Source organism: Rhinichthys klamathensis, unplaced genomic scaffold, assembly GCF_029890125.1.
Source record: "Rhinichthys klamathensis goyatoka isolate OS25496 unplaced genomic scaffold, OSU_Roscu_1.1 h1tg000123l_1, whole genome shotgun sequence".
Classification (NCBI taxonomy): Eukaryota; Metazoa; Chordata; class Actinopteri; order Cypriniformes; family Leuciscidae; genus Rhinichthys; species Rhinichthys klamathensis.
In genome coordinates, this window is record NW_026606660.1 from 6731177 (window position 1) to 6874511 (window position 143335).

The following is a 143335-nucleotide window of genomic DNA, read 5'->3' on the forward strand; positions in this document are numbered from 1 at the left end:
ATGTTTCTTCGCTGAGGAGCCAAGACTGAGCTCAGGCGATCCCCGCGGTACAGCGGAAAGTGGCAGGAAGACGGAACGTCTCCGTTCCCTACTCAGGGAACGAGGGTTACATCCGTAACCGAGACGTTCCCTTTCGTTGTCACTCCGAGTTCCGTCGGATGACGACGAATGGGGATACAAGTCTAATCACGCCACCTTCTCGGCTGTCTTCCAGTGCCCTAGGTAAATCTGAGATCCCTGTCGTGAGACTAGCACGGACGAAGGACTCCTATTTAGCACAGGGATACCAAGGTACACTGGGGAGCATATCCCAGATTTTGGGGGAATATGCAATTACTGCCAACCCAGAGGGGGGGGACTTAAGAATACACATATGACCCGAGGGATGCATATGGGGAATCACTGGGGTGTCCAGCCGCAGGTGGAATATTTCAACCCCAGGGGTGGCAAGGTGGCTTGCCGAGGGAAAGACACATGCTCAAAGAGGCTTACAGTGGAAATACACATGTGGGGGTAGCTCAGAGGAGGTACCATGCACACGGAAGGCACCTAGCCGACGCGCAGGCAATAGACACTGGCGCCAGCGTCAGCAGTGCTGGAGGAACTCAGGGCTTTCGGGGAAGCTCACCTGAGGAGAATATCGCACGTATCCAGTCCGTGGAGTGGAATGGCGAGCAAGCGAAGACACCTGAGCGGGTCTGGCACTAGCTGGTTGAAGCGAGTACATTAGAGGACACTGGCTCCACTCGGAGATTGTAAAATCTGGCGAATGTGTTAGGTGTTGCCCAGCCTGCAGCTCTGCAGATGTCTGTTAGCGAGGCGCCATGCGCTAGAGCCGAAGAGGACACCACACTCCGGGTGGAGTGTGCGGTCACACCAAGGGGACACGGTCGACCTTGCTGCTGGTATGCCAAAGCAATGGCGTCCACTATCCAGTGAGACAACCTTTGCTTGGAGAGAGCCTTTCCCTTCAGCTTCCCACCATAACAGACAAAGAGCTGCTCTGAGGTCCTGAAACACTGCGTTCTGTCTACATAGATGCGAAGAGCACGTACTGGACAGAGCAGTGCCAAGGCTGGGTCTGCCTCCTCCGGGGGCAGCGCTTGCAGGTTCACCACCTGGTCCCGGAAGGGAGTGGTAGGAACCTTGGGCACATATCCAGGCCGGGGTCTCAGGATCACGTGAGAGTAAGCCGGCCCGAATTCCAAGCACGCTTCGTCAACGGAGAATGCGTGCAGGTCCCCTACCCTCTTGATGGAGGCCAATGCAGTCAGAAGCGCTGTCTTCATTGACAGGAAGTTAAGCTCGACCGACTGCAAAGGCTCAAAGGGAGCGCTGCGCAGGGCAGTTAAGACCACTGCGAGGTCCCAAGAGGGTACGAGAGGAGGGCGAGGAGGATTCAGTCTCCTCGCTCCTCTCAGGAACCTGACGATCAGGTCGTGCTTCCCCACAGACTTACCTTCTATTGGGTCATGATGTGCGGCAATGGCGGCGACATAGACCTTGAGGGTGGAGGGAGACAGCCTTCGCTCCAACCCCTCTTGAAGAAAGGAAAGCACGACACTGATCGAACATCTCCGCGGGTCTTCTCGGTGAGAAGAGCACCAGTTGACGAACACGTGTCTCGTGGACGACGCTCTAGCGGAAGTGATGGTAGCCAAAAAAGATCGGGACGAGGGTGCCATAGGTTGCCCCGTCCCTGAGAAAGGAGGTCCTTCCTCAGGGGAATCGGCCAAGGAGGTGCTGTCGCGAGGAGTATGAGTTCGGAGAACCAGGTCCGGGTGGGCCAGTACGGCGCGACCAGAATGACCTGCTCCTCGTCCTCCCTGACCTTGCGCAGGGTCTGCGCAAGAAGGCTCACTGGGGGGAATGCATATTTGCGGCCCCGCGGCCAGCTGTGCGCCAGTGCATCCGTGCCGAGCGTGCCCTCGGTCAGGGAATAATACAGGGCGCAATGGGTCGAGTCGAGAGAGGCAAACAGATCTATCTGTGCGTCCCCGAACTGGTCCCAAATCAGCTGAACCGACAGGGGATGGAGTCACCAATCTCCCGGAGGGGCTGAAGCCGTGAGAGCTCGTCGGCTGCACAGTTCAGGGCTCCGGGGATATAAATGGCACGAAGCGACCTCAGATGCTTCTGACTCCATAAGAGGAGGTGGCGGGCGAGTTGCGACATACGGCGGGAGCGCAGACCACCTTGCCGGTTGATGTACGCTACGGTCGCGGTATTGTCTGAACGGACCAGTACATGCTGACCCCTGAGCACGGCTCGGAAGCGGCACAGGGCAAGCTGTACAGCCAGCAACTCGAGGCAATTGACGTGCCACAGGCGGTGGGGTCCTGTCCAGGAGCCCGCGGCAGCACGCCCATTGAACGGTCTGTGTCGAGGGAGGATGGAGACATGAAAGTAGGCGTCCTTCAGGTCGATCGCTGCAAACCAATCCTGGTGCCGCACACATTCGAAAACGCGTTTGGCAGTGAGCATCTTGAACGGCAGCCTGTGAAGGGAGCGGTTCAGAACGCGCAGGTCCAGGATTGGCCGTAACCCACCGGTTTTCTTCGGGACAATGAAGTACGGGCTGTAGAAGCCGGTCCTAATTTCGGCTGGAGGGACAGTCTCGATCGCACCCTTCGCCAGCAGGGTGGCAACCTCCGCTCTCATGATAGGGGTATTGCCACCGACCATAGTGGAGCGGACTCCCCTGAAGCGGGGAGGAGACCGCGCGAACTGAATCGCGTAGCCGAGCCTGATCGTTCGCGCGACCCAGCGGGACAGGTTGGGAAGCTCTAGCCAGGCTCCCAAGGACTGTACCAGCGGGGTCATGCGAACCATAGACTTCCCGTCGGTGGAGCAGCGAGGTGGTATGGCTGACCCAGACGTGGACGGCATAGCGGCCCGGTGTGGTAGTACAGCCATAGACCGCGTCCTGACAGAGGAGACCAGGGAAGGACGAACGTTCCACGGGGGTCTGCTCTGGCAGGGGTCTGGCGACAGAGGAGGATGAGAGCGGCACGGTCCGGGGACGGCGCGCACTATCATCCGGTTCTGGGACAGAGGAGGACGAGGGGTGCACGGCCCGGGGGCGGCGCACCGTGTCGTCCGAGAACTCTGTTCGCTCAGGGATGAATGTGTCACTTCTTTCTTTAACCACATAAGGGTGCTGCCCACCCGAGGGTGAGCAGCGGGGAGTGGAGAACAAAAGATTCTCCCCCGGCCCTCCACCGGGGGAAGGAGTGGTCCTGCTACCACCTCCTGAGAAGTGAACATCATCCCTGAGCAGCCCGTCTCAGGAGCGCCGCTTGGCCCGGCGTTTAGCGGGGGGCGGGGCTGGAGAGGGCTGGGGCGCCTTCTTACGGCTTCCTCCGCGACCGGGCCCAGGTGGAGGCTGCTGCTTGGGCCGGGCGGGAGGGGCGGGAGCCGTAGGAGGGCGCCCTCGGCGGCGAACAGACTGAGTATTCTGCCCGGTCGGCTGGGTGGAGGCAGCAGCGGGCCGTCGGGGCAGAATGTGCTTGATAGCCTCAGTCTGTTTCTGAGCAGTCGAGAACTGTTGGGCAAAATCCTCGACTGCACCGCCGAAAAGGCCGTCTTGTGATATGGGGGTGTCGAGCAGCCGAGACCGCTCGGCATCCCGCTTATAAGCAAGGTTCAGCCAGAGGTGTCTCTCCTGGACCACGGCTGTGGACATCACCAAACCCAGGGAGCGTGCGGTCACCTTCGTCGCTCGGAATGCAAGGTCGGTGGCAGCGCGCAGCTCATTGAAGAGCATCTGGGCATCTGGGCCTGGTAGACCTGCAGAATGGCCATGGCATGCAAAGAGGTGGCTGCCTGTCCCGCCGCTCTGTAAGACTTCGCCACTAACGTAGACGAATACCTACAGGCTTTGGATGGGTGCTTAGGCTCACCACGAGAAGAAGCGCTCTGAGGACACAGTTGCATCGCAACAGAGCGTTCAACCGGGGGGAGCCCAGTGTACCCACGGGCAGCCGCCTCATCGAGGGGAGGAAAGGCGGATGAGATCATCGAGCGGTCACGGGAAGACATGGGGGTCTTCCAGGACTTCGAGATCTCATCATGCACGTCCGGGAAGAAAGGTATTGGGGTTTGACGCGGACGGGGGTCCGCGGCCTTACCCAAGTACCAATCATCCAGCCGCGAGCGCTCAGGACAGGGCGGAGGGGTCCACTCTAACCCGATGCTCGCGGCGGCCCGAGACAGCATTGCCGTCATCTCCGGATCAGACTCTGGCACAACTGTGCTCACACCCGAAGGTGGCAGCTGTGATGAGTCTACACTTCCAGAAGATTCAGACCCACCTTGTGATGCTGCGATAGACATCGCGTCCTCCTCTGGAGCGCCAAAGGAAACCCGCGGGACACCCGAAGACGATCCCGCAGAAATCCCCTGAGCACTCACGGGTTGCAACACTGGAGAGGGTGCGGCTGGGCACGGACTGATAGTCGGCGCTTTGTTCCAAACCGTCACCCTCAGATCACCCTGGCCACCATCCGAAGTACTAGCTCTATTTCTAGAGTCAGTAGATCGGGGTGTGGATGAGGGGACTCTCACTCTTGCGAGATCACTGAGTCTCGATCGTAGTGGTGCGATGGTCATGTTCCCGCAGAGAGAACATGAGTCATCCACGAGCGCTGCTCTAGCGTGATCAATGCCCAAACACACTATGCAACGCTCGTGCCCATCAGAGTCGGCAACGAGTCTACTGCAACCAGAAGTGCACGGGCGAGGCATCTTTAAAAAGACGTGCCGCGTGCAAGCTCTTTTGTGAGAGGAAAGAAACTCTGACTGTGTTGAAGCGCCCGGGGAGAAACACACTCGCTGTCAAACCACAGACAGATAAGCAGGAAGTGCGCGCTCGCCGGAGATCGCCGTCACACCAACACCAGAGAATCTCGCTCGTCTTGAAGAACTGACAGTACAGGAATGGCTTGTGGAACGAAGGATCAACTTGGCTCCGAAGCGAAAACATGCCTATTTGCTGCCAGCGTTCTCCTTAAATACCCACGAGGTGAGGCGGAGTCACGCAATGCAAATTCCGCAGACCCATGGCATTTCTTTGCCATTGGCTCGTTTTGTAGTACTCGAAGTCGATTGGCTTTCTAAGCGAACGGAACTCGGAGTGACAACGAAAGGGAACCTAAACTTCAATGAAAATTAAAAATGTTTTCTTGGCAACCAACTGAAATAAAATAAAATGTTTAAGTAATAAAATGACTAAAACTGAAATAAAAGTAAAGATTAAATAGTATAAAAGATATTAAAGATAAATAGAACTATTGAAAAGAAAAACTAATAAAAACGACAGAACCACGTAACCAAAATTACTAAAACTAAATGATTAATCATCATCATTATCATCATCTGTTTCACCTGTGTTCTGTAAATCAATGTTCATCTGTGGTTGTATTTATTTCCCTTCTGTTCAATCAGTCTTTTTCCGTTCTCTGTTGTATTTTGTGTGTGTGTCTGCGTGTGCGTGCGTGCGTGTGTGTGTGTGCCTACCTTCTGCCTGTCTGTACCAGTTTAAGTTATATTGTTTTCAGTAAAGGCTTTGCTTTGGAACTTTGGACTCTTTATCTCCTTCTTCCTGCACCACACCCTGACAACTGTAACTGTATAAATAATCCTTTCTTTATCTCAGTGCACTATACAATCCTCATGTCAAATTGCCTTGCAAGACACTAGCATAAAATATTGCTTTTACATATAATTATTAAAATATTTAGCTCACCTATTTGTGTGGATGTTCAGAAATATATAAAAAATAATTTATAAATGGACACAGTGATGCTAATCAAAGAATTAATTTGTCAGTTTATTCATTTTAAAAGATAATTATGCACACACAAAACACCAATAATTTATCTCATGTGGTTATCAAAAGACATCTGGCTTCACATTAAGACCTTTTCATTTTTTTTATTTAGTTAATTCATAGATGCATTTTCTTAAGAGACGATTAGCCTATATTTTTGCCGATGCAAAAGTCACCATCATGACTTCTGATTATCATGACACCATCATGTCATAGGATGAAGCAGGTGTGTAACCGAGATTGCTATTGTTAGACCGGATGGATCTCCGCTCAGAAATATCCGATCCAATGATCCTGTCAATTATACCGATATAGTCTATTGAATAATCTTAGTCGTGCACGTTTAAATGCCCAGACTTCATCTGACCTGCACAATGACCGTACAACCAGGCCAAATCTTATACCAAAGTGCATTTACAACAACAACAAGCCTTGAAATTTGTGAAGACAAACATTCCACATTCTATAAAACCCCACAATCATAAGATTAAACAACAAAAGAAAGGAAGTGACAAGTAATATAAAATGAAATAAATGAATAATGAATAAATGATCAAATTATGTAAATCAAATTTTAATAATATGATAAATCAAATAACTACAAAAATGAAAATGGTAGCTCTCTTGAAGTAACACACAAAGGTTATTAAAAATTCTTAGATCCGTCACTATATGGTTGCTAAGGTGTTCAGAGAGATTAGAGTGTTCCTATGCGGTTGCTAGGATGTTCTGCCAGGTGGTTGCTTACTGGCCCAATAGAGTCCACCATCACATCTCCATGATCTTCTGCTTTCTAGGCTCAGGGTTTTTTCACTCGTCTTCCATGCAAAAATGTCTGATCACTTAGCAAAGCAACAGCACTTCACCACTTTGAGTCCCTACTAGGATACACTAGTATGCAACAATCAAAAAATTATTTTAAAAATCCTAAAGATTATTTTGTATGATTATTATTTTAATGTAAAAGTTGGGGGGAAAACATAGTGTCTTCAGTCTTTGGCTTCATTAGTCCTAAAAGCAGCAACTAACAGTGCCGCTATCCTCAGGCTACATCGCACCAGTCAGTCGCAGGGTCCAAGCCCAGGAGCAGGGCATCTGACTGGGGGCCAGCTGGGGCAGATGGACCTTCAGACCTGTGGGACTCATGGACTGCCATGAGACGGACTTATAGCCAAGCAGCACCACCTGATTTGGAAAAGGTTTGAAACAAGAATAAGAACAGTTTTGCTTCAGATGTGAATGCTCTGAAACTTTTTTAAACAGTTCTAAATAATTAAACGAGCCTTCACTCAGCCAGTAAGCCATTTCTGAGAAACTCTGTTGAAAGCAGGTCAGACAGAGCAGCACAACACACTTGTAGCCAATCAACAGCAGGGGGCATGTCACTCATAATGAGGGAGGAGAGAGAGTGTGCCAATCAACAGTAGGAGGTGTGTCTACTCATGATGGGGGAGGAGAGAGTGAGCCAATCAGCAGTAGGAGGCGTGTCTACATGATGGGGGAGGAGAGACAGTGAGCCAATCAGCAGTAAAGGGGTGTGTCACTCATGATGGGGGAGGAGAGATAGTGAGCCAATCAGCATTAGGGGGCATGTCACTCATAATCAGGGAGGAGAGAGAGTGAGCCAATCAGCAGTAGGAGGCGTGTCAACTCACGATGGGGGAGAAGAGAGAGTGAGCTAATCAGCAGTAGGAGGCGTGTCAACTCACGATGGGGAGGAGAGAGAGTGAGCAAGAGGGAGGTTTGAAGAAACACTGTAGAAAGAGAGATGGCTGAGAGACATTACAAAAGAGAAAATGTCAGAGGAAAATCACAGGAAAAAGAAGGCTTATGATCAGGCAAGAGGTTTATGACCTGCGTTAATATTAGAAAAGCTTTCCAGCGCTGGAGAGATCTAAGCGGGAAGGCCTGAAAATGGATGCCGAGGTTCTGTTGTTTCTAGTCTGTATGTGAGTAACACTGGTTTTGCTGTTTCACAGAACCAAGATATACTGTTGTTGTAATGTTAGCTGTAGTAACAGGACAGTTTTGAGTGGCTGATGTGCTGCTGGCGACTAACAAACAACTCTTGCTTGTATTTACTTGTGTATTGTATGTTAATTTTTTGTTCTTCCTTGTTGTTCATTCTTCATCTTCTCTTTATTTTTTTTCGTTCACTCTTGCATTGTGTGTTCTTGCATTCTGGAGGCGGAGCAATGAAGGGAGGGGTGCGTTTGTTTGGGTTGATTTCAAATATCAACAGTGTTTCTTAAGGGTGTCACGATTTCGATTTTAAATTGAAATCGATCGAAATTAAGTCACAATCTCGAACTTCGAATTAAAAAATGGAATCGTCGATGCTGCCACGCCCCCATGTCATGGAAAAAAACACGCGTGTTGAAGTGATGCGAGTCAACCTCCTCTAACTTATCTACAGCCAGTCAAAAGATAGCATGGCAACTGCAGATGCAGGAGACCCATCGACAGAACTTGAACCACCGTCTACTCTTTCATTGAAGTCACCGGTGTGGAAGTATTTTGGATTTCCAGTGAGTTATGTTGTCAGCGTTCGCGCTTCAAAAAAGCCACAGTTTGCAAGCTCTGCTATGTGCGTGTACCACATTCTTCCACTGGCAGCACGACTAACATGGCAGGGCATCTCCACAAAAACATAGATTTATCTGTTAAATCAACAACTGTTTGTTTGTTTTGTGAACTTGAATGTCGTCATCTGCCTGTTTGCGAGGCGGCTTTATGTAGGCCTATGTGCTGTGCAAAGAAAACCATCTCTCAGAGAGCGCGCGAGTACTGAATAGTTTAAAATCGCTTGAATGTTCAAACTGGTAAGACTTAAAAAGATGTGTAAATGGTAAACTTTAGTTACTCACGATGCAATGCTGGCCCGATTATGCAAGTGACAATTCCGTCATGTCACGACTCCCGAAACGTGAGAGCAGCGCGCTTGACAATTGCCTTGTGCAACCCATTTTGAGAGACAGAGAGAGAGAAGACGCGGCACCGCTGAACACTCACGCTGTTTGTGAAATTGCATTTCGCAGACAGTTTAAAATGACTGATTTGATTTTATAATCTGCATATGGCAGGTTATGGCAAAATATGGCAGGTTATTTTGCTTAAGTTTCCAATTGACTAAAGATATAAGGTATTATATTATATTATATTATAAGCACTTTATGTTGTTAATAAATGTTTTAAATTTGACAATGTAGTGTGGTATATTGCGAACAAAGGTCAGATATTATATTGCATAAAAGTATATTCTAAAAATGGCATAACAACCTGTGCTTTTAAAAAGAAAAAATATGTAAAAATCGAGAATCGAATCGAACCGTGACCTTAGAATCGAAAATTCAATCGAATCGAAGATTTGGAGAATCGTGACACCCCTAGTGTTTCTCAGAAATCGCTTACTGCACCTTTAAGTCACTTGCTCAGACATTCCCATAGGAATGAAACGCAGATTTGTGAAACGCAATTGAATGTGCTCAAACAGGATATTTGCATGAAAATGTAACAATTCAAAGTATTTTGTATAGTAATTTGATAAAAACTGCCAAACTGAATAAGAATTAGGACAGACACTACCATTCAAAAGTTTGGGATCAGTAAGATTTTTTATGTTTTTGAAAGAAGTCTCTTCTGCTCGCCAAGGATGCATTAATTTGATCAAAAATACAGTAAAAACAGTGGTATTGTAAAAATACTATTAACATTTAATATAAATTTTTTTTATTGAAACATTTTTTAAATGTAATTTATTCCTGTGATGCAAAGCTGAATTTTCAGCATCATTACTCCAGTGTTCAGTGTCACATGATCCTTTAGAAAGCATTCTAATATGCTGATTTGCTGCTCAAGAAACATTTCTGGTTATTATCAAACAGTGCAGCTTCATATTTATGTGGAAACCGTGACACATTTTTTTTAGGATTCTTTGATGAAGAGAAATTTCCAAAGAACCGAATTTGAATTAAAAACTGTTAAAACATTATAAATGTCTTTACTGTCACTTTTGATCAATTCAAAATGATTAATTTCTTTTTTTTTTTTTACTTTTGAACTTTCGTGTACATGGAAAAAAGAAGATCATCTGATGAGATGGCAACAGCTGCTATTGACCCTGGACCACAAAACCAGTCACATGGGTCAATGTTTTGAAATTGAGATTTCAGAGATACATCATCTAAAAGCTGAATAAATAAACTTTTTTATTGATGTATGGTTTCTTAGGATAGGACAATATTTGGCCGAGATACAAATATTTAAACATCTGGAATCTGAGGGTGCAAAAAAATCGAAAAATAGAGAAAATTGCCTTTAAATTTGTCCATTTATGTTCCCGATTGGTCTGCATTCACTCACAAAAATAAATGTTATATATATTTAAGGTAGGAAATTTACTAAATATCTTCATGGAAGATGATCTTTACTTAATATCCTAATGATTTTTGGCATACAAGAAAAATCAATAATTTTGACCCATACAATGTATTGTTAGCTATTGCCACAAATATACCCGTGCTACTTGTGACTGGTTTTGTGATCCAGGGTCGCTAGCGTTTTAAAGCCGGGCTTTACAAACAATCAATTATTCAATAAGAATCTTCTTTTATATACAATTTCTACAATATACATCACCTGAGTCTTGGACGGTGACACAATGGGGTCGTTCAGAACAATGAACCCATCAGAGGGCCATGAAAGAAAAATAGCATAGGTTGCGTTCTCCTTCGGATTCGATGTATACCTGTCAGGACAAAACAAAATTATACTTTGATTTAAAAGCAAATAAAGGTGAAAGAGATTAAACGGAAGAAGAGAGAAACAGAGGCAAAGAAACAAAGCCTTTTGCGTAGCACGTTACTGTACATGATTGAGAATTCATAAGGTAACTGACCAAACTCCAGGAGTGACAGTGTCGTTCTGAACTCTCCATGCGCTGCTGTTGTAAATGGCTTCTCCGTTCACCTGAAGCCACTGACCAATCTGCCGCAGACGCTCCTCAAATATGGGCACGATGCGGCCGTCGTGTGTGGGGCCAACGTTCAACAGCAGATTCCCCCCACAGGACACGGTCTCCACGAGACTCTGTAAGACAAACAGAGGACTTCTAAATGCTCACTGCATATATATACACTACCGTTCAAAAGTTTGGGCCCAGTAAAATGTACTTTTAAGAAGACGGGATGCATTAAATTGATTCAAAGGGACAGTAAATACATTTATAATGTTACAAAAGATTTCGATTTCAAATAAACGCAGTTCTTTTGAACTTTCTGTTCTTCAAAATATTCATCCTGACAGAATTTGACTAATTTTCATTTTTGCGTGAACTATCCCTATAAGCAGTGTACATGCAGCGTATGCACTCTATAGGCGTGTTTTTTTGTTGTTGTGGTTTTTGAAGTGAAGGACAAACTCGATAATGTCAGATTGCACATCGATAAAACCGTGTCAGAGCGAATGAATGTAAAACTCACTTGTATCAGATGTTCGGTGGTGAGGTAATCACTGAGTTTGGCCTCTCTCCTGTAGCCCCATGACCTCTGGTCAATGGACAAGCAGTTCTCCCACTTGTGCTTCACCAGGTGTCCTGGGTTGTACCGATCCGTGCAGGTGTAATATCCGCCATGTTTACATATGCTGCCATATCCCCATCGGTCATTGGTCACAACAGTGTCACGTACAGGGCTGAAAACACACATTTGCCATCAGTTAAGCTACATGACTTTGTATAGACAGTTCTAGTATGCAACTTGTTTGGTTCTCTACAGTGTTATTTTGAAATGAAATCAAAGTTAAAGTCTTTAGTCTATGTCTGATAGCTTTGAGTTTATCTAGACACTAGTGTATTTCAAAACATTGACATATAATCAATAATCGTTTAGGAGAAAAATGCTATTGTTATGAGGTAAATTGGAATCTTTTGATTGAGGCGATCATTGGGGCAAGGTTTAGCTGGTTAAAAAAGTGAGCCCCTGCTGGTGGATGCAGCAATTACACTATTCTGTTACCAAAAAGCATTGACGGCCATTCAAAAGCCGCCGTGTATTCTAACAAAATAAAAAAGAATGGCAAACAGTATGAAAATCACAACATTTTAAAACCCTATAGTAGATGGTGGTCGTTGGTCATTTTAAAAATTGTAATTTTTTTATTAAACTTTAATTTTTTTTACTTCATCTGAATGAAACGAAACTTGGTGACGTTTGTGCCACTTGCTAAATTCTGGACATGATTAGATAAGGATGAATGGTCTTGAATAAAAACTGTCATACTTGTGATCTTTGTGTATGAAAATGAAATGAACAGGAAATATATATTTTAAAAAAAGGAGGTACAATCTACAGCCACAATGAAGTAGCCTGTGTACACACACACACACATATATATATATATATAAAAATTTAGGGGTGTAACAGGGGTGTAGTAATTATATTTAAATAATAGTAATTAAAAAATATGATTTTTTTTCTAATCTTTTTATTATTTGAATAAATACATAATATTAAAGAATAAATATTATTGAAAATAATTCAACCGATTTTGTAATACAGTACATTCATTTAATTTAAATTCTGAATGTAATTTGTTGAGCATCACAAGTGTGTCCCTTAAGGGATGAAATGGACGTTGCATTTGATATTTTTTTCTCCTTTGGACCTCCTGGTTTCTTGGTTTGTAATCATGACACTCATGTTAAGGTGTCCTTACCTCTCGTTATAGAGCCAGGCGAGGAACCCTGTGCTGTTCCAGTAGTTGTCAGGCGCATCTCCGTCACCATCAGACCACAGTAATTCAGGTTTGAACTTGTTGATTATCTCGTACAGCTCGGGCAGGGTCTTGGTAGTAGGGAACACATTGGTTTTGTAGTGGTTGTCAGCATCGGCTCTGTACAGAGGGTTAAACCACTCAAACAAGGAGTGGTAAAGCCCCAGACGCAAATCACTGTGTTTCCGCAAAGCAGTGGCGATCTCATCCACCAGATCCCGCTTCGGCCCAACCGCCACGGCGTTCCAGTTCCACGAGTACTTTGAGCCCCACATTGTAAAGCCTGAGGAATTGAAACACAGGAATGAATAACAATTTACAGTAAGGTTCATTTGTTAACATTAGTTAATAATGTATTAACTAACTATGAGCAATCCATTTGTTACTGTATTTGTTAATCTTTGTTAACGTCAGTTAAAAAAAAATACAGCTGTTCATTGTTAGGTCATGTTAGTTCACAGTGCATTAACTAATGTTAACAAGATTTTAATAAAGTATTAGTAAATGTTGAAATTAACATTAACAAAGATTAATAAATGCTGTATACGTTCAGTTCGTTATAAGCTAATGTAGTTAACTAATGTTGACTAACAAAACCTTATTGTAAAGTGTTAACCTATTAACCTTAGTTAGTTCATCTCAACATTTATTAATACATTATTCAAATCAAAAGTTATATATGTGAATGCACTGTGAATGACATAAATGTCACTAGAAATGACATAAAAAGTGAAAAAACGTTGGTCAAAAACGCATTTACACAAACTTTTACCTCCAACCACAACTTTCAGGTGCCATCTTTATTTTTACTTGGATAAAATCTGCTTTTGTATTTTGAAATTGTACTAATAACCACCATAAAACATGGCCCATACTCATATATAGAAAGGGCACAGGGTCATCCACAGGAAGACCATCAGAGTAACACAACTGAAACTAAAATAATGCAATAAACATTAACTAAATAACAGAGAATGCAACACAAAACAGCCTAATGTACAGTACACCACTAATAAACAAAAAAAAGAAGAGGAAACTATTTAAAGAAAATATTATCATACTGTATATGATGTGTCACATAGGGGCTTCTGGAAATGGCATTTTACTATTATTCACTGTAAGTTATTTGTTAAATCATACTGTATACTTGTATATGTAGACCATAGACCATACATTTGACAGTATTTTATAGGAAATACACAGAATGTGATGTAAAACCAATTATATTCAGGTATTTTATAGTTAACCAATTAACCGGTTTTTAGCATGGCATTTTTACAGTATTTTCCATTGTAATTATATAGCATTAAAATAATTAGAGTTGACAGATATGCAAAAACGAAATGCAATGCAGTCGGTGCAGTCATTTTTCACAAACCTTCATGGTGTTTGGTTGTGAGCACAATATATTTGGCTCCAGACGAGGCAAAAATGTCAACCCACTCTACAGGATCAAAGAATTCAGCGTGGAACTGAGATGCAAAGTCTGCGTAGGTGAAGCCAGGTGGATAATTCTGCTTCATAAAGTTAACATAAGATGGGTATTTTTGGCCCTGCCAGTACCACCTGTTGGAAAAAAACAAAACTATTAAGCACAATTAACCTCAAATATATGAATACAAAAACATTGTCATAAAGTGACCAGCCATTTAACTTCTTGATTAAAGAAAATAAAGCTTACTTTTTAGAACGATTTGGATTATTTGCATTTCAGATATAATTTTTGTAATGTATAAGCACATTACTTTTGTAAAGCACATTGTAATGTATAAAAAAATCGAAATCTTATTACTGAAATGAGAATAAAAAATAAAAAAAGATTTACAGTAAAATACAGTATTTTTTTGCTATATAACTTAAAAGTAAAATGTCTGGTGGAGGGGAAATGTGTTCACATCATGCAATATTTTCATGGAATTAAACATGCGACATATGATCATCTTACAAACATAGGCTTCATTTTCTTTGTATTTTTGGGGTTGACCTGTTTTAATGTTATAAACTCACATTCACTATTGTAGCTTTGTAAGGTATCAGATTGAAGTATCATGGTACTTTGATATACCATGATAAACCATATTGTAGTAATGAATGATTAACATTAATGTACAATGATAATTACATGGTGTTCATGGGTATTTCAAACAATAACATGGTGTTGTACAGCATATGTGCAAAACATCACAATATTGGTAGTGCCATAATACTTTAGGGTACTTTTTATGTTAGTGTCATTCACACTGTATTTGTGCTGCTGATGCTGTTTTGCACTGTGGTAAAGTTGGTTTGACTTTGCACATTAGTTGGCACTCTCTGACCAGATTAAGGGACTGCCATAAAAGTGCATGAAAATAAAAATCATTCAAAGAATCCGAAAATATCATTATTAATAGAATGTAATAGTCTGAATTAGGTGGAGAAGCATGAAAAAAATCACTAGGGGTTGTTCAGTAGATACAGTAACATGGTTATTGCATTGTTTTTATTATTTTCTATGAAGGTGTTTAGCAATGCATTCACATACCCATGCCATATATTTTACACATATTGGATTTGTAAACAAATATAATTTAATGGTTTTTAATGGGTTTTTTTTATTTATTTTTTTATAAAATATTCACATTTATTTAACTTGCCGGTCATGTGACCTGATGATATCACATCAGTTGTAATATCTTCACATATCACATATATCTAACATGACTTGGATTTAGGAAATATCCTGTTGTGTATTTTTAATGATTTTTTTTAAATATTAAAATATATTTTTATTTAATTATTCCTGGTCATGTGACCTGATGTTGGCACCTCCACTGTTTTATATTCATAAACACCTGTCACACATCTTACATGCATCTGTTTTTGGGAACATGTCTGTTGATGTTATATCATTTTTTTGAATGATTTAAAATCCATTTAACTTCCTGGTCATGCGACCTAATGTTGGCACACCCACTGTATTATAAACATCTCTCAAACATCTTACATGCAGTTACATGCATGTGGAAACATGTCCTTGGTGGTTTTATAACATTTTTTTTAAACATTTATAGTTTGATTCAAATTTAACAATAGCATATCACCTGCTATGTTTCACAGAACAAAGAAATGCGTGTTTGTGCATTTTGGAGGCGGCGCAATGAGGGGAGGGGTGTGTTTGTTTAGGTTGATTTCAAATATCAACAGTGTTTCTCAGAAATCGCTTACTGCACCTTTAACATTCCTTATCTAACCGTCTTTTTGAATGAATGCATGGCGCAGAGCACGGTGCACATGGTTCCAGACTGACCAGATTCATATACTGATCTGATCTCGATCGTCGCTGTGTACACTCCAGTCTTATTCAACATCATATTCTTATTTTATGAATTTCTCAGAAAAAAGCCACCAAGGCCTGGACCCACTAAATTCTTCAAACTCAAAGTGCCATGTTAATAGTACAATTGGCTATAGTACTACTACTACCAATACAAATACTTGATAAGCATTTACTTAACATGGTTATTATGAAATTACTTTTATATGAGAAACATCTGACAATATAAACAGGCCTTGTGTGACAACAACAGGTCACATGATAGGGAAGTTAAATAGTTTGAATAAAAAAAAAAATGAGGAAGCTGTATGTTGCAGGTATGTGACAGATCAAGTGAGTTCATGTAGACAACCACATGTGATCTGAAACAATAATGAAGTAGCTTTATGCATTATGTATTATGTATAAATTTATAAATGTGTTATAACTGTTTAAATGCTTAAATTAAATTAAATAACTTCTAAGTATTTTGACATACTGAGGAAGCTTCCTCATTCTAAAAAAAAAAAAAAAAAAATCAACAAAAACACAAAATGATACTTCAACTAATGTGACATCATCAGGTCACAACACCCAAGCAATTTAATTAGCTGCCAAAGACGCTGTCTCTAAGGGACTGTTTACACGACACCGTTTTCAACTAAAAACGTTAAAATTTGTATGAGTTTTGGTCGTTGATTTAAACGACAATGGCGCTTTGGGTGCCTGAAAACGCAAACTTTTGAAAACAGGTTTCAAAGTGAAAGTTTTTGAAAACGGTTTCTGTGTAAAGCTGTAAACAATAAAAACGTGAATCTGTGAAAACGATGACGTCATGCATATGCATTAGGCTACATGTTCAGTCTATAGTGTTTCATCACCATCTAATGGCCTGGCAGCAGAATACAGCGTTTTTAGTCGTTTTCGCGGATCTGTGTGAATGGGAATTGTTTTGTACCCTTATTCACGATGATCAAATGAGAGTTGTTTAAAAATCACATGATGTAGTGTGGTTATTGTACAAAAACTCACATGATCCATCACATATCTCTCAACTGCAAAACAAAACAATAAAAATACCGCAACTGAGTAAGCTTCCTCATTCTGAAAAATAAAATCATCAAAAACGTGCAAAATGATAATACAAAACAGGTGTGATATAATCAGGTCACATGACCCTAGCAATTTAAATAGATTTCAATAATTAATTTTTTTTATAAAGACATTTTCCCAAAAACAAATACATGAAAGATGTGTGAGAGATATTTGTTCATAATACAATGTGTGTGGGTGTGGCAGCATCAGGTCACATGACCAGGAAGTTAAATAGATTTTAATAGTTCAAAGTTAAAAAAAATTCTCTAAAATCAACTAAAATCACACGGTGTAAGATGTGTGGCAAGAGCTAGTGATTAAATTACATGTGGTTTGACATCTGTAGGTCAAAACACTAAGAAGTTAAATAGACTTATTTAGCTAATTTAAGCATTTACTTGCATTAAACAGCTATTGCACATTTATAAATCACACTTCAATTATATAGCTACTTCGTTTTTAACTAAATTAAGTTGAATCGTTGCATAGCATAATTCATGTATTCACAGAAAAATGCCTTGTATCATACACTGTTGAAGGTTTTGCACTTTTGCGACACTCCCCAACTCTGATCTCAGCGCCGAATGTCAAACTAATGTCCAGTATCAAACCAGACGCAGACTTACCAGAACCATTCACTGCCATAGCTGGGAACTGAAAACACTCCCCAGTGAATGAAAATGCCGAATTTGGCTTGATCGAACCATTCCGGTATAGGTCTTGAATCAATTGATTCCCAAGTAGGCTTGTATTGACAAAGACAGCTGCCAATCGAGAGTAAAAAAAGGGACAAAACACCCCAGTGATGCATTGTGCTGCCGCTGTCTCTAATTCACAGCGATCAAATGGGAGTTGTGTCAGATCACATGATGTGCTGTGGTTGTCTACATAACTCACGTGATATACCTGTCAACTGCAAAACAAAACATTTAAAATACAGCTTCCTCATTCAGAAACCTGGAAACAAGCGCCACCACTGCGAAGGCTCGATTTATGAATATTAACTAGGAAACACGACGATCGCCGATGATTGGCTAAAGCAATGCTGGAGGACCTAATTAATATTCATGACATAAACCTTCGCTGTAGTCGGATTCGTCACATCCTGTTCTGTACTAGTTTATAGTGATCCGTGTTGGCTGTGGTTTTCAACCTTTACAGTCTATGTTTTCAACAATCTGAAAATATACATCTATGCAAGGATATATCGACTGTCACTGTCATATTTCTGCCGAGGATTTTGACAGTGTAAGAAAGAAAAATAGTTGCAATGTTTATAATACTATGGAACTGTCTGAGAAGTTCCTTAATGACTGTGTGTTGTGTTTATTTAGGACATTGATGATGTCATTGGAGAGTCTAAAAAGGTACCCCTTTCAATCTATATTCTCTGTCAAATCTGATATCCATCTTAAGAGTGCAGTAATGTTTGTTTTTATTTTTTAGGCTGGGCTTGTTGCCCTTCTTGCTGTAGCAGAGCATGCTGGTGAATTTGAGAAAATTATACAGCTCTCACAAAGGTATATCTTACATATTATCTTGTGTATTATTTTCAGCAAACTCAATATTAAATGCCTTTAATTTCCTATAGGTTCCCTGGATTCATTATGCCTTGTCTCGGAGTTCATCCTGTCCAAGATCCAGCGCAACCCAGAGGAGCCGTACTGGAGGTCTGAAACATATGCGTAAAAGATACATTTATTTTATTTACTGTTTTACAGCTGACACGGTTTCCTTCTTTCTGACCCACAGGATTTAGATGCTGCATTACCGCTGATTGACAAATACAAGGAGCACATTGTGGCTATTGGTGAGGTTAGACATATACTGAATGTCTAACTAGTTGTTATAAGTAGAGAATAGAGTTCTGTAAGATTGTAATCCCTTAAAGAGTTAGTTCACCCAAAAATGAAAATGATGTCATTAATGACTCACCCTCATGTCGTTCCAAGCCCGTAAGACCTCTGTTCATCTTCGGAACACAGTTTAAGATATTTTAGATTTAGTCCGAGAGCTTTCTGTCCCTCCATTGAAAATGTATGTATGGTATACTGTCCTTGTCCAGAAAGGAAATAAAGACGTCATCAAAGTAGTCCATGTGACACCAGTGGGTTAGTTAGAATGTTTTGAAGCATCGAAAATATATTTTGGTCCAAAAATAACAAAAACTACGACTTTATTCAGCATTGTATTGTCTTCCGGTTCTGTTGTCAATCCGCGTTCACGAGTCTGCAGTGACGCTGCTGACGTGTATCTGGTGCGTCCGTGGATTCGGGTTCAAATAAATATGGCTGGGCAAAAAAATGCAAGTCTTCCTCTGTGTCGAAATCCTTAGACATGTTTGCGAAGATTGTTTTGTTTACAGCGTGCGTCTCCCTCAGACTGTAAACGAAGCTCGGGCGCACCAGATAACACGTCAGCAGTGTCTTATGTCAGCGGCGTCACTGAACGCGGATCCACAACAGAACCGGAAGACAATACAATGCTGAATAAAGTCGTAGTTTTTGTTTTTTTGGACCAAAATGTATTTTTCGATGCTTAAAAACATTCTAACTAACCCACTGATGTCACATGGACTACTTTGATGATGTCTGTATTTCCTTTCTGGACAAGGACAGTATACCGTACATACATTTTCAATGGAGGGACAGAAAGCTCTCGGACTAAATCTAAAATATCTTAAACTGTGTTCCGAAGATGAACGGAGGTCTTACGGGCTTGGAACGACATGAGGGTGAGTCATTAATGACATAATTTTCATTTTTGGGTGAACTAACCCTTTAAAGGTAGGGTAGGCAATTTCGGAGAGGCTAGCAATAGCAAGTTAGCTCTGAAAGCACGAGATCCCACCCTCTCTTCACAGCGCTCTCTAAAGCCACGCCTCCTTAAGACGGCATTAAATTACCTCATGTCTCAAAGCAGTGAAAGCACATAATATTACAATCATAATGATTGTAAACAACTTAAAGAGCTTTAGTTGTACCACCTGCAGGATCATATCGTAATTACGGTTATGAGATTGTGTAAACGCAGCATAAGTTCATTGTTTTGGTTCAGGAGGAACTGTAAAAGGCGGCTGCTGTTTGTTTGTGACTGTCTGTCTAAGGCTGCGTCTACATTAAGCCGGATACATTTGAAAACAGCGTTTTTGTTTAAAATCGCTCTCCGTCCACATTGGTGTTTTCAAACGTTTTCCAAAAGTTTCTAATCCACACTGAAACGCCTGAAAACGCTAAATTCACCTTACTGCGCATACGTAAACCCTCACCAAAGCTCACTGAGATGATACAGATGGAAAAATAAATAATAAAGTTATCGCGCAATTCTTCTGGCAGGATCATTTTATTTAGGAAAATATCTCACCATTCACTGATGCGTCCAGGTCGCACTCAGTCACCATATGTTTGGCATAAAATGCTAAAATGCTCTCATGTTTTGCCGCAGGACAGCTAATGCAAATAAACATATTTTAGCAACTGTGTGAAACTGAATAGCACCTAACATGCACAACACCGGTATAAACATAAATATCTATGGGTTCAATATGTGTCACATGACTAAACTTACGTCATCGGTTTTAAATACCTCTGTTTTGAAAGTCAACACTACAACGCGAAAACGGCATTTTCAAATTGATCCACTTTAGAGAGCTTTTTCAAAAAGCTTCGTTTTCATGAATGAAAACGCTCCCTCAGTGTGGACGGAAGGCCAAAACGGAAAGAAAAAGATGAATATGAAACATTCAAAACAAACGAAAACATATTAGTGTGGACAAGGCCTAACTCTGCATAACCTTACGAAACGCGCTGATGACGTGTGATGTTTGCGCGAGCAGGTGCGCAGAGGTATGGAAATACATATGTCGACAGACAGGTGGGACATCCTATCATTGCATTCGGACCGAATGCAATGATTGGACGAACATTTTTTTGGTCCTGAGTCTTCCACAAAAGATATATGTACATGTTTTAATATTTAGACTACTTCTAGTATTATTGATTGCTATGAGGATGAGAAGAGAGTTTAAACAAAAACTGTTCAAAAAAATCGCCTACCTTTTAATGGTTAAAAATTGTTTCACTACTGCATAATGCAATGAGCAGTCCAACATTGTTGGTCAAACTTTTGTTAATGCAGGCAAAAAACAAAGTCATCCTCTTCCAACAATACCTAAATGAACTATTCAGTGTTATGATGTTTTTTATAAATGTTTAAATATGTATCATTACATATAGGTCGGCCTGGATTTCACACCACGTGTAGTCAACAGTGATGCTGGGAAAGACGGACAGAGACAGGTCCTCATTCGACAGGCTGAAATCGCGAAGCAGTTAAATCTGCCTCTGTAAGTGTCACGCTTCTGGCTTTGTATATTTGTGCACATAAAAAATGACATTATGATCGTTCATACAGCAGTGAGTTTTGTCTGTTAGGAATGTACACTCAAGATCTGCTGGAAGACCAACCATCCATCTTTTGAAGGAGCTGGGTATGCATACATACCAAAACATGCATGAAAAACAGTGCTCGCTTATTCATGAATCTGTTGCTTTTCATGATTTCAATCTTGTCTGTTTTCAATAAGGTGTAGAAAATGCACTTCTTCATGCATTTGACGGAAAACCCTCAGTTGCAATGGAGGGTGTGAAAGCTGGTTATTTTTTCTCAATACCTCCATCCATTGTAAGGAGTGATCAGGTAAATATAACCTACTGTTAAAAGGTTTTGTACGGTGGCCGAGAGAGCTCGACGCGCTCCAACTGAAGAAAATACATGCAAAACATCTTCATTAGTTTCACAACACATGTGTGCTCCAAATACTCACAACTCAACCAAATACAGAAACGCGCTGCAAATAGCACAGACCATAGTGACGAACCCGGCAGGGACGTGCTTATTGCTCGTGAGCTTCCCTATGCCCTACTCCCTTCGAAGGGCAGACGGCAGAGCCCTTGAAGTGTGGACTTTGGAGTGAGCAGGGCACTAGTGTGCCATCACGTAGCCGTTTGGAACGCACTTGGCGAAGGGAGCAACAAAAGACAATGTCATTTCCTAATTATTTTCACCTGGGATGTTCCCATGACAGCGCAGCTCTGTGTCCAGACGAATAGCTGTTCTTACGACAGACATTTCGTATTATAGCTGTTAACATAACTGTTGCAAATAAAAATACATTTTCAGTTTTTAAAATACGCGTTATATATCTGTGTGTGAGCGTCTCAACTTTAAAACTTGCCGTATCATCTTAGGACCCTGCATTACCTAACATTTCTTATGAAACTTAAACATAACATGCCAAAATTTGTACAATGTAACTGATGTATAGATTCATATCTTACCCTTATGTTCTTTTTTTTTTTCTTTTTTTTTTTGTATTTGTATTCTTATGACATTGAACATATACATTTTGTATATTGTACAAAAAAAAAAGAAGCATGTAAGCATGTCCTAGCCAGGTTTGTCACTTATTTTGGTCCCCTGGAAACATTTCCATTGTGGTCTTTGCTATTTGCAGTGTGTTTCTGTATTTGGTTGTGTTGTGAGTATGTGGAGCACACATGTGTTGTGAAACTGATGAAGATGTTTTCTTAATTTGCATGTGTTTTTTTCTATTTGCATGTGTTTTCTTAAAGGTGCTCTACGTAACTTTTAGCGGCCTCTAGTGGTGATGTTTCAGATTGCAACCAAATTTTACAAGAGCGCTCGTGCTCGAACTCATAGACAATACCGTCTATTACGCAAATATCTCGGCGAATACTAGACGGATTCGGCGAGCATAATGCAGCTCGTTGGGACCATCTAGTCGAGCTGAAAAGAACCATATAAGTTCCATAGTTTTTGGTGGTGTTTTCGCGGAGATATTAGCAGAAAACCATTGGGCGTGCTGCAAAATTGCGGACGCCGGTGACGTCACGATCTCAGAATAAAAATCGCTCATATCTCTGGAACGCAAAGACCCAGAGAGCTCAAATTCGGGGGAGGAGGTCCCAGGGGAACCCTTGCCCGAACTGCTAGAGTGGCGGGCCTCGGGGATGCCCCCTACCGGATCGCCGTTCGCTGGGACCCCCGATTTCGAACGGCTATAACTCGGGGAGCCGGGCGAGTTGGACCTCGGGGGTGGGCTCGTTCGAAAGGCCCCGTCCAGCACTACGAACGATTAGAGTCTTGGGAATATTGATCAAAGATTGACTGAGATATAAGCCGAAAAACGTGCGCCTTTAACCAGACGTCACTCCCTGACCGTCTACAATAGACTGTATATAAGGAGAGAGGCTCGGGAGCGCGCATGCACGTCACATCCGTTGGATTTCGCGGTAAATCCGACCCGGAGACTTCACATAGAAATAGGAATACTGGCCTTCAGAGGTAATAGCAAAACTCGACAAGCGGATCATTTTAATGTGTGATTACAACCCCTTCACACACAGGCAATAAAAAAAGGATTCATTTTAGTAGAAAAGTTACATAGAGCACCTTTAAGTTGCAGCGCTTTGAGCTCTCTCAGCCATCGTAGTTTGGACTCCTCATGCCAATATTTGCAAGTTCTCTTTACAGTATGTGCTCTGCTAATAGACATACACTCCAAATCAAAAGCTTGAACAATCAAGTATAATTAAACAGTAAAAATGAACAGAAATGTAAATATGAGAATTATGTAGTGACCGAAATGTCAAACACATAAAACCTCTTTTTTTATATTTTTAAATATTTGGGCTTGTTCATTCTCAATCAAATTTGATGAATTTATTTTTTAAAGATTTACAAACATATATATATATATATATATATATATATAATTTATATTTGTCTACAAACTAATTTCAAGCATTTAAGCGAAAGTCTTAATATGAAAATGTTCTTAATATCTTAAGATCTTGTCCAAATGTTGAACTTGTAGTGTATATCTGTTAGTATAATTTACAAAAACACCTCAGTGCATTTATTAGTCACACATCACATGATATCCACGTTTGATAAGAAGCAGAAGCTGGTGAAGCAGGTTCCTCTGGAGAGCATGTGTTTAGAGACGGACGCTCCTGCGCTGGGACCTGAGAAGCAGGTACGGCAGCTTTCAGTTTTTCTGTCATAAACATGATTTGATGTTTATTTACATCTGTGTTTTTACTCTAGGTGAGGAATGTACCAAGGAACATCAGCATTAGTGCCGAATATATCGCCCAAATCAAAGGAATTCCCTTGGAGAAGGTCATAGAGGTCACTAGCCAGAATGCCCTGCGCCTTTTCCCCAAATTAAAAACATTTATCAAAGCTTGACATTAATACCGCACATTGGCAAAGCTGCTTAAAGCTGTCCTTTAAACAAACAAATGTGTATTGTTGAGTAGAAATTAAGATAAAGAAACAAATGGTTTTTTTTTGTTTTGTTTTCCAGAAGACATTTTCATTTATTTGACTGAAAAGTGTAAAGATTATTGGACTGATTAATCATTTGGTTTTTTTTATTCAAGATGTAGCCTATTGTTCGGGGGAATGACTGCAAATGACCACAGTTTTTTGTTGTTGTTGTGATGTCAAAAAAATATTGTATCATTGCTTAAAAGCTGTATTAAAAACGAATACCGTATGGGTCTCAAACCTGTTTATGAAGTCATTGAGCAACAAGTTTACTACAAGCTAATGTAAGCATGTGAAGATTTTTGCAGCATATTTATATGAGAGTCAAAGACAAGATTGTTCATTAGGTAAAAAGAAAGAAATAAAATAAAACAGCAGAACTTGCTTTAACCAATAGATGGCAGAAAATACAATAATATTTGCGTCTCTAATCTAAAAACTGGGGGTCTGTAGTCAGGGTTGCCAAGTTCCGAGGTTTTCCTGCGTAATTGGCCTACTTTAAAACTCTCGCCGCGGATTGATCCCCCCCCCCCCCCCCTTTAGTCTATCTAAATTATATTAGACTAAAAAGTGATAATTCTACCAGTGATAAACTGATCACTACAATATAGGCTAGTGTTCAATAAACTGATCACTACAATATAGGCTAGTGTTCATTTTGCATAACAGGGACTATAAAATATGGGAATGTCACAATTAGGGAATTTAAGTAGCTTTCATAAACGTGCCCGAGAAAAAAAAAAACATTAGGCTACTTACAGTGTTTGCATCTTGAGCTGCAGTCTATGATCTTGAGACATAACAATAGCACTGACATATTTTAAGATATGTCAATGCAAGGTGCTTTCAGTTCAACATGTATTTTAGTCTGGGACTAGGTTAAAGCCTTTCTGTGGAAGCGGATATTTTGATATTTGGGATATGGTCATTGGTCTACTTTTGGCCTATTTTTGATTAGCCTTTGGGCTAGTTTTGTTAGGCAGACTAATTGGCAACCCTGTCCGTAGCGCCTCCTGGAGGAAGAAGCGTTTAGTGAAACCGTTTTTGGCTGCTTGTAACATTTGCTGCTGTTTCAAGATCCTCAGATCACTGTTCCCACACTGTTTCATTGCATGCCATCGTATGTAACGTTATGTTTGGACAGCTCACGGAAACTTAATGGAGTTTGAGCATAGTCTGACTCTGATGTAGTTGTAGCCTATCATAAATGAAGACTTCAGTGAATGTCACCAAGGATTAAAGTAAGTAGTTTTATTGCTTTAAAAACGGCGATCTTGTAGGCGGAAAGCAGAAAGGATCAGAAAGCTTTGTTTGGTCATTTCACTTCACTCACTAATTTGTTTAATGGAGGTTGAACAGGGTTCATTCTGAATCCAATGGAGAATGCATTTAACATTTCTGAATTTAATCTGAACTGCTGTAAAGTGTAGTTTATAGGCATATATGTGTATTATTCAAAATATGAATAAAAACTATAATAGTATCTCAATATAGCAGTGTTTTATATATATTTATACATATATATATACTTTTTTTGTATATATTAGTAATTTTGTGTTTTGCCATTTCTATTATTTTTAAGTGTGTCTGTCTATATAATTTTGTTGTTGTTATATTAGTGCTTCTAAATGAAACTGATTTAAAGGTTTAAGGTTTTAGATTGTATTTAAGTTAAAGTTTATTTTTTAACGGAAGCTCTTTTGTGGTTTAAGTAAAGTTCTAGTATATAACCAAAAGTAATTGTCTGACAGTTCTAATGCTTTTACAGCTCTGAAAGGTAACAATGGCAGCTGAAATGTTATTGATGAGGGGAATCAACAGGTTCAGAAAAGTTACACTCGGAGGTCAAAAACGAGTCCGTTTTAACACGCCTCACCTTAAAGAACAGGTAAGGTTGACAAGCTGCTGTCTGAGTGGATTTTATATCTGCCATGATTTGAAGTCAACATTTCCAAAGCTTCATCTATTCATCCAGACTTAGTTTTTTCCTGCATGCTTGGTTTCAGGAGTATGGCAGCCACCGAAATGCCTCCAGGTTTAGTGGCGTTGTTGAATGTGCCAGAGGTCGTGACAGGTATTTGGGGAGATCTGGACACAGGCTATTTGGAGAGATTCGTCCAGCTCAACAGCACGTCTATGGACAGATCTGTTTATTCCATCAAGATCACAGATATTACAGTGGACTGAAAAGAGAAGGCGTCGACACAACCAAAGATGCCAAAACACCTGATTCCAGAAAACATAAGCAAATGGTACAGCACACTAAACTGTAAATTCTTGTGGGTTACACAGCCCTGATTGAAAGTGTTGAAGTTCAAATATTACAATTATAATTTTATCTTAAAGCAGTGACTATAAAGACACCTTCTCCGGTTATATTTGTTACTGTTGTTTTCTCAGTTAAGTGAGAGTTCCAGAGAGAGAAAAGTGCCGGTCACGAGACTGGGAAGGCTGGTGAACTTTGGAGGTGAGATAACACCCATTATAGTGTGATTGCTGGTTTAATTAGCTCAAAAAAGGCTTTGGCAAATGCAAAATATTTAATTATTCCCACAGGTTTAGCAGTTGGACTGGGCATTGGAGCCATTGCTGAAGTGGCAAAGAAGAGTCTTGCATCTGGAGGTATATCAGGTGGGAAAATGTGGTTGGACATTATGGTTCAATAATTGATTGGCTGTGATTTACAAGTTGGGTTCTTTTATTCCTCTCTCCTCTTTGGCAGGACAGAAAAAAGCAATCCTGGACTCAAACCCGTTCATATCAGAAGCCAATGCTGAAAGGATTGTTCGGACTCTCTGCAAAGTGAGAGGAGCCGCACTTAAACTAGGACAGATGCTCAGCATTCAGGGTGAGAGATTCCTCCAAACACATCTGTCTGTAGAGATAATGAAGATTATTAAAAAAAATTAAATTCAGTGCAAGCTAAATTATTTATTTGAAGTACCCATCAGGGAGGTTTCCTCTGAGGAGGCTACGGTGGCAGTGTCTCCTCAAAGAAATTGGATGAAAAAACAATCGATATTTCAAAAATAAAACAGCGTAAATATAGCAAAATACGACATTTAAAAGTGTATGAATCACTTGTTTTTCTAAAGTAACACTGTCCCACAGCGACACCAGCAGGTAAAGTTACAACGGGACGCCGAGTCTATCGCACTATGATTAGATATGAACAGTTATGATTGGTTCATGTGATTAATCCTGCCTCTTGTTTACGTGCGAGTTCACGAATCGGTCTGAATGAACAAAATGAGGCGTTAATGGGAAGACTAATTAAAACGCCTTAAAACATGATGACTGGTGTGAGCAATTATGTTATTAAAAAATGTAATATTTTATATTACTGCCTTTAGTTATTTTAGAATAAATGTAAAATAGCGTAAAAACACTAACTTGATTAGATTTATGCTTGGTTTTAATAAATAGAAAATTAATTACATTAATTAATTACAAAATAGAATTGAATGAAGGAATTTACATGTGATACACATTTTTTTTTTTTTTTTGTTAAACTGCAAGGACATTTTAAAACACCACTGCACGCGACTATATATATATATCTATTTATTTTATTTTATTTTTTTTTATGAATAAATTCTAGAATGATTTTTTTATTAGAGGTGATTGCTGATCAGTGATTTGGTCTGAAGGGTTTTGGTCATTTGACTTTTGATCAGTAAATAGCAATACCCTGGCAACCCCACACAACTGTTTAACATCATAATGGCACCATTCATTTAAATTTAATTTATCACAATTATTTAAAAATAGGATGGAATATGTGTTGTGTCAAATGCTTGTTTTTACCACTTGTTTTCTTCTCTGATTCGGCAATTACCCTTGCCATTGACCTGTTTGCTATACTGCCACACACAGCAGGGGTTATTCCTGCTAAGAATTTGACACAAACGTCATTCTGAAATATCATTACACCCCTTCCCCTCGACACGGTGTATGGCTGTCTATGTTGCCGTCTGCATTCTGTATCTTTCCACTTGTTAAAAAGGAAAGTAGTTCCAGACAGATAGCTGATAAGGTCACATTAAGTCTCTTTTAATCTGTTGTTGTCTTTTGAAAGGGCAATAATGTATTATGTGCAATGTCATTGAGGTGTATCGTGTGCCATGTCATTGAGGTGGAGGACGCAGCTAGCTGGAATATGTCACGACCCAAAATAAGAAAACCAGCTGGCCACAATAACCATGCAAAGCTTTTTTTAGAGCTTCATGCCATTCATGCTGTAAAAGTACATATTCAAAGTTCATCTATAGCGTGTTTGATTGATCTGCTACACATTGATCTTTGGTTCTGCTCATCTTTTCCTGTCCATAGACGATGCTTTCATCAACCCTCAGCTTGCAAAGATCTTTGACCGTGTTCGACAGAGCGCCGACTTCATGCCCACCAAGCAAATGATGGTATAGCCTCAAATGTGAGAGTTGAAACACAAACAGCTTTTACATCTTAAAGTCAGTGTTGGGGATAATGAGTTACGTAATAAGATTACATTTTTCAAGTAATAAGTAACAGATTACTTTTAAATTTACAACAAAATATATGAGTTACTTTTTCAAATACATGTATATAACACAAGTTACTGTAGTTCTAGAACAAATGTGAGCATGCATTTACTCATCTTATTTGCACAAAAGCATTCACTATTCCTCAAAATTAATACTATACTTTATGTATTTAATCTCACTTTATTAACCAAAGGATTTGCTGCTGACCTTCGATGATCCAATTCAACCATACCAATAAGCAAAAATGACTTTACATAATGTATGTAAATAGAACTTTGTGAACTTTCTTCTCCTGCGTCATTTCACTACAGATTTTTTTCTTCTTCTTCTTCTAATTATTATTGTACTAATTTCACTTTGGTGTGAAAGGTCCCATAGCAGAACGTTTTTTTTTTTTTGTTGTTATTAAAAAACAAACAACCAAGTCCAGCCCAGGTGAGAAAAAGTAACGCAAAAGTAATGTAACGCATTACTTTCCATAAGAAGTAACTAAGTAATCCAATTAGTTACTTTTTAGGGAGTAATGCAATATTGTAATGCATTACTTTTAAAAGTAACTTTCCCCAACACTGCTTAAAGTCGACATTAAAAAACATTTGCAAGTTATTTCATGTCTGTAATTTGAACTGTTTTGCTGTTGAGCTGAAATTAGAAAGTTATTAAAGCGATCCAAAAATTAAAGTTCTGTCATCATTTACTCACCCTCAAGTTGTTGTAAACCTGTATGAGTTTCTTTCTTCTGCTGAACACGAAAGAAGATATTTTGAAGAATGTTGGTAACCAAACAGTTGATGGACCTCATTGACTTCAATAGTATTTTTTGTTTTTTCAATACTAAGGAAGTCAATGGCTACCATTAATTGTTTGGTTACCAACATTCTTCAAAATATTTTGTTTTGTGTTCACATACAGGTTTGGAACAACTTGTAAGTAATGATAAAAAGTCATGTTTTTAGGGTGAACTATCCCTTTAAGAAAGATAATCAATTAATGACTTTTAAGGCTACGTCTACATTAATCCAGATACATTTGAAAATGGCGTTTTTAAAACGCTCTCCGTCCACACTATTAAATTATTACATTTCTGTACCTGTAAAACCTGAAAAGCACTGTTTATTTTATTTGTATCTTTGTTATATTATATGTATTTGTGCTTTTTGCTTGTAATTTGATTATTTGTTCTTATTTTATTACTGACTGTTTACTTGTCTTTAATAATGTTTTAAATTTATATTAGGCTTGTATTTTCTGAATTTTCACTGGTATCTAAAATTTTAGTGTTGCAACTGTTTTTTGTCTCATGGCCGGCAAAATGTTAGTTTTAGGCCCTGGTAAAAATAGCTCACTGAGATGATACAGAGAGACCAGACATAATAAAGTTCTCACTTTGTTCTTCTGGCACAATAATTTTATTAGCGTGTGTTTATCATTGGGACAGAAAACGGTGGTCAGTGATCTGGGTCCGAACTGGCAGGATAAACTAGAGTACTTTGAGGAGCGTCCGTTCGCAGCGGCCTCCATCGGTCAGGTTCACCTGGCCAGAATGAAGGACGGCAGAGAAGTGGCCATGAAAATCCAGGTTCGAGAGCTGCTTTTGTTTCGTAGTGTTTCACATGTTTGTGCTGCTAGTTCTAGGCATTGATTAATTGAACATTATTATGTGCTGTCAGTATCCAGGAGTGGCCAAAAGTATAAACAGCGACGTGAACAACCTAATGACACTCCTCAGTATCAGCAATGCTTTACCTGAAGGTATGAATTACGTTGTGTCACAATGCTTTTGATTTCAGTTCTACTGTAACCGTGTCTGTCGTTCTGTTCGCGTGAAGGTTTGTTTCCTGAGCATCTCATAGAGGTCATGAGCAGGGAATTGGCTTTGGAGTGTGATTATGTACGGGAAGCCAAATGTGCCAAGAAATTCCAGTGAGTATTTGAATAACTAGATCCAAAATGTGGACCATATCTTAGCATGGTTCATTTGATATTTAAATGAGACTCAAATGAGATTTCATACTCAAAGGTTAGGCTGTAATTTTAGTATTATTTAAATGCTATAATAATACTTCTTTTTTTTTTTCATTTTGGTTAAGTTTATGCTTTTTTCATTTTTTTTTATTTCTATTTAGCTTTATTTTTATTTCATTATAGTTTTAATCATTTTAGTATTTCAACTTAAATTTAATTTATTTTAGTTAGTTACAACATTTCTAATATGTGTTTTAAAAATTATTTAAAAAAATGTAATTAACAAAAACTGTTTATAATATTTTTAGTTATTTATTAGAACAACACTGATTCTCAGATAGGAACTATGAACTGTATTTCATTATAGAGCTAGATATCATAAATGATTATAAATAATACCAATGTGTAAGATTAGTTTAAAAATATGCAAATGCATCATGTTAGATTTAGTGTTTCTGGAACGTTCTATAATATATTGTTTATGTACAGTACAATATTTCTTCTGTGGCACAGGTGTAACATTCTGTGTGTGTTATCATTACAGGGAGTTACTGAAGGGCCATCCTTATTTCTACGTGCCAAATGTTGTGGACGAACTGAGCAGCCAGCACGTCCTCACCACGGAGCTGGTGTCCGGTTTCCCTTTGGATAAAGCCGATGACCTGCCACAGGAACTCAAGAACGAGGTGAAGCCGGCCACACATGCTTCCAGACTGATGTAGTCTTTAAAAAGGTATTTTTGTAGTCCCGAACATTCAAAATGTTCATCTCTGCTCTTTGTCAGATCTGTGAGCAGATTCTGACTCTGTGTTTGCGTGAACTCTTTGAGTTTCGATACATGCAGACGGATCCCAACTGGTCCAATTTCTTCTTTGACCCACAAACACACAAGGTATTTCTCTGTTTTCATTGTATATCTGGAATCGTCTAATCTGAATTGTTTTAATTGCAATTAATATTGTCTGTAATTTATATGCAGGTTGCTCTGTTAGACTTTGGAGCCACTAGAGGTTTTGATGCGAGCTTCACTGACGTCTATATTGAGGTAACACTGTAAACTTTACATTCTGCGTATTTAAAAAAAAAAAATTGCTTCACATTTAAATTTGTGACAATTCTTGAATCATTTCTTGATCAGATTATCAAGGCTGCTGCAGACAGGAACAGAGAGGGAGTTTTAAGACGGTCGATTGATATGAACTTTCTGACCGGATACGAGTCAAAGGTACAGTAATTCAGTCCAAAGAGCCCACAGACCTAAAAATAACATGTTTCACCTGCCCAAAAACTCTATGATGGTTTTGGATGCATCACCACAAACATTTTGTAGCTTGTTTGAGAGAATCTACGTATTTGCATAGCAAACACTGAACGTTCATAAGTGAGAATTTTCAAGAAACGGCTGAAGACTCATCTTTTTCGGCAACACTTGTTCCATTAATACTAACACTTTCTTTTATCTTCTACTCTATATCTAGTTTTTAAAAAAACATTATATACTGCATTAGACCAAACTGGGAAGCGTCAAAGCACTTACACATAGTTGTCCTATTGTTAGTTTAAATGCTTCTATTGCTCTCCTCATTTGTAAGTTGCTTTGGATAAAAGCGTCTGCTAAATGTAAATGTAAAGTGGGAATGCAATTGACCCCATATTCACAGGAACTTTACATAATTACACAACAAAGTAGTAAAATATTGTATTAATTGAAATAAATTGTTATTATTAAATTACCATTATTTGAATTATTAAATTATTAAAACAAATACCAAGTACAGTCATGAAACTCTTCCATGCAGCTGATTGGCTGTCTCGTCGCCGGCTCTGCAGACAATCAATCGCTTCTTCCTGACTACACTCACGTTTATTTTTCCGACCCGACTAGATGGAGCTCAGTTCTGCCTCCCTCCTCCCCAGCACCACCTGTCTAGATTTGTATGGGGTTCTTCTTTATCTTGCAGCAGCATAACCAAACCTATTTTTATTTACATTTATATTTCTCATTAACAAAATCTATTACAAACTATCCCGAGAGTTGTCATGACTCATGACTGAAATGTTAATTTTCTAAATCTTAAAGTCCCCCTGTATTCAATAATTTTATCCCTAAGGCAGCTGCCTTCTAACAATCATCAGAAACGCTTTGAACAACTCAGAACGTCAGTGGAGAAAGGCATATAGTATCGTAATATACAGGTCCTTCTAAAAAAATTAGCATATTGTGATAAAGTTCATTATTTTCCATAATGTAATGATAAAAATTTAACTTTCATATATTTTAGATTCATTGCACACCAACTGAAATATTTCAGGTCTTTTATTGTTTTAATACTGATGATTTTGGCATACAGCTCATGAAAACCCAAAATTCCTGTCTCAAAAAATTAGCATATTTCATCCGACCAATAAAAGAAGTGTTTTTAATACAACAAAAAAAAGTCAACCTTCAAATAATTATGTTCAGTTATGCACTCAATAGTCAATACATGGTCGGGAATCCTTTTGCAGAAATGACTGCTTCAATGCGGCGTGGCATGGAGGCAATCAGCCTGTGGCACTGCTGAGGTGTTATGGAGGCCCAGGATGCTTCGATAGCGGCCTTAACCCTCTGGGGTCCAAGGTGTTTTTGGGGTCCTTGAGATGTTTTGACATACTCTGACATTTGTGCTTTTTTCAGTTGCTTATAAACATATTACTGGCAAAGGTGTAATTACACTCTATTTAGCACACACAGGGCTACCATAATGTGTTATCAACATGTATGTACATTTTTGTATTTTTGAGAGAATATTGTTTATGCGTGGTTATTGAAAAAACTAAAACTTAAAGTTTCTGAAATAAGGCCACAAAACACATACTAAATATGTGTCCACAAGACTTTTGACTAATGGATGTTGTGGCCTAGAGTTTTTTCTTCAAAATGATCTGAAAATCATCCTGCCTTATCATTCACATAACACAATAGATTGTTTTAAATTGTGAAAAACATTTTTTTGTTTGCAAAGGCAATATGCGGATGGGCGGATCGGCCCAACCCCCTCATGAATAATTAGGCAGTTCTCGCCTGAGCAGACTGCATACTAATGAGCCTTTCATTCAGGGGTGTCACACAAGAAAGAATGCAAGGACAATATATATATAAATAAATAAATATTTATATACACACACACACACACACACACACACACACATATATATATATATATATATATGTGTGTGTGTGTGTATATAAATATTTATTTATTTATATATATATATTGTCCTTGCATTCTTTCTTGTGTGACACCCCTGAATGAAAGGCTCATTAGTATATATATATATATACAAACAATCAAAATATAAATGAAAGCCAAAAGCACATTTTTAGTCACACCTTTTAGCCATCCACATACCATTTTTAGCCATCCACCGCGGTAAAAATAAACCAGTCGCATTTCAAAGTCGTACGCGAAATGACCGCCAGGTGGCGCAAAGGGACATTTAGCAAAACGTAAGTGGGGCTAATGTCTATTAACAGTAGCCTAAGGATGAAATACTACAAGTTATGGTAATTTCCAAATAAGCCTACAACAAATTGTTGGTCATACAGATAAGATATAATCTTTTAAAACTGTAAAAGGCTAAAGTAGGCCTACACTCACAGGCTAAAGACAAAACGTTTTCTCGCTCATGTGAGAATCAAACGTTTGGTTATTTCTCAGTAACAAAATTCATAGCCGAGCGGTAGAACTGACGGTTCATCATCAAGATGACACAGGTTCAAATCCCGCACAAACATGGTCTGCTGTATATTTTATATTTATTATTGCAGAGAGATTTGTCTAGCTCTAAAACTCTGTTACACCATACAGTTTTGTTTTATATAGGCTATATATATTTTTTATTTATTTATTCCAGGCTCTCACGCCACACCCCCGATTTCTCACGCTGAAGTGTCAACCCGGTCGGTCAAATTCCTGAAAGATATAGTTTATCTATAGATCTACCTGTTGAGCCACTCGTGATCGACTAGTTATACCGCAAATTAGTTAAAATATCCCGTAATCTATTTAGAGCGAGCGTGCATGCGAGACAGATATTGTGCTCCAAACCGTGCGCGCGCATGGCAGAGAGGTCTGTTCCCTACAACCTAGAGTTTTTAAAAACATGGTTTTAAGTAAAGTGTGATTTGCCAGGGGGGACTGGGATTTCCTTCTGGTCTAAACATCCCTACTTCTGCTGAATTATTTTAATCCCCACACCCCTCCCTCCACAGCTAATCAATGCTATAGGCTACTTCACCAATATCAAATATATAAAATAGAGATATGCAACAGGCACGTTTAAACGAAAAACAATAAAATCAAAACCAGCGTTTCAGTTGTTCATTAGTTCCAGTGGCCTTAATGCATGCACGGCTTTTCAAAATTTCACAAAGCGTGTTGAGATTATTTTGAATGAAATATTGAAGTTTATAATTAAGTGTTTTGGCACACCACGCCGAGTGACCCTATGCATTTTTCTAAAGTCGGGTTTTATTCTGGCATCGTGAGTTAGTGTTCGACAAACGCGGCGGAGCGTTCATTTAGATTAATTTATTTATCTCATTATTACAGCTAAAATAACTTAATAGGCGACTCCGTAATTTTTTGGTCATACAGATAAGAGTAGAGTAGCTTACATCGTTCAAAACTGTAAACTTGTATTCATATTAGGCTAACGACAAAAACAGTATATCTGTCCTCTCTGTCTCCGGGAACTGCGCATCACAAAAATGAACCGAAAGCCACTTCAGCTCAGTCACGATAAGAAATCGGCTATGTCTAAAGCCTTTAAATGTCTAAATATTTAGGCTAATAAATGTTATCTGATTATGTAGGCTAATCCATATGAAAACGAGAGGTACAAAGGATCTACTCAAACATGCGCTTCCCAATGAGAAAATTACAAGACATGGGTGAAAATCTCGCTCTAATTAAATGTAGGCTAAATCGCCCTGAATTAAAATGTAAAAACATAATAATGTATTTGTCGAAATGTTGCGATATTGTTTCATTTAAGTTCATAATTATTCTATAAATGTTATTTAATTTAGCAGCATTACCACGAAGCACCGTGTTTCGATATTTATTTGAATAATACAAAATAAAATAAAAACTTAATTCACAAATTGCATGCCTGGTTGTAAGGATCCAAAGATCCCTGTAGACTTTAATATTAAGTTGAACATTTTGTTCATGACAACAAATTAACAAGCGTTTTTTCAGATTATATTTAGTTTTGCTTGGAAAAAGCTGCCCCAAACCAGTTTTATTTCATCAATTATTGAAATAATGAAATATTTAGTAATAAACTTTTATGACAGAAATATCACTAGGCTACATGTAACTTAAATCATTTAATTCCTTCATTATCAACACTGTCTAGAATAGCGATTTAAGTGTGAATTGCGACTTCTCTTTGTGTTAAGTCAGCCTCAGACTCCGATAGCCTGTGGGGGGTTGGAGGGACAGTTGCTGAACAAAGGTGTTAATGTTCCTCTTTCACATGGAGAGTGTCGGATAGCCAGCCTGATGAGCAGGCAAAATTATTGTAAGGATAAATCTGTGTCCAAATGTAGGCCCCATATCTTATTAAATTATAAATATTGTAGTTTATTTATTGTAGCCTATTTAAAGTTTTTTTCACACAAAATTTCAATTGAAGTTATTGTAAGGTGAATTCAACAAGGCATGCTGTGTCTTTGAAGCAACAATTAAAGGTTAAATAATTTTTTCGTGATTTGTATGGCTGACACGCAGCGACATATACAGTATTATCAGCTGTATGATGTGTTTTTACCCTGAAATTATTAATTTCGAGAGAGAGACCCGCGCGCGCAGCGAGGGAGACTAAATAAACTTGTTAAAAAGAGATCCAGCGCGAGAGAGGCAAAGAGAAACGCATGTTTTTAATTTAATTATGTTTCTTTGGACAATTTTCGTTTTGTAGGCCTACTGTTTTAATTGTTTAATTTAGCTGTAATTTCTTTGGCAATACAAATTTAAAATGTCGCAAGAATAAGATTAGCCTAGTGTTTCTTATTTTGCATCGCAAAAGAAATAAACTCTAAACAAGATGCAACCCTGTTTTAAATTAAACAATTTAAACCTTGAAATGTTCGAACTTGGTTTCAAACTTAAGTAATTTTAGTGTTCTTTTACATTACACAATAATTTAGCAGACTAAAGACGAGCTTCTTCATTTTCATTTTCTGATCGGCTGACAATCTTCCTTCATCAGTTTTTGTCGTTTGTGCAGCGGCTGCGGTTCTACAGGAATGTAGCAAATTTATGTTGTAATGATAATCAAACAAAACTCTTGACTTTAAATAAGTAAACAGATATAAACAGTTACCTATTTAAGCATCAAGGTGGGAAAATATAAACGTAGGACAACATCGGTTAACAACATGTATGCTACATTGAGATTCGATCTCGGGTCTGTTGAAGCTCCTCGAAGCTCGTGTTGTTGCGTTGATCACTGAGCTGTCTTCTGTACGCTGTTAAAGTTGTAAAGCCTCATTCATGTAGCCTAAATGTTTTTATTGCAATGTTTTATGTTGAAATGTTTTAATTATTTATTTAATTACATTTCAGTAGCCTAATTTCAGTATTGTGATTATGAATTATTTTAACTACGTTTCACTTGTTGAATTCTTCTGCTACCAGCTTTCAATCGCTCTGAATGAGCCGCGGTGTGGCAGCAGATTACGCATTAGAGAGAATAAACCGGAATAAACGAACACTTTTCAGAGTCTATGATTGTAGCGCCTCTTAGCGGTAAAAGGCAGCAAATACACCACACATTTTACCGCCGCGGTGGAACAGCTGATGTGGGCATTGTCATGGCTTGCCTCGACATTTGCTTTTGAATAGCGCGCGTCCTCCGTGGGCGTGTCAGATTAACGCGTAATGAAGTGTAATGAGCTGGGGGAAAAAATACTGACAGCACTCTCTTTTCATACAGATTGCATAAACTGAGAATATTTGTTTTTTATATAAATTACTTCATTTAAAAGAAGAGAATTTAAGCTTCACAAAGAAAAACCTCTCGTGCCTGTGTGACAAGTAATCGCGGAGTTACAGTTAATCTTAGGACGCGTTTCAGAATGGACTTCACTGACAGAGAGAACGCAGAACTCGCATCATGTTTGTTTTTCTTTATTTGGTGAAAAGCACAACACTTTGTTTTTATTGTGAGTATCCACAAAAAAAATAGAAACTTAACAGGATCTAATGATGTACAACACTTATATGTAAGATCAAAATTAACAGAGTAATTTGAGTCTCTTTTGCACTGATAAGGAAAAAAGTGAGCTGGTATCGCCGGCGAGACCGCCGACCCCAGAGAGTTAAGCTCATCCAGAGTGTTGGGTCTTGCGTCTCTCAACTTTCTCTTCACAATATCCCACAGATTCTCTATGGGGTTCAGGTCAGGAGAGCTGGCAGGCCAATTGAGCACAGTAATACCATGGTCAGTAAACCATTTACCAGTGGTTTTGGCACTGTGAGCACGTGCCAGGTCGTGCTGAAAAATGAAATCTTCATCTCCATAAAGCTTTTCAGCAGATGGAAGCATGAAGTGCTCCAAAATCTCCTGATAGCTAGCTGCATTGACCCTGCCCTTGATAAAACACAGTGCACCAACACCAGCAGCTGACATGGCACCCCAGACCATCACTGACTGTGGCTACTTGACACAGGACTTCAGGCATTTTGGCATTTCCTTCTCCCCAGTCTTCCTCCAGACTCTGGCACCTTGATTTCCGAATGACATGCAAAACTGAGCAACAGTCCAGTGCTGCTTCTCTGTAGCCCAGGTCAGGCGCTTCTGCCGCTGTTTCTGGTTCAAAAGTGGCTTGACCTGGGGAATGCGGCACCTGTTGCCCATTTCCTGCACACGCCTGTGCACGGTGGCTCTGGATGTTTCTACTCCAGACTCAGTCCACTGCTTCCGCAGGTCCCCCAAGGTCTGGAATCGGCCCTTCTCCACAATCTTCCTCAGGGTCCGGTCACCTCTTCTCGTTGTGCAGCGTTTTTTGCCACACTTTTTCCTTCCCACAGACTTCCCACTGAGGTGCCTTGATACAGCACTCTGGGAACAGCCTATTTGTTCAGAAATTTCTTTCTGTCTTACCCTCTTGCTTGAGGGTGTCAATGATGGCCTTCTGGACAGCAGTCAGGTCGGCAGTCTTACCCATGATTGCAGTTTTGAGTAATGAAACAGGCTGGGAGTTTTTAAAAGCCTCAGGAATCTTTTGCAGGTGTTTAGAGTTAATTAGTTGATTCAGATGATTAGGTTAATAGCTTGTTTAGAGACCCTTTTCATGATATGCTAATTTTTTGAGACAGGAATTTTGGGTTTTCATGAGCTGTATGCCAAAATCATCAGTATTAAAACAATAAAAGACCTGAAATATTTCAGTTGGTGTGCAATGAATCTAAAATATATGAAAGTTTAATTTTTATCATTACATAATGGAAAATAATGAACTTTATCACAATATGCTATTTTTTTGAGAAGGACCTGTACATCATATACATAATTCACCCGCTATATGCTAAATGAACATGGTTTTTCATATCAACAGAAAAATTTACCTGGGGGAACCTGGCTTCTGTGAATTTCGGATCGCGTACCCCGAAGTGATAAAATAAAACAAAATTCTGTATCAAAATTAGGCAAGACAAGTAGTTTGTTTAGGCATGGGTTGTATGGAATTACAAACCTGCGCACATATTTTCAAAAGCACATAACTATAGAATCAATTCTGAATGTGCCTGTGAACGCCATCAGCATTAATCACAGGTTCGCGTTTAAAGTCTGATCATTTCGACGGAGGTGAATCAATCAAAATTAACTTTAGCTGGAAATAACATTATTCAAGGACCGCTATAAAGCCAAAACAATCTCTGTTACCTTAAATTATATGTTTATCTCTGTAAAGCTGCTTTGAAACAATCCATTGTTAAAAGCGCTATATAAATTAAGATGACTTGACTTGACTTCTCTTGAGACTCCCATGCTTCAGAGCGGTCATAATTAAAGCTGCAGTCGGCAAGTCTGGCAGATTGAGTGGATTTAGGCAAAATTTTGAATGTTTACAACTCTCATGCCCCTCCCCCACTATCAACGGATACCCTCCCACCGAGTTCGTGCTCGTCGAGTTCGTGCGTGTGCACCAGGTTATCTGTGAACGCGCCCGTCTCATCAGCATCCATCAACACCATGGAGTATTTGGAGGTATGCTGCCCTGGCTAATCTACCGATAGATTGCAATTGCTAACGTCATTTATACTCTAAATGAGCTTACTTGATTTGTTAGTGTTTTGAAAGTGTGATACATCCGCCATCACTCTTTGTTACTGCGCGAACTTCAGGCGTGTGCATGTGATTGTAACGTGCGCGAGGGGTGGTGTGTGCCCGATCTGTGATTGACAGTCAGATCTCACACCCCCCTGCGCTGATTGGACCCGATGATCCGGGAGCTGTGGATTTTTGCAAAACAAATAACACGGGCCAGGTGGAGTTAGAAGCTCGGGTTTTTTTCTAAAACCACTTTATTTATGTTGTTCTGTCGGATTATAGTGTCGATTTCCCTGAATATGATCAAAAAAAAATTGCCGACGGCAGCTTTAATGATATTCTTAAGCCCGCCCCCTTTGTGACGTGATTGGTTACAAGGCAGTTTAAGACGTCAAGAAACACCTGCGATTTCGTTTTTGAGACTCTTTTTTTTCACTGCTGTTTTAAGGAGAAAATACTCAGCAACTGGTGAATTTGCACATGGTTTGTCTTAAAGCATAAAAACACCACAGATATATAAACAACATTTAAAGCATTATTTTCACCACAGGGGGTCTATCATTCTACTTCTATAAAATAAAATTTGAATCACAGTTTTGCAACCTTTTTCCTCACTTAACCTCAATTCAAATTTAAAAATGAAATTCTCAATTCAGTTCTGAATGGCGCACAACCTTGAGTGCAGTTTCACTTCACTCTTTTCAACATTTCAGGCGATGAAGGACGCCCATGTGGATGCGGTGATGATCCTCGGGGAAGCATTCGCATCAGACGAGCCGTTTGACTTCGGTTCCCAGAGCACAACGGAGCGGATCCACAGTCTGATTCCTGTGATGCTGAAGGAGCGTCTGACTCCTCCGCCGGAGGAAACCTACTCTCTGCACCGCAAGATGGGCGGCTCCTTCCTCATCTGCTCCCGCTTGAAGGCCAAGATCAGCTGCAAGAACATGTTCCACGAGGCCTACGCTAAATACTGGACAGATCGGCAAAAGGAAACTGCAAAATGAACCAGTGGGCATATCATTGTGTGTGTACCAGACAAAAATGGATTTGAAAAGTATTAAATGCATTATGCTAGAATGATGAATATGCACTTTATTTGGCTACAAGCTTAACTCTTATCTTTACAGCAGTAAATGGAGGGTTTTTGGCTGTGGATTATACTTGAATTATATAAGTAAAGATGTATATTATGAACCAGGAGAAAAATGTTAACTTGTTGTTTTGTGATGTGTGGTTTGCATTTCAATCTTGAGTAAAATATACATTTGAATTTGCAGAACCAAATATGACCTAAATTGTCAAGATGACATCAGACATAAAATCTGTCATTGTTTGAACTCATTTACTGATCGCTCATGTCGTTCTTAAGCTTCTAAAGTTCCTCTTTTCATTTCTTATACAGTCTACATATTCTAAACCCACATGGGTTTTTTTCTTCCATGGAAAACAAAAGGAGAAGAGGCTTATGCTGGTTTTGAAAAAGTAATTTTCATTCAAATTTTGACCACATTGTTTGATAAACAAAATGCTGACAAACATGTCACAGTTTGTGTCTAAAAAAAAAAAGCATGTTCTTAGATAAAGCATCTTTACATCTTGCCTGTGTTATTCTTTCTTTCAAAGTGCACAGTACAGTCCCTTAATGACAAAAACGTGTGCCTTAGAAAACTATTGTAAAAATGTATATTACACTCAACCTGTGTAATGAGAAGCTAAAATCCTATGTCAGTCCATCGGTTCCTGGTACTGTAAGCAATAAGACTCCGTTTGAACAGTGATATTGCTGAATCCATATTCTATCTGGAGTACTGTGGTTATGTCCATAAGCACAGTCTGTGGGCTGGTTTGCTCATCTGGAAATTAAATAATTTGTTTGGGTTAAACAACAGACATTTTTAAAGAAGCATTTAAACGTGTACATGTATTACCTATGACCGCGTGAACTGAGAGATGCGTTTCACTCGCAGTTAAAGACCACATGCGCAAACTGTGTGTAGATCTGACTCCGCCCACTGCCAGCAGAACGTCATTCACAGAGTCAAAGTCAATGCCATGCGGGACTCCTTCAGATAAAACGTTAAAGGGTTAGTTCACCCAAAACCAACAGCGTTACTCACTTCATGTCGTTCCCAACCCATAAGACTGTAGTTTATCATCAGTACACAAATGAAGATCATAAAAAGATTGTAAATCTAATCCATATGGATTTTAATTTAGTCCAAATTTTCTGAAGAGACTGGATTGCTTTATATGATGAACAGATTGAGTTTAGGCTTTTATTCACATATAAACTTTGACCGGTGAACATAAACCGCACTTGCTTGACGAGCGAGAACAAACCTCATTGGTTCTTGAGGAAGCTCAAACGTGCTGCGTAACACGAGAATGAACCTCATTGGTTCTCGCATGTCAAGCGAACATGGTTGAGCTTCCATTTACCACAACTGATGTGTGCACTGAAGAATGTTTATGTGTGAATAAAAGCCTAAATTCAATCTGTTCATTATATAAAGCGATCCTGTCTTTTCATAAAATTTGGACTAAACCGCCCGATTCATGTGGATTAGTTTTACTATCTCTTAATGAAATTTTTGAAGTGTCAAAGTGGTAGTTGTGTAGCTGTCAATGGTGTCCCTCCATTGTACCACTTTGACACTTCAAAAATTTCATTAAGAAATAGTAAAACTAATCCACGAATCGGGCGGTTTAGTCCAAAGCTCTCAGATTTCTTTAAACATCATTCAGTTTTGTTTCAAAGATGAACGAAAGTCTGAAAGGTTTGGAATGACATGAAGGTAAGTAAATTATGACCGAATTTTAATTTGTGGGTGAACTAACCATTTAACCATTAGCTTTTGTGTCGACATTTAGGGCATTTACAATCATATACGGATCAACTAATCACTTGCCTTCCATGAGTATTTTGAATATGTCTTTCAGGATGGTGACTGTTGTTCCGAGCACAAGTATTGAAAACAGAAAAGTACAAATTGGATCTGCTATTTTCCATTCAGGCTGTTAGGACATAGAGACAACAGTTATGGAAGCATTTTAAATTGCATATGCAGCTGTTAAACAAAGTATTTGCACATACTCTCTTAAAAATAAAGGTTCCTCAAGGGGATTTTCAAAACGAATTTTCTTAGTGTGAAGAAAATTTTAAAACTCTAACGAACTATTTTTCACTATAGAAGGGGTGTCCAAACTCAGTTCTGGAAGGCCACTGTCCAGCAGAGTTTAGCTCCAACTTCCATCAACACACCTGCCTGGAAGTTTAGTAGCCTATGCTTAGTAAGACTTTTATTAGCTGGTTCTGGTTTGTTTAATTGTGGTTGAAACTAAACTCTTGCAGGGCAGTGGCCTTCCAGGAGCATTTTGCACTATAGAGAAGCTTTTGGTTCAAATTTCATGGATGTTAAAGGTTCTTCATGGAACCATGCCAATAAAGAACCTTTTTTTTTGTCTCTGTTATTTTTCATGTAGGGGACATACAACATATATCAGACGCACAACAAGCAAGCTTCACAGAGAGAGGCCTCGAACTTGGTCCCCATGTTTTGGGTGCGGTAGTCTCGCGCAGCCAGACCTTCAGACTGACTGCAGAAGGTCTGGGCTCCATAGAGCTTTCATTTGCCAAGGACCGGCCAAGAGAACGTCTGACTGACAAAGCAACCAATCACAATTCGTTTTGCTTTAAGTGCCATGTTTAGGTGTGTGACAATTTAAGTCGATGTACCCACAATAACAGACTGGCATGCAATTCATTCAAGAATGTTGCTCAAGTTTACTGCAACAATGGTGCTGGGAACTTCACATAATTTTGAAAACCCAGCATTTAGTTGATCCTAATAAGCACTTATTGCCACAGTTATAAACACGATGGCTTTCTTCTTCCATAAGGGGGTTTGGCATCACGACGGCTTTGTTTCCAGGCGGACCGCTAAAGAACGCGACACACGTCTCCCAGAAATCCTGTAGAATTCAACCAATCAGATAACGACTTTGAAACTCCCAAAGTGTTTTCCAATTTTGTGTGGCATATGCATTAGACGTTCAGCCAACAGTCCGTGGCCGTGATGTCTGAGGCCGAGATGGGTGCGTCTCAATCAGCTCCCTAGTTCAGTAGTCGGGGCACTGATCAAGGAGTCGGCCAATATGGCTAATCTCAATTGCAAAATCCTTCCAGTGCACTGAAATGTTAGCTCCCTAAAACATCCCACAATGCACTGTGAAAACCAGGGAGCTTCGATGACGTCACAGAACTGTAAACATTGAAATATGTTGTTCAATTATTGAAATATTAACTTAGGGAGTGCCTCAAGTAAATATTTTCTCAAAGAGGTTAGGCTGGCACAAGAGTTTGAGAATCCCTGCATTAGATAATGAAATATCAAAGCAAGTGGCATTTATTTGACAGAACTATTTTAAGATAGAGGATCATGTTGATATAAATATGACGATCTATGCCTGTGTTCCTCAGTGTGAACTTAAAGAGAAATACTTCATACATCTACAAAAAATCATGAGTTAGCATAGTGTTCATAGTGTTAGCGTTAGTGAGGAGGAACTTTCCTGCAACATTTGAGACACACTGATCTGATGAATCACATTGACACATTTATAAGTCTGACTAAATGTCCATAAAAGTGAAAGTCTGAGAACTTTTGTATATGCCACTAATATGTTACTAACCCTAAAGTAGATGATAGTGGCAGCCAGCAGCACACCTAAACTTTGCAGTAAATCCCCCAGCACATGAATAAAAGCAGCCCTCACGCTGGTGTTCCTGTGCTCTTCTGTGAGGCCGTGAGAATGACCCGAGACACTGAGAGAGCTGTGAGAGTGACGGCCCGGAGACTGATGGAGAATGAAAGCCAAACTGATGGAAACAAACATTAAAACACTGTACAGGAAGATGCCATTTCCAAGCATGCATAATAATGAATCTAATGTGGGTCTACAAACTGGCAAGAAAAGTGAGTGGTGCAATGCAATACACAATTGCTGAAATCATTCATGCTTATCACACAAATGGCGTAGAATGAGCTTCATGCCAAAGTTTAACATTTAGGGTTAGTGTTTTTTCCCTTACCTAACTACGAGTATGAACAGTTGTAATAGTGATGCTTGATTTAACAAACACCACTAATGAAATCAAATAACATCACTCACAAGATGTTGAGTGCTACAGCACATCCAGCTGTGATTATCATGACATCACTGTGTATCTCATAATCATCACTGATGATCCTCTGAACAGCAACGAGAACGAGAACCACCGTCACAGTCCAGATGGACATAACAGACAGAAGAGCTCCTAAAACCTCTGGACAAAACAAATGACAGAAACACTGTGGAACAGTTGGCATATTTGTTAAATGTAATTCCTAAGAAAGGAATAAACATTAGTGACATTATATACAGTGCATCCGGAAAGTATTCACAACGCTTCACTTTTTCCACGTTTTGTTATGTTACAGACTCCTCAAAATTCTACAAACAATACCCCATAATGACAACATGAAAGAAGTTTGTTTGAAAAATTAGTGAATTTATTAAAAAATAAAAAACGAAAGAAATCACATGTACATAAGTATTCACAGCCTTTGCCATGACGCGTGATTTTTCCCCCCAAACCACTTCAGCGGAAATCCCGCCCTGCAACCGATTTCATTGGTTTAGGTTACAGTGACGGGTAGGTTTAGGGATCAGTGTTTGGTGTAGGCAATCAGTACAGTGATTGACATGACCAATGAAAACTTTAGAATCGGCTGCAGGGCGGGATTTCCACTGAAGTGGTTTGGGGGGGAAAATCACGCTGCCATGACACCCAAAATTGAGATCAGGTGCATCCGGTTTCCACTGATCATCCTTGAGATGTTTCTACAACTTGATTGGAGTCCACCTGTGGTAAATTCAGTTGATTGGACATGATTTGGAAAGGCACACACCAGTCTATATGTAACCCCTCCACCTGGGTCCTACTCGCCCTGCTCTGTGCGGGCCTCGAACCCGGGTCTCCGGCGTGAGAGTCAGGCGGTCTAACAAGGAGGCTAAAGACTGCAGCCTCTAGCATCTGTCGCTAGAGCGCCTATTGAGATCAGAGGAGTGAGGTTTACTCGCACAGCAACTACTAGCTGGCCTCCGTTACATATATAAGGTCCCACAGTTAAAGGGATAGTTCATCCAAACATGAAAATTCTGTCAGTAATTACTCACCCTCATGTTGTTCCAGCCCCGTAAGACTTTCGTTCATCTTCAGAACACAAATTAAGATATTTTTGATTAAATCTGCGAGCTGGATCACTCCTCCATAGGCTTCTAAGGGATTGAAACTTGCCAGCCCAGAAAAGTTAATAAAGACATTGTTAAAATAGTCCAAGTGACTACAGTGGCTCAATCTTAAGTTTATCAAGCGACGAGAATACTTTTTGTGCGCAAAAAACAAACAGTCCATTCCAAAAAGTAAAGGTAATGTAAAGAGGAAAACAGTACCATGGTGGGATGAAGAATGTAAAAAAGCAGTCAGAAATAGGAACAAAGCATTTAAAATAATGAAAAGAACTCATAACTGCATGCACATGATTCAATATAAGTATGCTCAGGCAATAGTAAGGAAAACAGTAAGACAGGCAAAAAGAACATATTGGAGGAATTACTGTAGCTCAATTGGGAATACAACTCAGATCGGAGAGGTGTGGACAATGATTAAAAAGATGAGTGGGGAAAGGAGAGAATGGAGTTACCCTAGTAGTGGAAATGAAATTGCAGTTACGAATAAGGAAAAGGCTGAAATGTTAGTCACTGTGCACAGCTCTAATAATTTATCTGAAGAAGGGAAGAGAGGCAGAGAGAACTAAATCTGAAAATGTAGAGGCACTTAAGATGATGGGAAATGTTGAGGATGAACAAAATATTTAACACGGGAGAGTTTAGCAATGGCCAAAACTGGGAAGGCTGCATCAGGAAAAGATTCAATTTGTTATAGCATGTTGAAACAGTTAAGTGAGGAGGGGAAGAAGAAGTTGTTGATGCTGTACAATAAAGTGTGGGAGGAAGGGAAACTACCAAAGAGCTGGAAGGAAGCAATTATTTTCCCGATAAGAAAACCTGGGAAAGATTCTGGTAAACCAACAAGTTATAGACCCATTGCCCTGACATCTCATGTCTGTAAATTAAAGGAAAGAATGATAAATGAGAGGCTAATGTATATTATGGAAAAAAAAGAGGTATGGTGGTTGAATGTCAAAGTGGGTTTAGAAGAGGTAGGAATACTATGGATGCAGTATTGTGTTTGGAAGATAACATAAGAAAAGCACAAACAAACAAAGAGACAGCAGTGGCAGTATTTTTCTATGTAGAAAAAGCATATGATATGGAGAGTATTTAGGAGAGTATGGAGAGGATTAATGATTCAATTGCATAATATGGGAATTAGAGGACATTTTTTTAACTGGATAAAGGATTTCCTGGAAGGAAGAACAATTCAGGTTAAAATAGGGGCAGACCTGTCAAGTGAACATTTTGTAGAGAACGGGGAAGTGTCATAAAGTCCCACATTATTTTCAGTAATGATTAATGACATATGTAAATATACCAGTAGGTATGGGAAGATCACTGTTTGCGGATGATGGGGCAATATGGAAAAAAGGAAGAAATGTAGAACATTTAAAAAAAGGAAAAGAAGGGATACAGCAGGTTGAGAAGTGGGGAATAAAGTGGGGTGTTAAATTTTCTATAGAGGAAACTAAAGTTATGTTTTTTTACAGGGAAGAAAATCAAGGAAAATATTCATATAAAACTATATGGAAGTAATTTGGAGAGAGTTAAAACATTCCACTTTTTAGGAGTACACTAACACAAGGTTAACATGGGTAGAACATGTCAGGAATGTGGAAGACAAGTGTAAAAAAGTAAATACAATGAGATGTTTAACAGGACTAGAACGGGGAGTAGATTATAAGACACTGAAGTGTAAATTTAATAAGATAAAGGATGGATTATGGAAGTGTGGCGTATGGATCAGCAACCAAATCTGTACTTGTGAGGCTTGATGTAATGCAGGCTAAAGCACTGAGATTATGTTTAAGAGAAGTAAAACATCGCCAGTGTGTGCTCTCCAAGTTGAAGCGGGAGAAATGCCACTGAACATTCGACGTAAACAATTGCTTGTAAACTATTGGATAAATCTAAAAGGACATGGCGATAGTCATCCAACCAAAAGAATACTGCAAGCTAACTGGGAAAGGGAGAGAGCACAAAAGTTGAGTTTTGGGTGGATAGGAGAAGAGGCAGCTAGACAATTGGGATTGTATGAAAAGGAGCTCTGCCCAACTGTAATATGGCCTGATACCCAGGTATGGAAGCTAGAAACCATGGAAGTTGATTTTAAGTTACTTCGAGTCAAAAAAGTAAGCAATAGTACAGATCTGTCAGCTGAATTTTATAGATTATGTTCAGATTTATACAGATGGATCAAAGGATCCAGAAACAGGAAAGACTGGATCTGCAGTTTTCATTTTTTATCAAAGAGGTGAGGTATAAGCAGACGAACCACAAATGATCGGAGTGTGTATGCAGTTGAATTATACGCTATTATGATGGCACTAGAATGGACTGAGAAAAACAAAATAAATAAACCTTTAATCGGAAGTGATTTAGTGTCAGCTTTATACAGTCTCATGACAGGTATGTCTAATAGTCATCAGGATTTACTGAATACAATATTAACAATATACACAAGAATAAGGAAAAATGCTATGAGATTCAACTGATTTGGATTCCTGCTCAAATCGACATTGTGGGTAATGAGAGCCAAACAAGCTGTTAAAAAAGAGAATATTGAATATTAAAGTTGTCAAAATCTGAAGAAAGAGTATAATATGGAAAGAAGCCATTAGAGAATGGTAACATCAGTGGGACAGGGAAACTAAAGGGAGACATTTGTATGCTATTCAAAATAAAGTTGGGCTGTGAAGAATAGGGGAGGGAATAGAAAAGAAGAAGTAGTTATGACCAGATTAAGGATAGGTCACAGTAATTTGAATGGCACACTACACATTATAAGGAAGCACCCAACTGTTTTTTGTAGCTATTGTCAGGTTGCAGAAACTATAGAGCATGTGCTGTTGAATTGCAGACACTATGATATTAGCCAGCAGCCATATCACCCTGTAGCCCAAAACTGGTTGCCCACTGAAGCTAAGCAGGGCTGAGCCTGGTTAGTAACTGGATGGGAGACCTTCTGGGAAAACCAGGTTGCTTCTGGAAGAGGTGTTAGTGAGGCCAGTAGGGGGTGCTCACCCTGTGGTCTGTGTGGGTCCTAACGCCCCAGTATAATGATGGGGACACTATACTGTCAAAAGAGCACCGTCCTTCGGATGAGACGTTAAACCGAGGTCCTGACTCTCTGTGGTCACAAAAAATCCCAGGATGTCTTTTGAAAGAGTAGGGCTGTAACCCCGGCATCCTGGCCAAATTTGCCCAGTGGCCTCTATCCATCATGACCTCCTAATCATCCCCATATATATATATATATATATACACTCACCGGCCACTTTATTAGGTACACCTGTCCAACTGCTCGTTAACACTTAATTTCTAAGCAGCCAATCACATGGCGGCAACTCAGTGCATTTAGGCATGTAGACATGGTCAAGACAATCTCCTGCAGTTCAAACCGAGCATCAGTATGGGGAAGAAAGTTGATTTGAGTGACTTTGAACGTGGCATGATTGTTGGTGCCAGAAGGGCTGGTCTGAGTATTTCAGAAACTGCTAATCTACTGGGATTTTCACGCACAACCATCTCTAGGGTTTACAGAGAATGGTCCGAAAAAGAAAAAACATCCAGTGAGCGGCAGTTCTGTGGGCGGAAATGCCTTGTTGATGCCAGAGGTCAGAGGAGAATGGCCAGACTGGTTCGAGCTGATAGAAGGGCAACAGTGACTGAAATAACCACTCGTTACAACCGAGGTATGCAGCAAAGCATTTGTGAAGCCACAACACGCACAACCTTGAGGCGGATGGGCTACAACAGCAGAAGACTCCACCGGGTACCACTCATCTCCACTACAAATAGGAAAAAGAGGCTACAATTTGCAAGAGCTCACCAAAATTGAACAGTTGAAGACTGGAAAAATGTTGCCTGGTCTGATGAGTCTCGATTTCTGTTGAGACATTCAGATGTTAGAGTCAGAATTTGGCGTAAACAGAATGAGAACATGGAACCATCATACCTTGTTACCACTGTGCAGGCTGGTGGTGGTGGTGTAATGGTGTGGGGGATGTTTTCCTGGCACACTTTAGGCCCCTTAGTGCCAATTGGGCATCGTTTAAATGCCACGGCCTACCTGAGCATTGTTTCTGACCATGTCCATCCCTTTATGGCCACCATGTACCCATCCTCTGATGGCTACTTCCACCATGTCACAAAGCTCTAATCATTTCAAATTGGTTTCTTGAACATGACAATGAGTTCACTGTACTAAAATGGCCTCCACAGTCACCAGATCTCAACCCAATAGAGCATCTTTGGGATGTGGTGGAACGGGAGATTCGCATCATGGATGTGCAGCCGACAAATCTGCGGCAACTGTGTGATGCCATCATGTCAATATGGACCAAACTCCCTGAGGAATGCTTCCAGCACCTTGTTGAATCTATGCCACGAAGAATTGAGGCAGTTCTGAAGGCAAAAGGGGGTCCAACCCGTTACTAGCATGGGGTACCTAATAAAGTGGCCAGTGAGTGTATATATACCAATTGGCTTCATCACTCTGTCTCCTCTCCACCAGTAAGTGCCGTCGCATTGGTGGTGGTTGAGGAGATTCCCCCTTCTATGTAAAGCGCTTTGAGTGCAGAGAAAAGCGCTATATAAATGTCATGAATTATTATTATTATTATTATGAAGAACAGAGGAAAAAGATGATGGAAGAATTAGGAAAAGTCGGAATAATAGGGGCAGGAATGAAGAAAATACTGGAAAGTGGGGAGAATGAACAAAGCAGGTCTGATGAGAAGAATATGATGTAAATGGACATTACAGGAAAATAAATCTGGAAGATGGCAGTAGTGCAATGCTAATGGATGCAAGCTGCTGTTAAACCCTAAAGAAGAAGAAGTAGTGCATGTCAGAGCACAAACCAAGCCAGCCCATGAAGTCCAAGGAATTGTCTGTAGACCTCTGAGACAGGATTGTATCGAGGCACAGATCTGGGGAAGGGTACAGAAAAATGTCTGCTGCATTGAAGGTCCCAGTGAGCACAGTGGCCTCCATCATCCGTAAATGGAAGAAGTGTGGAACTACCAGGACTCTTCGTAGAGCTGGGCACCCGGCCAAACTGAGCGATCGGAGGAGAAGGGCCTTAGTCAGGGAGGTGACCAAGAACCCGATGGTCACTCTGACAGAGCTCCAGCGTTTCTCTGTGGAGAGAGGAGAACCTTCCAGAAGAACAACCATCTGTGCAGCACTCCACCAATCAGGCCTGTATGGTCGAGTGGCCAGACGGAAGCCACTCCTCGGTAAAAGGCACATGACAGCCCGTCTGGAGTTTGCCAAAAGGCACCTGAAGGACTCTCAGACCATGAGAAACAAAATTGGATTGAACTCTTTGGCCTGAATGGCAAGCATCATGTCTGGTGGGAACCAGGCCCCGCTCACCACCTGGCCAATACCATCCCTGCAGTGAAGCATGGTGGTGGCAGCATCATGCTGTGGGGATGTTTTTCGGCGGCAGGAATTGGGAGGCTAGTCAGGATCAAGGGAATGATGAAAGCAGCAATGTACAGAGACATCCTTGATGAAAACCTGCTCATGAGCACTCTAGACCTCAGACTGGGGCGACGGTTCATCTTCCAACAGGACAACGACCCTAAGCACACAGCCAAGATAACAAAGGACTGGCTACGGGACAACTGTGTTTGACAGAATATGCTGTGTTTGATATTCTGCGCAACTGGAAGAAAACTGGAAGAACTGGAGCGCAACTGGAAGAAAACTAAACTAGAGGTATTTCGGATTTCGTGGAAAGAGAGCTCAATTGCTTACAGAGAGGCTTTAAAAGCTGCTAGATCTGCTTATTTTTCAAACCTATTAGAAGAAAATAAACATAATCCTGGGTATTTATTTGAAACAGTGGCTAAACTAACGAAAAAGAAAGCTTCAAGCTCAGAAGTGTCAAAGCAACACGGCAGTGACGACTTTATGAACTTCTTCACTTATAAGATTGATAATATCAGGGACAAAATTATAACTATGCAACCGTCTACCACAGTATCGCATCAGGAAGTGCATTGTAGTCTCCCTGAGGAAAAATTTGATTTATTTGTTGCTATAGGAGAGGAAGAATTCTGCAAACTCGTTAATTCATCTAAATCGACAACTTGTATGTTAGATCCTATACCGACTAAGCTACTGAAAGAGATGTTTCCAGAGGTCATATATCCTCTTCTTAATATCATTAATTCATCTTTGTCTCTAGGATACGTACCAAAAACCTTTAAACTGGCTATGATAAAACCGCTTGTTAAAAAACCACAACTTGATCCTACAGAATTAGTCAATTACAGGCCGATCTCGAATCTGCCTTTTCTGTCAAAGATATTAGAAAAAGCAGTATCTTCACAACTATGTTCCTTTCTAGAAAGAAATGATATCTGCGAGGATTTTCAGTCCGGATTTAGACCGTACCATAGCACTGAGACCGCTCTCATTAGAGTCACAAATGATTTGCTCTTATCATCCGATCGTGGTTGTATCTCTCTATTAGTGTTACTCGATCTTAGTGCTGCATTTGACACCATTGACCACAACATTCTTTTAAATAGACTAGAAAACTATGTTGGCATTAGTGGAATTGCATTAGCATGGTTTAAATCATACTTAACTGACCGTTATCAGTTTGTAGCAGTAAATGAAGAGATGTCTTATCGATCACAAGTTCAGTATGGCGTACCACAAGGCTCAGTACTAGGACCGCTGCTGTTCACTCTGTACATGCTACCATTAGGAGATATCATTAGGAAACATGGAGTTAGCTTTCACTGTTATGCCGATGATACTCAGCTGTATATTTCTTCAAAACCCAACGAAACTTACCAATTCACAAAATTAACGGAATGCATAGCTGATATAAAAAATTGGATGACTAGTAATTTCCTACTACTAAATTCTGAAAAGACAGAGATTCTAATTATTGGACAAAAAACTTCCACACGTAATAACCCAGAATACTGTCTAACACTTAATGGCTGCTCTGTCAAGTCTTCGTCGTCGGTTAGGAACCTGGGTGTGCTATTTGATACCAACCTTTCTTTTGAAAGCCACGTGTCTAGTATCTGTAAAACTGCATTTTTCCATCTTAAAAATATATCTAAATTACGCCATATGCTCTCATTGGGAAATGCGGAACAATTAGTCCATGCGTTCATGACCTCAAGGCTAGATTATTGTAATGCTCTACTGGGTGGTTGCCCTGCACGCTTAATAAACAAACTACAGCTAGTTCAAAACGCCGCAGCTCGAGTTCTTACCAGAACCAGGAAATATGACCATATTAGCCCGGTTCTGTCGACACTGCATTGGCTCCCTATTAAACATCGTATAAATTTTAAAATATTGTTGATTACCTACAAAGCACTAAATGGTTTAGCTCCGCAGTACTTGAGCGAGCTCTTAACGCATTATAGTCCTTCACGTCTATTGCGATCTCAAAATTCCGGCCAGTTGATAATACCTAGAATATCTAAATCGACTGCTGGCGGTAGATCCTTTTCCTTTTTAGCACCAAAACTTTGGAACAGTCTTCCTACCATTGTCCGGGAAGCAGACACACTCTGTCAGTTCAAAGCTAGACTAAAAACACATCTCTTTGACCTAGCATACACATAATACATTATAGACTTCTATAAATTCAATGTTAGGCTGCATAGATTAGGTCAGCCGGAACTGGGAACACTTCCCTTAAATCTTGATGTACTCGCTACATCATAAGAAGAATGGCATCTACGCTAATATTAGTGTCTTTGTTTATCCCGAGGTTTTCCCGCAGCCTGCCGGATCCAGGCCGTGTCCAGATCTGACGAAGGAGATTCGCCTGGACCCGATGACAATGCAGTGCTGAAGTATCCACTATCCTCTCCCTATGGAGGATCCCTTTCCCACTCTACAGATAAAGCGCTGTGAATTCCGGCTCGCGTACCCCGAAGTGATAAAATAAAACAAAATTCTGTATCAAAATTTATAGGCAAGAAAAGTAGTTTGTTTAGGCTGGGTTGTATGAATTACAAACCTGCGCACATATTTTAAAAAGCACATAACTATAGAATTCTGAATGAGCATGTGAACGCCGTCAGCGTTAATCACAGGTTCGCGTTTAAAGTCTGATCATTTCGACGGAGGTGAATCAAAGTTAACTTTAGCTGGAAGTAACATTATTCAAGAACCGCTATAACGCCAAAACAATCTGTTACCTTAAATTATATGTTTATCTCTGTAAAGCTGCTTTGAAACAATTCATTGTTAAAAGCGCTATATAAATGAAGATGACTTGACTTGACTTGACAACTCTGTGAATGTCCTTGAGTGGCCCAGCCAGAGCCTAGACTTGAACATCTCTGGAGAGATCTGAAAATGGCTGTGGTCCGACGCTTCCCATCCAACCTGATGGAGCTTGAGAGGTTCTGCAAAGAAGAATGGGAGAAGCTGTCACAGTGTCTGGTTTGTGTTTCCCCGGGTGTCACTAGTGGTCCTCGTTTTCACGGTGTCCTTCACATTGACTACAATTCCCAGCATTCTGTCTGTCACTTATCACTGTTCTTGAGCACTGTGTCGCCGATGTTGAGCCCCTCCGCAAAATACAGGAACTGGTAGGCAAGCTCTTACACACTGCTCTCCCCTTGCTGAAGCGAAATGATCTTGTCCAGTTTCTCCACCATCGAATAAGCGGAGGGGCAGGGAGATGGGAAAAGGAAGATCCCCATAGTTAGCTGAGTCCTCAGTTGGCTGGTTCGTTCTGTCACGGTATGGGTAGATTAAGGTGCGAGGACTCAAGTGCAAAACAATGGGTAATCCGTAAAGCGTAAATCCAGTCCAGGCAAAGGTTAAATACCGTGTAAACAATCCAAATACAAAAATAACAAAACACAAGGAACAATCAGGAACAGACCAAGAAGTGTCAGACATAACAACGACTCCGTAACACATACTGACACAGACATGGAATATATACACACAGATCTAACAAGACTAACAATGAACAGCTGGGACAATGATTACGGGGAACAGCTGAGTGTAATGAACAGTGATAAGTGACAGACAGAATGCTGGGAATTGTAGTCAATGTGAAGGACACCGTGAAAACGAGGACCTCTAGTGACACCCGGGGAAACACAAACCAGACACTGTGACAGAAACTGCCCGAAAATAGGTGTGCCAAGCTTGTAGCATCATACTCGAAAAGACTTGAGGCTGTAATTGGTGCCAAAGGTGATCAACAAAGTATTGAGCAAAGGCTGTGAATACTTATGTACTTATGTTTTTTGATTTTGAATAAATTTGCAAAGATTTCAAACAAATTTCTTTCACATTGTCATTATGGGCTATTGTTTGTACAATTTTAGGAAAATAATTAATTTAATCAATTTGGAATAAGGCTGTAACATAACAAAATGTGGAAAAAGTGATTCCAGATGCACTGTATATTATCAGTCATAAGTTTGGAATTATTTAGTTTTTTAATGTTTTGTTTTGTTTTTCCTCTTCTGCTCACCAAGGCTGCATTTATTTGATTTATTTGCAAAACTGCAACAATTTATGTACCTCTTGATGGAAATAAATGTTGTGATGTTATTTCCATCAGAAGGTGCATCAATATTCGGTCAAGATCTCGAATGCAAGAGTCCAGCACTCTGTAAAGTCTCCTCCAGCACATCCCAAAGACTTTTAATGAATTTAAGGTCTGGACTCAGAGGTGCCGATTCATGTGTGAAAATGATTCTTCATGCTCCTCACAACCATTCTTTTTCACAGTTTGAGCCGGATGAATCATTGTCCTCCTGGAATATGGCCATGATGTGTTTTCCTACATGGTTGTTTAAGAAATGAAAAGCTACACGCTATCAAATAGGGTTAAAAGAACTGCTGCCAAACATATAACGATAGAAACATAATCACCGCAGTAATGATCCAATCATAGACTCTTAAGCAGTTGCCTATTTAAATCTTTTTTTTTTTTTTTTTGGCCAGGCAGTTTATATATATCCAGCAGACTAAAGGACCCACACACACCTGATCTATGCCATCCAAAGGTCAGATGTTTGGATGGCGGTTTGGAGGAAATCCACAGCGAGAAGAGACTGATCAAAACGCTTCCAAAGTCAGTGAGAAGATGAGCAGCATCAGTCATGATAGCGAGACTGCGAGCAGCGTAACCACCTAGGAGAACACAGTAACACACACAGTCAACACAGTACCACACACAACCTGCTACAGGAGATGATAACATCTGTTACTATAGGCTATTCAAGCTTGATTGGTCTCAAATGCATCTTGAAGTAACAGTATGTCTTGTAATGTCAATTTTGTTGTCAACTCTCTGGGTTGTTTAAACTGTGCACGTCTTATAATTCTCACCAATGACTTCTCCGATCATGAAGATTAAGCACACAGCACATGTGATGAGTAACTTTCTCCGGGCCTGTGTTTTGTCCTGGTGCTTCAAGCTTGTGTCTTCCAGGCTGTGACAGTGAAAAGCTTGTGCGTCATGTTGACACTCAAATTGAGTGCTGAGGTATTCATCCTCTGAATGATCCAGCAGACTAGAGAAAAGAATCAAAACAGAATGAAGAAAGCGAGATCAAACACCTGTAATAAGAGCAGAACGGGTTTGAGAGACTTACCACAAAAGTTCAAGCGAGTCTGTCGAGGTCTTGTTCTGCTTGCTCAGCTGGACTTTCTCCAAATTCACCATGGAGGCCATTAACAAAAAATCCTGCAATAAAATCTCTAAAACTTTGATGTGAAACTTTAAGTTTCCAGTCAATTTAAAGCCATATGCCGTTCCACACACTGCTACTATAACATGCCGGAAAAGTTGGTGCCGTGAAACCATGTTTAGTTTTCACCAAGGTCACTTTCCAAAACTAGCGATAAAGTGAGATAAAGCTTTTGGAGGGTTTGGATGACAGATGTGTACATATAGCATTTTCACTGCTGTAAGAGCAAACTCACATGTACAAACTCACACTGAAAGCTTGAGTAGATAGAATAATCAACTATTTATTAATCTTTCATTATGAATCATAGAAATTAATATTGCAGCAGCAGTCATTTGCCAACAAGTAAAATTATAAACAAAAACATACATATACATACAGAATCTAAGACAAAACCATCCCTGAGTCTGTGCAATATTACCACAATGAAAACACCAACAAAATATTAATCTCTTTTATTATTAGCCGCTGCATGACAAAATTTCAGTGGTCCTTTGAACTGAGCGGGACAGTCCGTACCTGGACCCCTGCCCTATTGATCATATGGCATAATGTTCAACATTTATATACATTCATTTGAAACTTTTAAAAGATTGACATGTAAATGATCATGTATCATATTTCAAAGTTTGCTTGAAACAAAATAAACCACATAAAATTGTCTGTTAGATAAAATGTCAATGTTTATGTACATAAATGACTAATGGATTTATTGGTAACACTTTAAAATAAGGTTTCATTATTAACCTTAGATATTAACTAACATGAACTAACAATGAGCAAAATATTTGTTACAGGTTTTATTAATCTTTGTTAATAAAAATATAGCTGTTCGTCATGTTAGTTCACAGTGCATTAACTATGGAAGCTTGTTTCCGCCACAGAAAAAAAAAATTAAAAAGGTAATTGCGACTTTTTATCTCAGAATTACGTGATATAAAATCGCAATTGTGAGTTATAGAGTCAGAATCGTGAGATATAAACATCCAATTCTGAGGGAAAAAATCTTTTTTTTCCTAGAATTGGACTTTATCACACGCAATTATAAGTTTATATCTGACAATTCTGAGAAAAGATGTCAGAATTGCGAGATGTGAACTTCCAATTGTGAGATAAAAAGTCACAATTATCTTTAAAAATGTTTTATTCTGTGGCGGAAACAAGCTTCCATAATTAACTAATGTTAACAAAAACAACTTTTGATTTGAATAATGTACCGTAGTAAATGTTGAAATTAACATTAATTTAGATGAATAAATTCTGTAGAAGTATTGTTCATTCTTAATTCATGTTAACTAAAGTAGTTAATTAATGAAAACTTACTGTACTAAGAGTTACTGAATTATTCGTTATCACTGTATTAGAGCCTTAACGACTTCAACATTGTACATATACAATATTAGTAAAGGTTCCAAAGGCTTTATGTTTTTAATAATTATTGTGATGTACAGGACAGAAAGTGCATAAAATCGGTTCACACAGAGAGAGAAAAAATATCGAGAGATCAATAAATATTGTGTTGTTATAAAAACACCAGATTCTTATTTTATTAGATCAGGTAATTTGGCAACTTTTTTAGGCAAGCATGTATATGTTTGATTGTGCTCTAGAGATGTCATTTAAAGGGCTGCATCTGATCTGTGTGCCTCATCGAAGAAGCATTAGAAAAAGTGTCTTTGCAATAAAAATCAAGCAATTATAAAATGATGTAAACAGAAATAGCATTATGCGTGGAGATCGAACGATCCACATATACTGCACAGACACCGTGTGCAACACAAAGCCTTCCACTGAAACACATTTCAACAGCAGTGTCCTCGTTTCTAGGACGAGGAAAATCTTCAGGTTGTCATTTGCTGTGTGCTTCTGGAGCGATCAGTATAGCAGTGTCTCTATCTGCAGGAGAACACAAACTATCAGCATTTCACTGCAAAAAAACCCCTCAGAATCACAACTCTCTTGCCATTTTTGTTGCCAAAAAAGAACATTATCCAAACACCACACAGTATAGAACATGCTAATGCTAAATACTGATGCTGATATTCACCTGACTTTTCAGGAATGGGCATTCCTACAAACACAGGGTGTCCTGTTAAACAACACAAAAAAAGTAAGCTTTATTAAATAAGTAAGCTTTATTCTATGTTTGAGACAGCATAGAACTATTACACGAGAGAGCAAAATGTTCTTGTGTTCAGTCATAAGTGCAAAAAGGTAAACTAATATATGTATATATATATATATATATAAATTATAAACTATTTTAACTATTTTTATATACTACCGTTTAAAAGTTTGGGGTCAGAACAGTCTTTTAAATTTTGAGGAAATAGCAGGATATGTGTCAGATCTGCGTCATGTGCGTCAGCTTGTAAAGTGACAGCCGCCTAATAAACCTGCTGCTGTCTGTCATTAATGTTAATCAAATAACAAAAGACAAAGAGAAAATCACTCACTGCTCTTGACTGAATCACTTTTGTAGCTTTAATAAGGATTAATCTATATTTCATTTATAATTTATGCAGTGAAGACTGTGCAGTGTATATTTACATGTTAGACCTGCTTGGAAATATTAAAGCACTGTTTACAAGGTTACATGGGTCAAAACAACGGCATTTTAGCAGGGCAGATAAAAATCTGACTGGATCAGTAGAAAAAACCCTTAGCATTGACCCCTGCTATATTAAAGGCACAGCTAAATGTGACATTTATTACAATGGTTTTATGTGAAGATTGTTTTAGTTTACGTTTACTTAAATCAAAAGTTGTTATATTTTTAGCCTATTATTAAATGTTAAAAATGATAGCTTTCAATTTTACTGTGGATAAAATTGGCTAAAATACATTTAATGGAGACATCAGTATCAGTCAGAGTATCAGTGATTCATAGTGCTTAGCAAAAAGATGCTATATTAAACAAATATTTTAAATATACTGTCTTTGTGTTTTTTTTTTTACTTTATTTTGAAGATTCAATGTGAAATTGAGTATTACATCATAAAAATATATTCAAAACTTGTATGTTAGGTGTTATTAATCATGATTAATTACAGAAAAATGTCTGATTACTTCGTTTTGTTTTTTTAAATTGATTAAAAGCACTAATACATATATATATATATATATATATATATATATATTTATATACATACAGTGCTTAGCATAAGTGAACACACCCATGCTAAAGTTGACTAAAAATAGGAGATTGGCATGGGGTACTTTCCATAAGATCATCTTTCAATGCAAATCAAACCAGCTATTAGGCTAACTGAAATAAAACCATGCCGATCTCTACGTATGGTGAAGGGTGTGTGATGATGTGGGGCTATTTTAATTCCAAAGGCCAAGGGAACTTTATCAGGATGCGTAGTATCCTGGATCCATGAAATAACTGGATATTCTATATCCAGTATATTCTATGTGTCATTATTTGTGCTTGCTTGATGTAATCTGTTTATGTTCTTAATGTTGTCTGTATGTAATGTTTTTACAATTTTTCTAATAACAACCTGCCAGGGACTCCAGATGAAAATTAGTCTATACGGCTAAATCTGGCTCATTTACATTTGGACATTGTCCTTATGTTCATTAATGTGCATTGTCCCTTATTAAATAAACAAACAAACTGGGCTTTAAAAATAAAAATCTGCCTTCCTCTATGGGACTTTAACAGGGGTGTACTGACTTATGCCCCCTGTATTTTAAAGAAGTACATTTATTTATTTACGATACATTATTCATTCACAGAGAAAATTGGTGTCCTTAAAGGTTAGATTTTTCTTCATTTTTTTTTAATTAAGGCATTAAGATCAATTTCCAAAAGATGATTTTTTATTCCTCTTTTTAGTCAACTTTAGCATGGGTGTAGTGTGTGTATATTTATATATATATATATATATATATATATATATATATATATATATATATATATATATATCAAAGATGTATATATATATATATATATATATATATATATATATATATCAAAGATGTTTAACAAATACACAAAATGAATGAACAAGTTAAATATGCATCTGTTGGAAGAAAGAATAAATGTTCACCGGAATCTCCAGGCTCTGGACAGGGAATAGGCTGTCCTGTTATTACTGTGTCATTGCCTGTGAATCACAAGTTACATTGTGCAAGTTACAATGCGCTTTTCTTTAATAAAAAATGGTTCTTAATGAGTAAGTTCACCCAAAAATGAAAATTATCCCATAATTTACTCTCCCTCAAGCCATCCTAGGTGTATAATATGACTTTCTTCTTTCAGCCGAACACGAGCAGAGTTATATGTAATAATATCCTGGCTCTTCCAAGCTTTGTAATGGCATTGAATAGTGCCAGAGTTTGTGAAGCTCCAAAAAGCGCATCCATCCATCCATCATAAAATAATCCATACGGTTCCAGGGGGTTAATAAAGGCCTTCTGAAGTGAAGCGATGGGTTTTTTGTTAGAAAAATATATATATTTTAAACTTTGAAAACTATAATCCCTGGCTTCCGGTAACGGCCGTACGCGTGCTCATGAGAGTTGAGTTCTGGCGGAAGAGTGACCTCTGACACGACGTATGATGTAGCGAAAGCTTAGGTGAGAATAGACGCCTCTCGCGAAAACCATAACTCTCTCGTGAATGCGTGTACGGCCGTTGCCAGAAGCCAGTGATTATAGTTTATAAAGTTATAAATATGGATATTTTTTCTTACAACCATATTTTGCTTCACTTCAGAAGGCCTTTATTAACCCACTGGAGTCGTATGGGTTACTTTTATGATTACTTCAAAAACCCAGGCACTGTTCAATGCTAGTCATACCTAGGATGGCTTGAGGGAGAGTTAATAATGGGATCATTTTCCTTTTTGGGTGAACTATCCCTTTAAGCAGGCCCAAGATGGAAACTGGGAAACTCTGCAGTCTCCAAAGCTGAACACATGACTGCTCCTCACCTCTGTTCTCCTCCTCTGCCGCCAGCTCATCCGGATCCACATACTGAAAGTTTTCCTCGTGCTCTGAAGCGCCGCATTTTCCACAGCATAAACAACAGCAGCAGAGGCAGCAGCAGCACGTGAAGAGCATCCCTAACGCAAGGAGCGTCTGAACAAGGTCCAACAAAACAACAAAAAAAGGGGGATTATTATAGTGATCCTGTGCGGTCACCGTGATTTTGCCAAGTAAGACATGGTCCTGGATCAACATATTTTGTTGATCCTGGATCAACATTCCTGTCCCAAAAGGTAGTCCTTACCTAGCCTGGTTAAAACCAGACCATTCTCAGTTGTAACTGAGTTATGGTCTGGCAAAGCGTCATAGACAAATCATTTCCAGAGGGGCGTCACCAACGGACGTCGCGGATAGACCTAAAACCAATCAGAGCGATGAAGGAGATGACGTATGCAGAGCGGCGGAGAAACATCTCCGAGTGTTGTTTGCTCGGTTTTTAACTAAAAGTAAACGTTCAAATCGCTTAAAACAGACGCGATAGTTGATTCGAACGAGTGATGTTCGACGGCGGCATCCATCTTTGTAATGTAGGCTACAAAATCTGCTTCAAAATCCCAGCGCTGTCGTCATCGTGTAAAGCCCGCCCCAACGTTTCTGATTGGTGCCGCGATTTCGACGGATTAGAAATGGGCTTGAATGAGCTCTTTGCCAGACTAACTTTCAGAGCAAATCTAAATTTGCCGGAAGTTGTCTGGGTTTTCCCAGGCTCGTCCTTACCCAATCCCTACCCCTAAACCTAACCCTACCCATAACTTTCCCCTAAAATCAGAGGGTAATGAAAGGTGAATAACACTGATGTTAAAGTACTTTACCCTGGTTCTAAGCCTAAACTTGACATAAACTGTAAACTTGTCCCTCAAATCTGATTGGTTGATTGGAAAGTTGATCCAGGATCAACAAAGATGTTGATCCAGGAACATGTGGTACTTGGTGAAATCACGTTCACCGATCAGGTGCATGCAATGAGCTGTGTTATTTAAATGACTAAAAGCAAAGAACATAGACAGATTTGCATGCACACAAATGACTCGCCTTAAACCAGCACTTGTTCATGAGGAAGTAGTATTTAACGCTGTCCTCTCCGAACTGGTCTGCGACGTAGAGGCCCATGGAGCCGTACTTGTCGTAGATCTCTCTTTTGGTGTCGTCGTGGAGGATGGTGTTGGCATTGTTGATCTCTTTGAACTTCTCTGACGCTTCTGGGTTGTTGGGGTTCTTGTCTGGATGATACTTCAGCGCCAGTTTTCTTATAGTGAGGATTTATAAACACAAAGCCTTTCAGGGATGTTGCATTTATGATTTCCTGTACTGACATGAGTTATTCATCAAGCAATACCCTTTTCGATTAGCTAAACATATTTGGATTGTTTTCAATAATAATTCAACAAAAGAGTTGCATTATTTGAACAAACATACCGGTATGCTTTCTTAATATCGTCAGATGACGCTCCTTTCTCCAGGCCTAATGTCTTGTATAAACTCTCTCCAGCTCTGGACAGCTTGCGTTGAGGTCGGCTTGGATCTGCCATTGTTAAATTCTGCTAAAACAATCAAGATCAGAAGTGGTGTGAGTCATTTTTAGTTTTCCTTTTCTATTTACTCAAAATGACAGAAAAACAGGACAATGGCAATGTAAAACATATCTGAATGTCACTGTATTAGATATCAAAATATCAAACCAAGTGTCATTTATATTAAAAAACTAGGTTAACACTTTACAATAAGGTCCCATTAGTTAAAGGGATAGTTCACCCAAAATGTTTTATTCTGTCATTAATTACTGACCCTCATGTCGTTCCAAACCTGTAAGACTTTCCTTCATATTCAGAACACAAAAAAAGATCTTTTAACGAAATCTGAGAGCTTTCTGTCCCTCCATTGACAGCTATGCAACTACCACTTTGACCATTCAAAAGGTTCATAAAGAGATCGTAAAACTAATCCATATGAGCGGTTTAGTCCAAATTTTCCAAAGAGATACGATCGCTTTATATGATAAGCAGATTTAATTTAGGCTTTGTTGTATAATATCAAGAAAATGCAATTACCTGCCTCCTTGTTTATTGTAGATGCCTTTGTTACACATATTTAGCCAATGTATTGAATATAATGCATTGCATTCAATGTTCTTATTTATTTTTGTTTGTAAAAAATGGCTTATATTGTATGGACATGTACAGTAATTGTCCGTTATGTATATTTGTGTGTGCCTACCCATGAGAAAGAGGAGCAGAAGTGTAAGCGATTATGTTTGTGCTCAAGGACACAAAGAACTGTGGTTCTACTCCTAGAACCTTAAAGGAAAAATCAGCCATCTTGGTTGAGTTTACCGGAGTTCAAGGACATGAAGAGGTGGTGGACAAACCTTGTTGGTTCTTGCTGAAGCTCAAACGTGCTGCGTAACACAAGAATGAACCTCATTGGTTCTCGCACGTCAAGCGAACATGCTTGAGCCTCCATTTACCACAACTAATGTGTAAGTTGATGAATGTTTATAGGAATAAAAGCCTAAATTAAATCTGTTCATCATTTAAAGCGAATGAGTCTCTTCAGAAAATGTGGACCAAACCGCTCAATTCATATGGAAACGTTTTTACAATCTCTTTAAGAACTTTTTGAAGCATCAAAGTGGAAACGCTGTCAATTGAGGGACAGAAAGCTCTCAGATTTCATCAAAAAGATCTTCATTTGTGTTCCGAAGATTAACAAAAGTCTTACGGGTTTGAAACGACATGAAGGGGAGTAATTAATAACAGAATTTTCATTTTTAGGTTAATTATCCCTTTAACATTATTTAATGTGTTAACTACAATTAGCTTGTAAGATAAATTGGTTTCAGTTTCTTTTTCTATTCATGTTCACTTTCTTTGCACCAAAAATTTGGTTCATGTGAGCTCAGGTCCATTAAATAGGATCATTTTAACAGATACAACTTTTAAATATAATAATGTATTAGTAGATGAAATAAAGAGATTAAATGCTTTAAAAGTATTTTACATTGTTAGTTCATGTTAACAAATAGAATCTTATTGTAAAGTGCTACCAAACATAGCACAAGCACACTTTGTATGATTGGATTACACCTGTGCGAGCTTGAAGAAATGACTTCACAAAAATCACCAACGCCCAATCATTCGAAGGAAGACGCAAAAGTAAAAATGACATGCATACAAGTGGGCGAGTGTTTATATATATTTATATATTTTTTAAATACAAGAAAGCACGTAACATTTCACTAGCATTTATTAAGAGATTAAAATATTCACAAGGTTAGCATTCCTCACCAGAAAGACTCATAGTGAATCTGCCGATAGCTGTATTTCCGCAAACAACATTACCTCGACTAGCTATATTTCCATTTTCAGCTCATTTACGCTTATTTGAGCTCAGGCCTGTAGGAGATCATAACTTGACTGAAATCATTATACCGATTCATGAAATCGATCACTTACCGTTTAAGAAGAAAAGCTGAAGCTGATGTTTGATAAAGTTGCGTGTGTATTCATTTCTGAATATATTTACAGCGTTTTTACATAAAGTTGATCCATTGATCATGAGCAGCAGAGTTTACTTTAGACCAGGAAGTAGGAAATAAAGTTTCTCTTACGTCAAAGTGCGAAAACTCATTGCCAGAGAGCAGCCGCGAACTAGTGAAAACAGGCTGTGTGTGTGTGTGTGTCTGTGAAATCCAGCGCACCAGTAAGAAAAACACAAGTATTTACCGGTAAGTAACGTCAGCTACAATTCCAGTAGGACATATGTATCTGGGTTGTTGACAAATAACACAAACTGTCTTTTTATTTTAACATTACATTTTGTAGTAGTAAAAATATATGTGAATGAATAATGGACAGTATATAGGGCCTATACGATTTAACGTCCAAATATTCCATTCCATTATTAATATGAGATAATGCATAGTAATTATTCAAAGATTTATGAAAATGTTGCTTGATGTCAACTATGCTTTTTAGAGATCACATAGTCTGTTATCATTACATAATAAGCCCCATAATAAAAAATAAAAAAACAATAAGCAATCCACATTATTTTAAAATATGAATATTTAATTAAAAGTTCAAGTTTTTGTGGTTGTAAAAAAATAGTGACAAATCCTTCCCTCACAGGTTAATTTGACCCCCATAAGAATGAATGGGAAATGGGGATTTTTTTTTTGTCCATTAAAAAATAAAATACAAAATCTGGCACAATCCAGAACAAACAAGTGCAAAATAAATAGTGAATTTATAACAGCATTTTTCTTATTCTGAATGAAAATCCGCATATTCAAATAAAAATTCTTCAAAGATTTACTTTTGTTTTTAACTTTTCCCCCTGCTGTCCACCTTTGTTGCCAAATCTGACACTTCCGTATAAATACAAACCTAAAAAATGCTCAAAATGAAAAGAAAAGTGCTCAAATATTTCCAAAAAAATGATTTTGTAATGTCTAAATATATATACCTGAATGCCTACTGAAGCAAACTGACTTTAAACGGGATCCAGGGGAACAGTTCATTTGCTCCATAGAGCAATAAGGCCATCTAGTGGTAAGAGTCATTTGATGTCATGTGATCAAGGTCGGCAGAGACACCCAATGTGAGATTTCTTTGCTGATTTAACAGTCATTTTGTGATTTAGTGAAATAATGTGCTTAATTATATTAAAATTATTGATAAAATCTAGTAATTTAGAGGAAAATAAAAATATATATATATTGTTTTGGTCCAGAAAGCTCGTTAGTATATGTTTAGGGCTTCGGGTCATTCTGACCCACGAGGGCAGGATTTGTTGCAGGTACAAGAGGAGAGGATGAGGGTTAAGGAAATAAATCAAAATGGAATAACAGATATTAGGAAGATTCAAACCTCTTACAACATTCGATCTCATTAATCTTATATAGGAACTTTCCAATATTTAACATTGACGGCAGTTTTCTAAGTGGTCATAAATCAAATCTGCTGATTGTTGCTCTATGAAAACGCATAGATGTTATTCTCAATGCCGCTGCACGGGGGCTGATCAGGTGATGCTACTGACTGTATTCCATAATAATACTGTGATCAAAAAGTTCCAATTTTGATAATGATTTTCCCAATATTCTTGTTGGCCTCCATGTGTTGATGAGCCATTTCAACATCTTCCATGTTGAACATGCTGTCAATCACAGGCCACAGAGAAGGATCTGTCGACTGGAAGTGTGGCAAAACCTGCTCGCTGAAACTCCTGACCAGCTCTGCTTTATACTAGAAATAAAGACACAATCACTCATACAAAGCGTATAACCTTAAACGCTTCAAACTGAGCATTATACATCATTAAAGGAGTTAAAACAGGCCAAAATTAACAGCATTATGGGTTGGAGTGACATGAGGTTTGAATAAATAATGACAGAATGGCCTCAGACCATTTTGGGGTGAACTATTTAGTCTACATCAATTTATCAATAAAAACTGTTTCCTTTTGGATACATTCTGGAAAAATTCCTCTTACCTCTAAACTTCTGTTTCGGAGGAGACTGCAAAGCAGATGCCCTCTTTTCCTCAAAAGCTTGCCAAACAAGTCTCCGCCTGCTGTTTTACCTCCCAATGCACCATAAAGCACCCATCGTCCATCCATCGCAAGGCTACAAATGTTCTTCTCCCAAAAAGATCCACCAATGCAGTCCAGAATCACATCGGCTCCCTTACCTAAACGAAAATTACACAATTCATTTCAGTGCATTCATTGCAACATTTAACAAAGATATTTAGTGTACTAAAATGATCGACCTTCAGTGAATTGCAGCACTTTTTCTGAGAAATCCTCCTCTTTGTAATTGATTCCCACAGCTGCTCCAAGCTGCTCTGCAAATGTTAACTTTTCAGGGCTGCCTGTTGTTACGACTGGAATGGCACGACATAAGCGAACCAGCTGAACCGCAGCGGTGCCGACTCCACTCGCTCCAGCATGAATCAACACCGTCTCATTCGGCTTCACTTTGGCTAAAAAAAGGCAGCATATGGGAATGTAGTGGGCATAAAAAGCATTCATAAGCTGACATTGTTACCTATGAAGTGCAGAAGTTGGTAGGCAGTCACCCAGGCCTCAGGTAGAGCTGCGGCTTGATGAAGATTGAGGTTTGACGGGACAGGCATGATGAGTTCTTCTGGAACAGCTACATATTCTGCATAGCCGCCTCCTCCGAGTAAAGCCATTACTTTACTTCCCAGCATCCAGTTCCCCTTGACCCCAGGACCGATGTCAGCGATCACCCCGCTGGCCTCCAGTCCCAAGATTTCACTCTCTCCGGGGGGAGGTGGGTAAAGACCTTTTTTCTGACAATTAAAATGAGCCATCAATGCGGTTGAATTTGACCAGGACACAAACTTCGGCAGGATTTGTGGTTCACCTGTAGAAGATCAGCTCTGTTTAAAGCGGTAGCGGAGACTCTGATGAGGAGCTGCCCATCTTTGGGTTCAGGCCGAGGAACATGTTTCACACCCAGTTTCCCAGCTTTATCAACACAAACTGCCTGCATTGACTCGAAAATAAGAAGAAATACAAGCTGTTTATCATGCTTTTTTATTTGATTTTTGATGTCTATTTTTTAAACATTATTTTATTCTTTCATTTTGTTTGGTTATACTTGGTTATCATTTTATTATACTGTGGCAATATACAAAGTTTATTATGCCAATACAGCAATATGATTGTGAATACAAAACAACAAGGGGGGGGGGGGGGGGGGGGGGGGGTTGAAGAAAGACCATTTGAACAACTTTAAAACACTCTGGAGATCACTCTTAAATTTTCACTTACTGTTTTCTCTTCGGACATTTGTTGCCTTGCGATCTAACAGCACAAACAGGATATCAGCCTTTCTTATAATTTTAAGGCCTAAAATTAAAAACACAAACGTGAATTCAAAGTGAAGCTTTATATCACACACAACACTATTACACACGATTGACTTTTATTTACACCAGTCTGATTTTCTGCGCAATTTCGACGCACATATGAACTATATAAACTATTCTGTGCGTAACAGTGCGTTGACGAAAACAAAATCTACAGCACTGATCAATCATAATATACATATATCACTGCAATAGCTTGTTTTTGTAGTGAATTCACAAATTATGACATAACATCGACTTTAATCTCTGTGTTGTCTGACATTAATAGTTTAAACAGCTCACCTTTACATTTACTGTGGAAGAAAACAGCGACAAACTAAAATTTAAGCTTTTTTTTTTTTTATTACACTTACTTCATAAAAGTACTCCTTTAAATCGCTGTTTTTATTGTGAATGTAGTTGATTGGACGTTGGCATAGACAGTAAGGGACGTACGGTCTGAACTGAACATAAAACTGTCGTAAAATCCTAGTACCTCCCATATTTAAAAATTCTATGGCAACCATAGTTCAGCCGAAAATACCAGTTAGCATACTATAGTGAAACTATTCTAACGAACCACGTTCTAAAAGAACAAAATATTCTGTAAGCGTCTTTGAGACGGTTTGAAGGAGATTCCAAATTAATTTACGTGTCTGTGGTAATGGTAATGCTATTCTTCAGTAGCAATAACCGAAGTATATGGTATTTTAGTGTATACTATAGTTACTATGGAACATTATAAGAGTAAATGTATATGTATCTCAAAATATACATAATGAAAGGCTTAAAGTGATTCTGTCATTCTCTTCACTTCAAAAGATATTTTGAAGGACGTGGGGCCCATCAATTGTTTGGTTACCCATTGACTTCTACAGTATGGGGGGAAAAACAATACTGCAGGTATCCTCATATGACTTTACTGTAAGTCAATGAGGTTCATCAACTGTTTGGTTACCCATATTCTTCAAAATATCTTCTTTTGTGTTCAGCATAAAAAAGAAATTCATACAGTAAACGATGACAGAATTTTCATTTTTGGATGAACTATCCCCTTTAAACTATATGATCTGTAGGTATCTCAGAAACACTTCAATTGTAGGCTGAACTGAGGTAGATTTTAATATTATGAATACCAAAAAGTTGCCTAATTTACAGAAATAGTCAAAATAAGTTAATATTATTTAATACTATATCATTTTACAATACTCTTTCCATTCTCCAGAGTGCTTATTTTCATCCCTCTATTTAATCCTCACATAAAAAAAAAATACAATAATTCGTATAAAAAAAAAAAATAGAACTGACATGTGTACTGTTGTAGTATACACAAATTAGTCTTAGTCTACTGAAACATGAAATCTTGTTTATAATCCCTTTTCAGAAAAGTCTTAAATATAGATAAAGGCCTGAATTGACTGAAGAGTCCAATCTTCCAGCTTTACATTGTCATTATCAACACAATAGTGGTCATGCGACCCGTGACTTTGAAATTCAAAACTCTGAAACCTGACAGAAGAAAAGACATGTTATGTTTAAGTGTCATAGCAGCAGATACGGGCTCATACGAGACTAGAAAACATATGCAGCAGTTTCAGGTACAGTAAACTTGCATTTATTATGTATATACAATGTCCATACACATACATATTTTCATAAAATAAGTTAGCCTTCGAGCAATCATTGTGGTTTAAAAGCTTGAAGCTTCTGAGACATTTGTGTGTGTTTGTAAAATATATTCGGCTTGGAACAATCTGCATGTGTGTGCTTAACCAAAACAAAATGGGTGTGCGTTCGATTTACAGTATTTGTTTCAAGAAACATCTCAAAATGACAACACAGCCAAGGATTAAGAAACCCAAGTCTTTCATTTACATGGACGTAAGACTGCTGAACCACAAAGAGGACGTCTATCTTCAGAGGAAACTACACAACATCAGCACCAGACACAGAATCAACCTCAGACTGCTGGAGCAGGAACGACAGATCGCGCTGAAAGAGCACAAACGGCTGCTGCAATTAAAGGTTTGCGAACCGTACGCGACAATAAACAACACGATGAGGACCATATCAGAGGTCAGGATGGCAAACGACGCACGCGAGACCCGATTCTCAAAATCTGCCCCAGCATTCAGAGCTTTATCCTCTATTCAAACCTTTGAGGATGATAACCAACAGAGGTTTGCTAAATCAGCATCATTTTGGGTCAAGCAAGATGATTCATCTCCATTCACAGAGAGATTCAAAGCGTCGGAGAATGGTCAGCTATCTATTCTACAGCTGAAAAACCTGGCGCTGATCGACAGCATCTCCCAGAGAGAGCTGATGTATCGGGAAGAGTGTTACCGAGGGTATAAAGAAAGACTGAAACAACTGGAGAGAGAAAAACTACGACAGAAAATAAGGAGCTTTCTCAACACTATAGAACACATTTAACATCATGTGCTTGTGAGTATGGTTGTCAGATGAATCTTTATTTGTACTAAAGGACATTTTTAACGTATAGATCATTCTAAATAGTTGTTTGTTTCCTCATCTGCATGCTAATCTACCTCTGAGGCATCTCTCTGTTATATGAGCCCATTGATAGAACTGTTGGGTTTTTAACTGCACTATCACAGAACATTATTTACATGAAATGAATTGATTTCCTTAAGCAATGCTTCCCATCCTCCTCATGGTCAGGAGAGCCGTATGAGCTGGAGACTCCAGGAGCAGCGACTGGTTTTTCTTCCAATGTGGAGACTCCGAAATGGTTTTATCTACAAAAATGAAAGCAAATATACACAAAATTAATGTAATCTCAGTGCCTTTTCTTTTTTCAAATCTTTAAATAAAGAAAGTGCATGCTTTGGATTAAACTATGTGTCCGCCCTTATTGCCAAATGAACGTAAGAGCACATACATTTACTCTAAAACAACTTCATAATCTGATAAGCACTTCACATAATCTGAAAATAGCAGATAAAAATGTTTTATAATCTCACACTTCATCCCAGCCCACGTAAGAATAATATCCATTCAATGTTTAACAGTCCCTGAGTGATTTTACTGAAAATCGTTTCACATTAAAGAGGTAGTCCCTCCATTGAAAGTCCAGGTAACAGGCAAAGTTGTGAAAGTGGTTTATTCCAAGTCTTTTTAAGAGATATGATTACTTTATATGATGGACAGATTTCATCTAAACAATGATCGACACACATACATATAGCACATCATATATGGTAAAGACGTGTGTGATGCATGAGAACCGATGAGGTTTGTTTGTTCTAGCACGTGATGCACACGTGAGTTTCCATGTACCATATGTTATGTGCTATATGCATGTGTGTTTATATGAGAATAAAAGCATTAGCAAATCTGAACATCATATGAAGCGATTGTGTCTCTTCACAAGCCTTGGATTAAACCGCTTGACTCATTTCACAATGCTTTATGATCTTCTAAGTTTTGGTTACCTGAACCTTCAATGGAGAGTGAACTGTCCCTTTAAATAATTCATATTAACATGTTCTGTTAAATTTGCATCTATTTTTATCCAAAGTGACTTATATCACATATATCACACAAGCATTTTTTTGTCAGTTCATGCATTCCTTGGAAATCGAACACATGACCATGGCGTTGCTAGTGTCATGCTCTACTGTTTGAGCTACAGGAATGTTCTCTTCCAAGCGAGAAATCATAAGCATGGGTCAAGCTTAGCCCGGGTCAATTAAATTGCGATTTGCCGTACCTTCACTCTCAATGCTGACACGTGTTGGGAGACATTGTGTGAGATCTCCATACTCCAGTGTGCACAGAACAGCTTTGGGAGTCTCTCCTTGTTCTGTACACATGAGCACGAGAATATTGCACAGCTGATTGCTCTCCATCACCTCCACCGAACCAACGAGTTCCTGTGGCAAAGATAGGAGAGAATGCAAGATGCATTAAATTGATCAAAAAGATTTACAAAAGATTTACAATTCAAATAAATGCTGTTCTTTTGAACTTTCATTTAATAAAAAAAACTGTATCACCATTTCTACAAAAATATTCAGCATGTAAGTCACCAAAACTGACAATTCTTGTTTTTTATGGAATCTTTATTTTTTTTATAAATGATTTATCCATGCATATCACAATTTAAAATTCATATGCCCTCATAATCCTTCATCAAAATAACTTCCCTTCCCTCTTGCAGTGATATCTCTTCTCTGACTCGAAGGCGGGACAACCTGTCACTCACAGAGATCCACCAATAGCAAACCACAACCATCCAATCAATTCCAGATGGACAAAGTCAAGTCCCGCCCTACATTTTTATTGTTAGAGAAGCCGTTTCACGCGTATATACTTCACATCAGGGAAGCAGCAAATCATCATATTAGAATGGCAAATTCAGCTTTGCGTCACAGGAATAAATTACATTCTAAAATATATGTTAAAATAGAAAACATTATTGTTTTTACTGTATGTTGATTAAATAAATGTAGCCTTGGTGAGCATAAGAGAGCATGTACTTTATTCCTGTGAATGATATATATTAGGGGTGTAACGATACACGTATTCGTATTGAACCGTTCGGTACGAGGCTTTCGGTTCGGTTTTCGGTACGCATTTTTGAACCGAACTGTTGGACCATTTTTCCTGCCGACCAAAATTTCGTAATTTCAAATGTAGGCGCGTGGCAAGCGCGCTCATAATGTAAGAGACGCTGGCGTGAGTGACCACAACATTTCCCAACATCAAATGGCAAATGTAATGTAAGCGGAACGAAACTGAGCCACTCGTTATTGTGTGGTTGACGGACCGTTTATCAGTTTGGACCAATGCAGCGCGAGCCGATCTTAATCTTCAGCACTGTTACTACACAGCGATATCCAGTAAAGAAAGCATTTGACATCGGCGCTGGGAGATATAGTGAGAAACATTCACATTTCTCCGTTATTAACGGGTCAAACAGCGCTGACGTGGAAACCAGGAAGAAACATTGTGCCATGAATGAACCATTCAGTGTCCACGGATCAGCAACATTCACCATGGGTTTACTGTAGTAACACTACTAACTGTAACCATGGAAGTTCGGCAGGAATAGTAGGCTATAATGCTTTCAAGTAACATCACGTCGGTTTTATTTTGACATTATGAATACAATTGGTGCCCTAAAATGTTAATCTGAACTAAAATAAACCTTTGTTTATAACTACTACCATATCACATTTCATTTTGTCCAAGGAGCTGTTTAGTTTTATATGCTCCTAAGAAAAGTCAAGTATAGCTCCATCATTGCTTTAAGTTAAAAAATATCATACTTTATTATGTTAGTTTTAATAAAAATATATTTTAAAAAATTAAATCAAGGAAATTTTTGGCATTTCTTTCTTTTTGCAGTATCGGAAACGTACCGAACCGAACCGTGACACACACAAGTGTATCGTATTGAACCGAACCGTGAATTTTGTGAACCGTTACACCCCTAATATATATATATATATATACAGTTTATTCATATATATATATATAAAGAAAAAAAAAGAAAAAATCTCTATATAAATACCTTGATGAGGGAGACCTGCTGTCTGCGACCAGCTAAAGCATTGAGGTTCTGGCTGAGGGTTTGCAGGAAGGCTTTTAGGTCTTTCTGCAGGTTCTGTTTGGCAAAACTCTCGAGTGGTAATGACGGTGGGATGTTATGGCGGGAGATCTGCACGGTGCGCGTCAGATCCAGCTCCATATTATACGTCTCCAAATACACACCCTCAAAAGCTGTGTGAAAAGACACACACACACTTTTCCCTTCCTTACACTCCACCAAATCATAGCCACCTAATAAAAAAATTAAAAAAAACAGAATGTTCGATCAGGCCTAAACAGAAGCATGATCAATCTAGGACTGATCAATATCACCATTAAAACGGGATGTGAATATAATTACCAATTAAGTGATGAGCACGCTGAAGGTCTTTCAACTGCATTTTCCAAGCAGTTAACAAAGACTGCTGCATTTTTATGAGGCCGCCAGCATCATCATCATCATCATGTAAAGGAAGATCTTTGCTGATTTTATCTTTAAGGATCTGCCATACAATGACAATAAGTTTATAGTATATTTACAGTAAGGCCCATTTACACCAAGAATAACTATAAATATAACTATAATAGCATTCACACCATTGCACAATAACCTTGTGTTTGCCATAAGCACAGGCTGCAGTTGTCATCCGCAGTTTTAAAAGTACGAGTGGTTTCTGATTGGCTATCAATGTTGTTATTGTTCATCAGCTTGAAATAATCGTTCTAAAAGTGAATCCAACGATAACGTTTATCTGTGTTGTTTATATCATTACAGTTGTGTGGTGTGGACATCCCTATTATCATAGAATTAGTTATTAAAACCATAATTCAAATTTTAGAGTTCAATTATGACAACTCTCTGAATAGTTTTAGCATGTTATTGAATATTGCAGTGTTAATGTATTAGGTCTTAGCGGACTAGATCTGCTACTGCTGTTGAATATATAGACATACTGTACATAAATCACGTAGCAGATCTAGGCAGGTGGAGCTGCAGGGTTTCAGAAGAACTCTAATGGCAGGACTAGCTTACAGCAAACAAGGAACCAGACCATTTAAATGTTAAGCAAGCAATCTCATTGGCAGCAGGATCCGCAGAGGCCAATCAGATTGAGCCATGCAGTAATGATGTGATTGCTTGCATATTGCATGTAAAGGACGTATCAGCCTGCACCCTCAAGAGTTTCATGGCTGAATCAGATATGCTACTCAGCAGCAACTACATTAAAAACTAGATTTTTACATTTTCAAACAAATATCGAAGAGAAAGTCAGATATTAGATCAATGTCTCTTTACTATTTCAAAGCCGTCTCACCTTGATGGCATCTGTCTGACGTTTGAGTTGATCTCTTTTGGCACGGAGAGTCAGAGCTTTGACCTTGAGCATCTCTAACCTCTCAGACTGATGCTGGTCCTGCTGTCTCATACCTCCTCTCTCTAAAGCCATCAGGTGATTCAGAACACCTGGTATATAACACGACACATAAACACAGGGTGCATTAAAAAACAAGTGAAAATATGCTTACACCACCAGACAAAGGTTAGGATATAGCTACTCATTTTTAGTAGGAATATTTTCCACATTGTAGAATAATTGTCATCAAAATAAAAAGTCATCAAAACTATAATAATAAATAAACATTTTGTAAAAACATTAAAAAAAATCCCCATTAGACTGCTATCGTGTCTCACCTTAGAAATTATATATTTTAATAAGAGAAAATGAAATGAGATTAAAGATCTTTTATGGATTATTATGAAAATTTTTCTGAGAAAAAGTCTGAATAAAGAATATATCTCTTTATGAATTAGATTAAACTGACTGAATTGAATCTTTAAAACAGTTTGATTGTAGAGTTACTTTTAGATTTACTTTTTTTTGTCAATGTATTGACAATAAAGTGAGTTGAGTTGTATACAGTGTCTGCCATATTAATTCCAGGCACGTAAATACACTTAAAAATCAAAACGTCTTTGAGACATCTAGAAAATTATAGAAAAGAAGAATAAATTTAGTCATGCGTGTCCATATGGAACAATATAGTAACACATACAAGCTGTTTTCAAAACGTCTTGATATATGACACATTTAGATGTTAACAAACTGCCTAAGTTTACCGTGCTCCATTGGTTCCATTTGGCTGTCCATAACTCTGTTATTGACGCGCGAATATTTTACTTTTGCTCATTTGTTTCTTTTTAGAATCGAATGTTTGGAATTCTGGCGCGCTGTTGTGTCACGTGCGACCTCGGAAGCTAAAACACAAACCGCGCTCCAGAGCATCATCACTGCGCGCTGTTTGCGCAGCCAGCCACGTAATCTGGGTTCTTTATTTTTCCCCACGTGGATACATTTTTTTTTTTATTATAATGCGCATATTATTATTTCATATCAATTTTATATCGAAAAAGAAAAAAACAGCTGCATATGTGTGTGGTGGGAAACACGGTAACTATCACTGCGGTTATTTCGAGATCGTAAATTGTAAGGTGCACAGGTGTTTGACTGTGACAAAGTGGCTCAGTCAGTCAGTAACCGTGATGGTAACTGTAACACTAGGAGGAGTACATTAGTGCAACACTGACAGTTATTCACTGTCTGCCCCCCGGATGACACATGATTCTGAAGGGAATGAAGCTCCATCTGATCTGATTGAATACTTTAGGTAAGAACCGGTAAGAACACCTGCATGTGGAGCAAACATGTAACGCTCTGCGCGCGCACTAGTTGTGCTTGTGTTGATGAGGAACACCGCATGCACCCAACAACTAACTAACCATAACAAGGAAGTGAAATTGCATTCAACTAACTAATGTTAGGGATAACTGGGTAGATAATTCAGTAAATGCTAATATATTTACACTTTCACATGAATTATGGTCCTAGGGAGTGCATTTGGGGTAAAGTTGAAATTGCAATCTAGTGGCGTACTTGTCTCTGTGCGGACTAGTTACAAGTGCCAGGAACGGTTAACCCTGCAGTGCCTGGTAGGGAAGTGTTCTCCATCCTTCATTAACCTCTTGGACTCCTAAAAAAACACGCTAATACCATCGTACTGTGATATGGTACTTTAAAATGACCGTACTCATGTACCTCTTTAGAGTATTACTGTTGGGTTCTGGAAGTAAAATGGTAACACTTTACAATACGGGTGCACTAATAAGCATTAATTCATGTTTAACTAATGCACATATAGTCATGAGTTAATGTATGACTCATGAAGGACTAAACCATTAATTAATTATTACTGCATCAGCAACTAATAAAGAGTCTATATGATTAATAGATTAAGTAATACATGAATTGCTATTAATTAAACGTGTCATCATGTTATTATTCCTTAATAACATATTTTATTAACTAATAGTGTAAATTAATATGTTAATTACCACAATTAGTCAACGCTATGCACTTCAACTTCCAGTTGTCTGCTTTAATTAATCATTAGCAGATTTGCAAATCTATCATTATGTTATGACTTTACTTGTTGAGGCACATGACTATTAACTAATTGTTAAGTAATATGTCATTTTGGTTTTGACATCCACACTATGGATTTCAATTTCCCGCCTTCTACAACCGGGATTCGACTGTGCCAGATGAACCGCCGCATCCAATAGTTCATGGCACAGGAGTGTGTCAGGTTAAAACTTGAGCTCTAGGATTTAAAGGAAGAACACTGAGAATATGCGGCCGGGCTCTGCTATTCCATAACACCGTGTCTAGACCGGACAAAGAAACTAGAATCCATTATAATCAGTGATACAACACTGGATGCGACACAATGCTACACGGCACAACAAAACCCAGACAGTAAACTGATGCCTCACTCTATTTCTGACACGGTGTAACAGCGTCAGTATTTCAGATTCTGGTGTGCTGATATTTGTGTGCGGCCCAACTTACCCATCCTTCAAACACTCTCTGACATTACACTCACTGCATGTGCAACTGCCCCACAGACCTTTAGTGGGGATGACAAAACCCATAACCATAATGACATATTACTTAACAATAGTTAATAGTCATGTGCCTCAACAAGTAAAGTCATAACATAATTATACCTTTGCAAATCATTAGCTAATGATTAATTAAAGCAGACAACTGGAAGTTGATGTGCATAGCGTTGACTAATTGTGGTAATTAACACATTCATTTACACTATTAGTTAATAAAATATGTTATTAAGGAATTAATACATGATGACATGTTTAATTAATAGCAATTAATTTATTACTTAATCTATTAATCATATAGACTCTTTATTAGTTGCTGATGCAGTAATAATTAATTAATGGTTTAGTTCTTCATGAGTCATACATTAACTCATGATTATCTGTGCATTAGTTAAGTATTAGTGCACCCGTATTGTAAAGTGTTAGCGTAAAATTTATATTTTCTCTGTATCTAATTTGATATTTACATTCATACATACATCATGCATACAGTACATAGGGTACATACATACATATATGTAGTTTAAATCTTTCTTGACAGTCTCACTTCGAGATCTGAGGTTGTTAAATGATGTTATACACCTGCATTTAAGCAATTAATCTGTGTAATTTTAACATTAAAAAAAAGATAATAATTGCTGATTTTTGCAATATAGCACATATTTGAATTGAGATCAACCAATCAGACAAAGTAGGCTACTGTAGACATGGTATTTAAAATAAATATTATTGATGCTAATTCAGGTCACAATTCACAGTACTTCACGGGATGCTCCTGAAGTCATTATTTTATTATTTTATTTATGTGACATTTCCAAGGGAAGAGGATATTCAATGAGTTAAAATGGAGGCTGGGATGTGATTTTAATAAATGGGAATTGATTGGATGTGAAAAATGTGTTTCTATACTACTTATTGGTTGAAATGTAACTAAGGGTTAAAAATAAGAGGAATTGGTGATGGAATTCTGCACAATAATACCAGCTATGTATTATAGAATGGGGTCCTTTTTTGATTTCATGTTGACATTGGGTTAAGTGCACAGTCATATTTCGCCATTTCCAGATTTTTCAAATACTTCCTTGCTTCAATTGAAATGTTGTAATGTTGTGATTCATCTCAGAGCTGCTTGGTTTGATTCAAGGCATCTATCCAAAAACGCCTTGAACTAAGGCCGCTAAAAAGTGGGCAGTTACTGTGCTGTGGTATAGTAGTACTTTCTTAAAGTCACAATGAAAACGAAGTAGAGACACAGATGTAACTTGCATCCGAGATTATCGAAAAGGAAAAATGTATAGCGGGAACTTGATTCTAAGCATGGATTTTGAGATGTGGGCGTGGCACTCAAAAGCAGAGGCAGATAAACGTGAACTTGCAGGGCGAGTTTTAAGCGGACTAAATGATAAGAGAAGACCTGCAAACGTCACCAGAGAGAAGTCTGAAGTCTTGACTAGAAGTAAAAGAAAAACGAAATGAAAAAGACCTGTAACATGCATTTGTAAAATAGATAGACGTGAATTTTCATTTAATGCCATCTTTAGGCAGACTAAATGATTGCAAAAGTTTTCATCAGAAGGTCTATGAATTGACAATAAATTATAATTATAAAAAAAAGTTTTTAAAAAAGTAAAAAATGAAACATATATACATGGATGAATTGTTCACATTAAGATCTGTAACATGCATTTGGAAAATAGATTATTAAAAATGATGAGGTAAAATGTTTTAAGTATGAAATGTTCACCATACACATGACATGCATTTGAAAAATAGATGCCAACTTTAAAGGTGCTCTATGTAACTTTTCTACTAAAATGAATCCTTTTTTTATTGCCTGTGTGTGAAGGGGTTGTAATCACACATTAAAATGATCCACTTGTTGAGTTTTGCTATTACCTCTGAAGGCCAGTATTCCTATTTCTATGTGAAGTCTCCGGGTCGGATTTACCGCGAAATCCAACGGATGTGACGTGCATGCGTGCTCCCGAGCCTCTCTCCTTATATACAGTCTATTGTAGACGGTCAGGGAGTTACGTCCGGTTAAAGGCGCACGTTTTTCGGCTTATATCTCAGTCAATCTTTGATCAATATTCCCAAGACTCTAATCGTTCGTAGTGCTGGACGGGGCCTTTCGAACGAGCCCACCCCCGAGGTCCAACTCGCCCGGCTCCCCGAGTTATAGCCGTTCGAAATCGGGGGTCCCAGCGAACGGCGATCCGGTAGGGGGCATCCCCGAGGCACGCCACTCTAGCAGTTCGGGCAAGGGTTCCCCTGGGACCTCCTCCCCCGAATTTGAGCTCTCTGGTCTTTGCGTTCCAGAGATACGAACGATTTTCTTCTGAGATCGTGACGTCACCGGCGTCCGCAATTTTGCAGCGCGCCCGATGGTTTTCTGCTAATATCTCCACGAAAACACCACCAAAAACTATGGAACTTATATGGTTCTTTTCAGCTCGACTAGATGGTCCCAACGAGCTCGGTGCTCGCCGAATCCGTCTAGTATTCGCCGAGATATTTGCGTAATAGACGGTATTGTCTATGAGTTCGAGCATGAGCGCTCTTGTAAAATTTGGTTGCAATCTGAAACATCACCACTAGATGCCGCTAAAAGTTACATAGAGCACCTTTAAATGTCAACATACTATCATAACATGAAATCCTAACCTGATTGAGTAAGTACTGAATGTTCACTGAATGTATCAGTGTGTGTGTGACATGTTTCAGGTCGTCATCAGATTTGCTGGCCGATGGCTTTGACCTTTCTCCTGATCACGGAGCAGAGACTTTAATATCACGCTTCATGCCTGCAGTCTCAGTATGGATCCATCGGCACCCAAGTACTTCACTATTATTGATTATGTGATATTTGCGTTGCTGTTGGTGGCCTCCATGTCCATCGGGCTGTACTACGCCTTCACCGGAGGACGCCAGAGCACCACGCGAGAGTTTCTGTTCGCAGACAGGAGTATGAAGTGCCTGCCGCTCTCTCTGTCTCTCATGGCCACCTTCCAGTCGGCTGTGGCCGTCATTGGCACGCCGGCTGAAGTCTACACCAATGGCACGCAGTACTGGTTCATTGGCTGCTCTTATATTCTGGGTCTCCTGATACCAGCACACATTTTCATTCCTGTGTTCTACAGACTGCATCTCACCAGTGTTTATCAGGTACACATATTATTACAGATATTATTTAGAGACCACCCTAGTAACCCCATAACAACACTGTTCTTTTGTCATTGATGCCTTTATTAAACACGTCTCATTCGCCTGCAGTATTTGGAGCTGCGCTTCTGTAAAGCCGTCCGTATATGTGGCACCGTTACATTTATTTTTCAGATGGTAAGCTTTAGCCTCTCTGTTGTGAAATAAAGTTTCCATTTTTGCATATTTAATGCATTCAATGGCTCTTTTGGAGAGAGTTACTGTGTGGGTCTTTTTTGCAGGTCATTTATGTGGGTGTTGGCATCTATACACCGGCTCTTGCACTTAATGCAGGTAATGTTGCAACACATTTCCGATAAATATTAACATTATATTAATATATAAATGTCTCTGCTTTGACATATGTCTGTCTCTAGTTACTGGTTTTCATTTATGGGGAGCAGTACTGGCAACTGGGTTAGTCTGCACTCTATATACGACACTGGTAAGATCCTTTTTTTAAGTTATTTAAGGGCAACACGATATGAACTTTACCAAATTGAAAACTTGACTTGAAAAAATGTCTGTCTTTGTAAACTTTCATCAGCTTGCGCTGCATCTAAACATTTATTTGTCAATCCATTTCTATTTGCTAGTTTGTTTTCAGTGTCTGAAAGAAGTTGTAATGATTTTTGCACGTTTGTCCTCCTGGTAGGGTGGGCTGAAGGCAGTGGTGTGGACCGATGTTTTCCAGACAGTAGTCATGTTTACTGGTCAGCTGGCCGTCATCATTGTGGGCGTTCAGCAGGCTGGTGGTCTGTCCGAGGCCTGGGTTAAAGTCAGAGACGGTGGACGCATCTCTGGCTTCGAGTAAGTTCACTTGAACTGGTTTGGTGTGGCTGGCATTGCACAATTAACCACAAGGTTGCTCCAGAGCGAGTCACTTTGGATAAACGCATCTATTTAATCAGGGGAAGCCAGGGCCCCCTAAATATGACGATGATCCCCTTTTGAGGTTAGGCCCTCCTTTTAATATTTACTTTGTGTTAAGTTGGCAGTTAACCTTTTTTTTTATTATTATTAAAGGGATAGTTCACCATTCTGTCATCATTTACAGCCATTTCACCCTGTAGCCCAAGACTGGCTGCCCATTGAAGCTAAGCAAAGCTGGTCAGTCCCTGGGTGGGAGACGTCCTGGGAAAACCAGGTTGCTGCTGGAAGAGGCGTTAGTGAGGCCAGTAGGGGGTGCTCACCCTGTGGTCTGTGTGGGTCCTAATGCCCAGTATAGTGACGGGTACAATATATCGTAACAAGCACCGTCATTCGGATGAGACGTTAAACCTGACTCTGTGTGCCATGGCACTTCTCGTAAAAGAGTAGTGGTGTAACCCTGGTGTCCTGGCCAAATTCCCTCCATTTGGCCCTTATCAGTCATGGCCTCCTCATCACCCCCATCCACTGAATTGGCTCGATCACTATAGCTGGTGTGTGGTGAGCGCACTGGCGCCTTTGTACTGTGGCTGCCGTCACATCATCCGGGATGCTGCAAACAGCTGGTGGTTGAGGAGAGAACCCTGACATGATTGTAAAGGGCTTTGAGTGTACAGTAGTACATTTGAAAGTGCTTTATAAATGCTTCATTCGTTCATTTACTCACCCTCAAGTTGTTCCAAACCTGTATGAATGCCTTTCGTCTGCTGAACACAAAGGAAGATATTTTGAAGAATGTTGGGAACCAAACACTCGATGGACCCCATTGACTTCCATAATATATATATTTTTCCATACTGTGGAAGTCAATGGGGTCCATCAACTGTCTGGTTACCCATATTCTTCAAAATGTCTTCTTTAGTGTTCAGCAGAAGAGAGAAATTCATACAGGTTTGGAACAACTTCAAAATCCTCAAATCCTAAGTATTAAATCTAGACATGGAACTCATCCTGTACTGTTTGTGCTACAGACATGAATGATATTGTGTTGATACTCAAAAGTCATTTCTACAGATGACTGACTCTTGTCTGTTCAGCCTGAATCCTGACCCAACGGTGAGACACACGTTCTGGACGTTAGGTGTTGGAGGAGTGTTCCTGATGCTGTCTCTCTATGGAGTGAACCAGGCTCAGGTTCAGAGGTACCTCAGTTCTCGTACGGAGAAAGAAGCCGTCATGTAAGTGCTCCTTTTACCAGACCTCAAAGACTCTCAGATGAACTTTAGAGCTGTTCTTATGTGTCACAATTCTCGTGCAGGTCCTGCTATATGGTGTTTCCGTGTCTTCAGGTGGCTTTAATGCTCAGTTGTCTCATGGGGCTGGTCATGTACGCCTGCTACGGTAACAACAGCCCTTTGGAACAGCAGTACATCACATCCAAAGACCAGGTTAGCAGCACCAAACTAGTACCACATTTGCAATTGCATATATAGCTCCTGAATGGAATTGTGAATTTCTATGGTGTTCTTTGACTTTATAGATGGTGCTCTACTTTGTCATGGACATGTTACAAAACTTCCCTGGACTTCCTGGATTGTTTGTGGCGTGTTTGTTCAGTGCATCTCTCAGGTAACCGCCCGATGATTGAAGCAATCATATTTCTCAAATCATATTTAAGTAAAAGAAAAATGACTATTATAGTAAGAATCTAATGGAAATGTTCAATGAGAATGATTTTGAATAATCAAAATGACCCCCCAAAATAATGAAACGCAAAATGATCTGCTAAATACATAAATGTAAATATTAAAATGTAAAAAGCTGAATTTGTTTAGCATCATTACTCCAGTCTTCAGTGTCACATGATCCTTCAGAAATCATTCTAATATGCTGATTTGAGAGTCAAGAAACGGTTGAACTTGAGCTGCTTTATATTTTTCTAGAAAATTATACTTTTTTTCTGAAAATGATTATTTGATGAATAGAAAGTTCAAAAGTACATTTATTTGAAATAGAAATAAATGTCTTTACTGTCACTTTTGATCAGTTTAATTTCTTTCAAATAAAATCGTACTCAAACTTTTAAATGGTAGTGCATATTCATGCAGATCTGCTTTGTTTACTTTTGTCTCTATAATAAACTTACATTCTGCAGAGATACAGATAAAGACAGTAGTCGGTGCACAAGCATGCTTCAAAAATTTAAAAAGTACTTTATTTGTAAAATAAAACGAAGATGTTCTCATTCTCATTCACAGTACAATATCCTCAGCGTTGAACTCACTGGCCACGGTGACCATAATGGATCTGATCAAACCCCATTACTCAATGACGGAGGCCAGAGCCACTCGGCTCTCAAAGATGCTGGGTGAGACATTATCTTGAATGTGTATCTCTTCATTTGAAATGATCTCCATCTTCCCACTGATGCACAATGATAGAATGTTTTGCTCAAAGCGATCAAATGAAGCTTTCAGTGAGCATGATTATAATGGATGATTATATTCCTCATCCAGCCGTATCATATGGGATTATATGTCTGGCTATGGCTTATGTCGTCCATTTGATGAACAGTTCAGTTCTTCAGGTAAGCATGCATGCTTTTATAAGGGCTGATGAATTATTGGTGTAATCAGCTTATTTTAAGAAATCAAAAATATATCCTGTCTGTGTAAATTTAAAAAAAAAAACATTCATTCTTATTAAAGTTACAAAAGTGATTCAGTCAAGAGCAGTGAGAGAGATTTTCTCTATTTTGTTGTTTGATTAACATTAATGACAGACATCAGCAGGTTTATTAGGCTGCTGTCACTTTAAGAACAAATGCATGGATCCAATATACTGTTACACATAACTGACTGTGTTTACTAGGATACTTGCAAAGACGGCATTTTAACACATACAGTAAGTGTGTGTATTTAATCGTTGAAGCCCAATTAGGCGACAAAAATAAACTATTCAGTACTTGCACACTCTATGAGCAGCGGCTTAATGTGTACGCGTCTCTCAGACATCGCTCGGAAACAATCTCACAGCGAGCGCATATAGCGAAATTAGTTCTCTTTCGCTGCTTACTGCGCTTCAACTGTTTAAAATCACTTGTTTTTAAACCAAAATGCTTAACGCACGCAACAACTTTTTATCTCACAATTCGGACTTTTTTCAGAATTGCGAGTTTATAAGTGTTCATCTTGTTAGAATGATTGCTTTGTACACTGTAATGGCTTAATAAAAAGGAGAGATTTTAAACCGGTTTCTTCTCATTTCAATGTTTCATGTTCCCATCTTTATTTATTTAGTGGAAATCTGGGTAATAAGTGATGCATTATCCCTTAAATTTCCTCTTTGTTTGAACTTGTTAATTCGTCTGGCCTGAAAAATCGGCTTGCTTGGAACTACTTCACAGAAACTTTGCGGTTTAGTGAGATGATAAAAGATTCTTAAAAGCAGAATAAAGTACATCCAGTCAGTTGTTATCGCAAAATAAACCAGATAATAGAAGATCCGACACAATCATCCTGTCTTTGTTTGTTTTGCGGTAGCAATCGGCTGGATGTATGTGATCGCTTACTTAACCTCTAGTTGTGTGTTTCACTTTCAGGCTGCTCTCAGTATCTTCGGGATGGTCGGTGGGCCACTGCTCGGCCTGTTCTGTCTCGGCATCTTTTTCCCATGTGCCAATAGCATTGTAAGTTCCTTCTTTCAATTCATCAAACCATCAAACTTCTATAGAAACTTGTTTCCACCACTTTTTTATTAAAAAAAAAAGGTTAATTTTAGCTCACAATTCAAAAGTTTATAACTTGGAATTCTGACTATTTTTCTATTGATTGTGAGTTTCTATTTGCAATTCCGATTATGTAACTCGTGAATCACTTTTTTCTCGCAATTCTGACTTTATAAATCACAATTCCAAGTTTATATCTTGCCATTCTGACTTTTTTCTTGCAATTCGCCTTTGGCTAAGCCCCGCCCCCCTTAGTTACTGTTGCTACGTCCGACAAACAAACTTCATCTGGGCTCTGGTATCAACATGGCTTATGCTGCGACAGCTCTTCCTGCTGAAATTTTATCAAACTTTTATAAAGCAGCAAATAAAGTGTCCGATAGAAGTAGGCAAAAGCGGCTGCAATATACGTTCGAAGGCTATATTCACGACATACAGGCGAAACGCAAGGAACAACAAGGCATCCAAATAGAGCAGTGGTTCTCAACCCTGTCCTGGCGTACCCCCAACACTACACGGTTTCCTTGTCTCCCTAATCAAACACACCTGATTCAACTCATCAGAGCTGATGAGTTGAATCAGGTGTGTTTGATTAGGGAGACAAGGAAACCGTGTAGTGTTGGGGGTACGCCAGGACAGGGTTGAGAACCACTGAAATAGAGGCAAAAGCATACCGGTCACAGTCAAAAAATGACCCACCGCATATCCTACTAATCGAGACGGAGGCTGGGACTAACAATATCAAGGAGCAACACTGTTCATGCAAAGCTGGGTAGGTCTCTATTCACTTCTATAATCGTTATTACAAAGCAAACGGACTACGCGAGTATAACGTTGTATTTATTAGCAGCGTGTGCTAGACGACACTTGTCAGGATTTGACTTCGGGTTTGGGAAGGGGAAAAAATGCACACCCCCCTCCAACCTCTCTGGGAAACGCGTATCTGTGTTACAAATGCCCCAGGAACAACGTTTAACCATATTTTCGATAAAACTACGACGGTAATAGCCTGCCGAAACCAAAAATATGAGACGCCTGTGTTAAAGTCAATGGAGCGCTGTGAAAAAGTGTCGGACCACTGACTGTGGGAGCTCGTTCTTGGCTGCGCTGTGATTGGTCAATCTACATTCTAGGGTGTGGCTTAGCCAAAGGCGAATTGAGTTTTTAACTCACAATTTTGACTTTTTTCCCCGCAATTCCGAGTTTAGCTATACGCTCGGAATTGCTAGAATTATGAGAGAAGATGTCATTAATTATCTTTTTATTTTTTTATCCAGTGGTGGAAATAAGTTTAAATCATTTTGAACATAAATAAGGATGTTTTCTCTGTGTCATTCAGGGAGCTGTAATAGGACTTGCTGCAGGTCTGCTCATTGCTTTCTGGGTTGGCATTGGTGGCTTTTTGTCTCGGATGTCCAGTTCTGTAGTTCCTCCATTCAACTCTTCTAACACAGAAGCAGCCGTCCCTGACAACATCACCATCACAGCCGTGACTGCCCTCATAGATGCTGCCAGGTGACTTGTAGATCAGTACCATGCAGTGTAATGTAGATGCATCTATAGAGGGAAAGAATTCTAATGCTTTTTCTGTTTTTCTGCAGACCTGTAGGGCTGCAAGGCTTCTACTCTCTGTCGTACATGTGGTACAGTGCGCTCAACTCCTCCACTGTGGTGCTTATCGGACTCATTATCAGCTTCATGACAGGTGAGAAACATTCACCTCAAGAGCTTCTGATAGTATTAATACAGCGTGAATTAGCGTCTGGTTTAAGACATGCTTTTTTGGGGGGGTGTTAAATAATGGCGCAAATACCACTAACTTGATTAGCGCAAACCTTAGTAAATCCCCTTGCATGATTGATTTAAATACTCTCCTCCTATAAATTTTAGTCTGAAAGTGAAACTCCTACAAATGCATATGCAATAAGATCAGTCACAAAAATAACCCTAGCCAGGCCTTTTCAGAGCAAATTTTTCATTGCGTGTATTTAGTAAATCTTGACAGAAGTTTGCAGGGTTTGCACTGGCGCAAGCTGTTAGTATATCTGGCCTTTAGTCTTGTGGATGAGATTTTCAATGGAGAAATCACACGCTTGGACTCGGAAAGGCCTAGCAACCACTCCGTAGCAACCAGTGTTGTTATGGTTAACTAAAACTAAACTATTAAAAATAGTGTAAATTGAAATAAAGTGCGTAACACTTTACAATAAGGTCTCATTAGTTAACATTAGTAAATGCATTAACTAACATGAACTAATAATAGGCAATATATTTTTAATACAGTTTATATTAATGTTAGTAAAGGTTAGTAAAAATATAGCTGTTCATTGTTTGTTCATGTCAGTCCATAGTGCATTAAGTAATGTTAGTAAATACAACTTTTGATTAGTAAAAGTAAAAAAAATAACATGGACTAATATTAATAAATTATGTAGAATTATTGTTGTTCAATTTTAGTTAATGTTAACAAATTAAACCTTATTGTAAAGTATTAGCATAAAGCTGAAATAAAAACATGAATAAAAATGAATAAAACATAAATATTAAGAAAAACTTCAACTAACTGGAAAAAAAAAAAAGTTGAAGTTGTAAAATGACTAAAACTAAAACTAGAAATATAAAAAAAAACCTGACAAATAAAAGTGACAAAAGAACACAATTGCTAAAATTAAAATAGAAAATATAAAAATAAAATCTAATTCAAATGTTAAAATACTATAAATAAAACTAAAATAACACTGATAAATAAAAACCGTGGCAACCATCTGCAACACCCTCGCATTGTTGTGTTGAGTGTTACAATGGGCAAGCACCATTCACATCTTCAGAAAATGTAGATATACAGTTTTATTATTTATATATGGAAAACATTTTCTACTGCAAGGCCGAACAAAAGGAGACGATGTGGCGTCTGGCACAGTGTATCCGGTGGTGAGAACCGCACGATCTCTTCTGTACAAGCTTGTGGAGCCGAGCACTTGCTGCGCGTCCCATCCTCAACACAAGGTAAGATCCCATCCTCAACACAACTGTGACTATACAATAAAATGCCTTGTTGATTTGGGTGATTTTACTGTAGTAAAACTGCTTCTGGCAGATTGATGGTCATAAAGAAATAAATGGGAACATAAAGGAGGATGCTGGAACACAGGAAGAGACGGCAACATTTCTCCCGTCAAACCCAGTGTCTCGTGTGGAGCAAGAGACCTCTGTGTGAAAAAATGTCATAAGTGCTCAGGGTTAGCCTGCACTCTAGTGATAAGTACTGTAAATATTTTGTATATTGATGGTGTCGGTCATGCTAATTACAGAGATGTGTAAAAGTTCAGTTTGACTGTAATTATGTTGGAGAGAGAATTGTGCCTGGGTGTACATTTTTATAATGGACTGTATATTTCTGCCACGTTTGTATTCTTTTGTATGTGTAGCTACTGTATACAAAACCACTGAAAGCTGTTTTTACAGCATGCACTAAAATGTTAATATCTGTAAAGATGTAAAGTATAAATGCAATGTTCTGCAAATCAGCTTTTCTAATAAAACATGTGTGCATTATGTGCTGCTGCTGCTGTGGGTGAATCTCTTCGGTCTGCCTCATATTTCACCCTGAAATAAAAATAGGACAATTAGCATTTTTTCCCATTGTGATATTAAAGGGATAGTTCACTTTGCAATTAATTTTTGGTATGTTTTAGCTTACCTCAAGGGCATCCAAGATGTAGGTGTCTTTGTTTCCGCAGTAGTTTCAATTTTGATATTTTTAGGTCAAACCGTTCTTGTCTGTCAGTCATATAATGACGCACGTGTACGTCACTCATTGTTTACACAGAACAGAGATTGTATGTAAGACGGCTAATTAAAATGGTGCTAATTTGTGCTTATCCGGGATGTTTAAACCGTCGTAAAAGAAAACAATAAAAAAAATAAAACAATTGTATGAGTGACGTACACGCGCGAGAGATCACTTCCGGCACTTGCCGGAAAAGACCGAAGCGCCGGCGCCCTCAGATCACTTAGACGTGGCTGTGTTTACAAGAGGTAAAAACGATATAAATACTGTTCGTTTTCTCACACAAACCGCTCGTTTCGTGTCTTAGCCCATCAATGTGTACTTACATTTATGAGTCATTAAATCATGTTTAATTTGGACTTCTCTGTGCATGCTCTTTGAGGTGGTGACCATAGACCTGCATTATATGACTGACAGACAAAAACGGTTTGACCTAAAAATATCAAACTACTGCGGAAACAAAGACACCTACATCTTGGATGCTCTTGAGGTAAGCTAAAACATATCAACAATTAATTTCAAAGCGAACTATCCCTTTAAAATACAAATAAACAACACAATCAAAATAATACATTTTTGTTTTCATATTACAGGAATGAAAATTTGATTTTTTTTTCATGTTACGGTAATGGGAATTGTGGAAGAAAATGTGTTTAATTATCGTCAAAATAAACTAAGCCTAATTGATGGATTGTGTATCTTTTTATTTCTTGAACAAGCATGTTGGAAGACACATCATGGCCATATTCCAGGATGACAATGTCAAGATTCATCAGACTCACACTGTGAAAGAAAGGTTGGGAAGGAGCATGAAGGATCATTTTCACACATGAATTGGTGGAAATAACATCACAGCATTTATTTCCATCAAGAGGTGCATCAATCTTTGGTCAAGATCTTGTATTGAGAATGCAAGAGTCCAGCACTCTGTAAAGTCTCCTCCAGCACATCCCAAAGACTTTCAATGAATTTAAGGATTCGGAGGTGCCGATTCATGTGTGAAAATGATTCTTCATGCTCCTCCCAACCATTCTTTCACAGTTTGAGCCAGATGAATCTTGACATTGTCATCCTGGAATATGGCCATGATGTGTCTTCCTACATGCTTGTTTAAGAAATGAGAAGCTACACACTCCATCAATTAGGGTTAGAAGATGAATTCTTTAAATTCAAGCGACTTTATTTTGGTTGGACAAAGTATATGCATTATATCTAATTTTATCTTAAAACGAATGCAAGTATCTTCCCAATTTCAAGCCTCTGCATTGTCATTGTTTTGTTTCTTCTTACTTACATGTGACCAGCAGATGTCTCCAGTCAGTGTGTAAAATCCAGAAAGGCCCCACATGTCCCTAACACTGCACTGTAACAATGAAAAGATACCCGAGGAACCATTTGGGGTTTCTTCAATTGCTACACCGGTGAAACCTCTAGACCCATTTTGAAGAAAGACAGAAATGGAAAAGTTCCCATAACATCTCTGAAGACAGAACTCTGAATCAAAGTGAAAATAGAAGGAAAATGCAGTGGTTTATTAAAGCAGATTGTAGGTTTCATGGTCAGATGCAACTTTATAAACAGACAAATGTCATGCTGACATTTCAGAATGCCATTTCTTGGCTAAATGTCAGTTCTCTTACTGAAGTACGGAGAGCTGACGGTGGCAGGCCAAAGACTCTGTGAATCACATGATAGCCATCAGGAGGGAACTTCCTGTTAAATGAAGATTTCAGCAGCACTTTCTTGTCCAACAACAGTCTTAGAATTGAAGGTTCAAAAGGCGTTTTTTGCAGCGATGCCATTGAAGAACCATTTTTGGTTCCCCAAAGAACCTTCCGTGGAACTGTTCAAAAAGAACCATTTTTTCTTGGTGTGTATCTTTTTTCCACTACCAAGAACCTTTTGTGCAATGGCAAGGTTCTTCATGTTCACCATATAGAGAGCCGATAAAGAATCTTTATTTTTAAGAGTGAATGTTGCCTATATAGGGAACAGAATATGATACTGACTTAAAGACGCAGCAACCACAGGTCAGAGCCTTTTCATTTCAACCTTTAATCATTTTTTATTACTATGCTATTTAAAATGTGTACTTAATTTGCAGTGTACACTCACATGGCACCATAAACTAGTCAAAGCAGAAGATACAGTGACAGTAACAGCCTGAGTCTTCACAGCATATTGTTCCCTTCATTCAGGTAAGATTGTTTCTTGTGTTTCTCAGATAGATTTGCATTGTAAAATAGATGCATGTTGTAATGATGCTGTTTTGCATGAACAAGCTTACTGGGAAGCCATTTTTAAAGTACGAGAAAAAACAACAACATCCTCACAGCATTTTCTTGGCTATTTAAGGGATTAAGACAAAGCACTTTCTCTTAATCCGTTAAACAGCATAAGGAAAATAGCATCTGCATTTACATAATGTTTCAGAGTGCCGACTACTGTAGACATAGTGTTTATTCTGGATCATCCCAGAGCTTTTCCTTGCCAATTCCTGTTTCCTCACTGGGGCTTGAGTCTTTGTACTGCTGCTTTATAACACACCTGTATGGATTATGAAAAACATTAAACAAATAAATTGAACTGACATCTGCCCCAAAGTAACCAGACCACCACAGGAACACTTATGATCTCTAACTTCTCCTTAGTTGTTTAAGTCAGCTTAAAATCAAAATTTACCCTATTTATTTTCTCAATACGTGTATTGCATCGGTGCGTGCATTTTTTTTTTTATATACATTACGTACATAATGAAATGAATCGCTACTAAAACTAAGCATGAAACATTTCTGCCTTGTCAGTTTTTAAACCAGGGTTTCACAAATTGCAGAGGGGGTTGTAAAAGTAAAAAACAAAAGCTAATCATTAATTAAATCATAAAAAAGCTAATCATTCAATTTAAATCAATGTAAAAAAAAAAAAAAAAAAAAATTGTTTGTTTACCTGCATGTCATGTGACCATTAACTGACATCAGAGAACCGTGAACATGTGAATGTGTCTTTAAATTATTTAAATAGTAACTTAAGCAACAGTTAATATTTCAGAACTGTAAATAATTTGGCCAACAAAATTTTTTGGAAAAATAAATAATTTAGGTAGCTTGAGTTTGGCACAAACTAATAAACTAACAAACACATTGAATATGCACCACTAAAGCAACAGTAAGAAGCATGTATCTGCCTATAGTTTATTGTTGTAAACCGTTATCACAAAAAAAAGCATAAAATGCCACGAGAAGCAAAAATTTTATTTCATAAAAATTATGAGGGAATGCAAAGTAAGATGCAAATACAGTTGTGCTATTTTGAGCAGTTTTCGTGAGCAGCGATTGTATCTTTTGTTTATATAGCCTACTGTAAATGAATGAGCCTGCTGTTGACCGGGTCTGTTTCCTTGAGGATTGATTCCCCCAAACAACTGAATTTTACTGATATTCAAACTAGTATCTCATGGACTGTTATTTTGCAAAATTCTGTGGTGATCAGTGAATTTTTTCTTCTTCTTAATTTTAGAGCTTTGACACAATGTTTCAATCAATCAACAAACAAACGAACAAACTTTTGACCAAAAGGCTTAACGAGCTTTGTACACAATACCAAATAGTGCCTGCATACTGTATGAAAATTGAGTTGGACATTTTTGTATTTTTTTTTTAATGGTTTTGATGACTTCACCGTTATTCCCAAGTGTTGGAAAATGGTGTAAAGAAAGTAAATGATTCGATGTGTCCAAACTTTTCTTTCCTCAACTTTTGTAGCCAAAGAACCGAACCAAACCAGGTTAGAAAACGAAACCAGCAGGAATGTTTTTCAAAATAACTAGCTAGACCAGATAAAAGTTTATTACATGAACATGAGGTGTAAATATTGCATGTTAGCAAAATAAATGCAAATAAAGAATGCTGTACTGGAGATATGAGATAAGCAGAATCATTTGTGGGTTTCGCAGGGCAGAATTTTGTCTTTGCTAAATAAAAAATTTACATTCTAACAAATCAGATGACGTGAATGACCAGGAAGTCCACGGTTTTACTCCCTGAGAACGAAAAATGCAAATAAAGAAAGCAATATGTCAGTATAGTAAGAAAATGTGAGTGGTGTTTGCACATGAAAAAAAAAAAACTAAAAAAACTGTTCTCTTACATCAGGAGGTTTACTTCTATCAAAAAAAATATTACAGTAGTGTTCTATTGCATATGTCCCACCTTAGGACCCAAGCAATCCGATTGGTTCTGAGCTATAGATTGTGAAATTAAACATTTCTGTTCTTAGTGTTTTTTTAGTTAGCTTACATATACAATTCAATTACACAATAGCTGTCTGTCTTTCTGTAAAGCTGTGTGTACTGTGAAAAGCGCTATGCAAATAAACATATTACTTGATGGTAGAAAATTACTAAACTAAGTTACCTGCTTAAAATGTTTTACAAACTGTTTTTATCTTATCTTGTGCATAGCAGCAGGGTTTAGCTGTAGGGATGCATAGCAGCGGGATTTAGCATGCTACAGTAACATAAAGCTAAAACCGCTCACGTTAGCTACAACAAGTTATCATGAGAACAGCTTTAGATCAAGCATTCTACAGGGGTCCAAAGCTGGGACTCATCTCTATGGTGGGACCCATCTCTTCACCGCACCTGTGCGCACAGAATGTTGTTAAAAACGTAAGACGTAGGTCAGTAGAACGAAAAAAGCGCAAGATCTAGACACTTTTTTTTTTTTTTTTTAAGTTGAACTTGTTTTAAGTCAAGTCAAGTCAAGTCATCTTCATTTATATAGCGCTTTTAACAATGGATTGTTTCAAAGCAGCTTTACAGAGATAAACATATAATTTAAGGTAACAGATTGTTTTGGCGTTATAGCGGTTCTTGAATAATGTTACTTCCAGCTAAAGTTAACTTTGATTGATTCACCTCCGTCGAAATGATCAGACTTTAAACGCGAACCTGTGATTAACGCTGACGGCGTTCACATGCTCATTCAGAATTCTATAGTTATGTGCTTTTGAAAATATGTGCGCAGGTTTGTAATTCATACAACCCAGCCTAAACAAACTACTTTTCTTGCCTATAAATTTTGATACAGAATTTGTTTTATTTTATCACTTCGGGGTACGCGAGCCGGAATTCACAACGCTTTATCTGTAGAGTGGGAAAGGGATCCTCCATAGGGAGAGGATAGTGGATACTTCAGCACTGCATTGTCATCGGGTCCAGGCAAAGCTCCCTCGTCAGATCTGGACACGGCCTGGATCTGGCAGGCTGCGGGAAAACCTCGGGATAAACAAAGACACTAATATTAGCGTAGATGCCATTCTTCTTATGATGTAGCGAGTACATCAAGATTTAAGGGAAGTGTTCCCAGTTCCGGCTGACCTAATCTATGCAGCCTAACATTGAATTTATAGAAGTCTATAATGTATTATGTGTATGCTAGGTCAAAGAGATGTGTTTTTAGTCTAGCTTTGAACTGACAGAGTGTGTCTGCTTCCCGGACAATGGTAGGAAGACTATTCCAGAGTTTTGGTGCTAAATAGGAAAAGGATCTCCCGCCTGCAGTCGATTTAGATATTCTAGGTATTATCAACTGGCCGGAATTTTGAGATCGCAATAGACGTGACGGACTATAATGCGTTAAGAGCTCGCTCAAGTACTGCGGAGCTAAACCATTTAGTGCTTTGTAGGTAATCAACAATATTTTAAAATTTATACGATGTTTAATAGGGAGCCAATGCAGTGTTGACAGAACCGGGCTAATATGGTCATATTTCCTGGTTCTGGTAAGAACTCGAGCTGCGGCGTTTTGAACTAGCTGTAGTTTGTTTATTAAGCGTGCAGGGCAACCACCCAGTAGAGCATTACAATAATCTAGCCTTGAGGTCATGAACGCATGAACTAATTGTTCCGCATTTCCCAATGAGAGCATATGGCGTATTTTAGATATATTTTTAAGATGGAAAAATGCAGTTTTACAGATACTAGACACGTGGCTTTCAAAAGAAAGGTTGGTATCAAAGAGCATTTAAAAGGGCTATTTGTAGATTTCAGAAACCCTTAAGCCATTAAGTGAACTGCAGCCAGCAACTTAGTTCACACTTGGTTAAAACGAACTCTGGTGCGATTGCAGTGTTAGTGCGGTTCATTTGAAGAACTTTCACACTTGTAGTTCAGTTCTTTTGGTCCGAACCAAAAAAGTAAAAAATACATTTTAACACTGAACTTAAAGGTACAAAAAAAGAGAGGCTTTTATGACACAGAACTTGTTAAAAAACAATGCTGTGTCCTGGGCTAAATTAGCTCGCTGTACATATGATGTTCGACAAGTTCCGTCGCAAAATATACACCATAAAAGCAGGGGTTTTGTATCTTTAGGTTCAGTGTTAAAAATGACCATCTGAATGCTAAAGTGAATCAGGACTAAATGTATCATTTACTTTTTTGGTCTGGACCAAAAGAACCAAGAGAACCGAACTACAAGTGTGAACACACTCTTAGCCTACAGCTCGTGCTCACACTCGTGCACTAGGAATGGACATTCTAGATACATTTGGGATAATGTACACAAATCAACAAAATATATAACATTGTTCTTGTGGTTTTTGGATATTCTAATTTAACTAAATTTAATTGCACAAACTATGTACAATTTTAATTTGTTTATTGTGAAATAACACAAACTAATGAATCCATATTAAGTTTGTCTGTCCTCTGATAAGCATTGTTCTGGGCTGAGTTTACCAAAAGCAACATGTGTATAAGCTGATTGCAAAGATGGAAGTGGTTTCTTATTATGGTTTTAAGAAACGCAGCCTGTTCAGCAGTGAGCCAACGCTTTCTGTGGTTGATTGGTTCTTGCAATTGCGTGTGAGCAAGAAATAGTTCTATCCGAAACAGGTGTTGTGTTGTGTGGGGGTGGGGTAACTGGGGTTAGGATTAGGCAATCGGGTAGCAGCTTCAAAAACTATAATAAATAATAAATAATTTGATGGGGAGTTAGTGTTAGGGCTTTCTTAGACAACGTAGGAAGTCAGGAAAGGTTTCGTTTTTTAAGATTCATTACAAGCTGTTCACACATTGGCAATAAAAAAAGTGAACATGTGAGTTCTACATGAAAATTTAGGGTGCTGTGTCTTGCGCGAGATGCTGCAAAAGATGCCAGCGCAATGGTAAAAGACATCCATTTAGAGCAGTGTTTCCTAACCCTGTTCCAGGAGGCACACCAACACCACCAGAGATAGTCTTCTTAACCCTCTGGGGTCCTTCGGCCCAAATGGACCCGAAGTATTTACATTTTTTTTTTTTTTTAATCATTGCTTTATCGGAATGGTCCGAAATTTGGTGACTTTGTTGGTACTTGGCATATGAACACCCCAAAAAATTGGGGACAGGATTTGAATAGTCTAAGGCCCCGTCCACACTACTGCGTTTTCGTTTAAAAACGGAGACCTTTTGCTACGTTTGCACCTCCCGTCCACACTAAAACGGCAAAAACGGAGACCCAAAACGGAGAAGTTTAGAAACGCTGCCGACCCGTTTTTCGTTTTGAATCTCCGGAGGGCGTTTTAGTGTAGACGGGTCAAAACGGAGGACTTTAGAAACGATGACGTAGTAGAGGCTCACGCTCGGCTCTATGATTGGGTGTCATCAGTCATGGCGTATATCTTTGCTAGCAGCTGTTGTACAAGTAAATTCTGCATTTTACAACGCTATAACTGCCTACATGCACCGGAGTCAAGCTATTATTCGAGTGATCTGTGACAATTCCCATGTGCAGCGGCGGCGTTGACCGTACGGAGCGTCGGTTTGTGGTTAACCCAGAGCATGGTGGGATAATTTTATCAATGAAGTTGTGTTTACACCGGCACGCGCATGCCCAGTGTTGGTGAATGGTCACGTGATCCACGTTTTCAGTCGTTTTAATGTGGACGGAGATCAATTCTAATACGCAGCTAAAACGCTGGTGTGGACGGAGATCGTATTCGTTTTAATTATCCGTTTCTAAACTAAAACGCAGTAGTGTGGATGGGGCCTAAGTGGTTGTAAAAAAAAATAGTCACACTCAGGACCTTCGGGTCCAAATGGACCCGCATAGGAAATGAATGGGAAATTGGCAAAAATGTGAAAATACAGTTATTTTGTGCGTACAAACTACAAATCAGCCACGATCCAGAAAAAAAGCACACAACAGTGAAGGGGTGAATCTATAAAACATCAAGAGTGCAAAACAGACACATCCACACACACACACACACACACACACACACACACTTTTATACACATACACACTAATAAATTCAGATTACATATGGGTTTTGAATTTTTAAAATGCTCAGTTTGTCCACCAGATGGCATCCATCTCATTTCAAAAATTGCTTTCATGAGGCCTAGGCTTGACACTAAAATGAAATACAGCTTTAAAAATTTTTTACAAAAATAAAAATATATTTTTTAAATTTCTATTATATTCAATGGGGAAAAAATGGGTCATAATTATTGCATTAATATTAATTATAAATCATTTTTATTTTTGAAATTATCTCAAAACACCAAAAAAGAAAAGAAAAAATATTATAAAAAATATTAATCCCACCCTTCCGGCCCATTTGGACCCGAAGGTCCTGAGTGTGACTCTGAAATGAAGGACCCCAGAGGGTTAAAGGGAGATGAGAGGGTCTGTGGCTCTTACCATTGGAGAAAGCGTAACGGCCAACTTGGATCAGCCTATCATATAATGGCAGTGACGTCAGTGGCCAGCGTTCAGTTTTACGACAGTCAGTTTCTTGTCTATTGGCGTGTTTGACTTGTGTATAATGTTCTATATTTGGTGTTATATCGCTAATAAACGTGCAGTGTTTATGGCGTGTGCTTTACTGAGCGTAAAAAAAGAGCACACATTTCTCTGTTAGCTGCAGATTACTGGTCCCTACAGTAGGCATATATGCACTGCACACTAATCTTAAAACCATATTTAAGATTAGATTTGAATCTGTTCATTAAAAAACTGCTTAATTGGGCATACATAGCAGTGAAACTAGTCACTAAAATGTCATTGTAATTTAATTGTTGAAATCTGGAAGCCATAAAGAATACATTTATTTATTAAAATCTTTGTTTTGATTACCTTCATTCATTAAAAAGTGTTATCATTTGTTGAAACCTGGAAGCCATAGAGAGAACACATCATTATTGTATGTACTTTTTTCATTAAACAACAATATAATACAATATTTGTAATTAAATTATACATTTTCTCTTTTTTTTTTGCATTATAAGCATCATAGACCATAGTCATTCAAGTCTTATTATACTTGGTAAAACCTGAAAGCCAAAGAAAACATCTATTGTTTATTTTCTTTAGACAATATACAATCTCACTCAATATTACACAACGATTATTATTAACTCCTACTGCACATTTGCTGGTGGTAATGCTGTGAATGAGTCCGGTCACGACAGTCCCTACTCTGCCTTATCTTAAAAAATAACAGTTTTAAAATCAAGGTAAAATCTACATATAGTTCCCAACAAAAGTATTGTTTTGTGTAAAACATGTTAAGGATTTGCGAACAGGCTGTTAATTCCTTAAATAAGCTATTTCCTTACAAAAGCTGTTTATTCAGCATATGAAGCCTCTCCTCCATTGATATCCATAAAAAAAGAAAAGAAAAGGCCTCTTGTCTCTTTCCCTGCGTACTGACAAAGTCACAGCTTTAGCTTTAGCCGTTATGCTTTTTGGCTAAAGGTTGCAGGCTTGACTTCCAGTGGCTTGGCCAACACTACACGTTTCAAATTCTTGATTCACACTTGATTCAACTCATCAGTTAGTTAGTACAGAGTCAGACTACTAAGACCAGACATATATGAGTCAGATGAGGGAGACATCCAAAATGTGCGGTGTTGGTGTGCCTCCAGGAACAGGGCTGCAAAACACTGATATAGAGTGCATTTATATTGAAAATGAACGGAAAAGAAGCGCAGTGGAATGGGAAAAACACGCTCTGTGTGAACGGCCCAAGAAATGACTTTCACGATTTGTTATCGCAACTTTTTTCTTCTGTCAGATTCACTAATGTTTCTCAAATAACTCATATTTTGAGTTTCTGTTGATTAAACCAATCTCTTGCTTTAACTCGTTTTTAGTTTCAACGAACTCAATTTTAAGGCAACCAGATTACTTAAATTAAACAGTGTATCACACAGTAGGCTATATTTTTAATCGAGAGGAGAGAGAGAATAATTTGAATCAAGTCTCTGATGCTTTTGAGTCATGTAACCTGAATAATGCAAATCAGGAGGGTTATTGGGAAAATCCGTTGACTGGGATATCATTCCCTCCTCTCACTCTGTCTGTATGGACACTCGTAACTTTTTTTAATAAAGTGATCACTGCGATTAAATTACGGTCTGAATCCAGAGGTCAATAATGCTGTCAGGATTTACAAGCCAAAGAGGTACGTCAACATGCTTCAAGCTTTTATCACCAGTTTATTTCATGTATCAGGACGCATTTTATGTTTTTGAAAGAAGTCTCTAATGCTCACATCTATTTGATCCAAAAAACAGTAATATTGTGGAATATCATTACAGTATAAAATATCTGTTTTGTATTTGAATGTATTTAAAATGTAATTTATTCCTGTGATCAAAGCTGAACATCATCACTCCAGTCGTCAGTGTCAACTAATCATTCTAATATGATGATTTGCTGCTCAATTATGAATAATGTTATTATGTTGAAAATGTTGTGGAAAAAAATTCAGGATTCTTTGTTGGAAAAGTTAAAGAAAGGTTTTCCATTTGGATAGAAAGTTACATTTATTTGAAATAGAAATCTTTTGCGTCGTTGCTGAATAAAATAATGAATATTTATTTTGTATCTTATTTAACCCCAAATTTTGTCACTTTAGTAGTGTAGTTTTCACAAAAATATGAATCAGCTGTTTTCAACATTGATAATAATAATAAATATTTCTTGAGCAGAAAATCAGCATATTAGAATGATTTCTGAAGGATCACGTGACACTGAAGACTGGAGTAATGATGCTGAAAATTGAACTTGGATCACAGGAATAAATTACATTTGAGAATACATTCAAATAGAAAAATGTTTCTTCTAAATTGTATTAATATTTCACAATATTACGGTGTTCACTGTATCTTTGATTAAATAAATGCAGTCTTGGTGATCATGAGAGACTTCTTTCAAAAACAAATTCCAAACTTTTGATTGGTAGTGTATCTGAATGCATATTGTTGTGGTCAATTTATTATAAAAAAAAAAAAACCCTTTGCTTTCACTCCTTCTTAAAACCCTCCTTGTTCCAGTTTCTATTCTGGATGATGTTTGAAACTTTCATTGTCTCCTTAAGATGAATCTCTTGTTGTATTCCTCATTTGTAAGTCGCTTTGTATAAATGTGTGTGATAAATGAATAAATGTAAATGTATTGCCTGATTGACGTCACTGATGGAAGGCATATGCACGTTCATATTAATGACTGCGCTCTGTTCGTTTCACCAGAAATTGATGGCACAAAAATGAAATTGTCTAAAGGCGTCATTTTCATTTTTCTGGCATTGATTTTTAAGGTGGGTTGAGATTATTATTATAATTTTTTTTTTTTTAAGTTATTTAGTTATGCAAACAATTTATAAGTATTAACTCTTTAACACTTTTGATTGATAGGTTGCTGTGGCAGGTAATATATAGATTTTTTTTTTCTGCTCATCAATAATAATCTATGGAATAAATAATGTGTTTTTCCATTAACCATCGTCAAACTGAATACTGTCACAATACTTCATTCCAGGGAATTCCACAAAGGTGTACATGCTTGAGCTTGAATTTGAGAAATTGGTGTATAAGAATGTCACTGAGCAGCTGGACAAGCTTACACGAACAGACGTTAACAGTGGGTCTGCGATTGTAACCGAAATCACCAGCACAACAGGTAAACAAACAGAATGCTTGAAATTACACAACGCCAACACTGTAAAAGAAGAAGAAAAAAAAGAGAAAACAAAACCAGACAAGATAAGCTACTGGTAATTTCCTACCTCAAGCTAGGACATTATCCGTTAATTTTACAGATGCTTCCTTAAACCCAAAAACAAAACCCAATGCAATGCGTAGTTAAAAATACTGCTAAAACAGCTGTGAAAAATCTATACAGAAAATTTCCTTATATTACAAGTACATTTAGCCGTTTCCTTGTGCATTCAGAATGAATATTTAAAAAGGGTCTTTCCTGTTGTGCGGTAGCATTTAATTGTAAAAATGTATATACTGCTGTAATTTTAAGGACGATTTCTGTAAAAAATTAATAAGACTTTCAGCATTATGCTCTAGTAAGTTCAGAAACATCAACAGTAATAATGATAACTCATTACTTGCAGTTGGCTTGCATAAGGACGTTAAAACTCATATTTTTAAGCATCGTTGAAATTATCAAACTGATTTATGTATTGATCTAACAAGATGGAATGGTTGTAAATGAAATAAAAAAATGATGTCCAAAAGTCTATGATGATGGAAAATGATTTCTTTAGTTAGGAAAAACCTATAAATTGATAGTTCGTTTACCAACTTCACACCAATGTTCATTTAAATTGATATTGAAAAAAGAAAACTATGATTTATTTATGAAATAGTCTTTTTAAATTAGGGTTTAATTCAATAATGATGGGTAAATGAAAATGTACTGCAGAAGGGGAATGATCCATAAGTTGATTTAACAAAAATAAACTTTATGGACAATAAATTGCTGACATTATGAAAAAAAAAAAAACTGAATGTGCTTGTTTGCAGATTGCACATTGATTAACACGCATAAGAAATGTTCATGCATGCCAAATTACACGTGGAGTGAGGACATATGCAATAATTATGCCTGCTGCAAAAACGAGGCCTGCATGATAAAAGTTAATGACACTGCTGTCTGTCTGTCCGAAAAAAGAGGTAGAGTATTGTTTGATATGGCCAAAGGATTTCTTAATGATTTCTTAAATGTTGATTGAATGCTGTAATTTTTCTTTTTGTCCAGTAAGCATTAATGGATCTACTACATTGACAGAAGATATTTACGAAATATTACTAACTAATGATCCAAAAAAAAATATGGAAAAACACAAAATGGAACAAGTAGTAATTACTATGGTATGTACTGCTGAAAATCAACCCAACACGATTAAAAAACATACAAACATTTTTTTAACAGTTTTAACATGCAAGGTGAAAAGAAAATATGGCACACATATTTAAGTCCATACATGACATTCTATTAAAGATTATGCTTCTTACATTCTTTTACCAGATCTTTCATTATGGTGTTTGATGTTTTACATTTGATGTTGTTTAGTTAATTTGGTGACACTTTATTTTACAGTGTCTTTGTTACATATGTTACATGTACTTACATTAAATTATGCATAATGTTTTGCAACTAACCCTCAACCAAAACCTAATCCTACCCGAACCCTATAGTAAGTACATGGTACATGTAGTTAATAAATATTACTCAGTACTTATATAATTACACTGTAACAATGAAACCTTAAAATAAAGTTTAACCGTTAATTTTTATTACATCGCTATTGTGTTTAGTCTATGTGTTGGTAACGCTGTGCACCCTCCACCATCCATTGTTTATGGAAAGGGTGAATTTGATGAACTTCAAGTCATCATTCTCTTTCTGCATGTATTTTTATGGTGGTTCAAATCATCTTTAAGTAGTCCATACAACTGTAAAATATACAGGCAACATACTGTCATCCTGCAACGACTAAAAAAAAAAACATTGTAGTTTAGTTTTGATTTAATTTCATCCATAGAAATACTTACACTGTTTGTACATATACCTCACCTGCATGTTTTCATTTCTTTTAGCTCAAGGGATATTTCAGCACACTGAAATATTTTGATTCTCTGATTATCAACGGTTACAGGTAATAATGATAACATGCACCTCTGGCAGCTACTGTTTCTTGTTCTTTATACAAACATAAAACATTAGATAAAAGACAGAAGATGTTGTAACTTTTCCCATTTATTTAAAGGAGCGGCAGTGTGATTGTATATTTTACGGTGCAGTTACTCGGTTCAGTCACATCTCCACAGCTTGTGACGGCAATAAAGCCACTGAATAATTCTGAGCTGACAACAACAGGTGAATTATTTCTTTAACTTTTTACACAACGTTAAGCGATACAGAAAAGTTTATTACACAGTCACATCTTGTTATTTTCTCCAAAGGTCTCGTCACTATTCACGTACCTCAGGTGCAACCGATTGATATAGGCTCCTCTGCAAATATAAATTGTACTCCATCAGATAAACTCGGAGCGGTACAGTGGTACTTAACAAATGTCCAGAATAAAACAACAGAGATCACAATAGGAAATGAGGCCAACCTTACAAAGGATTCTTTGACAGACATTCTTAAACTAAAGGACATTTCAGGAAGCTGGAAAGGTATGTTTCTGCAAACTAAATCTAAAATATTTCGATAATTTAATCTGAGTTGGCTAATTTCACTGTAAAAGTGATGTCATGTTTCAGTAGCTATGTTTACATCTTCCAATTTTTATATGAATTTTGGATTGTCACATAAAAAAAAATCCCGGATGGAAACACTATGCACATAAATTCTAAAAAAGCACATACAAAATGTATGTGCTCAATTGAGGTGGATCATTTTGTTATCCAATAAGAAGACATGCAAATAAACTATGATGGAAACAAACACATTATCTGTATCTCAATTCAGAGACTGCATCCTTCTTCAGATCCGTCCTTAGTTTCGCGGGCAATGAGGGATACAACAGATGGATCCTTTTTGGCCTTTCCTACCCCAGAATTCATTGCGCGCTGGTGAAGAGAGAATTTTTTTTTTTTTACAGAAATTTCAGGATTATTAAATATATCTAATGATACAAATGTAAAAAAAAAAATATATATATATATATATATATATATATATATATATATATACACATATATATATATATATATATATATATATATATATATATATATATACACACACTACCGTTCAAAAGTTTGGGGTCAGTGAGAATTTTTATTTTTATTTTTTGGAGGAAAGAAATCAATACTTTTATTTATCAAGGACAGTAAAGACATTTATAATGTTACAAAAGATTATATTTCAAACAAATGCTGTTCTTTTGAACTTCCTATTCATCAAAGAATCCAAAAAAAAAAAGAAACTGTACAACTGACAGACCAACAACTGTTTCAACATTGATAATAATAATAAATGTTTCTTGAGCATCAAATCCTCATATTATACTGATTTGTGAAGGATCATTTGACACTGAAGACACTGACACTGGTGATGCTGAAAATTCAGCTTTGATCACAGGAATAAATTACACTTTACTATATATTCACACAGAAAACAGCTGATTTACACTGGAATAATATTTAATACTATAACTGATTTTTGTTGTATTTTTAATCAAATAAGCGCAGCCATGGTTAGCAGAAGAGAATTCTTTTAAAAGTATTTAAAATCGTACCGACCCCAAACTTTTGAACGGTAGTGTATATATAAATTATAAGCAGTTCCAATGTTGACCTATACCTTAAGATGCGATTTTATAATTTATACTCTTTATTATGTACAGAATATTTAGATAGGTTGTGAACCCTGTTTTGTTTTCAGACAGTTGAATATAAGCAAAGTCCCTTTACTAGTCATTTCACTCGACGGCCATCTTTGAAACGGCTCTCCGGCATGCGAGTGCAGCTTCTCTTTGAATGGGAGAAGAACATCAAATTCTCCAAAACTGTTCGCCAAGCTTACGATTAAATTTCATATTTGAAATCACCAATGAAATCTGACAACAAATGTCTCATACATTTTGTTTCTAAACGCTCAAATCGTGACCGAAAACGAAAATTTTCAGGCTGGATCAAGCTAGTGCGCATGCGCAGTGGAGACTCGCATCTGACTGTTTCTATAGGAACCGGAGCTCCTAACGGCAGATGCAGTGACACGATGACTTTACCAATCGGCCATTGGCTCTATTTAGAAGGCGGGACTTATTCCGCCATATTGAGCGTTACACTTTTCCCCATTCAAAGCAATACGAGTGGCGCGTCTTCTGTTATTCTATAGTCTTTGATATAACTTTCAAAAAAGTCTAGTACAAACATTACTGCCGGTCATCAATGGCAGCTGACACAGTTGCTAGGCGACAAGAACATTCCTCTGTGACCATGGCTTTTAACAACGTTCATTCGAAATTTTGCTGCCGTTCTTTAATGACCGCATTCTTCGAAGGATGCAGCCTCTGAATTGAGAGACAGACATTTACAGAAAAAAATCCATTGATATGCAACAAAAAACTCTGACTTTAACTCAACAGAGGATGCGCTTGCATAACTAGACTATAACCAGCTGACCAATTTCATTGCACAGCATCTTAAATGTTGGTTTGATCACTGAGCCAAAGTCTGTCATCAAAATGGTTGGGTATAATGACCTTCCAGAACTGTCTCATTGCGTTCCCAAACATCAGGGATCTGCCTCTGATCGCAAGATAACATGACAGCTTGTACTTCCATTTTTATTACAGATATTTTTTTCCAGTTTCCCAGGAAGTGACACATTTTGGATGTAAACGCTGGCGCTTTATTAGCAAATGTTTACTGATATATTCCATTTTTTGTTAAATTCACAATCTTGGATGGAAACATAGCTAGTGTTAAAATCTTTTTCCAGTTATGGGGGTAATATGCAGAATAATTTGTTTCTGTTGATTTGTCTGAGAAATGTAAATCCTGACCAGCATTAAAGTCTGTCTGCTTATCTATCTATAGGAACATTTACATGCGTGTACACAAGTGGGTCCATAAAACACACAGCAAGTAAAAAGTTGGACATAGCACTTCTGCCGGAAATTCAGGCCATGAGCAACCCCCAATTTCCTGACTGTAATAAAGCTGAAACAAAAACGGTTAAAACTGTAATTGAGTGTATCATTACTGACAACAAAGAAAATTACACTGTTACCTGGAATATTAATACTACTGGTTCCCTTGACGTAAAAGTGCCAGGTAAGCATCTCATTACATTTGTGCTCTCTCAATCTAACCACAACCTAAACAATGCGATGGAAAGATAAATATCTATATGGTTTTATTATACACTTGATGTTAAACAATTTTCATATCACTGCATTCTTTAGAAATCCAGAAGAACGGTATATCTTACAAAGCAGAGATGATCATAGAATGTAAAAACAAGGATGAGACAGTTAATGTTAACTGTACATTCACAAACAGCAGATCTACAATTAACAAAACCCGAACGAAGAATGTTGAGATCCCCATCATTCTACGTAAGTGTTGGTGTTTAACTATTTATTAAATTCTATATCTTTTAAAGTTGCAGACAATAACTCAAAAATGAAGTGTGAGATTTCTTTTTTAAACATATATATATATATCAGTGGCGTAGGTTTGATTTTGAAATTGGTGGGGACGGGGACATCAATATAAATATATTTTAAGTTTTGATCGAAATTATTGCTAGGGATATATCAGTGTCACTGGATATTGGTAGGGACACGTCCCTAGCGTCCCTACTAAATTCTACGCCCCTGATATATATATACACAAACACATGAATTACAAGCTTGCCTTAATGCTAGAGATATTTTAATCATGTTAGCCTAAGTGCTTTAATTTTTAATAACTTTCAGCCTTCATCTTTTACTCAGCATCATGTCCAAACTTATGGAAGCCCATTTCTGCTAAAAGGAGGAAGAAAAAAAACATGCGTTGGTAAAAGACTATTAGGAAATACAACTTTTGAGATATTTTTATAAATAAAAAGAATTATGAGATACTAAGTCATAATTACAGACAGTATATGTAATAATATCAATCTTTTATCTCATTAATTAGTATCTTATCCTTTTGACCTTTTATATTATAATTATCACTTACCAAACTATGATTTTGTTTTTCTTATGTGGCTGAAAATGGGCTTTCATACAAAAGCATGTACAGTATGACTTTTTTTTGGTCTTTGGAGAATTGTAAAGGACACTCTGGGTGCTCTTTTTCAATATAATAGGTGTTTTAAGCTCCAAAATGTAAAAAAAAAAAAAAAAATAGCCTACATCTTCCGAATCCATACGACAGCCCAAAGTCATATTCACTGATAATCTTCCCCTCCATCAAAGCTCTGAATTGGAGTGCAAAAGTACTGACTACAGAAACAGCATTTGAGAGCTCTGGTGGGAGACTTATATGACTTAGAATTACTGTTGTGGTGCTTTTTTGTCATTTTAAAATTTCACTTTCACCTATATGGAAAAGAGTGGCTAGGATATTATTCAAAAAAGGTCCTTGGAAGAAATTAATTCAGGTTTGTAACATTATGGTGATTAAATGGGGACACACATTTCATTTTTGAGTGAACTAATGCTATTGGATATGGGTGAACAGCTGCATTATTTTGCTTCTTCCAAACAGATGCATATTATACTTACTAAAACCTAGTGAATGTTTTCTGATTTATAATTGTGAAAATAAAAAAGACGAGAAAAACAAATCTGTCGTTTTTCATTCATTAATATAGCCACGTCAACATTCTGTGAAGCAAAGGAAGGCTGGCCCAACACAAAAAGCAATCACATAGCCAGCAAGTCTTGTATAGACGCTGTTGGTTTGGAAACAAGAGCATGCAATGGCAACGCATGGGGAAATGAAATCCCTTCTTGTGTGAATAAGGACCTGGATTACATTCAAAATCATGTACAGGTATCACTCTTTGGTATTCATTTACCCATTCTTCATTGCTGGACAGATTTTCTTAGTAATAAACACTTGATTTTTTTTTTTACCTTCATAATAACAGATATTAAATAAAGGTATTGGCTTTATGAGGGACAATGCAAAAGCACTTTTTGAAGGCATACAGAAATCGAGCACAAGCGAGACATTCAGCTCATTTGCAAATATTAACGCATCTGTAAATATTCTCGAAGGTAAATATTCTCGAAGACATGAATAATATATCTAAACGCCAGTCAAATCAATGGAATGATACTGTCCTACCTGTAAGTATGTTTTCTCTTTAGATTCTCTAAAAAATTGTGTTAACCATCTTATTAATATTTATTCTTCTTTAAACCTTCAGTAATATTTGACCTAGGGTTGGGTACTGTTCACATTTTAACCGGTACTCAACAGTACCTTTTTCCGGTACTTTAGGCATGTTTACCTCAATAACTGTAAATAAACTGTAAGAAATGTAATTTATAGACGTAATATAAACATTATGCCAGAGCTGCCTTGGTCGCTGTCTACGATGTTTGTATATTCATTAAAACAAAACCAAAAAAAATATATACAATATATATATATATATATATATACACACACACACACACACACACACACAGTATATATATATATATACACAGTATATATATATATATATAATTTTTCATGAAATGTTTTCCACAAATTCTGTGTTGTGAATTTTCTTGTAATCAAATGAAGACACAATATTAATTTAATTTCTCTTTTAATCATATGAAATTTAAAAACATTTTGTCAATACAACATGCTTCACAACTGAACTTTATACTGTTAAAATTAAAACATGGAAGAAAAATAGATTATTACTTAAAAGTTTGTTAATTTACTATTATTGGTGTTAGTATTATTATTACATTGAGACACATCTAAATTCTACTGCACAACAGTAATATACTCAAGTAAAACCGAGCTTTTATTTTATTTTGAAGTGAAGACATTTGAGTTTCCGTGTGTTTATATGACGATAGTTTTTCTTAAATGAAATTGTAAATGGATGATCTAGTAGGGATTCTCAAAACGGCTCTGGAGATAAAGTTCATGCATTCGTGTTCTCATTTAGTGAGGCGGCAGAGACTGAAAAACACCACAAGCTTGTGTGTGTGGGGGGTAAATTAAACCGCACATCTCAGAGATTCACACGGAGATTCAAGATTCATATTTAAATGGTCTTACCCTCGCACCCAGATGCGTTCTCATGTACCAAAATTTGGCACCGATTGATTTAATGTGAATCGTTACTCAGTAGTACCAACTTAATTCGGTCCTCTGCAAAACATATTAAACTCACCCAAAAACATTTACTTCATGCTCCAAAACCTAGTTATTGTGTCAGTAAATGGGCCAATGCCACCAAAATGAAACTTTTTTTTTGCCATCATGTGAGCCGTACTGGTCAAACTGTTTAGATACTTTTTCACCATGGGTTCCTGAAAATGTGTAGACAAAACTGATGTCTATCACTCTTTAGATTTGTATAATTACAGTATTTTTTTATTTTGTAGCATGTAAAGTCCCTTTCATTTCACTCCATCATTCATTCAAAATGACAATTAATCGAATTCCTCTGTTCAGTCTAATCGCATTTCACTTTCTTATTGTTTTTACATTGCAGAACATCGTCGGCTCTGCAAGCAATGTTTTAAACAAAACAGATGCCTGGACAAACCCTGAAAACGACGACACAAATTTATCTGTAACATATCTACAGACTATTGAGGGAATGGTGAGAAACATGAATATGTCCTCGACTGCTCCTTACAGGGCTAAAAATTTTGAACTGCAGCTCTGTAAGGGCCTTTGCAACTCCTTCAATGCCAGCGTCGAAACAGGCAATGAGGTTATTGTCGTAGGATTCCGGAACCTTTATCAAATTTTCCCAACACAGTTTCAAGAAAACGCCACCTCAGAGACCACCATCTTGTCAGTTACCGCTGTAAATAATACCAATGTGACTAAAGTTGTTCTGAAATTCAATTCTTCTAAAAATAGACTCCCAAATCATGATATGTATTGTGTTTTCTGGGATGAAAATAGGAGTGTGTGGTCTACACAAGGGTGTGGTTGGGGTGGTGTGAACAATCCACATGAATGCACATGTAACCACAGCTCTGCGTTCACCATAATGATGGCAAAAGATGAAATTACCCTTCCCTACATGGAGGAACTGACCTACGCTGGTGTAGGAATATCAATCGTTTCACTTGTTCTGTGTTTAATCATTGAGATTCTGATATGGGATACAGTTGTAAAGTCAGACATCGCCAATTTTCGGCATGTAGCCATATTCAACATCTGTTTATGCTTGCTGCTTGCACACACTGGATTTTTAGCATCAGCTAAACCTAAGATGATCTCCGGAAACTGGTGCTCCATCCTCACAGTAGTCAAACACTTTTTTTTCCTAGCCGTCTTCTTCTGGATGCTGTGCTTGAGTTTTGTGATTCTTCACCAAATAATATTTGTCTTTGACCATCTGCGGAAAAAGGTTTTTTGGGGATTGTCTATCACTCTTGGTTACGTATGCCCAATATTATGTGTGGCAATAACATACATTACATTCGGAAATGGTGAAGCTGAACAATACTATTCCACAAAGACTTGCTGGCTCGTTTATAAGGGTACGCTGAAGGGCTCCATCTATGCTTTTATTCTTCCTGTCGGAACTATTGTGTTTATAAACTTGTTCACCTTGGTTGTGGTGATCATGAAGATAGTAACCCCTACTGTGTCAGAGGCAAAGGCGCGGGACGAAAAGGATGTTGCCAAGAGTATGATTAAGACAATAGTCTTCCTAAGCCCTGTCCTCGGGATAACTTGGATCTTTGGATTTTTTGTAATGACTCTTGACCTTACACAAAGACCTTGGGCCCAAATGGTGAACTACACATTTACAGTACTCAATTCACTACAGGTGAGGGTCAAGCATCAAACACTATATATTTATGTACTCATACTGAGTGCATTCATGCATGTACTTTAAAATATCTTTTTGTATTTTATTACAGGGCTTTTTCATACTGCTGACAAACTGCGTTGGAGAGAAAAAGGTAACTATGCCCACTGCGTGCCCTCAATTTGATTGTTTTTAGGAATTAAGGCTGAAAATATAACATTTTAAACACTTTCATTTTGCTAACTGGACCATTACTGAACAAATTTGCTATCACAAGATTTCAGTCTATAAAACCTTTACAGAGATGCTCAAAATGTGCACATTTGATTTTCTCCAAAGGTTCGTGATGCACTTCGGAAGCGTTTCAGAGGTTCCAAGGTTAGTGCGTGCAAGGGAAATATACACTTTTACAGATGCAAAATGCATCAAATATTATAATATAATATACATATAGTAAAACAGAGCTAATGTTGTCACATTTTCTTACATTAGCAAGCAGCACATTCTAAAAGTGAAAGCTCAACCAAAGAGACATATACGGTTAAAAATAAATAAAGATTGGACAGATTCAAGGTAAGTTACATTTGTGGTCTTGAGAATATTTTTATTTCGTGTCTACATACTTTGTTCTAATGTTGGTTTTATCCCAAATCAGCATGTGAATTTAGTCGGTGCATTCTAGAAGTACCGGAAGAGAAAACATGGAATACGCGGAAACTTTTCATGGATTAAATTGTCTCACATTCTATGCAGATTAAAATATCTATAAAAAAAGAAAGTTAATTGTTTTCTAAAACACTGTGATGATTTATGATATTGTACTTCAGAGGATAATGTATATCGATGTAGTCATGTAAGTTTACTGTATTATGAATGTATTTAGATTTCTGTCGGTGAACGAATCATTTTTCTTTCTAAAATGGCATTTTTAATTTGATGTATATATTCATGTAAGTATTTATGCTTTTATGTCTATATCACCTACTTGGTATAAATATAAAACTGGTGACAGTCGTAGATGAATATACATTTTGGCATGCATTCTACTGTCCTCCAACAATGCTTTCTCTTATTATTTTTACATTTCATTTAGATGCACAGCAAAGAAAGCACATTAGTTTGTATTTTTGCTCTCATGGCATAATAAAACTTACTTTTTAATTGTTTTTTTTCTTGCAGTCTGGCTTTTCTCTCCTGTTCCCATTCTTCATCAGTATCATCTAAGGGCAGCCCATTTAAATTTGCCATTTGCCGATAGTTCCTGCTCTCAATCTCTGCCCTGGAAATACAGCGAACACCATGTTATTAAATGCCTAGTATCACATACAGTAGCCACAAATCTAGTCCATACATCAACGACAACGTAGAACAGAAAATACCAGAAAAATAATATAAAGTGTGTATAAACTATATTTGACCTCTAATTTTAGGAGTCAATACAATAAGAACTGATTATTTGACAAATATAACTCAGAAAACAAAACATAATACACACTTCGGTTTACAGTACGAGAAGTATTGGTTTATATAAGGTAACTACATGGTTTGAGGTAAGGTTTAGGGGTAGGTTCAGGGTAAGTACCTAGTTGTTACACAGTTACTGTAATAATTACTATAATAAGTATGAACAAAACTATTAAATATTATACTATTAATTAAATGATATCATAAAGCCATAAACGTGTCAAAAGTGTAATGGCAATTTGAGGGTAAAAAAGCTACTAAATGCAAAAATCATCATACTTGAAGATTGCGTTCATTTTCTTAATGTCCATAGATTTGAGCAATCCTGACCGGATTATCCCCAGAAGAGTCATGTCTACAGGTGCATGGAGGGAATGCAGGAGTCGTAGTACTGCTAGTCTTCCAGACTCCGCTACAAAGTGTGCAGCCGTCCATCCATTATCCGTCCTAAAACAAGCCCTTGCTCCATTTTCAATCAGTATCTGAACCACTTCAGTTTGGCCTTAGACAAGATCAGAGCTTCACACAACTGGGTGAATCTCATGACATCAAATCCAGAGGTCACACTTCACCCTCAATATAACTTTCATGACCTTCACAGGACCTTCTACTAATCTATTATAACTTAAACTTAGTAGTGTTAGTGTAATGATCGCTCCTTTAAACATTTAGCAAAAAAGCAAGTAACATTTAGAATGGCACATATTTTTTATTCTGAATAACCGGCCTATGGACGCTGCCCAGTGCAGCGGCGTCATCTTGTTCCAGTCCAAGACTTTCTGATTAGGGTCACATGAATTTTTCACAATTTCTTCCACTAGATCATCGTCTTTTTTTAAATCAGGTACATTAAAAACTTTGAAATGATGAAACTAATTCGGTGTACACCCTCTCGTTGCAGTTTGCGCTAGTACATGTCATCAAAAACTTGCAACTTGTTACCATAGCAACCGCTGCTTTTTTTCCTCTAGAGAGAACTGTAGGCTATTAAAAAAACATTTACATAATTATTCTATCTTAAAACTATTCACTGGGTGCTTCTCATTTCTTATTTGTGCATTCTCGTTTCCTTTCCTCGCGTCTCAGCTCCACCCCCTGTAGGACGCGAAGAAAGGCTGCAAGGAAAAAAAATGAGGACGGAGGAATCGAATGAAAGCTTTTTTTATACATTGGAATACTTGATCACTCGAGCGTCACTTCACTGCGTCATCAGCAGCGCTCAAAGGATCTGCCCTTATGTTGTTAAACATCTGTCGCAACATATAATTGCGACAGATGTGAAGGGGGAGGAGAATTGATACGTGCGTCATGTTTAGTCAGTGGCGGTTCTACACCGAATTACACCCTGGGCGAGACTCCCTTCGAGCACGGGCGAACCGGGCATTCGCCCGGGGCGGCATTTTTTCATGTCACATGGGGGGCGGCACGAGCAGTTAAAAAAAATCCTCTGCGCCACTAAGGTTTTCTATTTTCTATCATTTCAATTTAATTATTGGCAATGGCGCCCCTGCTTGCTGAGAAGGTGCCGTGCACAGAAGCGATGTCAAGGGGGTCTCCTGACTGGAGGTAACTCACCAAGGGGCCGTTCACATATCGCGTCTTTTGCGCGCTCGAGGTCGTTGTTTCAAATGTAGGCGCACGGGAAGCGCGCTCATAATTGAAGCGACGCGCTCATTTTTTCCAGGAGCAGCGAGATGAAATTTTTTAAAACTTTTTTTAGTATGGGGGTGCACCCAAACACGTGGGTGTTTTTCTCTTCTCCGTAAATAAATCTTTTAGCAGAGCTACAGCAAGCGTTTTTCTGTGGTGGAAATCCATTAGCTACTAAAACTTCTTTGTCGTTGTGGAGAGCGCAGTGCATGGTTGTATAGCAACGACAGCCATGGGAAAATCGGACCGAATTTTACTATTAATAATAAAAGATAAGCTACTGTGCATTATAAATGTCAGGAATTTATCTTTATTGACTCATTCGTTTTATAAAGATGATTTAAAGGCTGAAATATGTGAGGTTTATCTTTTTATAAAACCTTTTTTTTGGCAAAGTTTATTTGAACGTGTGCATGTTAGTAGATAACATAAAAGACACTCCTTTAAAATTTGGCCATCATCTTTAATGTTATTAACTTGGTGAATAGATTTCATTGTGTATTAGTCCTACTTTTTGAACAAGATTCTGTGTTTAACCGTGATCATTTTGGTCACTATATTCATGAAATGAAAATAATTTTCATAATGATCAACTAAAATCAACTATAATCATGTGTTTTTACAGTAGCCTATAATATGCAAAGTACAATTTTCTATTAAAAAATAATCTCTGATTCTGTCCTTTTCTCTGACATTTAAGAGTGACAGGCCTACAAAAGCTATTTTAGTTCTAAAACAGTTTGGATAATTTTAGAGTTATTAGAAATTATTTAAGAGATAAGTATTGTGTTACTACATAAGCTCTCGGCCACTTTCACTTTTAAAAACTCTGGGGGGAGGGGGGGGGGGTGGGGGGGGGGGGGGGGGGTGCTCAAAGGGGGTCTCGCCCAGGGTGTAATTCAATGTAGAACCGCCACTGGGTGTGCGGACAATATCACATTTTAACTCATGTATATCACCCTAACTGTATGTAGGGTAGGCTATATAGGGTTAACACACATGAACAGAAACTGCACTTCAACTGGTCTGATAGCAGACACTTGGACATGAGATAATTTTATTATAATTTCCCCCCGAACTGAATGAATCAGTATTTGAATGAATCGGTCTGAATTAATGATATGACTCACTCGTTTAGACAGTGACTTACCGCCACCTACTGGCTGTTTTAGTTTTATATTTAAACATACAATTTAATTGATTCCATCATTTCATATTTCTATATTCATTTATTTTTAACATTAATCTCATAACGACTTTTATGCAATTGTATTTGCAGTGTAAAAGCATTCTCCTCTGTATTAAGATTTTGACTTTTAATGACTTAATGACTTTTGTTAATTTTATTTTACTGATAACAGCTATAGTGCCTTATTATAATTATAACTGAGTAGTTTATCGATTAATATTAACCCTTTAGGCGCCAGAGGTTTTTTCCTAAAACGTTCGATTTTGACATCATAATTTCTAAAGGCTCCCAGATAGCACAAGTCTATTTGATGTTATATTTACATCTGGAAGACGTATTTTTAAGAGTGTTTGCTCATCTGCAAGACGTCTATAGGACGTTTCCTGTCAGATGTCAAATAGACGTTTAGAAGATGTCAGTTTAACATGCATTCTAAATCATTACATCTTAAAGACATCTTCTAAACGTCTATTTGACATCTGACAGGAAATGTCCTATAGACGTCTTGCAGATGAGCAAACACTCTTAAAAATACGTCTTACAGATGTAAATATAACATCAAATAGACTTGTGCTATCTGGGCTATATCTTAAAAGTGATAAAAGATAGAGACTTTCCGTAAATTAGAGAAATATTAAGGAAGACCCAAAGTTTACGTAGGGATTACATTTTCCCATCGAATTTGCATATTATGACATCATATGGTGGTCATATCTTGTATTATAGAATTTTCATGAAAAGTCACATGTTTAAATGATAAAATGCAGCACTTCTTTTCCCCCAAAATGTCCATCACCTTCTGTATGCTATATTGCACAATACTGAATGCTCAGGTATATAGTAAGTAGTAAACAAACTGTGTAAATCATTACTAATAAATGGTAGAAACAAACCGAATGCATGTAGTGATTGGCCTTTTGCTGTAGAGATTTTCCATTTACTAAATACAGTAGGCACTTTGATTCCATGTATGGGGCAAATATATTTTATTCATATGACATACAAACACAAGTAGACACGACCTGTTTAGTTCAAACGCTCACTCGCCACGGCAAGGCACAGATCATGAGTGAGATGATACGAGCAGCGCGCCCAGATCTGCCTCGCGCACGCGCCGAGTGTGCACAGCTCGGACTGCTGTCATTGTCATTGCGACTCCTCACCCTGCCTCCACGTTGTCTCCTAACTCTCCTATGAATACTTCGACCTCGTCTAACATACCCAGTGGCATTAGACAAAGTCTCCACCACAATACTGTCGCCGCGATTGCGGAGAGGATCTGATAACACGGCTCACTCGCACACTAGCTCCGCTTTTGATCGCACTGATTCAATGCGCTCTAATTCGAACATTTTGTATAGAAACATGACGTTTTTTTGATTTGGGGATGAAGTATGACATGTCTGCCATCCAGTGGAAGGGAGGACGAACGAAATTTGACACCCAATTTGACAAAATCGGCCGTTTTATTCAGAGCCGCATCTCGTCGAGTAAACTCGACCGTGGCGCCTAGAGGGTTAAGAACTTGACATATATGATGATGTATAGCCTACCTATTTAATAAGGTTTGGGTAGATATAACATCAATTTATAGGGGGAAATATCCCCACGCCCATGGGCACGACAGGTGCTGTTTGATGGGCATGATGATGCTTCTGTCCTCCACTGCATGGGGTGAGATGCGTGGCTCACTAGCTGCGTTTACATGAGCCCCTTTTGTTTGATTTAAGAATAATTCCAAACTGATGACTTGTGATTAATCAGTATCTAAGAGCAGCATCTATGAAATATGGGTTGTGTTTTAAGCATTTGAATTGTCACCTGTTATGCATACGAAATTATGAAACGCGAATGTAAACCGTGTATTGAGTCGCGTTTCAAACTCATTGATCAATATGCTTGCGTAGGAGGCAGTGAAATGTGCGCTGGTTTCTCTCCGCGTTCTGCGCTGGTGTGCGAGTCTCCTCGACAATAAACGCAAGCTCTTATCAGCCCTATCCACCGCGTTTACGTTGTTATTAATAGTGGATACTTTCATGCGCTTCCATGTCCAAGTGTCTGCTATCAGACCCGTTGAAGTGCAGTTTCTGTTCATGTGTGTTAACCCTATATAGCCTACATACAGTTAGGGTGATATACATGAGTTAAAATGTGATATTGTCCGCACACCTCTTGCGTTTCGTTTGGTCACACACCACAAGGTGTAACTGTGGCCTCAAAGCTTCAGCACTGCCACTCTGAGCTCGATTGCTGATGCCTGAGGTAAAACACGCCCCCCTCATTAGCGTGGGGATAAATACATGTGGGGATAAATACATGTGGGGATAAATACATGTGGGGATAAATACATGTGGGGATAAATACATGTGGGGATAAATACATGTGGGGATAAATACATGTGGGGATAAATACATGTGGGGATAAATACATGTGGGGATAAATACATGTGGGGATAAATACATGTGGGGATAAATACATGTGGGGATAAATACATGTGGGGATAAATACATGTGGGGATAAATACATGTGGGGATAAATACATGTGGGGATAAATACATGTGGGGATAAATACATGTGGGGATAAATACATGTGGGGATAAATACATGTGGGGATAAATACATGTGGGGATAAATACATGTGGGGATAAATACATGTGGGGATAAATACATGTGGGGATAAATACATGTGGGGATAAATACATGTGGGGATAAATACATGTGGGGATAAATACATGTGGGGATAAATACATGTGGGGATAAATACATGTGGGGATAAATACATGTGGGGATAAATACATGTGGGGATAAATACATGTGGGGATAAATACATGTGGGGATAAATACATGTGGGGATAAATACATGTGGGGATAAATACATGTGGGGATAAATACATGTGGGGATAAATACATGTGGGGATAAATACATGTGGGGATAAATACATGTGGGGATAAATACATGTGGGGATAAATACATGTGGGGATAAATACATGTGGGGATAAATACATGTGGGGATAAATACATGTGGGGATAAATACATGTGGGGATAAATACATGTGGGGATAAATACATGTGGGGATAAATACATGTGGGGATAAATACATGTGGGGATAAATACATGTGGGGATAAATACATGTGGGGATAAATACATGTGGGGATAAATACATGTGGGGATAAATACATGTGGGGATAAATACATGTGGGGATAAATACATGTGGGGATAAATACATGTGGGGATAAATACATGTGGGGATAAATACATGTGGGGATAAATACATGTGGGGATAAATACATGTGGGGATAAATACATGTGGGGATAAATACATGTGGGGATAAATACATGTGGGGATAAATACATGTGGGGATAAATACATGTGGGGATAAATACATGTGGGGATAAATACATGTGGGGATAAATACATGTGGGGATAAATACATGTGGGGATAAATACATGTGGGGATAAATACATGTGGGGATAAATACATGTGGGGATAAATACATGTGGGGATAAATACATGTGGGGATAAATACATGTGGGGATAAATACATGTGGGGATAAATACATGTGGGGATAAATACATGTGGGGATAAATACATGTGGGGATAAATACATGTGGGGATAAATACATGTGGGGATAAATACATGTGGGGATAAATACATGTGGGAATAAATACATGTGGGAATAAATACATGTGGAAATAAATACATGTGGAAATAAATACATGTGGAAATAAATAAATGAATAAATGTGTGAAAAAATACAATTATACATAAATAAGGAAATAAAAGTATAAATACTCATTTATTTGTACTTTTTTACATTTCTTTGTATATTTATTTATGTATTTTTGCTTTTTTACATTTATTTGTATATTTATTTATGTATTTATTTATTTTTAATTAAGTCAGCTTTGGCATTCCATACTCGCTCCTCGATTCCTCGCGGTGCAATTAGAGAATTGAGATGTCCTTTAAGATGGCTGAGCTCGATTGGTTTCCGGGTCATAGGATGGAGGACGGAGGACCGAGGAGACGAGGAGGGATATTGAGAAGCACCCAGAGTATAATTTTAATTTTATACCGGTTCCTTTTCTCAGCACAGATCATTATTGACCAATCAGAGACATTTGTGATAACTGGGTATGTAATCATTAATATTGATTTTGTTGGCGGATTTCTATCAGGTACCACTCAAATAAATTGATATATTTAAACGATTATGCGTTGTAATTTAAAAATGTTTTAGACAAAGGAAAAAAGCGCTCATGGAATCTGAATACTGCTCGACGAAGGCATTGAGCCGCATTGCGCCTCCTCGAAAAAGAACCTCGTTTGTCTCATGCATTAATTTTCAGGTGTCATGGTGCAATTTAGCATACTTAAAGGTTCTCTAAGCGATCCTGGGTGACGTCACTTCTTGTTGACGTTCGATCTATTGTCAAACAAAACGGAGGCTAGCTAGACCCTCCCTCCTCATCCGCACACTAACCCCCCAAACCATTCTTGTCCTTGGCTGGAACAGTTTGTTATGTTTTGGGGAGCGGGTCGCTGCAGTTTGCTTTTGTTGCTGTTTGTGGAGCCTGGGCTGTCTACAGAGATCGCGTTTCTTTACAGTGTGTTCAGGGGACAGGCAGCCAGCGGATAGTGAGGAGATGTTTGCTGTATGTGACAAAAAATGTTTTGGCCTAAAAAACGCGTGACATCGCTTAGAGCACCTTTAAGTGCACATTTAAAATATTCAAAACTATATCAAAACCATCTCTATGAACAGTTTTTATTGCAACAAATTATTCAAACACATTAAGAAAGAAATTAATACAAACTATATTTCACAAAAAAAAAGGGAGGGGGGGGGGGGGGGGGCTAGGTACTCCAACCATCATTAAATTCAACCACCATTAAATTCAACCACCATTAAATTCACAAACACTTGTGTAACTACATAAAAAAAAAAAGATCATCAAGGATAAACTAGGGTATCAACAAAACCTAACACTGCAATCAGACAAGCGTCATGCCGTGTTTTAAAATGACAAGAAACATGGCAAGTAACATCTCTAATCTTTCACAGACTTGAATGTGCAACTAACAAAAAATTGTTTCAAATGGACATCTATTTTCCCCATGAAAAAAAATGGCTTATACCTTTCCACAATAAATAGTTAAAAATGTTACTCATTTGAAGATGCACTTAGAGTCACATGAGTCTTCAGTGCAAACCTATAAAGTAACAAAAAGGGGGGGGAAAGAGTTACTTTTCAGTAGGGATTACTGAATATAAAAAAACAAACAAACACAAAAGCAAAAAAGGAATACCATAGGTAACATTTTATTTTCTAAACCAGCAACCCAATCTGAACTTCTGCTTGGTGTCATCGGGACGTCTGTTGAAAAATAAGCGAAGGGAAAAAATAAATCAACCATTGACAACTAAAAATAGATAAAATAAAAAATAGGCCATCATACACTAAACGACAGATTTTCACACCATAGAACTACACATTGTACCAAACAGAAACATGCACATCATATAGAAGAAATGACAAATGAGAAAAATGTGTTCTAAAATTAGCTCAAAATATCAAACATGCATGATACCCTCAAACTGAAAAGAATCAGTCTAACTAATTATAGCATTTTTTTTTAAAGTAATAATATATAAATAATCGGAGGCTCTGGCCATCATACACTACACAATTTTATGCAAAATCAGCCAAAATCAACTGCCCAAAAACTAACTTTCAGCAACTAGCGATGACTCCTTCAGACTGTAAAGTGTGGTGAAAATATGGGTAAAAAGTAGTGTAACGTATTCCAGCCTTAAATTAAAATACTCATCTAGAGAAATTGTGGATAGGGTCTAAAATATAAGCCTAAAAAATAAATAGCCCTTAAAGGGATAGTTCACCCAAAAATTAAAATTACCCCATGATTTACTCACCCTGAAACCATCCTAGGTATATTACATAAGTGCATATTACATTATTCTTTCAGACGAATACAATCGGAGTTATATTTAAAACATGTCCTAGCTCTTCCAAGCTTTATAAAATGGCAGTGAATGGACAGTTTCTGTCCAAAAAAGTACATCCATCCATGATAAAAGTGCTCCACACGGCTCCAGGGGGTTAATAACGGACTTCTGAAGCGAAGCAATGTGTTCGTGTGAGAAAAAGATCCATAGTTAAAACTTTATCGACTAAAATAACTAGCTTTCGGCAGACCGCCATCAATTTACGGTGAAAGAGTAACCCTTGACCTGATGCACAATGTAATGACAAACAGTGTTGGGCATGTTACTTAAAAAAAGTAATTAGTTACTATTTGTGAGTAGTAACTATTACTGAGTTAGTAACGGAGTTAAATCATTATAAATGTAACTAATTACCAGGGAAAGTAACTATTGCGTTACTTTAAAAAAATAAATAAAAAAAAGTTTTAAAAAAATGTTTAAATATGTCTGTGTCAAATAACTTGGATGCCCCCAATATTAAATATGTTAAATTAATGAAATGGACAATAAATAGAAAATAATTATTATAAAACATTGTACACTAATCTACACTATTGTAATGTTGCTGTGGGACAATGTGAGAGACACCTATTAAATTCAATATATTTTAAACATTATCATTACTATAGTAGAACAATAAAACATATAGATGGTTTAGAACTTTTAATATTTTATATTGCACAGACCACAACTGGCCAACAAATAAGTTGAAAAATAAATGATGCTTAAGAAATGTACCTAGAATAAGTGATAATAAAAATATATACATACTCTTTGTAGTGCAAATTAAAATGATAAAACTGTCACACAACTGGTAGACATACTGTAGCCTAAGTATTTTCTTCCTCACAAAAGTAAACCGTTTAACAAGAAGTGCTCCCAGAACGTTCCCTGCAGGTTATTTTTTTTATTTTTTTATTTGTATAACCATGTAAATTAATTAAAATGTTGCAGATGATACCATTGTAAGACTGGAAAAACTGGAAGAACTGGTTGAGGCTGAAATTTAACATTTGATCTCCCCCTCGTGCACCATTGAGACGAAGGTCCTCTCACCTCTCTCCTCTCTCTCACCCCAATGCGAAGATCACCAAAAACTCACCCAAGAATCTAAATGGTTTAATGTGAATGATTATCAGAGTATTATATATGTTTAGTATCATTCGAAATGTCTCAGTGTGACTGGTACAAATGTCTCATTTCCAAATAAGTAAAACAAAAGGTAATAAGGTTTTTAATAAGGTCCTTTATACACACAAAGGAAGGTGGATGGTTAAACCCTCCTGCTCTCAGAAGGTGTTAACTCGGAACCATTTGCTAATAGTGGGAATTTGCATCAAGTAAATCAACTTCTGCCCCCAGTAAGTCTGGGAAGGTGTTAAGGTGAATTTCCACTGTGAACTCATGTTTACATATGAAATGGGGTCTGTCTATATAATGAAATGCAGCAAAGGCTCGGGGCCTTTTCTGTACTTCAGATGAGCCTGTGAATGCAGAGTCGCCGAGACTCTCAGCTTCACGTATTTCCTAATGTCGGGTTCGTCTTCTCTTTATTCCAGAGCATTTGATGTTTTGTATTGATTATCTTTGAACGGATTATGAAATTGGAATGATACTTTTACCTGACATAAATTGTTACATTTTGATTATAAACTTTGACAAGTTAAAAGGAATAGTCAAGCTTTCGCTTATATTTAATGATGCACATATATCATTAAAAACCTTTTCATTTATGGAGTCAGATGAAATAATGAGAGAATACATATGAGAAATGTATTGCATTTAATCAAAAATACTTTGCCACGAGAAAAGACAGTAACACGCAGAGACCTTCACCCGCTGATCGGATGCTTGACTTTGGGCCGATCTAGCCAGGCTTTACAATACCAATAGGCTACAGAGATTATATAATTTGTTTATAAATAAATGACAAATTTCAGCATTAGAATAATGCTCGGATACACCCTCGGTCTCTCGCACACTTTTGAGCGCGCTCTCGGACCCACTCGGTCTCTCTTGCACACTGTCGGGCGCACTCTCGGACCCACTCGGTCTCTCTCGCGCACTTTTGAGCGCGCTCTCGGACTCACTCGGTCTCTCTCGCGCACTCTCGGACCCACTCGGTCTCTCTCACGGACACCCTTGGTCTCTCTCGCGCACTGTCAAGCACGCTCTCGGACACACTCGGTCTCTCTCGCGCACTGTCGAGCGCGCTCTTGGACCCACTCGGTCTCTCTCGCGCACTGTTTATATATTTATATATATATAAAATGTTTTTTTTCTGGAACACAGATGTAAGGACGGGTCGCATGAATGGTGGTGTTTCATTAGTAATATTATTATTAGCGTTAATCACAGGTTCGCGTTTAAAGTCTGAACATTTCGACGGAGGTGAATCAATCAAAGTTAACTTTAGCTGGAAGTAACATTATTCAAGAACCGCTATAACGCCAAAACAATCTGTTACCTTAAATTATGTTTATCTCTGTAAAGCTGCTTTGAAACAATCCATTGTTAAAAGCGCTATATAAATGAAGATGACTTGACTAGTGTTTTTGTTGTTGTTATTAATAATTGCTCACACTTGCAATAGAGAAGATTTGACACATGGCACTGACAATTCAACCAAATACAAAGTATTTATTCTCTTCCTCTTCTACCTGCACCGTCTTCTCCTCTAATGGGCCCTTTTCGCCACCTTCTCTGGACCGGCATCCTCTAACCTGGCCTTTTTAGGGGGCTTTCCTCTCAGGGCGAATGAGAGGATGCTTAATTGCTTTTTACCCAACATGACATCATGACTTAGCGTAAACATACACGCCACTTTCAAGTCAAGCGGCGTGTTATCTATTCGCATTTTGAGCTATCCGTGTGTAATGTATGTCCACGCCGAAATATTTTGCGTGTATGTGTACGCCATTAAATGTCCGAGTGATTCCGCGTGTATGTGTACACCGTTAAATGTCCGAGCGAAACGAAGCAAAATCTATATCTACATCTGTGGAGCGATATTTCTTTTCCTAGGATGGTAGGAGAAGACTCATAAATGGTATTAACCCCAGTGACGGGTAGGTTTAGGGACGGGGTTGGGGTAGGTCATTTATTTATATATACATAATACAGTAATATAACGTTAAGTCAAAGGCGTTTATAAACACGCTGAAAAGCGATTATGCGTGTTGATAGCACGCCAAAAATGGAAATACGAATTGGCGTGTCATACATACGCCGTTTCATGAGATCAGTCTGTTTTTACCTGACATCTTTGAAAGACAGATGCAATGATTAATGCATCCATGGCCCGGATATAATTATAAAAATATGACATGATTTTAAAAGTGACCTATAACATCGACTATGCAATACACTTTAATTTATTTAGTGCTTATAAAATTATTAAGCCTATTTGGAGAGAGAGATGTTTATAATTTGACTATGTCAATAACGAAAATATGATTAGGCCTAAACTACTTGTTCTGAGCAGGTGTTGTCAGTGAACAGGCTGTAAAACTGTTGTCTAAGTTACAGACACTCATGAAAAACTCATGCTAATTATCTGGGAAACGTTTCTCTAGCAGCAATCAAGTTGCCATTGTTTGTGTCAAACAAGTTGTGAATTTTTTGTAACATTAAAACAGGAGATCATGACTTATCTTGAATCTTACCCAGATACAATAGTGCTATTTTCTAATTGGCTAATGTGTAGACCCTTTCTTTTTTTTTGATTGGCTGATAAGTGGCAGGCTCGACTAGAGAACTGCATGGGAGAGGCGCTTGATTCCTGTCGGTTCCATAGTGATAGCGGCGTGGCCAGAGACATTTGGGGCGCTGCAGCATTCAATATATTATAAATAGTTTTTCAGCGTGAGAAATACAATGTGTGGCGGAAGTGCGTGACAAAAGACCGAAATGAGTGACTGTCACGCTCAATGAGTGACACTTGAGAGCCCTGCGTCAAAGAGTATAGAAGAACAATATACGTTCTTTGCCTGCGTTCTGTTGTGGCTCGTGCACAACACTTCTCTCGGACGCGAGCTTCAATCCGTTGCGGAGAGACTCTCTTTACTCGCTACTAGCAACATATATTAGATCTCATTAAATGAAAAATTAAACACAATGTACTATTTAAATCTAACGCCGATTTGTGGCCGTCACATGGGTTTTACGGCGCTGATTCCCATTGTCCACAACTTTAAATGTTTTTTTTTACAAACGCCGCAAAATCCTTAATCATTTTTACCACTAACGGGCTGCAACCATGTCTTAAAAGTTTTGTTTTCCAGCCACTTTGGCTGGAATTTGCACTCTCATTTTTCCAAGGTTCAGACCTGCATCACCTCTCCGCATCACGGCACTTTTGCTCCGGCCAGAAGCAATTACCAAACTGGTTCCGCGTATTTATCACACAAACGTACATATTTTGCGACAGCAAATACAAATTATTAATTATGGAGGCTATATTCAAATAAATTTATATAAAATTCTCTTCAAAACTATAAAAAAATTTAATGCCTGTAAGAATGAAATTTAATGGTTTTTAATGCCTTAAGGCCTTAATTTTCGCAAAATCCATTTAAGGACTTATAATGCTTTTTAATGCCCCGCGGAAACCCTGTCTCACGCATTGTCGAGCACGCTCGCGCCGTTTGCATAGCTTTTGTCCAGTCCGGCGCCTCAAACACACACCAGAGAAAAAACTTTTCAGGCCATATGGCGGAGAGCCTACTCGGATGAAAACCGCGTCAGTGAGCTCATTTAGGCTATAGTAATACCGCATTTTATCGTCAGTAACGGTAACGGTGTTGTAACGGGGGAAACAGTAATTCGTTTGATTACTGCGTTAGTAACGCCGTTTATTTATGATGCCGTTATTCCCATGACTGATGACGAACGTGGAAACGCAGAGGATAGAGCAAAACAAAACAACAGTCATGAATTAGAAGTCTAAAACGAGAATTTTTAAAGAGAAATGTCGGAGGAACTTCAGTTTGTTGCCCAGCCTTATTTGTTTGAACAGTGACAGGCGTCAAAGATTACGATACTCCTATGTCATACATCATCAAGTGTTACTCTTTTGGCTTATGTCGACTTGCGTAGGCCATCTGCCGGAAGGTAGTTATTTTAGTCGATAAAGTTGTAAAAATATGGATATTTTTCTTACACAAACGAGTCGCTTCAGAAGGCCTTTATTAACCCCCCGGAGCCATGTGGAGCACTTTTATGATGGACAGATGCACTTTTATGGACTTCAAAACAGAAAGCGGCCATTATAAAGCTTGGAAGAGCCAGGTAATTTAATATAACTCAGATTGTATTCGTCTGAAAGAAGAATGTCACATACACCGAGGATGGTTTGAGGGCGAGTAAATCATGGGGTAATTTTCGTTTTTGGGTGAACTATCCCTTTAAAATAAATGATATTCCATTTGAAAAATAATTGAAAGATTTTATCACAAATTTACGAACCTTTTTCAGAATCTTCCATATCTTTGCCATTTTCCACAGTATGCAGCAGCATTGGCTCAGCTGATCCAACAGGAACTCCATCGTCAGGTTCATGACAAACTTTTTGAATTTCTAAAACTGAATTTGTCCTTGTAGAATCATTATCAATGATATCCCCAAGCTGATCATCCACCTTGTTTTCAGGTACATCATGCAATTCACCATTTATTACTAATAGTTCGATTCGATTACCTCCATGTTGTTCAGCACAATGAGGTTCACTTGTGTGATTTTCCTCTGTTAAGACTGCAAGGTTCACACTCGTTTTATCCTCTGAAACAGGTTGATCTACAGATGTTGACACAGTGTGATTTTCCTTTATTGTGATTGAAATGTTCACACTTGTTTTATCCTCCGAAACGGGTTGATCTACAGATGTTAATGCAGTGGGTTTTTCATGGGATTCAATCACCTCTGCAGAGTTCCTCAAAAACTTTGTCATGTGCTCATTTACAAGACATTGTGGAGACTCAACTTTAACATAATATGGAGGGCTGTTAGGGTCCAGCATATTAGCAATGCACTGCACAGTTACTTTCAGAGGTTTATCCACAACAAGCTCATAGAATGTATCGGTAGCTACACTGTCGCATGATCCAGATGATAGATCAAATCCTTCTAACTGACACAGAAAAGCTTGAGCTGGACTTTGCAGTAAGTCATAAGGTAGTGCTTTAACAGAGCCTTCACTGATTTCCGACTCATTTCCGAAATCAACAAATAGGACAGAAACAGTGTTTTTGCACTTATTAAGAACCTTTGCACGATACCACATCTGATCGTCGCAGTAACGAGCCAAGCACGGGTTTTCAGTTTCCAAACTATCTAGCAGAATTGGCTGCGTCTCACTAGAGTTTCCATATTCTTGGGCAACGTGGGTGATTTGGTCAAGTATTTCAGAGTTTGAAAACTGGCACCAGAAATAATTTGGTCCAACAATGCATGATGCAAAAGCTTCTACCGTCTGTCCCAAAGACACATCTGGTTTCTTGAAGAGCAGCTGGAATGTCTCCTCCTCAGTTTTGGAAACTGCCAGTAATGCATTCAAATCAAAATGATCCCATTTCTCACTCAACGAACCCAATGAGCTGGGAGTCATTTTAACTTCCCAATTAATGTCGTCATCTTTGATAAACTTGCAAGAGAGAGTATTCTCCCCAGCATCACCGAAATTTTTTTTGAAGAGCAATATCTGTTCCTTCATTTCCTCTATTCCCTGAGTCTTGAATCGATCATCTACACTACAGCTGCAGTGAATGCTGAACCTTGGGTACAACAGTAGCAGCTCATCAAGTTGACGAATTTCAAGGGGAGATACAGTTGCCTCATTTCCAAAATCTATGAACTCTACCTGAATCTTGCCATTTTCAGTTGTGTCCTTCACAATGGCACGATACCAGGAACCATCTACAGAAAACATGGCTTTAACCAAACTTCCCTGCTGAACACTGAATGCATTCCTTTCTTCTTTCTCAGATGGCTGAGGGGAATTCAATAGTTCGCTAAGGGAGAATAATGTATTCTCATCTACTGCCAGTTGCACAAAAAAACTTGTCAGGCTGTTGATGTGTGAAATATACACTTCAGACACTGTACCTGGTTCTATCACACGGGGAGGAAGATCTCCAACTTGAGGTAAAAACCGCACTGATAATTCAGGAACCACAGATTCTTCAGTAGACGTTGGGTTTGTAATCCTTTGGTCTCGGGTCATGGCTGCAGCACGCTGTAATCGATCTTCTTGATTGGATTCATTTTGAGAAATCTGTGACTCAAAGTTGATAAGTTCAGGGTTAACATCATTTGATGGTCTTGCACTAGAATTAAGCTTGAGAGTTTTACCTTTCTGAACAGTTTCAGAGCTTGTTACTCCAAAGTTGTTCTTACCTGCAGAGGGTTTTGTTTTAGCGGACTCTCTCACTTTGCTACAGACTTGAGGTTTGGGGTCACACCAGTAATCTTTCATAAGATCATTAACAATAAGCCCCTTGGATTCAACAAGAACGCTGTACAGGGGACACTTTGTAATGTCCTCATACCTTTCAGTGTTCTGAATAGTCACTTTTAAAGGTTCATTCACCAGAAGATCAAAAAATTTATCAGTTGCAGCGTCACTCCAAGTGCCATCTACGGACCCCAAAGCTTCTAACTGACATAGAAATGCTTGTGGTGGGCTTTCCAGGAGCTTGGTGGGCAGGAACTTAACGAAGTTCAGATCAATTTCAGACTCATTTCCATAATCTATGAAAAGAACAGAGACCGTTGTATCATGTGTATTGATAACCTGTGCACGGTACCACTGCTGGTCAGAAAAGAATGCTATGCACAGTCCTCCTTGGCGTAACTGATTTGGCTGAATTGGTTTAGTTTGACTACAGTTTCCAATTTCTTGTGCAAGTAGAGAGACTTTGTTAAGTTCCTCTGAGTTTTTGAACTGGCACCAGAAGTAATTTGGTCCATCAATAGATGAAGCATATGCTTCTACTATTTGTCCTTGAGTTATAGCTGGTTCCTTGAACGTTAACGGCTGGGTATCTTCATTGCAGCGCATTTGCGATTCAGTTTGAACACCTGATTTGAGAGCAGTATTAAACAAAGGACCTTCCAATACAACACCCTGGTGTTCTAAACTGACAAGCCAAGCAGATACGTCCTCTTGGATAAACTTGCATTGAATTTTCTTCTCACCATTTTCACCTGCTGATTTTTTGAAAGTCAAAATATCTTCCTGGGTCCAATCACCTTTTTTTCTTTTCTTACCATCCTCAACTGTGCAACAAATACTGAGCCTGGGGGTGCTAAGGAACTGCTTGCCAAGTTGCCTTATTTTAAGGGGCAGAAGTGTTGCCTCATTCCCAAAATCAATAAACTGCACTTGAACCATGCCATCTCTCTTGTTTTGAACAACAGCACGATACCAGGCCCCATCAGCAGGATATTCAGCTCTCACCAGGTCACCTGACTGCAACAAGTTTAGTTCAACTTGTGCATCACTTAATTGACCAGAATTAAGATTGTCGAGAATAGAAAATATTTCATCTTCATCACTTGTCAATTGTACAAAAAAACTCGATGGACTATTACAGTGTGAAACATAGATGTCTGAAACATATCCTGCATCCAAGGCTTTCGAGGGAAGATCGGTGAGCTTTGGATAACAAAGGATCACCTGTTGCTGTAAACCATTAGGCCTAGCTCTACTGTGTCCACTTGTTTGACTAGTAACAGTCTGGAAGTTTTGTTTCAATGTACCTTGAACAACTGGTTTCGTGGAAGTTTTCTCATGTGCTTGTGATGGAGTGCTTAAATTATTTCTTACCCCTCTAGACTCCACTCTTTCTGAAGTCTCCTTGAAAGTATGAGCCTTATCAGTTCCTTTGCCAATGTTTCTTTTGGTATTGTTCGACTGCTCTTTAATTTTTAAGTTGAGGTTTGTTTTCTCGTCATACATCTCCACTGATAGTTTGCCAGAGGTATTTTGTTTCACGATGACAGTGAACATGCAGTCTGTAGCGTAGTTTTTAAACCACTCATTAATCTCACATGGCTCAGGTAATGTTAAATTAAAAAGTTCAAACAGAACAGCCTGAATGGGAGTAGATGCAAGCGCACTAGCATTTGGGGGAAATGGTAGAATATCAGATTTATCCAAAACGACCAAGTCACCATAGTCTACAAATTGGACAAGTATTTTTTGATGCATTGATTCAATTTGTCCTCTGTGCCACAGCCCATCTGTGTATTTAGCAAGACACATCATCTTAGGGGAAATTGACAACTTTGCTTCTGGTCGCTTGCGGCACAGTTGTTGAATATCTTTGGTCATTTTCCTGACCGTATCAGTATTTTCTGCAAAATGGCCAAAGAACTGGTTTACACTTTGGACACATGTTATTTGTACCTTAGCCTTTGCACCCACTTCAATTTTAGGTGGTGAATCAACATATGTATCAGTCTGAAGGAGTGGAGCTGCACCAATATTTGGTGAGTGCCCTCCCTCTGCAGGTTGTAGGTTTTCTTTAGATTTGGAAGGTCTCACTACCAAGACATTTTCAAGAGAACTGGAGCATCTGGTTAAAATGGGTGAATGGAGAGAATGTAAAGACACATTTCTGTCATGCATATATTTGCAAGTCACTTTGTTTAGATTCTCAAGAGTTGGGTCACTACAAATTCTCTCCGTCACGGACAAACACTGCTCTCTGTGGCCAAATGTGTTGTTCACATTTACATTGTCATTTCCATAAAGCGTTATATGATAGACATCCCCTTTCACACTGTGATGCTCGAATTTTCCAACAAGGATTTGATTGAGTACAACAGACTTCAGATAATCTATCTGATCAGTCCTCCATCCAACTCCTTTGTCAATGACACCATATAAAGAGCATTCATAGGTGATAACTGGCAATTGGAAGAACCTTGCAGACAAGGGTCTGATATTACAGAGTTTAACAAAATCTCCAATTCCATAATCGACATGAAAGACCTTGACAACATCAGAGATGTTGTTCTGCTGAAGTACAGATCGATACCAATTGCCATCACTTCCTTTGGTTGCACATGGAGACCCATCAGACAGCGGCATTCGCATCTGAGCAGAGAATGCATCTTCATAGTATTCGTGGAGCTGATCACTTAATTTCTTGAGCTCATGTGAAAAGACATGCAGTTTGCAAAAGATCCTCAATGGATGAACAACTTGTGTTACAGTTACAATCTCAATTGTTCCAGGCAACAACTCTGGATACAAGTATTGATGCAACTTGTCAGGGTCACTGGCATGCTCCTGCTGACCATTTGTAGTCACAACGTTTGTCTGCATGGAAGGATTTATTGGCAAATCCAGTGAATGCATTACAAGGCTTTTAAAGTCTTCATTAGGCATCTTTCTAGCAAATCCAAGTTCATACATTTGTTTGGATAAACTTGGAATGTCAAGGAGAACAATTCTGGAAGGCATCATCACATCCTGAACACACCCAGATACCTTTTTCCCACACAAAGATCTGATGTACTCTGAAGCGGCCCGAGACCATGCACTCTCAAGACATAGAGGTGATACACTGGCCAGTATACAAAGCTCTACTTTGGGAGGTAGACTGCAAAGGTTGCGTGGACATTTTGTCAAGACTTTGCTTGAGGCCCAGAGTAATTTACCATCATCAATTAGGAACACCTTGTATTCATGTTTAGATTTTGAAAGTATCCTTGCTCTGTGCCAAGCTCCGTCTTCATATACTAAACATACTTCTCCAGGTTTGCCTTCAAAAGTTTGCTGCCGTTTCCTAAGGGCGTCAATGTCTTTTTTTAGTTGTTGATATACATCAATGGCCTCTTGTCCATGATTTAAATTCCCTCCAAATTCCACTAAGATAGTGTGTGGGTTTAAAGTGACTCTTGCGATATGAATGGTCGTATTGGATCCGACTTCTGGCAAACCAGGAATTGAACACATCTTGGTTGAGAATCTTGCCTTTCCAAATGGTTAAAGAGCATAAATGGGGAAAATCTGAAGAAAGAAAAAGAAGAACTTATTAAAAGAAAAGTTCACCCAAAAATAATTTACTCCTTTACAAAAATTATTATTATTATTTAAATGGAACAAAGAGCCTAAACTTAGGTTTCTTTTCCAGTTTCTTAATGTAGGGCTGTCAGTAATGATTATTTTCATAAATGGATGATCAAATAATAAAATCAACATTCAATCTAGGGATCCTCATATTGACTAGGGCTGGGTAAAAAATATCAATTTCTCGATATTAATCGATTCTCATTTTTACGAACCGATATCGATTCTTAAATCTCAAGAATCAATTAGTCATCCTGTTTTCATTTGATGAATGGAACATTGTAGCGCGCATCCCATCCAATAAATCGCAATAATCTTTGTGCTTTGTTACTATTGATACTAAATGAAGTCTCAAATTACGTCCATTTTCTTACGAAATTCAAAAACATAAATACCGTTTTGGCGCTGTGGCGTGAGATCGCTCTGGCTCAGCTCAAGAGAAGCAGCAGCGTGGAGCGCACATGATCTCCTCTTCTGCCTTAATACCAGTTACAGCTATAGTAGGCTACAACTGACTCCCATAGTATACAGCATTAGTTAAGAGATTTGTTTTCCTTGAGAAAATTTGCCATGTATTGTACCTGATATCCAAAATAATCAATATTGAATCGAAATCGAATCGCAAGCTTGTGAATCGAAAACGAATTATGAAATTTGTGTCAATACCCAGCCCTAGTTGTTAAAGTGTAAATTGCATTATCTTCGTGAAAATTTTTACCTGCAATGTGCTTACTAAACAAAGATAAGAACCGCCCACCATTGTTTTTTTTATACCAAAATGCTGAATATAATATGAAAAGTTGGTGCGTTTTACAGTGGTTTTAAGCAGGCCCCCTCCCTTCCACTAGGCTGGGCGTGACGTCATAAAAGGTACTCCAAGCTTTTACTGTCTATGCTCCAGGCCTGGAGTCACGTTATATTTGGAGACCTAGCTAGCAAAAATGGTTATCTATCGTGTTGGTTATCTATCGTGTTTGTGCGGGATGTACGAATACATCAAAAACGGGGGAGAGGCTCCACAAGTTCCCCAGGACAAACGGCTGATTCGTGCCTGTAAGTGTTAGCATAACTTACCCGAGGTAGAGCTTAGATCGGGCCCAAAAAAATCAAGCAAGACCCTACCCGAGCCCGCTGTGTCCGAGCCCGGTCCGGCCCTGCCCGACACATTAACTGTAATTATGAGCCCGGTTTAAACCAGACTATTTTTTTATACGTGGGTCGTTATAACTGACGTTCTCAACTACTTTCTATATTACTTTCTCCCTCCCGCAACATTTATGTTTTGTCCCGCTCCCGCCCGCAAAAAGACTTTTTTCTGTTCCTCCAAATACTTTCAAGTTAGCCTACGTGTCGCCACCATACACATCAGCATACATGCTCCTGATCACTGTTATAACATTAAGCAAGCGGGCTACTGCGTGCATGGTCTGGCATGACTGCGCGCAAAGTGCGCTCCCATAATAATTCCTAAAAAGCTGACATCAGTTCATCGCGATCTCACACATCTCTGTTATTATCAATGAAGCTTTCATAATATATAGGCCTACACTATGTTTGTTATAATTAGAGGATTTGCCAGCATACAGAATTCAGCACTGAACAAAAAGTCCGTTTTGAGCGGTGAGGGGAGTCCATCGTAAATGCTTCTGATTGGCCATTATTGCGTTCAAGAAATCTACACATATGCCTGTGATTGGCTACATCGCTCAACGCTGCAGACATGTTAGAAATAGAAACTCTGCCTGTAAACCGTTTCTATTTTGTTTTAGTTGTTCTTATTGCTTTTCTGCAACAGATGAATACAAATGTATTTGTTTTTATGTTTTATACATAGATATTTCCAGTTTGCGGGAGTCCCGCGAATCGTTTTATTCTCCTTCAACCGGCACACAAAGAGTGAGTGCATTACCGCCCGCGCTCCCTCTTATGACGTCATCACCCAGTTACGGTAAAAAAACCCAATAAATGTTCTTTTAACGCATTTTAAGACAGAAATTTATACACATTGAGCACTTTAATTTACACATTAATTGGTTGTGGTGGTTAACCTGCAATTTACACTTTAACATGATATTCTCGGGGGAAATGAGCAGCAGTCAACAGTGCAGCACCCGTAGACTACAGTTTAGAGGAGTGCACGCTCACAACGGGGAAAGCATGAAACTTATTTGACAACATCAGTTCATATATCAATATCGTAACAAATAGAAATAACCTTAATGTATGGTTATCTGCATCTTTCCATCTCTTATGTATAGTTACTTTTTAAACACGAAAATCGCATTCAACATGACACGCAAGCGGTTGCCGTGGTAATGAACAACCTGCTTGTTAAAGCGAATGTGTTAATCCTGTATCCAGGGCCTGAATTTCGTTTTGGAAAATGGGGGGGAAATCCCCCCCTTAGATGATTCTCATGGGGGGGATTTTTTTTGTTTGAGGGGGAGAAAGGGGGGGGCATTTTTTCCAAACAAAATTATTATATTTATCTTGCCTAAATGTTTGCGCTCATTGCATTTTTACAATGGGGTAATATTGTTGTTAAGAATTTACACATCACAAGGAAGCTTGATTTAAATTGTTTAATTAAATTGAAAAACTTTTCTCTTTAATTGTCTTTATTTGTATCTTTATTCTATTGTATTTATTTGTGCTACTTTTTTCAATGGGTCTAACACTAGTATTCATATACAGAAACTGAATAAAGTAATCAAATGGAAAATAACACTGGGTAGTATTTTAGTCCTGAATAAATTACATACATAGGCTATTAATCCTGATTCCTTTAACTTAAAGCTATCTTTTGTTGTTTTGACAACAAAATTAATGACAGACACATATGGCTGCCGTCACTTTAAGAGCTAGTGCACGGATCCTGTGTTCATTATACTGGCAAGCGTTTTATGCTTAGGCCTATTAAAGACAAAACCGACTATGTTTAGAGTATAGCCTACTCACAAAGACCGAAATTGACAATTTTGCGTGTTAAAACAATATAATCCGCAAAAAATAGTTACTGGCCAGCTGTTTTTGAGGCGGATTTTCTATGAATGTGCGCATAGATAATCTCTCAGAGAGCGCACGAGCACTGATTAGTTTAAAATCGCTTGAATGTTTAAACTGGTAAGACTTAAAAAGACTTCAGTCACGATGCACAGCTGGCCCGATTGTGCAAGTGAATATTCCGTCATGTCCCAACCTCACGGTAGAGATCCACTTTTGCGACACGACAGTCGCGTGTTGTTGCGACGCCTCCCCAGATTTGTACTTTGATGGGCGTTCCTCAAGTTTACCGCTATGGGCGTGGTTTTGAGCCAGCGGCCAGTCTAGAATAGAGGACCTGCGAGAGACTTCCCCCCCGTCTCCATATGCTCTACTTCTATTGGATAGTCGCGTTCAACGGAATTCATTTGCATAAAGATGGGCATCGGCCAGCTTTTCGACGCGCAGCATTTTTCTAAATGAAGCGCCGCCTTCCCAGAATGCTTTGCGGGTGCGTCAAAGTCGCGTGACGTCACTCATAGGAATAAAGCGGAGCGCGGCGCGACAGAAGTGCCGCACGGACAAGTGGATCCGCACACAGTCTATGGTCCCGACTCCAAAACGCGAGTGTGTAACTTATTATCGCCGCAGCGCTTGATCCTTGCCTTGCACAACACATTATGAGAGAAGAGATAGAAGACGCGCGGCACCGCTGAACACTCACGCTGTTTGTGAAATTGCGTCTGGAAGATAGTCGTTAAAAGAATGATTTGATTTTATCTGTGTGGATTACGATTGCGGGAATTTCCCGCTTTAGAAATGGGAGACCTGCGGGAATGATTAGAATTATGCGCAATACCCGCGCCGAAATTCGAGCCCTGGTATCTGAGGCAAAATTACTAAATATGCAGCGCGAGTTATATATTTCTAACTCCAAACAATTAGCCACTGAACCAGCTTATAAAATCTTCTTCAAGGCTGTGCTGGTTGCATTTGAGGTACAGGTCATGGGGTTTCTCAGATTTAGCTTGAGACCGGTATAACCATTCGCCTCGATAGTAATCGTGTCTCCATTGTCAAATCGGTGTTACCGTGAGCAAATGAATTGCATTCCCGCTTAAAATGAGCGTTCGTAAATATTTCCAATAAAAGTTGCGCTCATCCTCAAATGTGTATCACTGGATCATTATGGATTAGGGGTGGAACGGTACACAGAAGTCCCGGTTCGGTTCATACCTCGGTTCAGACATCACGGTTCGGTACGATTTCGGTACAATGGAGGGAAAAGCAAAACAAAAATGCAGAAGGCATTGTATTTTTAAAATAAGTTTTATTGATAGAGGCATAGAACCAGTTTATGCACTGACATTAGTTTTATATAATTAGTTTATTAATTAAATTAATAAAAAGACAAAAAGACCTTGCGATATGTTTGGTAATTGTACTATTAATTTAAAATTATTTTGCTATATTTCAGATCAATATATTTGTTTTCCTTAATTTTAATTAACATTATGAATTGACAATGTAACATATTCTCATCTGAATTATAAATAATTGATTTCTGCATGTATAAAATAATACTACCATTAAAAACATTCAATTTTCTTTTTTTAATGAATGTAGAATGTGTAAGATTAGTGCTCCGAGGACAAGAAATGAAAACCAATGACGAATGTCCAAAAGATGGGACCCACAGACTGTTTTGAAATGGAGTTGGATAAATATGTTTTGCTTTTAAAACAGTGTGTGTGTGTGTGTGTGTGTGTGTGTGTGTGTGTGTGTGTGTGTGTGTGTGTGATTTTGGTTGGGTGACAGTTGTAGGTTACAGTTTGACAACAGTTTACAGTGTGACAAAAGCACAATGTTGTGTTTTATTGCGAGTGTACACAAATATAAGTAAACACTTTGCAGGTTTAATGATCTGTATGAACAAAATGACGGAGTATGTTTTTTATGTTTCCACTGTTCGATCTCGCGCCTCTCTCTCTCTCTCTCTCTCACTCACCCAGTTCGATCGCGCCCGCGCGCCTCTCTCTCTCTCTCACACACACACACAAACACACACACTCCACCATTGCAATATTGACATCGTAGCCTGTTCATTATGCGGTCACGGTCACACCAAACGCGAATAGAGCGTCAAATTCGCGTCTAGTTCGACGCTAGTCCAAGCGAATAGGACGCGCGTATAAAGCCAACGTTTGAAGTGAACGCGCGTTCAGAGCTAAGCCGATGCTACAGATTATGTGTCCCTAAAGAACCCGCGTATCTAACAGTAGTTCTGCATTACATTAATTTGCACGCGATTTTATTATTATTTTTTTTTATACCGTGTATTCTCCGTGTAAATTCGTGCACCGAACCGTGACGCCCGTACCGATTCGGTTCGATACGAATACATGTACCGTTCCACCCCTATTATGGATCATCACAAAGTTGTTGTGTTTGGTGCTGCTGTATTGTATTTGCGGAGAAGACGTCGGACTCAAGAGATTTTGGGTTCATGACACCCTCCAGGACCGTTATCTATATGCAAACAACGTCATATCATAAATGATAGGAAACCCAGCAACAGCGATGATTAGATTGTCCTCCATTTTCTCGGAACTAATGTTTTGGTAGGAACGAAAGTTTACATTGTATGTTTTTCCGGAATCAGCCAGCGCAAAGGATGTCTATATTCCGATTGGTTGCTAGCCTTTTGCCGCTGCTTGCCGCTGAACCGCGTCATAGCTCATTAGCATAAAGTTGAGCTACTTTCATTAGCATAAAGTTGAGCTACTTTCAACTTTCTGATTGACGCTCAAAACGCTCAAAGCACCCAAAACACGACGCCGATGGATTTGACGCTCCTTGCAGCTGAGAGAAGCCAGCTTCCATTGAAAATAAATGACTTCCGGTAGCTTTGGAAGCTCAAGTCGGCGGCGGCGTGTACGTACAGTTAGTCTTCAGACGAAAAAGCTTATTGGTCTTAGTCACATTTTAGTAATTTTGTCTTTCATAGTTTTAGTTGACGAAAAGTAATTGCATTTTTTGGTCAACTTTTAGAATGTCCAATTTTGAATGAACTCGGACTTGTCACGCACTCGGATGAATTTGTACTCTGACTTGACACTGACTCGGACATTTTAGACTCGGAAAAATGTCCGAGTCCAATCGAGTCCGGGCACTGGAGGACACAATATTATTCAAAAACTAAACAAAACTACTTGTGTTGTTTCCGCGTTGAGCATTGTAGCCAATCACATACATGTACCGTATTTTCCGCACTATAAGGCGCACTTAAAAGCCTTTAATTTTCTCAAAAAACGACAGTGCGCCTTATAATCCGGGGCGCCTTATATATGGATGGTGAACACACGTTCACCAAGACGGGGAGACCGCGCCAGGCGACTTACGCCATAATCTGCCAATGGATCGTGGATGCCTGGGCTGATATATCAGTCTCAACTGTGATCCGAGCTTTCACGAAGGCAGGAATAATCTCTTTATTCAGCCAGCTCACATACCCGTATTTACTTTCTGTTTTCGGCCGAAGTCCACAGTAGTCGATTGTCGAGTTCGCGCGAGCGCGATCAAACCTCCTCCGTGTGTTCAACATCTGATCCTGATGAACTATCCATTTGAGCTGATATTCTCAGCACACCACACAGCACCGTCATCGGCTGACAGCTGACAGGCTGAGTCTCCACTGTTGCTCAGTTACCAATGATCGCGCGCGCGCACTCGACAATCGCCTACTGTGGACTTCGACCGAAAACAGGAAGAAAATACGGGTATGTGAGCTGGCTGAATAAACATCCTTTTTATTCATATCTTTCACATTTACTGCACTGCAGTCAGATTCACCGTGTTCACTCACATGGCTGTGCACTTGTAATGACACATTAAGGTTGTTAAGAGGCTAAAAGCAGGTTTAAAACTTTTCCCGTTTAAGTCAACAGGGTGCAAATTTTAAAAAGAGGATAACACGGTGTAACTTAGGCAACACCGGTTTTTGTCGTTGTTATCTGTACTGACAGCACTCCAAATTTACAAAAAAATGTTAAAAATGACCGGAGTTTTCCTTTAACGTTTGAACAACGTTACCATGGGAGTGAACGGAGTTGTCAGAACGCTTAATAAAGTTTGATCTGACTGTTTTGTTGACATTTGTTGACATCTAGTGGATGCATAACGCAAACCCAGTCAAACGTTAGACTGCAGTATCTTATGCGCCTTATAATCCGGTGCGCCCTATATATGAAAAATGTTCTAAAATATGTCATTCATTGAAGGTGCGCCTTATAATCCGGTGCGCCGTATAGTGCGGAAAATACGGTATATTAAGCGCATGAACAGTGGCAAATCAGAGGCATTTTAGAGTCAACATGCGGAGAATTTGCTCAAAAATCAGCACAAGCTTTATCCTTTCGCAAATCCCCTCATAAAACAAAGTCTAGACGCGATAAATGAGATTCACTGTGCAGTGTGGACAACTTCAGTGTTAATGACGAGAGTTTTAGGGAGAGTGCAGAACCCGGTAAGTAAGTGATGGCTTAAAGGGAGCGCTATTGACAATCTAAATAATAGTTTTGTTTTTCGTGCTTCTAGAGGACCAGTGGTTACATTCACAATGTAAATTATAAAGAGTGATAAATGCATTTAAATGTGGGAGTGAATCCGCAAAATTTTAGTCCTGCGAGTCATGAAATTGTGATGATTGACAAAGTAACCATAGCAACATGAGAACGTGATAACCATAGCAACATTTTGGCATCTACTAATTTTATGATTTGTTACATTTAAACTTTAGTCATAAAGTTTACATACACCTTTCAGAATCTCCAATATTTTATTTATTAATGAGGATCATAAAAACATTGTTTCTATTTAGTACTGCACTGAAAAAGCTTTTTCACATAACAGATGTTTAATAGCCTAGTCCACAAGACAACATACAATACAAATTACTTGATTTTAATATGGTGTCATCACCTGAATGATCCACAACTGTTTGTTGTTGTTGTTGTTGTTTTTGGGGGGGGGGGGGGGGGGGGTTAATGGTTGTTCATGAGGAAAATCCTCCATCTCCTGCACATTCTTTGCTTTTCCAACATCTTCTGCATATTTGACACTGCAGTGACTGATTGTGAGATCCATCTTTTCGCACTGGTGACTACTGAGGGACTCATACACAGCTATTACAAACATTTAGTGATGCCCAAGAAGGAAACATCCGTTAATAATGGAACTGGATGTAAACTGGTGTAAATTGTACTTATTTTGTTTAAAAATTCATTAATTTAGTCCTGCCCCTCAGAGGCTAAAAAAGATATTAGCATGTAGGCCTAAAACAAAAAAAGAAAAATTTAAACATGACCATCATCTTGCTCAAGTTTACCCCTGGCTCTTAAAGGGATAGTTCACCCAAAAATGAAAATTCTATCATCATTTACTCACCCTCAAGTTGTTCCAAACCTCTATGTGTTTATTTGTTCTGCTGTACACAAAGGAAGATATTTGGAAGAATGTTTTAATCAAACAGATCTCAATCCCCATTGACTACCATAGTATGTATTTTTTCCTACTATGGAAGTCAATGGGGATTGAGATCTGTTTGATTAAAACATTCTTCCAAATATGTTCCTTTGTGTACAGCAGAACAAATAAACACAGAGGTTTGGAACAACTTGAGGGTGAGTAAATGAAAGAATTTTCATTTTTGGGTGAACTATCCCTTTAATGCATCGTGTTGCATTCTTAAGCATTACCTTGCAGATTCTGAAAGATGTACATTAGGTAAACGTATAACTGACTAGTGGTGCACGATATATCGGCCGCCGATATATCATCGGCCCATGTGGTCAATTTTTTTACACATCGGTATTGTTCCGATGTCAAAATATGGCCGATGTGAACAGGCCGATAATTATTCCTGTGCATTTGACGTGTGTGTAGATGTGAGTGTGGGGGCGGGGATGTTTGTTTTTGCAGGTGCTTGAGGCGGCAAAAAAAGTAAAACTCAGTTTAACTTTGCCTTTGGTGAGGGAGCAACAATGTCATCTGTCTGGTCATTCTTCAAAGTGTCTGAAGAGGATCCTCGCTAGGGCTGCACGATGTATAATTTTAGCATCGATATCGCGATGTGCGCATCCAAGATAGGTCACATCGCAGGATGTGCGATATCAACAGAGTTGGGTATAACGCGTTACAAATGTAACTCATTACATTTAAAATGTATGTAATTTGATTACAGTTACTAATGTCAATAAAATTAAGTTACTTACGTTACAAATGTATTGTTAAAGTAACAACAGGTAGTTTTTTGCTCTCGGGCTCCCCCTACAGTTGGGAAACAGTATTGTCCTCTACTACTGTCGTAAACTCTGTCATCCTACATGCACGTGCAATTGTTGACAACCAGGATAGCCCTGAACACTGTAGGAGGAGGTCACATGCAGGTGTTCTGCTTGCGTCGCGTGTGAAATGTCTTCATCCCAGGTACAGTGGCATATATTTCAGCATGTCATATGAAAATAATTTCATGGGTTTTATTTTTTTTTCTAACGACAAATGATCGCGATGCTCACGTTTACAAGCCAGCGTCATTATAGTAGCCTAGTCTATTGGTTACCGTTTTACTGGATCTATATGATACTTCAATGCAATGTTTGAGTGGTTGATAACCATATATCGTCAATATTATAATATCAAGCTACCATAAATGAATCTGCAAATTTTACAAATCGATTTGCATTATAGCTTGAGGCAAGACAAATAAACAAATATCACAGACATGTTAGGTATCCTAAAATATGATTTTATTAATAATCTTCCTCCTTTCTTTGTACATGTTGAGTAGACTACACTTTTTAGGTCAAACATTTGCTATTTGCATTTCATCGATTGCAAAGTTCAAATCAGAACGAGAATACTAGCGATAGCTAACCATCAAAAACTAGAATATCGTTTACTAGCTACCAGATTGATAATTCGCTACTACTCTAGCGAATTAGAGAGGTTAGAGAGAGGCATTCTTTTTTCGATGGGGCGTTCGATGCTCCCTGCACACGCAGTCTCT

At 38.3% G+C, this 143335-nt stretch overlaps 11 protein-coding genes and 1 long non-coding RNA gene across 16 annotated transcripts; 5 read left to right on the top strand and 7 right to left on the bottom strand.

Moving 5' to 3' along the window:
* Nucleotides 1-6383: 6383 nt before the first annotated feature.
* fuca2 (alpha-L-fucosidase 2) lies at nt 6384-17921 on the bottom strand. Its single transcript, XM_056255987.1, has 7 exons — nt 17618-17921; nt 13980-14167; nt 12545-12884; nt 11311-11521; nt 10728-10918; nt 10469-10577; nt 6384-7015 (listed from the first exon to the last, which is right to left on the bottom strand). Exons 1-7 carry the CDS (start codon nt 17800-17802, stop codon nt 6878-6880), a joined length of 1362 nt encoding a protein of 453 aa, XP_056111962.1. The 5' UTR covers nt 17803-17921; the 3' UTR covers nt 6384-6877.
* Nucleotides 17922-18153: 232 nt separating this feature from the next.
* On the top strand, nt 18154-24379 carry LOC130088958 (putative deoxyribonuclease TATDN3). Of its 2 annotated transcripts, none has more exons than XM_056255988.1 (10): nt 18154-18239; nt 18326-18358; nt 18438-18511; nt 18583-18661; nt 18744-18806; nt 21227-21336; nt 21425-21480; nt 21577-21689; nt 23971-24051; nt 24123-24379. In XM_056255988.1, the coding sequence occupies exons 1-10, from the start codon at nt 18186-18188 to the stop codon at nt 24264-24266; spliced, it is 807 nt and encodes a 268-aa protein (XP_056111963.1). In that variant the 5' UTR covers nt 18154-18185; the 3' UTR covers nt 24267-24379. The 2 variants fall into 2 exon arrangements, with proteins under 2 accessions (XP_056111963.1, XP_056111964.1); XM_056255989.1 differs by having other exon boundaries at nt 23974-24051.
* Nucleotides 24380-25413: 1034 nt separating this feature from the next.
* coq8ab (coenzyme Q8A, genome duplicate b) lies at nt 25414-41242 on the top strand. Its single transcript, XM_056255990.1, has 15 exons — nt 25414-25588; nt 26116-26240; nt 26365-26599; nt 26748-26814; nt 26904-26978; nt 27070-27195; nt 28680-28765; nt 30309-30449; nt 30541-30622; nt 30700-30793; nt 31380-31521; nt 31620-31727; nt 31815-31880; nt 31974-32060; nt 40876-41242. The coding sequence occupies exons 2-15, from the start codon at nt 26131-26133 to the stop codon at nt 41167-41169; spliced, it is 1713 nt and encodes a 570-aa protein (XP_056111965.1). The 5' UTR covers nt 25414-25588; nt 26116-26130; the 3' UTR covers nt 41170-41242.
* Nucleotides 41243-41836: 594 nt separating this feature from the next.
* LOC130088961 (proton-coupled zinc antiporter SLC30A2-like) lies at nt 41837-57184 on the bottom strand. The gene is made up of 8 exons (XM_056255993.1): nt 57064-57184; nt 56798-56982; nt 56453-56599; nt 45338-45491; nt 44858-45044; nt 43075-43180; nt 42094-42228; nt 41837-42018 (listed from the first exon to the last, which is right to left on the bottom strand). The coding sequence occupies exons 1-8, from the start codon at nt 57141-57143 to the stop codon at nt 41891-41893; spliced, it is 1122 nt and encodes a 373-aa protein (XP_056111968.1). The 5' UTR covers nt 57144-57184; the 3' UTR covers nt 41837-41890.
* Nucleotides 57185-58790: 1606 nt separating this feature from the next.
* Nucleotides 58791-65781, bottom strand: dnajc5gb (DnaJ (Hsp40) homolog, subfamily C, member 5 gamma b). Of its 2 annotated transcripts, none has more exons than XM_056255992.1 (7): nt 65613-65781; nt 63577-63701; nt 63193-63406; nt 62106-62253; nt 61221-61277; nt 59207-59248; nt 58791-59055 (listed from the first exon to the last, which is right to left on the bottom strand). In XM_056255992.1, the coding sequence occupies exons 2-7, from the start codon at nt 63687-63689 to the stop codon at nt 59009-59011; spliced, it is 621 nt and encodes a 206-aa protein (XP_056111967.1). In that variant the 5' UTR covers nt 63690-63701; nt 65613-65781; the 3' UTR covers nt 58791-59008. The 2 variants fall into 2 exon arrangements, with proteins under 2 accessions (XP_056111967.1, XP_056111966.1); XM_056255991.1 differs by having other exon boundaries at nt 63577-63698; nt 65613-65780.
* Nucleotides 65782-67000: 1219 nt separating this feature from the next.
* Nucleotides 67001-69467, bottom strand: tp53i3 (tumor protein p53 inducible protein 3). Of its 2 annotated transcripts, none has more exons than XM_056255806.1 (6): nt 69413-69467; nt 68552-68683; nt 68210-68477; nt 67932-68144; nt 67654-67850; nt 67001-67406 (listed from the first exon to the last, which is right to left on the bottom strand). In XM_056255806.1, the coding sequence occupies exons 2-6, from the start codon at nt 68678-68680 to the stop codon at nt 67224-67226; spliced, it is 990 nt and encodes a 329-aa protein (XP_056111781.1). In that variant the 5' UTR covers nt 68681-68683; nt 69413-69467; the 3' UTR covers nt 67001-67223. The 2 variants fall into 2 exon arrangements, with proteins under 2 accessions (XP_056111781.1, XP_056111782.1); XM_056255807.1 differs by lacking the exon at nt 69413-69467 and adding an exon at nt 68962-68975.
* A 1163-nt stretch (nt 69468-70630) lies between these two features.
* Nucleotides 70631-76878, bottom strand: cenpo (centromere protein O). Its single transcript, XM_056255994.1, has 6 exons — nt 76717-76878; nt 75914-76062; nt 74959-75100; nt 74581-74849; nt 72775-72937; nt 70631-71800 (listed from the first exon to the last, which is right to left on the bottom strand). Exons 1-6 carry the CDS (start codon nt 76745-76747, stop codon nt 71691-71693), a joined length of 864 nt encoding a protein of 287 aa, XP_056111969.1. The 5' UTR covers nt 76748-76878; the 3' UTR covers nt 70631-71690.
* A 276-nt stretch (nt 76879-77154) lies between these two features.
* Nucleotides 77155-89908, top strand: slc5a6b (solute carrier family 5 member 6). 2 transcript variants are annotated; one of them, XM_056255997.1, is made up of 16 exons: nt 77155-77264; nt 81280-81720; nt 81829-81894; nt 81999-82050; nt 82134-82201; nt 82412-82566; nt 83724-83864; nt 83945-84074; nt 84167-84255; nt 84885-84994; nt 85143-85213; nt 86228-86314; nt 87693-87868; nt 87955-88058; nt 89238-89359; nt 89451-89908. In XM_056255997.1, the coding sequence occupies exons 2-16, from the start codon at nt 81373-81375 to the stop codon at nt 89568-89570; spliced, it is 1839 nt and encodes a 612-aa protein (XP_056111972.1). In that variant the 5' UTR covers nt 77155-77264; nt 81280-81372; the 3' UTR covers nt 89571-89908. The 2 variants fall into 2 exon arrangements, with proteins under 2 accessions (XP_056111972.1, XP_056111971.1); XM_056255996.1 differs by having other exon boundaries at nt 87693-87867; nt 87951-88058.
* Nucleotides 89909-100382: 10474 nt separating this feature from the next.
* LOC130088828 (uncharacterized) lies at nt 100383-102036 on the top strand. Its single transcript, XR_008807504.1, has 4 exons — nt 100383-100595; nt 101665-101732; nt 101830-101842; nt 101954-102036. It is a non-coding gene; the product is annotated as an uncharacterized LOC130088828 (long non-coding RNA).
* Nucleotides 102037-103275: 1239 nt separating this feature from the next.
* Nucleotides 103276-113058, top strand: adgrf3a (adhesion G protein-coupled receptor F3a). The gene is given in 14 exon segments (XM_056255827.1): nt 103276-103299; nt 104029-104087; nt 104199-104308; nt 104395-104613; nt 106987-107216; nt 107363-107507; nt 108755-108936; nt 109034-109147; nt 109149-109235; nt 110612-111910; nt 112005-112046; nt 112232-112270; nt 112385-112465; nt 112548-113058. Coding segments are annotated over 13 exon segments (2613 nt in total). The 3' UTR covers nt 112448-112465; nt 112548-113058.
* Nucleotides 112557-114756, bottom strand: LOC130088853 (ankyrin repeat domain-containing protein 66). Its single transcript, XM_056255828.1, is given in 6 exon segments — nt 112557-112570; nt 113047-113193; nt 113653-113709; nt 113712-113858; nt 114084-114185; nt 114699-114756. Coding segments are annotated over 6 exon segments (525 nt in total).
* Nucleotides 114757-121325: 6569 nt separating this feature from the next.
* LOC130088964 (tudor domain-containing 6) lies at nt 121326-133266 on the bottom strand. The gene is made up of 4 exons (XM_056255998.1): nt 129514-133266; nt 127677-129441; nt 121514-121581; nt 121326-121417 (listed from the first exon to the last, which is right to left on the bottom strand). Exons 1-4 carry the CDS (start codon nt 133171-133173, stop codon nt 121373-121375), a joined length of 5538 nt encoding a protein of 1845 aa, XP_056111973.1. The 5' UTR covers nt 133174-133266; the 3' UTR covers nt 121326-121372.
* Nucleotides 133267-143335: the final 10069 nt, after the last annotated feature.

What these genes read in the sequence shown, in the direction of transcription:
- fuca2 (XM_056255987.1), bottom strand. Translation starts at nt 17,802, where the DNA reads ATGCATCACTGGGGTGTTTTGTCCCTTTTTTTACTCTCGATTGGCAGC. An exon ending in GCCTGGCTCTATAACGAGAG is followed by an intron (nt 11,522 to 12,544) that starts GTAAGGACACCT and finishes GTGTGTTTTCAG; the next exon opens with CCCTGTACGTGACACTGTTG. An exon ending in TGTCACCGTCCAAGACTCAG is followed by an intron (nt 7,016 to 10,468) that starts GTGATGTATATT and finishes TTTCCAAATCAG; the next exon opens with GTGGTGCTGCTTGGCTATAA.
- LOC130088958 (XM_056255988.1), top strand. Translation starts at nt 18,186, where the DNA reads ATGCAAGGATATATCGACTGTCACTGTCATATTTCTGCCGAGGATTTT. An exon ending in CTGCCGAGGATTTTGACAGT is followed by an intron (nt 18,240 to 18,325) that starts GTAAGAAAGAAA and finishes GTGTTTATTTAG; the next exon opens with GACATTGATGATGTCATTGG. An exon ending in ACATTGTGGCTATTGGTGAG is followed by an intron (nt 18,807 to 21,226) that starts GTTAGACATATA and finishes CATTACATATAG; the next exon opens with GTCGGCCTGGATTTCACACC.
- coq8ab (XM_056255990.1), top strand. Translation starts at nt 26,131, where the DNA reads ATGGCAGCTGAAATGTTATTGATGAGGGGAATCAACAGGTTCAGAAAA. An exon ending in AAGGCTGGTGAACTTTGGAG is followed by an intron (nt 26,815 to 26,903) that starts GTGAGATAACAC and finishes TTATTCCCACAG; the next exon opens with GTTTAGCAGTTGGACTGGGC. An exon ending in TTGACCCACAAACACACAAG is followed by an intron (nt 31,728 to 31,814) that starts GTATTTCTCTGT and finishes ATTTATATGCAG; the next exon opens with GTTGCTCTGTTAGACTTTGG.
- LOC130088961 (XM_056255993.1), bottom strand. Translation starts at nt 57,143, where the DNA reads ATGGCCTCCATGGTGAATTTGGAGAAAGTCCAGCTGAGCAAGCAGAAC. An exon ending in GACTCGCTTGAACTTTTGTG is followed by an intron (nt 56,983 to 57,063) that starts GTAAGTCTCTCA and finishes TCTTTTCTCTAG; the next exon opens with TCTGCTGGATCATTCAGAGG. An exon ending in GCTGTAGCACTCAACATCTT is followed by an intron (nt 45,045 to 45,337) that starts GTGAGTGATGTT and finishes TGTTTCCATCAG; the next exon opens with TTTGGCTTTCATTCTCCATC.
- dnajc5gb (XM_056255992.1), bottom strand. Translation starts at nt 63,689, where the DNA reads ATGGCAGATCCAAGCCGACCTCAACGCAAGCTGTCCAGAGCTGGAGAG. An exon ending in TGAACAAGTGCTGGTTTAAG is followed by an intron (nt 62,254 to 63,192) that starts GCGAGTCATTTG and finishes GACCTTGTTCAG; the next exon opens with ACGCTCCTTGCGTTAGGGAT. An exon ending in TCCAGAGCCTGGAGATTCCG is followed by an intron (nt 59,249 to 61,220) that starts GTGAACATTTAT and finishes GTTGTTTAACAG; the next exon opens with GACACCCTGTGTTTGTAGGA.
- tp53i3 (XM_056255806.1), bottom strand. Translation starts at nt 68,680, where the DNA reads ATGCAGGCAGTTTGTGTTGATAAAGCTGGGAAACTGGGTGTGAAACAT. An exon ending in ACAGAGCTGATCTTCTACAG is followed by an intron (nt 68,478 to 68,551) that starts GTGAACCACAAA and finishes TTTAATTGTCAG; the next exon opens with AAAAAAGGTCTTTACCCACC. An exon ending in AGTGCTGCAATTCACTGAAG is followed by an intron (nt 67,851 to 67,931) that starts GTCGATCATTTT and finishes ATTTTCGTTTAG; the next exon opens with GTAAGGGAGCCGATGTGATT.
- cenpo (XM_056255994.1), bottom strand. Translation starts at nt 76,747, where the DNA reads ATGGACAGCCAAATGGAACCAATGGAGCACG. An exon ending in AGCAGGTCTCCCTCATCAAG is followed by an intron (nt 72,938 to 74,580) that starts GTATTTATATAG and finishes TCTTTGCCACAG; the next exon opens with GAACTCGTTGGTTCGGTGGA. An exon ending in TGTCAGCATTGAGAGTGAAG is followed by an intron (nt 71,801 to 72,774) that starts GTACGGCAAATC and finishes TCATTTTTGTAG; the next exon opens with ATAAAACCATTTCGGAGTCT.
- slc5a6b (XM_056255996.1), top strand. Translation starts at nt 81,373, where the DNA reads ATGGATCCATCGGCACCCAAGTACTTCACTATTATTGATTATGTGATA. An exon ending in GGACGCATCTCTGGCTTCGA is followed by an intron (nt 82,567 to 83,723) that starts GTAAGTTCACTT and finishes TTGTCTGTTCAG; the next exon opens with CCTGAATCCTGACCCAACGG. An exon ending in CATTATCAGCTTCATGACAG is followed by an intron (nt 88,059 to 89,237) that starts GTGAGAAACATT and finishes TTCTACTGCAAG; the next exon opens with GCCGAACAAAAGGAGACGAT.
- LOC130088964 (XM_056255998.1), bottom strand. Translation starts at nt 133,173, where the DNA reads ATGTGTTCAATTCCTGGTTTGCCAGAAGTCGGATCCAATACGACCATT. An exon ending in GTGCAAGACCATCAAATGAT is followed by an intron (nt 129,442 to 129,513) that starts GTTAACCCTGAA and finishes GATCGATTACAG; the next exon opens with CGTGCTGCAGCCATGACCCG. An exon ending in TATGGAAGATTCTGAAAAAG is followed by an intron (nt 121,582 to 127,676) that starts GTTCGTAAATTT and finishes ATTTTTCAACAG; the next exon opens with ACGTCCCGATGACACCAAGC.